Source organism: Amblyomma americanum, chromosome 7 (genome assembly GCF_052857255.1).
Source record: "Amblyomma americanum isolate KBUSLIRL-KWMA chromosome 7, ASM5285725v1, whole genome shotgun sequence".
Classification (NCBI taxonomy): Eukaryota; Metazoa; Arthropoda; class Arachnida; order Ixodida; family Ixodidae; genus Amblyomma; species Amblyomma americanum.
In genome coordinates this window covers 83,968,272-84,096,204 of record NC_135503.1, presented here as the reverse complement: position 1 = coordinate 84,096,204, position 127,933 = coordinate 83,968,272, and the positions used below count along the sequence as shown (strand labels likewise).

Genomic DNA, 127,933 nt, shown 5'->3' with positions numbered 1-127,933 from the left:
CCTTAGCCAGTTTTTCCCATGCTTTTTCTTTCTTATGCACGTGCAGCTACTGACAAGTCTTTCCCGCGCGCGCTCTTTTCGCCTTAGTTCGAATCGCGGCAGAAAAATGTCTGAGCAATCATCACAAGAGGACTCCTGCTCCCAGTGGAGACCAGCGCCTCGGTTCACTTTAGAAGAAAAGGAATTGTTATTGGGTTTGGTTAACGCACGTCGGCATATATTAGAGTGCAAAAAAACCGATGTGTCGTCGCTGGCAAAAAAAAAACGCCACTTGGAAGGAAATTGCCGGGCTGTTTAACAGCAATCACGGGGTGACCCGACGTGACCCCAATCAGCTCAAGAAATGCTGGGCCAACCGGAAACAAAAGTCGAAGGAAGAGGACGCGAGGAAAAAGAGAGATCGCCAAAAGACAGGTGAGCGCGGCTTGCAGGCCGTTTACAAATGTTTGTTCCTGCATGCTTTGTATGCCATGGATAAGGGCATGATTATTCTACTTGGGTCTGCGTAAGCAGCGTGTACTGGAATGCATAGTTTTTTATTAACAGCGTGATAACACGTAAATGGGCACGTAATAACGTTTCGGTACAGTGTACTCTGCTCTATTTACAAACGCAGATGAATGCAACCTGAGTAAATCGTGTAAATAATGCCCAAGCAGTATCCTGTACAGCCTCCGTAATTTTTAAAAACTACAGAGAATGTTTGCTACATTCAAGTCAGTACGAAGGCATGCGATTTCTTCTGCATAGAAGACTATGATGAGCGGGCAGTGCAGTGGGACGGAGGGCTCGCGCCAGGCCAGCAGCGAACTGACAACGGACGATTTTGCTCGGAGTTGGTACCATTCGCATACTATCGTGCCGCGAAGCCAAATTGGGTGCACCGTAGATCAGACGGTGTCTACACTGGCGACCATCATGTTCATGAGGAAACTTGCCGCGCTATTGACAGTTGCTTGGTACTATTGAAAATTCGGAAGGCTGTACATACAGCTACCTACCTTTACTCATTCCTGGCACTGCTGGGACGGGTGGCACAAAAACGTAGCGAAAACAACGCACACTTGCATGCATTGGTGTGCCTTTGGTTGCTTTTGTGTGGCACTTCATGAACGAAATATTTTAATGCCGCATTGTCTATAAATTAAGAGTAGCTTCACTGTGTGCGGTGTCTTTTTTCTTTTCAGGAGGAGGGTCAACTCAATGCACTGTGAGCGCTCAAAGTGAGCAAGTCATTGCTGTTGCCAGCCACATAATGACCAAGGTAGGCAACCAGACTGACTATGATGGAGGCATCGACCTGCCACCAGTGGCAAGTTTGCCTGCTATAAGATTATTGCAGCCAATGGTGGATGGAGCCGGCAATGAAGAATTCCATTATGCAGGTAAAGAAAGCACTTTGCATGTGGTAGAAAAACAGCGCTCCTCTCTTTATATTCCTTTGATGACAAAGGCAGCGCGTACTGTCAATTGACGCTGTTTCAATGTTTTTATTGCCTTGAACCTGCTATGAGGACTGTACACTTCATCTACAACAAATTATAAAAATCTCATTTAATACAACACTGTGGAAAGCTGCTCTACATGTGGTTGGCTGAATGTTTGTGCAGATAAAGGCTGCATTGGTTGACAGTGCTAAAGGATGACCTGCTCCAAGCTGCATGTTGTTGGGCAGCACTCTGAAGGCATTTTGTCTTGACGGCGTACATTCATGTGAGTGGTATGCTGTGTTCATGTAGCGGAAGGCGAGGAGTTGGTTAACCGTTGGACACCGAGGGAGCAAGCATTCAGTGCTGCAACCTGAACTGCATTCATTATGACATTCTCTCCTGATGATGTTTTTGAGTCTTGTTTGCCATTCCTGCCTCACTTTAAACGAATGCCAACTTTAATGCAGTTTCATTATGCATGCACTCCTTCACATAAATATTCATATTTCTGTGTACTTGTACATGATGGTGCTCCAGGGATAAGGTAACAACATTCTTGTTGTGAATAATGGTGCAGCTTGTCTATGTGTAATGCTCAAAGCCTTTTCGAATTTGGCTGCTAGTTTCGAGGAAATTGTTAGTTTTGCAATGCAGAGGTTTCACTCGAAGCGCATGTTTTCTGCAGCCCTCAGGCTCAGGCTGCAGTATTTGTCACCTTTCTTGCATGCCTCACCTTGGCATTGGTGTCGCATATATGCGGCGAAGCAAGCAGGCAGGAATTACAAGGAAACCTTTGCAAAAAAAAAATGACAGTGGATTTGCTCAGCTACTCCAGGATATACAAAGTGAAAGCTGTCGGCGTTCATTGGCATTGACAAAGTTCTAGACGCTGATGATTTTGAGGAAAGGAAAGGCGTATAACTGGCTTCCTGGGCCAGAGGACACGCATGAGTACAAACTAGCAAATATACTAGAATTAAAAATAAACCCATTGAAAGATCAAAAAAGCTGCAGGTGCAGAGTTAGAGGATAACCACATGTGTAAAACTCGGGGCCTGCGTGACTATCACTACTGTATCAGCAGAAAAAAATAAAGTGAGGTCATCAGGCATAATTCAGAGTGAAAGGTGAGGAATATGGCAGAACAAAACAGAATGACTAAACTGGGGCCCCCAGAAACAACGGCAGCTATTTGGCGCCGAGAAGGGCAAGTGGCGCCTTATATGAGAACATTATAAAGCTTTCGTTATAATGTCTCTTCAACAATTGACCCAACAGTCTGTGCTATTGAGGCAGACAGCTAATGTGTTGTAAGCTTAGATTTGTCCAACTAATTTTTACCTTTTCTTTATTACAGAAGACGACTGGGAACCTCCGCTCGTGGATGAGCCGCAGTCACCAGCGGCTGCTGTTGGTAAGAGTGGGGCAACTCCAGAAGAATTGAGCAGGAGAGCAATCTCTTTTTTCCTGCTCTGCAACCTGCTGATGCTTCCAGAACAGCTGCAGCAGGCTGCAGTAGTGCTACAGTTGCTTTTGGAGCTGCCGCTGGTCCCACTACTGCTGAAGCAGTGGCCACTGGTGACGCTGGCAGGGCTCCAAGAGGGCGGATGGCATTTTAGAAAGGTCTCTGGCAGATGAGAACGACTATAGAGCGGCCTTACTGCGCGAAGAGCATGGACTGCGTCTGCAGCTGATGCGAGAGGACCACAACATTTTTCTGCAAGAGCGGCAGGAGAAAAAGCTCCTTGATATCCGGAAAAAAAAATTGGAGTTGAAAATCTTAGAAATTGAAAAACAAATCAAACTTGAACAGCTTCGTAGGCTGCGAGAGGCACCAGAATAAACGGTGCCTATGACATAATGAAACTGGAATGCTGTGTGAATGCTTGCACAAATATTATGTGGCAAATCCACATAACTACACTTCATTTGCACATGTACCGTTTTAAGCACATGACTCGGTGGTAACAGACATACAGCCCCGTCACTACCTTGCATGCAAGTCTGACAAGCTATCGCATAGCAGGAGGCAGGTAGGATGGTTGCGTGGTACTTCTGCTGATATGGCTATATGGATCTTTGGATGCAAATAGCAATTTATTCATAGAAATACGCATTGCTGTATGCTACAAATATGGCTGCTCTGGGAAGAAAAAACCTCCCCTGGCATTGCTTGCAAAACCAACCAGTAGGGAAAATTGCAGGCCACATTGTTAAAGTTTCTATGTATAAAAAGTCAACAATATTGGCTCACGCAAGTCAACACCACATAAATGCTCAAAGGCCAACACCGCTCTCTACTCCTTCCATTATCTTTGCTGTCTCATCTAACCTAAACCCTCGCAGCTAGTGCCTCCTACTCAAGAACCGAAACCCTTAAAGAATGCGATTCCTCCTATGCTGTCTACAAGGTGGGCCCATAGCTTGAGTCAATACAATGCCACAGCCTCCCGCTTTGCTGAAGTAATCTATTGCTTCAAAAATATGGCCACCACATTCCTGTGACAAGCCGCACTAGGCATGACAAAAAAAGACTATAAAGAAGCATGCATCAAAAAAACACTTGCTGATGGCACCCACGTTCTGCTATTTCGAACCCAGCCAAACCATGCAACAATTTCAAAACATGCCAGTTCTCGATGAGTGGAATCAGCACAGTTCCAAAAAGGGCGGCTCAAATGCAAAGCCAGATTTAAGCTGTGACAGCCAACCAGTAACTGCATGTACAAATCAAAAGAACCGCTAGTCCAAGTGTTTGCATGTAAAAGATTTCACTACAACAGTTGCGAGCTAGAAGTAGCTACCTAGTCATATCACAACCCATTCATTGAACCCACAAAACAAAAAGTTGCAAACACTGCTGGGGTCATAAATTATCTTTCAGTGGTCCACCATGACTGCGGCAGCAAGGCGTTCCCAAACATCAGTAGTGCCCGCACACAATGATCTCGACTAACTGTTGGTGTTGGCTCATGACGACTCACTTTATGATCTAGGGTTTGTATTCAGCCATGCAAAGCAAGGCACCTAACAAACACCAGGTGCATTTGGCTCGAGGACAATGAATATTGACTGCAACTGCTGGCAGACAGATTGTGTAGCCTTAGCAACAGTTACAGGAGTTCTATGTACGACCATGACCTTTACACCTGGAAATTAAAAATGCTCACAGGTCACACACTGTAGGTTGGTATGTTTCACCATGACACAACAATGCCTGGAATCCTCTCCGCACATATGCTGCAGTGAACTTCGCTTCTTTCTCTGTGCCAGTTACTGCCCGTTATGCAACATTGTTGTAAGAGATTGAGCTGGACGAGGCATGTGGATCATGTCAGGAAGCCCATTTCAGACCTGAAGAATCGACCTTTTGCACCATACTATGACAACAACCAACTCCCACTTTGGACAGAGACGAGAGAGAGCGACAATGCACAACAAACCACTCGAGCATTGTTCCTTGAAAAGAAGGCTCCAGTGTGACAGCTGAAGGTTCGACCGTTTTACACCATCTTTGAAGCAAACCAAATGAAAAGAATACACTCATGTTTTTTTTACCTCAATGCTGCCAAAAAAGTGAGAAATTTAATAACTGATTCATAACACACCTCTGTTGGCATGCCAGAAAACAAAACATCGCAGTGATCTGGAATTTCATCATTGTAGGCAATCGGGAACGTCTCGTTTAGTTGTAAAAGGGATATTTGAAATTAATGATTGTGCAATGGGTTTTCCGGGCAGAAAGTACAAAGCGCAGAACAGCGTTCACAGACAGTCAGCGGTTCCAGCAGCACCAACCCGAAGCACGCGCTCGCCGAGAGCAGTCCCGCTGCCACATGGGCACTTCTTTGTCATTACAATTGTGACATAAAAACAAATTTATACTCAACACATGGCAGACATGCAAGAGCCCAAGCTTGAAGTGCAAGCCGGGTGAAAGTAGAAAAGATGAAGTAGCAGAACTACTTGCTGTGAGGAACCTGAATTCCATGCCGCTACCAAAGCAGCCACACAAATTTTTGCTCTGTGGAAAGGTGCACAATCCCTGCGACTCCTCCACCTGAGGCCTAACTGCTGTACTTTACCAAATCTGGTAATTTTTCACATGCGTGCAAGCAAAGCCGCCAAGGCAGCAGCTCTTAAACAAATGAACTGAGTGCCATTAAGACCCTCAGCAGCAGGGTCAACAAGAGCTTTTCTGGTATTCGCCTCCTGCAAGATTAATACAGCGTTCTTGAAAAACAGCATTTAAAATAGAACACTATAGCAAGAAATGCAGAACCTAGAAGTGGAAGAGTAGCAGTTTGTTAACGCAACAAGTTCGCAACTTAAAAGCTTCCGAAGCTGAGAAAAAATTCTAGTGTAAAGGGGTGTATTCGAAGTGAAGGTCTGCGGTCGTTGATCAGAGAGCGTCATGATGAGCACACTCTCACGAGTCACTCAGGATCCCCAGCTGCACTTCGTCGACCTCTTTGTCCCACCGCTTTAACTGCTGCTAGTCGTTCCCATTGCTCTAACATTTCTTTAGTTCCTGCACAAAAGTTGGGATACGGGTAGCATGAGCAAGTGCGCATTATAAACATGCTTTATTCAAAATGCATGGGACAGTGTTGAGGACTTGCATTTCTTACCTATGTGAAGCTCTTCTGGATGAGTACCCGTCGTGCCTGCATTCCCGACAAGCTGTCGCTGACAGCATCAACAGGTGGCAGGTGCTCTGGCCGCCTCGCTGCTGTCGTGCTGGTGCGAACCGGTGGAGCGTCCTGGATGGGAGCGCTTTCAATAGGAGGCTGCGGCTCTTTCATCAAACATGCAAAGTTCTGCAGGGCTGCACACGCTGTGATGATCACTGCAGCTTGTTTCGGCTTGTGCTGGAGCCCCATATACAGACAAGGGAAGCGGCGCTTCCAGACACCGAATGTCCTTTCGACCACATTCCGTGTCTTTATGTGGGCTTTTTCGTACCTGCACGTATAAAGGAATATTGCGTTGATTTAATGCCACAGCTCGAAAGTGTGGTCAAGCTTTGTCAACTTTGTCATGCACTGTCATTGGAAACATATTAACATTCCTTGCGGTGAATTTGCACAGTGATTGCGTGGTAATATAGCGCCTAGAATGTAGTGCTACTCTTCATGGAGCATGGAGAACGAAGCTACACTCTTCATAGAGTGCAAAGCTACATTATAAAGCAGTACTAAAACAAAATGCGGGGCCTCGATCGCATATTCCGAAGCGACACATTTCGCTATGTGGGACACCGTAGTGAAAGGCTCCGGAAATTTCTACCACCTGGGGTTCTTCAGCGTGCAACGACGTCGCACAGTACACAGGCCTCCAGCATTTCGCCTCCATCGAAATGTGAACGCCGCGGCCGGGATCGAGCCTGCGTCTTTCGGGCAAGTAATCTTGTGACTCTATGTTCGTAGCACCGCGGGGAAATAAATAAAATGACAGCACGTACACGACGCGAAAGAATACGAATGAGCTGAACAGTGGTAACTTTTCAGAGAATTTCAATTTTCATTGCTCACCTGCACATTGATGGAGAAATAGCCTTTGCGGTTTCGGTAGACTTCCGCATCTGCGCCACCCGGGCTGTTGATGCGGACATGCGTGCAATCTATGCAGCCGGTCACACCAGGGAATTCACCGATCTCATAAAAGTCCCGCATCAGCTTTCCAAACTGCGAGACGACTGGAAACTGCACCAGCATTGGGCGCAGGTGCTTGGCAATCAGCAAGGTGACCTTGCCAACTGCGCGGCACACCGTGGGCTGCGAAATCCGCACCAGATCCCCGGTGACGGTTTGGAAGGTACCGGCCCCATAAAACCTCAAAGTCCGGAGTAGCTGCAGCATCGGAGGAACAGGCTGTCCCCTGTTTTCGGGACTTTCACGCAGGGGAAACATGGTGAGCAGCTTCCGCACGGCGTTCTTGGAGAACTGATAGCGGGCGAGGAACTGCTCGTCGTCGTAGAGCTCTGTGGGGTTCCCCCGATCTCGTGACGCTGGCCGTGGAATCTTCGGCAACGAATGGGCCTCAGAAAATACTACGTCCATGGCGTAGCAAGCGAACTCGAACGCAGCTACCCTCCGCGCGACGTCAGATCGGTAGGTGGCCATGTTGGAAAATACAACGAAGTCAGCTTCAAGCAAGCTCCTCAGCCGACTTGAAGTTGGACCGAACTAGGATCGAACCAAGCCGGTTGCAAGTCACACTTCAAGCCGAGTTTGGTTTATGAAACACGATCGAGCTCACTTGAGAGCGATTGAAGTTAAGTTCGAGCCAAGTTACGTTTCTGCATTCGGGGGTAAGAGCGTAAAAATATCAAGAAATTTGTGGTTTGTTAAGCGCTGACTTATATATACAGCAAACGCCTTCTGCGGTGCTTCATAGATGTTCCTTCATGTAGGAGCTCTCAAGGTGTGGGCAAAAGTCATTTAGATGTGTCGCGCCCACTTCTTTCTAGTGAATGGCAAAACCTGCTAGGTTTTCTTTCCACGTCACTCAGAGTAATCCTTAAAGTTTTTTTACCACTGAACGAGATTTCTTTCCCGAAGCCATTTTCAGCAGAGGGAAGTACAAATGTCTAAGCGACCTAGCTGTGCTATTAGAGTTTCTGTTTGCGCATTTTTAATGTGATGTACAATCCAAAATCAACGAAAAGCAACATTTGTTAAAATTCTATGCTCACATGTCCCATTAATCTTAAGCTCCGGTTGGTGGCCTACATTACTGAAAAAACTGTGCTTTTTTGCTAAAATCCTTTGCGCATGAACGAAGCACTGCGCCTTTATTTGCGTAACGAGTACAATGTGTTGACTCCGACCAGCAGTTCCTGTTTCGCAAAGAAAATATTGTCACCGGCGAAAATACAGAGAACAAAGCTGTTCACTCCGGCGAGGTTTGCCAACACCGCCGCGCTCGTTCTGGACAAAGAAGACGTTCGGCCACGCGCTCGGGAGCACAGTTCGACCTCCAGGTGGCGCCGGCAGAAAGTCAGCAGCGTGGCATTCCCCTCCCATCTAAGAGGCATCAACTCGATGCCGCACGCGAGGGGAAGAAAAAAAAATAAGGCGAAAGGTAATGGCGGGGTTGGGTCCGGGGCTAACTGGAATAAAACGGCTTCATTCGCGCCACGTGGACGACCTCGGACGTCGGGTGTCGAGAGGACCGGACATTTCCTTGAGGGAGCACCTCGTAGGTCACCGCGCTGAGGCGGCGTAACACCTGGTACGGACCAAAGTAACGGCGAAGAAGCTTCTCGGAGCGCCCTCGCAAACGGATTGGGCTCCACACCCAGACTTGGTCACCGGGTGTGTAAATCACCTCCCTGCGGCGGAGGTTGTAACGCTCGGCGTCGCGTTGTTGTTGGCACCGGATTCTCTGTCGAGCAACTTGGCGAGCAACTTCGGCGTCACGGACAAATTGGTCGGCATCCACGACAGAAGAGGGAGTAGGATCCGGAAGAAGCATGGCGTCCAGCATGGTCAAGGCTTCGCGACCGTGCACCAAATGGAAAGGAGTGAAGCGCGTCGTTTCGCGAAGCGCAGTGTTGTACGCGAACGTTATGTAAGGAAGTATCCGGTCCCAGTTCGCGTGGTCATCGTCGACATACATAGAAAGCATATCGGCAATTGTCTTGTTAAGCCGCTCAGTCAGTCCGTTGGTTTGCGGATGGTAAGCTGTTGTCTTTCGATGGCTGGTGCCACTGAGTCGAAGTACCTCGTTCGTAAGTGCCGACGTAAACGGGGTTCCCCTGTCAGTTAATACGACCGTTGGAGCTCCGTGACGAAGCACAATGTTATGAATGAAAAAACTTGCGACTTCAGCGGCGGTACCACGGGGAAGAGCCTTGGTCTCACAGTAGCGGCTGAGATAGTCAGTGGCAACAGCAATGTACCGGTTACCCATGGAAGACGCCGGAAACGGACCGAGTAAGTCCATGCCGACCTGTTGAAATGGGAGGCGCGGGGGATCGATAGGCTGCAGGAGCCCGGCTGGTTTAATCGGTGGCGTCTTCCGGCGCTGACATTCTCGGCAGGTTCGGACGCAACGGCGGACAACCGCAGCAAGCTTGGGCCAGTAGTACTTGGTGCGTATGCGCGCCAACGTGCGGGAAAACCCGAGATGGCCCGAAGAAAGGTCGTCGTGGCACGCGCGCAGAACTTCGTCACGAAGCGCAGCTGGCACTGCAAGCAGATAGACAGTGTCCGTTGGGCCGTAGTTCTTTTTGTAGAGTACCCCATCGCGCAAGCAAAACGATGACAGTCCGCGCTTGAAGAGCCGAGGTGGAGATGGGGCGATTCCTTCAAGGTATTCTACGAGGGGCAGCAGGTCAGAATCGGCCCTTTGTTGTTGGGCAAGGGTGGATGGTGAGAGCACCAAGAAAAGCGGAATCGTCGTCGGACTCGTCAGTGGGGCACAGGATTGGGGCGCGGGATAGACAGTCAGCATCGCTGTGTTTCTGGCCAGACTTGTGCACGATGGTGACATCAAATTCTTGTAACCGAAGACTCCATCGAGCAAGCCGCCCCGAGGGATCCTTCAGGTTCGCCAACCAACAGAGTGAATGGTGGTCGCTCACGACCCGAAACGGGCGGCCATACAAGTACGGACGAAATTTCGTAACGGCCCACAGCACAGCTAGACATTCCTTTTCCGTTGTGGAATAATTGACTTCTGAACGGGACAAAGTGCGACTGGCGTAAGCAATCACGCGTTCTAGACCATCCTGCCGCTGAACAAGGACCGCGCCGAGGCCAACGTTACTAGCATCAGTGTGCAGTTCAGTGTCGGCCTCTTCGTCGACGTGGCCAAGCACAGGCGTACACTGCAGACGGGACTTGAGTTCTGTGAAGGCGCTGTCCTGGTCTTGGCCCCAGATGAAGGGTTCAGAATCCTTCGTCAGGCGGGTCAAAGGCTCTGCTAGCCGGGAGAAATTGGGAACAAACCGGCGATAGTACGCGCAGAGGCCCAAGAAACGACGCAGGCTCCGTTTGTCTGTTGGCTTAGGGAAGGCAGCTACGGCGGCCGTCTTTTCGGGATCTGGACTAACACCTCGTGCGCTGACAATGTGACCAAGAAACTTCAGCTCTTGAAATGCAAAATGACATTTCTCTGGCTTGAGAGAGAGACCAGCGGAACGTATGGCCTCGAAAACAGTACGCAAGCGTTTCAGGTGCTCATCAAACGTGTCAGAGAAGATCACGACATCGTCAAGATATACGAGGCATGTCTGCCACTTCAGACCGGACAGCACGGTGTCCATCATTCGTTGGAACGTGGCAGGGGCCGAGCACAAGCCAAAAGGGAGTACCTTAAACTTGTATAAACCGTCAGGCGTAATAAAGGCGGTCTTCTCTCGGTCGCGTTCGTCGACCTCTATTTGCCAATGCCCACTGCGGAGGTCAAGGGATGAAAAGAAGGTGGCATGGCGCAGGCGGTCTAGGGAATCATCAATGCGGGGCAGAGGGTACACATCTTTTTTCGTGACGGTATTCAGGCGCCTGTAATCGACGCAGAACCTGAGGGTGCCATCTTTCTTCGTGACGAGAACAACAGGCGATGCCCAGGGGCTCGTGGAAGGTTGGATGACGTCGGCCTGGAGCATCTGTGTAACTTGGCGGCGGATGGCATCGCGTTCTTTGGAAGACACGCGATAAGGGCGCTGGCAAATTGGTCTTTGGTCGTCAGCAACGACAATTCGATGCTTGGTAAGCGACGTCTGTCGGACCTTGGAAGTTTCCGCAAAACAGTCGCGGAAGGAATAGATTAGGTTTTGCACGCAGTTTTTCTGACTGGCCGAGAGGTGCGGGTTCACGTCAGTCGGAATGGCTGTAGCCGTCGCGTCGGCGAGGTCTGACGTGGTGGATAAAGAGCACTGCCTCGTACACTCTCCAAGCTCGTCAAAATAAGCGACGACTTCTGACTTCGTCAAATGTTGCGGTTCACGAGTAAAGTTCGTGACTAAGATTTCGGTACGACCATTGGCAAGGTCTACTAGGCCTCGGGCGACACAAACTTGCCGAGCGAGTTGCAGGGACATGTTCGCTTCAATATTCTTTGTTGTAGCTTCCGACGTTGTCAGAGCATTCAATGTTTTGCCAATTTTTTTCAAAAATTTTGTCACTTCCAAATTCTCTTCAATTACATGGGATATTTATCAAAAACACTACTTTTAAAGCCAGTCTGAGCGTTAGATAAATTGCATTAACATTGTTTACCGCACAGCAGAACTTACCAACAAGATTAACCAACTGCATTCCCGTAGGGATATATTACAAAACACTATATAGAATGTGAATGTTCAGCCGAAACTTACGATTTAAAGTTTGGACACCATAATATAACTTTTCTTTTCGCAACAAGCGCTCAGTGTCGCTTTGTTGAATAGCATACTGACTTGCACAGTACTTGTCATTCGTCTCAATATACTTCATCTAGTAAAATGTCGACCTACCTTTTTACATCGGCTAGAGAACTAGATTGATGATATATATTTTGCTAACTGCGGTCTGTAAGGCATTAGAAACCAGGTTCTTGACCGAAATTGGTGGCAGAGTGAAATCGCAAAAGGTTTCTTTGACGTATCACGATTACGCTGAACGGTTCAAGCGATGCCATTATCACACTGCTCCAGAACCATATTGCGCTTGTTACAATTAGACATTTGCAGGACAGCCCTGTAACAACTGATTTTGTTAAACATAGCACTCTTTCTCTCATTTTGTCGTTTCTTCATGGCCTAGCCGCGACAACAGTGTTGTGCATTTCACTGCGCATACTTACCTACCAAACATTACTCATCATAAGCCTCAGCATTGATGTGTGAGAACTGATATTCTCATCGTCATGTGCACGGTTGTGGTTTGTTTTGAACTCGCTGTTATGGGCTTGGTAAGGCTTCACATGCACCTACTTCGGGAACAATATTCAACTAAATAATTGCTGGGTATGTGTAAGGACTTGCAACGCTTTAAGTTCACGGTGCTTCAAAAGTAATGGAAGTAAAATTTGGTAATTCAAAAAGCAGACATAAACGTGATGGTGTTTCCATAAAAATACAGAGAAGGACAAGGAATTTGTTTTTAATAACAAGCCATTTTTTTCTGCAACGAGAGTGACATTTCTTGCGGACACGCGGGGCTAGAGAGCTACAGTGCAAAAATATTGGCGCACCTGAAACACCACCCACCGGTGGCGAATGTAACCATTCTTGAAGTAGAACATTATTTGTCAATGAAAAGAATGCGCATTTTTTCCTCTGAATTTCTTTAAAAAGCGCATCGTGCCAGAGTCTACATTTTTTAAAAGGTGGGATTTTTACTTTTTGGGTTACTTTCGGATGACCTTGTATATTTTATTCTTTCACATCCTCGCTCGGGCAGCAATCGTGAAACGAAACCCAGTCACGGAATTCGTTGAAAGCAAATTGGTGCATAGTTTCCCGAAATAGAAATAGACACTACAACTGACAAACTATATACTATACAGCACTTTCTAAGGCCGTACAATGGGTGGGTGCTCGTTTATGTATAATGATGATGATACTCGAATAGATGAGAGGTGGACGAAAGGCTTGTAAGTCCATGCGTCGGTGTATGTGGCCGAGGCACTGTCTTATGCACAAGTTGAAAAGCTGGCTTGTCACTGGTAGCCTAGATGGGGCTGAAACCCATGTCGATCATGCAGTCCCGAGTGCCGGTTGTAGCAGCGGCCTGTATGTAGCAGATTTCTTTGGCTTTACAGTCCTTCACGCACTCATGCGGCTCCACAAGCTTGTGCATGAACCTGCGAAACAGCAAATTATATATAAGATTGATTTCTTTCCCTTGCTGTTTAACAATATATACAAATTCCAGATGTTTTAAGATCTCTCGACCAGATTGTTTCTCCCCGCTTGTTTATCCACTGCAGCGCATGCAGCCTCTGAAAATGAAATGGCATCCACTGGCACCCTCCTAATGGGATGGCAGAGGAAAGAGCACACCATATTTATCTGAATCTCTAACTTATGCAATCTGGCTTCACGAACCCTTCAAGCCACACCATCCCAGAGGTAAGCACCTCAGGACTAGCCCAAACACTGCCATAGCCACTAACACCCCGAAGAAACTCTTAACGCCGTATAAATTGGATAGAAACTTCGAAATATATTAGTAACTCGCTGGCTCGAGCTGCCTGACTTCAAAAATATTACCTTGCAATCGCAGGCGACTCTACTGCGGACGCAAAGTGAGCAAAATGCCGCAAGAATGAGAATTTTCAGCGAGGTAAGGAATTTGTGCGGCACATTGATTTCCTCCCCTCTGGGCGACGGTTAGCTACATAAAGTACTGCTCTCATATGTGCGATGTCAATCATTTCCACACTTATTTCATGTACTACCCAGCAAAAAATAGGAAACACTAGTATTTAGCAAAGATTGAGAAGAATTACCGAAATAAAAAACGACAACGGCTAACGTACAGCTCACGGGAACAAGTAAGCAAGAAGCTATCCCCACAGCGGCGTTCGCGCTCCTTTTTGACTTTGCGAGCGCACTGTTCTTTTAGTGCATGTTTTCAGGAAGCGCTGGTTCTGTCGGCAGTTCGGGAACAGCCAAGGGGAAGCGGGACCGGATTCTACCCGCTTACGCTTGCGATACTTCCATGTTTACCGGGTGTTTCACGTAAGGTGTTCTGCAATTTCTCCCGGCTGCGCTGAATCAATTATACAGCACTCAGATGTGTGGAAGAAATAGTGGTGGGTACATACTGCGTCCGTACTGAACCGACATCTTCACTGTTCTGAATCTTTTTAAAGTAGAGCAATTGCATTCTTCGGCACAGAATTATCAGCGCTGCAGTGAATCAGAATACACCTAAGACGTGCTAACTAGTGAGCTGGTTAACTAATATCGAATAGATACCTTTCTAAATAATATGGTTAGCCTCCTTATTTATCAACATGCGTGTAGCTGCCAGTATGAGTGCTATCCAAATCACCTTTTAGAATTTCGAGAGCGCAATTATCCTGGGCGCTGTGGCCCAACAAATTTTCGCCATTCCACGTGCTTTGCTTTGCCTGCAAGCTTCTCGAAAGCGCATCTATTTTGGCGCCATGCAAACGTAATTTGTTTTGCCCCAGCGCCCAGGATAACTGTTTTTCGAAATTCTCAAAATTGATATGGAAGTTACTCACGGTTGGCTAAAAGCCTTTCGTTAAATAATTGTACTAACAGTAATACTTATAAAGTTAACTAGTCAATATTAGTCTACTAGCCAACTTGGTGGCACGCATTGACTGTATTCTGATTGGCGACACCTCTAACAATGCCATGCCGAAAAAGCGGTCTTCTAACTCAAAAAGCCTGTTTTCAAAAACTGCAGAGCAAATTAGGCAAAACACCCGGTATATACTGTCTGGCGAGGCTGCTGGGCTTCACCCCAAAGCCTAGCGGCTAGGCTTTTCTTCTCACGTAGGCGGGAGTTTGCCACTCCTGTTGACGCTCACAAGCACGTCGAATCATGGCCTGCTGACAGCGGCTGATCTTGTTTGCCGGCGTCTGCCGTGGAGAATGTGATGAAGGACGAGTGAAATCTCCGGCTGTGTCACAAAGAAGAGGCTTGGGACATGCGCTCGCCCCAGTTACGTAATCTTCCTGCAGTACCACCGCCACCACCAACCCCCAGCTATAAAACGGTTCATCACCCACTTAGACCCATGCGATCTCCCTCTCTAGCTGCAGAGGAAACGGCATGACCCCAATAGTGCACCTGTGGCGCAGCAACTCTGTTTTGTCCACGGCCTGTGCTGAATACTTGCGCTGACTGGGCTCTCTATAACAACTTTCCGCTGTAAAAATATAGAAATGGGTTATGAAAGCAGCCTTTTGCAGAAACCTAAGAGTCGCTTAGAGTAAAACTGAACACATACACTGTGTCTCAAATTTTACACTGCGAATGAACGCGCGCCAGTATAGACTCCAAATACTCCTCCAATTCGGATGGCCTAAAATCCTTGACTCAGCGGGAATGGCCTAAGATGTCCGACCTGCGCGAACTCAGTATACAGAGAACACTTTTCTTCGCACATATCTCAGAGATGTAACCTTCAACAGCGCAGCTACGAGAAAATAGCTGGAAGCAGTCTAATGAGCAGAAGCATAACTCCTGACGCTAGCAAATCTGTTACAAAGTTCACGGCATTTAGAATAGTTTAATATATCCTGCATTCCCAACTGACTGACACAAGCATAATACATTTTTCGCGCTTTAAGCAGCAACGGCGCCAATGTTCTAGCATCGCCTTCAAAATTACGTTGCTTACGCGATCGTGGCTAAAAGATGCAGGTAAAAGAACCAACCGGGATAGAAAACACTGAATTTTAATGTCATTTGTCATTTCAGTGCTATATAGCACTGAAAGCCTCACAGCTAAAAAAATGCGTGATTGGTGACATGATTCTGAAAACCCGAAGCGGCGTCGACAGATTGGAAGTGAAAAGAGTACGCTTCGATGTGTCTACATTACATCCGTGGGCAACCTCTACACACATGAGGGGAAACACCTAACCACCAGTTAAGGACCCCACACGATCTCTGGTTGCGTGCTAGCTAGCATCACATAGGGTTCCACAAACACAACCATGAACGAGTGACACAAATCTCATTGCATTAGCATCACAGCCTCTAATGCTATACCATTACAAGCACATAATATAATTAGATGTCCCTGTAAATTTTATTTGTTTCTTACATTGCTGTGCCTACACAAAGTATTCTGTAAACTTGAACTTTACGCTTTTGTAACATATGCAACCAATGTTCTCTTTCTTTGCAAGTAGTCAGCTGATTTTATAGTTTTCACAACCAAGTACATCATGGCTTCGCGGGAACTCGACTAGAAAACAGGTAAAGCTCTATTCCCAATGCGTACCATATTGTGATTTTTGTATTACTGCCTTAAGCCTACAAATCTGTCAGCCCTCAAGGTATAGCAGGCGTCCCTGAATAACGAAACTGCAAAAGCGCCAGCCTTAAGCACATTTATGCTCAGTATTCTTGCATGGAAAAAATTGTCTATGTCCCCGAGTTGGCTGTGGTGTTCATACGGATGAGAAACTTTCTAGTCAACAGCCCTCAGTCATTAAATAAGCACAAGCTTGGAAATAAATGCTAAAACAGTAGACGGAAAGGATGTGACATGATATTATAAAACGCAACGTGTAAAACGTAACGTATAAAAAATGATATTACAAAACGTAACGTTATACACACTGCCGGTAAATAGCGCCCATATTACTTATTGCGGCATGTGAGGCATCATACGAAGGAAACAGGGCGGGCAAAATAAGCAAAAAAGAAACAAAAAACACCATGTAGAAGCTATTAAGCTGCATTTATTAAGAAATTGTCTTTTTATCCCCGTCTTATCACTGTCACATCTTCCCTGTCGAAGGTGCCCATCAGCCATTATCAAAATTCTTCCAAATCAGTAGGTGTGCCTGAGACGCATATTTGCGGCCAACTAAAAAATGGTTACATTACTAGTGATGACGGTGGCATCCTAGTGCTATGAGTCTTCGTTTATAATGAAGTCTTAGTATTAGCTTCGAGTCAAAACTTTCACTTCTCTATTTCTTTGTAGTTATAAACATGCATTTTCGCATTTTCTGTAAAGCACACCTACCATTTGTAACGTTAGACTGTTAGGAGAAATTGATTTTTCCCTGCAAGCGAAGCATGCTAAATCAAAGACTGTTTTTTCTTCAACCTTGTTTCTCCTGATGGCCTAGAGGTGTTTCTTACCTGTGGTATTCCTTAAACAGCGTGTCATTTGTCCGGAACTTTTCAGCCAGGTTGTGCCAGTGCTTTGCCGAGAGAGAGCGCATGTTGTAATGCTCCTTAGCGCTGTACGCGAGGTTCCATATTGGCTTATCTTCTTTGTTCGACTTCTCCAGGTCCATCACGAATGTCTCGTGGTCGAGAATTGTCTGTAAGAATTTCACTACTGAAGTAATCACGGTAACTCAGCAATAAACGTGACTACCTTCCCTGCGTATTACTTTCTGTTCAAGAAAACTCTTCGTTGGGATATTTGGTAAATGATCATTGTAATTTAAGGGCGCCAAACCACACACACACGCGCGCGCGCGCTTCTCGTTTTCTGTCTGGTTCTCTCTCATTCTCTTCTCTTGTGTGTGTGGTTTATGCTCTTTTAAATTACAAGGATTACTTTCTGTTTAGACTGGAACTTTGATAGTTCAAGCTCAGATGAGGTGTAAAGATTTGGGTTCCTAAACGGGGTTCAAAATAAGAACAATTCCAACTAAAGAGATTTCAGTCGGAACAGGGCTGGCTGTGTAATGGGCTGGTTCCATAGCGCGTCGCCGCACACATCCTTGTCACAAGGCAGCCCTTGACCCGCTGACAAGAGATGGTGAAGACAATAGATAACAACAGAGACATTTAGTATAACTGAATGCGCGTCTGCTGCCATGGTCCGCTTCCGTGAAGTGCTACTGCGCATGCTCAGATCTCCTTGAGGGCGCCAGGCGCTGGGCAGCTGTGCGCATGTCTGTCGTGGTAAATGCTGCGGATCACGCCACGCTAAAACTTTATAATGACAGTCATATGGACCCGTCGTGCCCGCTGCCGCATGTTAGCACTGCACGCGAGTAAGTTAAGAAATCGTATGGTGAAGTTACTATTAATGTGATTAACGTGCGGCTGTTCGCCACTGGGCCATAAGTGAGCCGCTCTTGTACCGTGGTTAATTCGCAGACCGAGGACAACAGCGTGGTCTGCTTCATTTAACTTTTAGTTGTGCTGATCCGTTCCAAATGTGGTGCATTTTCTCCTTTTCAACCCTAAGTGAGCTTCACAGGACCGAAGCTTCAGTTTGCTCTAAACCGTAAATTCAAATTAACGTTATTACTCTGCATCTAAAGCCTATTAAGTCACCGAGGAAACGACATTAACAATAATTAGGAGTACAAAGTGCGCGGGCTGAACACATTTAAACTTGAAAATTTTTACGCTCTGTGGACCATATACAGGCAGGAATTATTAACCATAATTATTATCAAAACTCCGCTGCAGAAAGCGCCATGCCTAGGGTATGCTCCCTATCTAAATACATTTTTCCGCAGCTAGTTGGCGGAGGCTGCAAACGGGAACATTCTTTAACCTACATATACTTATCAAGATGAATCCTACACAGTATGGGTGTTACGGAAACACAGGGCAAGCATGAACCGTCAAAAATTTATTTTGATAGGGAGAACAGCCTAGGCATGGCACTTTGTGCAGCGCGATTTCTTAAGAATTATGCTTAATAATTCGTGCCTGTATATGGTCCACAGAGCGTAAAAATTTTCAGTTTAAATGTGTTCAGCCCACGCACTTTTTACCCCTAATTATGGTTAATGTCGTTTCTTCGGTGACTTAATAGACCTTAGATGCAGACGTTCCACGAACACAAAACCCCGAGTGCGGAGCAGTGGGAGAGCCGGCTCACCAGCTGCGAGCTCGCCGCCCAAAGGACAATGGCGCAGCACGCAAGCGAAGTAGCGCGACTCAGTGGAGCCCTGGACTAGGGGCCCAACCCTGCTTTGAAGGTCAAGAGTCTGCAGCGATGCAGACGAAGACCGAACGCTAAACCCTTAATGAACCAAAAAAAGTTTTTTTTCTCTCTCTCTCTCTTCAGTAACACCCATGTGGCTCATTACCCGATTCGCATAAAACGCCATTTTTAATTTGGAGAATGTCTCACGCGTCTGCCACTCCAAAAGAAAATGAATTGCATGGTCGGTGATCCGCTAAGTGGTCCTTTAAAGGTGCACTAAACAGGAATCTGAACTCGTCTTTTTACCGCGAAAACTCTATCTACACGTTCTGGGCATTCTTAGAAACTGGAACTTATTGTCCTGTGCTGCCGATTACCCTAATCAAATCGGATTAACCGTCACGGCGCCCGCGTTTTTTTTTTTTTAACACAACGCGGTAGGCAGGAGGAGTCAACGCTTCAGCCAGTCCCGTGAAGCCAACGCTTCAGCCAGTCCCGTGGCGGCTTGCCGCTCTGCCATCGGCGGAGTGATACGTAAATCAAAGATTCCACGTGTATTTTTATTTCCGCGAGCCCAACTTGCAGCTATATTGTCTGTGACTGAAACTGTTTATTCACAGAAATCTAAAAGCAAAATAAAAGCGAAAGCGAGCCGCTACTGGACTGGCTGAAAGGCACTCCACACGTTGGTTGACTCTGCCTACCAAGCTCGTTCAGTTAAAAAAAAAAGGCGGGAGCCGGGACGCTTATTCCGATTTAATTAGGAGCAGTCGGCCACATAAAATAATAACTCGAAGTTTCTAGAAATGCCCGGAACGTGTAAATGGTGTTCCCGCGGTAAAAGACGCGTTCAGATTCCTCTTTAGTGCACGTTTAAGGCACCTGAATAAATTACTCAAGACGAATGAAAAACATAAATTCACTAATGATAGGAGAGGATGACTACTTGCACTTGTGAGACAGTGCTTCTGAGGCATGAACTCTCCTGAATGATAGCTAATCGTTTCCCGTTTGCATCATGAGCGACTTTCAGCCGATCAGAACTCGTATAGCACAAAGCATGCGAGTTAACCAGTTAATTTTTTTTATATGGGGGGGGGGGTGCGGAGATGTTGCCCTTTGACAAATATAATTACAAAATATACTGCCTTACCCAGGGAGCACCCTTGCGGTGCCGTCCGCCGTCCACCGTGTAGACCCGGTAGGCAGGATTGCTGTCCACGAATGTGGTCACGCTGGGCGCTAGGTAGGCAACGTTGGTTGCGCGCCTTGCGCCTTTCTTGCCCTGGTCGCCATCGTAGGTCAGGTACAACTGGTCCAAATGGGTGTGGCCATAGAACTGCGCGACGATGGTGGACTCGTACCTGGGTGTGAGCCCGGGGCGAAACGGACGAACAATTTTCACGAGAATCGAAAGAAAAAGAACCTGAGGAAATGCGGGTTATTTGCAGAGATCACCCCGGCTGTGTGCAATTTTCGCTGAGTGCAGCACCGGCTTTCTTTTTTTTTTCTTAGTGTGCGCGATTTGCAGCATAATTTGAAGGTATGTATAAGAACCGTTACCACAACGTCCCATAAAATTGCTGAAATGCCAAATTCATAATATTTATAAGTCAAAACCAGTTACGACTTCTGTAGCAGATAACCTAATATACAGAAATATTGAGTCAAATTTCCTTTTTTGGAGATGGATATATTATAAATCCTTCAGATAGATCACTAATTCTGGAACCAAATGAAAATGAGTCAGTTGCGGGTCTTATTGTAGCAGGCGTCGTTTTCGATTCCTGTATTTCAGATGCACACAACGCATGCAATATTCTATTAAAATTGAAAAACGAAAATTCCCCCCCATTAAGTAAACTGAGGATCATGAATTGTATTATTAGCTCCTTAACGAGTCTGGTTTGGTTTCGACGACGGCTTTGAAACCTGTCTTCAATTTTTATCTTGCGAAAGATGCATCCATTTCGTATACGACGCTGTTACACTTCTACCTACGGAGCACGGCGCTTAGGACAGGAGGGTGCACAGTGGATTTGTTGAATTTTGTCGCGGTATAGTAGTGAGGATATTTGCTATGACTTTACGAAAGATGTATGCTTCCATGGCACTAGAGAAGCAGATGGGAATGAGACAAAATTTCACTTGGGTTGCATGCGATGTCTCATAATTCGGAGCTTGTGAGTGACCTGCTCCCCGACGTGGGTACGTTTGACCTGGTGATTGGAGCGGACTGGCTGTGAAAACTTCGTGCTGATATATCCTCTTTCCATTCCCTTCACATTATTCAACCTTCAAACTCCTTTCCTTCACTCTTCTTCTGAAGACTGTCGCTGCCACACGCGGAAAAGGTGGAGCTCGTGGCTGCAGTCAACCAAGAGGGAGAGCTACGGTGAGCTCGGTTCGGGATCTTCGATAAAATCATTTTCTTTCTTATCTGATGTAGTAATTCTTCAGTTATTTAGCATAACTGAACGCCAGCTTTCCTACCTCCTCGCATTTCGTCCACAGCGCCGTGTTTTTACTCCATTCAAAACTGACATCCACAAGTCTTCACAGGGAAGCTACACAAATTACCAAATTATTTATGCTATGCCGACATTCTTGTTTCCAAATAAAAAAAAAGATTTATTTCGTACCTCACATAACATCAATGAAATCAAGATGAACGTTTGCAGAATTCACCGCCTGAGGAGTTCGAGTTCATTTATTGTGAAAAATTGCTTCGAATTAACGCTGGAATTTACATTTTTCGTCCATGTATGTTTTTTGAGATCGTTGATTTGTTATAACTCATTCGTAATAAGCATTTCTGTTCGCACGAGTAGTTTTGTTGAGTACGAGTATCTTTTCAGAACTGCATGCCTCACACTTCCATGCACTTTATAGAGAAGAACTTTTCGTTTCTTTCCTTTTTTGTTTTCCAATCTGGAACATCTGCACATAATGCGCTTCAATGAAGTAGTATCAAATAAATATAGGTCAGGTTTATTTTTTTACAATTCACAATTGAAAAATTACATTCACAGTCAGAAAAATCAGCCGCACTCGTGGCGGACAAAAAGACCTGAATATGTGTCGGTAATCTGTATCTAGAGGTAATATCAGCACAACGCTAGTGGCCTCTGGTGTCAGAACGCTATGTAGACCGTTTAAAAAATTAAGACTTATGAGCGCGTTTTTATTAACGTTGCGTCTCTCTGCCAGAAAGTTAAATACCTCGTGCAGTACTCATCCATGGTGTAACTTCTTATGGTAGAAATAAAGCTATAAACTGCAAGGCTAATGCTTTTTCAGCTATGTTGCACCTAAGGTCTTGATCATTTCTTACAAAATAACCTTATGATATTGGTTGGCGCACGTGATGCACTGAGTGTTAAAAGTTCAAGGTAGACATCCCATTCGATATACTCGTACAAACTCAACATGATAGGCAGTGACAAAACATCCTTACTTGTAGGCGTTTTTGTCCCGAAATGAAGCCTGTGCGGTAAAGTAAACTTTACATGCCTAACGGTGGTGTTCGCAAGTGTCCCTTGGAGCCGCGTAGATAGTGGCGCAAGGAATATTTTTACGGAGATTCAGTTTTCTCTTTATAGCACTGGGGTTAATTGTCTTACAACAATATCTATTGGAGCGCCCTGTTTTGTAACGTAAATTCAACGGCACATTTCTGCCTGCCTCTTTCAGTCCTGGCCAGCTTTTTAGTGATTCTAAGAAGACTTGGTGTGCTACTTTCGGCTGCTGCTTTCCGCAGATAGATTGGTTCTGCTGCGCTTTCTATTTCGGCTGCATGTCTCGGCCGGCAGACTTTAAATAACTTGCAAATATTTGTAAATATTCTTTTCTAACCAGCGAAGTCGCCAGTTTATCTACCAGATACCTTGCCTGCTATTTCAAATGAGGATGTTGCGATTACGTTCATAAAAGCGTCATTCATTGCTCCTGCCGTATGCTTGTTTTCTTGGTCTGAAAACATTTAGTTTTGAAGTAGCGATGAATTCGGGATACGCATACTGAAGGCTACCATGAGGTAGAGCTGAAAGCCGGTTAGGCAGAGGCACTAACCTGTTGACGATCTTTTGAAAGTTGTCCGTCCATACGGGGATGCATTCCACCTTCACGGGGGCCACGTGCCCAATGATATACACCTTCTCGCCAGAGTCCTCGGCGCGCTGAAGCTCCACTGCCAACCACTGCAGCTGGCCGCTAGGGTCGGTTGAATTGTAAAGGAGCCACCTGATGATAAAAAAGAAACAATTTGGGAAGCCTTGGACAGTAGGCAGCGTACTCAAAGCACAACTTGGTAGGATGGACTGCAGAAATCACCGAAAAGAATTCTCAACCGATGGTTTCATTTTTATGCTCTATGCTTTTCATTCTTTTTAAACAAAATTTTCGAACTGCTCCAGGGTATGGCAAATATTATGGGGGTTTCCACTGAGCACAATGTACTAACACTTGTTCTTCGGTACCTAAATGTAGGAGATCGGTCATGCTCTGTACTGGACGTCCTGGTTAGATTAGTTCCACTCGCAACTGCCCAATAGAGGTTTCGGTCCCTGGTTTCATCCCAAGACAAGGATATTTTTTTTTTAACTGCGAAGTTTCGGCGAACTTGTATTCCGCTCTTTTTATCCGTACATCTATGCTTTGGTGGTTGCGAGTAATTACTCCCTTATTTTAGCCACCGCAGTGGTTGAGTGGTTATGGCGCTCGGCTGCTGGCCAGAAAGACACGAGTTCGATTCCGGCCTCAGCGGTCGCATATTGATGGAGGTGAAATGCTAAAGCCAGTGAACTGTGTGATGTCAGTGCACGTTAAAAAATCTCTGGTGGTCTAATTATCTGGAGCCCTGCACTACGGCGCCTGTCATTGCCTAAGTCGCTTTGGGACGTTCAACCCCTATAAACCATAAAACTCGCAAAATTTGCTTGAGCGCAGTCTATTCTCTGTCGTTAAATGTAACTGGAAAACTGGTGTTTAGCTTTCTACCTGACCTCAGCGCAGAAACCCAAACTGTCTGATTATCGTTTGTAAGTTGTGATAACGCTCAGAGGTGTCTGAACGAGTGCGCTGGATTGGTATCTGAATTATACGACTCTACAGAATGGGTACGTAATCAAAAAATGCAAATGCGTTTCGCGGATAGCATTCCTGCAGCCGTTTCTTTCTACACAGTTGTCACTCAAGTCATTTCTAGTTTATTGCTTGCTGAGATAAATTTTTACGTGCACTGCTCTTAGAAACAGGCTGGTGCAATTTGTTTTTATTATTAATCGTACGCCAATTGGCAAGAAAAGGTACATGCTCCAAAGCTAGCATGAAAGCACTGCTTGGCACCGTTGAGAGTACATACCAATGTGATTACAAGCAAGAAAGCCGTAAAGTACCAGGTGGTTAAGTTGGCACTCTACAGCCCTTTACGCAACTATTTATTTTCACGTGCCTGTTTCGGAGCGGTCGCAGACTGCTTTTAATTTAAATTATGGAGTAATTTAGTAATATCCACATGAGCGCTACCGTACGGTTACAGAGAATACATATCCACACAGCAGTTTAAGAAGCTTCGCAGTTTGAAAAAAACTTCATGCTTGTCCGAGGATCCAACACGGGACCACCACCTACCCGGGACAGTAGCTCTATCAGCCAAGCTAACCAGCATAGACACAGATGGCATAGTGAGGCTGAATTGATGCGGGCCACTCGAACATGGTTACTCAATTCTATTCACGGGCCGTTAACGAAAGGTACACAGTTTTCTGAGAAGCTTCGCAATTGGAAAAAAAAAATAATCCTTTCCCGGGAATTGAACTCTAGTACCCTGCTCGGAGGCTTTGCGGTAAAAGCATTGGATTGACCCCGTTCCCGATTCCAGTTTTGGACCAATTTAGCCTCGTCCTGCTATCTGCTAGCCATGCCGGTTAACTTAGTTGGTAGAGCGACAGCCCATAAAGGCGTCGCATGACGAATTTTTCTCCAACTACCAAGCTTTTCAGAAGGCTATGTAGCTTTTCTTAGTAACCATACGCGACGGTAATGTGAATGTCTAACTGAAATCTAGTTCACCTTTAGAGACCCCCTCGACCCTCTGACCCACTTTGAAAACAAGTGTGTGCAAAGCGAACTGCCAGCATTTTCTCAGAGTGTGCTGCACCTAGCAGTGAATGCTTTCTTTCGGATGAATTTTGCATTGTTCAACTGGAAAATAAGCTTGTTTTTTAAAAGCTATACTTTGAACGCAGTAAATAGTATTTCGCGAAACAGTTCGCGGGGTACCAGGTCGTCCGCCATTTTTCAACTGACATGTTTTGCCAGCAGCAGTAACCTCAATTTTCTTTCTGACAATTTCGAGTGCAACGTGCGAGTTGGAAATTTAAATCACTTCCAAACTGTTGTCTGTGTGTGATTTGCTGTTTCCATCAATTATAGCGCGTTCGTACGAAATTTTCCACATCACTGAAAAAAAAAAACACCTAAAGTTTGCGGTGGAAAATTAAGCAGTTTTTTTCCTTAAGGCCTGATTGTACAATTTCAGAGATAAAAATATTTAATTTCGATGAAAAGAGAAAATGGCGCCTGAACGAGGTAATTACTTTAAGCTACTTTTTGGTTTAGGTTGCTGCCGTTATCTGACACTCCAAAACAAAGCTGGCTCAAATTTATGACTTGCCAGGGCTGCGTCCGACGAGAGGCGAAAGTCAACATCACGGTTGGATGCATGTCTAGGAACAGCACGCTTCATTCGCCTGAGAGGCTTTACTGCTAAAGCACTAGAACATTTTATAAAGCACGACTAAAGTTTCATTGCATTAGAAAATGAAGCTTCCGAAGTACTCACCAGTTGTAGATGTAGCACAGGTTCGTGTTCAAGGATATGACACGGAAGCCCTTGGCAACATTGACAGAGTAGAAGGCGCCCCTGCGTGGAAGACCATCAGGAAATGAAAGCGTTGTTCACAAGCTCATTTCGTTTTATCGCAATCACTAAATAAAGCCCAACACCAGCTTTGCTAAGGTCGCCAGTGTATATATTCCCGTAGTCTTAGATGCATTCTGAGCCTATTAACTTTGTGCCGCTTTCAAAATGTCTCAGCGCTCGGAAGTGAGCGAAAATCTTTAGCGAGAAAGTAATTTTATTCCATTTTATCTACTGGCTACATTCCAATAACACATCAAAGTGAAGCGTTGTTATGTATAGTAGTAACTGCCCAAAATAGTATTAGTATTCCCGGAAAAAGTTAAAAAATCACGGAAACGAAATCGTAATAGCCGAGAACAAAAACAGGACAAAGAAAGAGGCGACACACAAACACACATACTTGTACATTTATTAACTGATACAGGCCCCTTATTTACACAGTGATCGCACTTGGCTTCATTTATTCATTTTAGGTGCATTTGATACAAGTACCTAATTTATAGCACTACCTGACGCCATTAGAGAAGAAGGATTTCGTGGAACAAGAGTAAAATAACACAAAATTTGGCACGCAACAAGTAATACTAATTTAAAAAACGCGGTAACCGGCTTGAGCCTTTCCAGATTATTGCCGTGAACACTGGCGAAATTTGGGAGCATTGTGGAAAGCCAAAAATTACCTGTAGTAGAAACATTGGTAGTAGCTTTTCCACCAAGCGACACGCTCATAACGTATGAGCTGCATAGCAGTGACCAATAAGCAGGCAAAATTCATTTTCTAGTGCTACTCATTATGGATTTAAAAACGACATTCGGAAAACAATTTCACGCTTTGATTCCAGCTTAAAGTCGGCGGACAGGTTTTTGCAGTGAAAACATTTAATGCACATGCAAGCAATCGTCGCGGGCGTAATACTAAGTTTGCTACCACTGTCGGATTTCCAACTAGCTTACCGTGCACTTCTGCTGCTAAAGTCGTGTTGCGCAACGTTCGAATTGTTCAGGTAGATTTAACGCCTTCTGATTCCTTGTCTTCACACACACGGTAGCTCAAACTTGGTGATCAGTCTTTGTATAGCATATGGCAATTTACTAGAACGGTTTCTATTGGAAAGAAATGTATTAGTTTCCGGACGTTTATAAGTATTATTTACAGCCTAATAATTGGTAGTATGGGTACTGTTACTCCAAAAGACCTCGTTCAAAACTGGTTGCCCAACTTGTGATTCCTTCAAAGAACACGCTTTCGCAGATTAGACATGGTTTTGACGAGTTTAAACAAATATCAGTACTGATAATATTTAGCCCGAAAGCGCTTCGGGTATTAATGGCGTGGCATATGAAAGGATGTGAGCAGGTGCAGACAACACTTGTCGCGCAGCGATTGAAAATGCGCTGACGCACACGACGTGTGTCACGCTGGTTTTGATGCGGCAGCTCGGCAAGCTAAGAAATCCACGCAGTGTATGATAAAGTGCGGGTGTGGCTGACGCACCAACTTTGGATTCTTCTCTTGTTTTCCCGTGGTTATTACTAGTTAGAAAAATCACCTCGTAGAAAATACTCGAACAGGAAATGTTCTGGGGCAAAACAGCAATGTTTCCGGAAATAAAACGCTCTACAAAACAATGTATGCATGCGCGCTGGGCAGTGTTTGCTTTTGTGTGCTTGAGTTATGCTTGAAGAAAATGTAACCAGGAACGGAAAGCAAAGGAAATCATGCATTCTTACAGCTTTATGCTGTCCTTTGTTGACTCAGGCAGGAAATCCATCCAGTGCTCAGCAAAATTGTCATAGAGCCATTGCGTCGAAAAGTTGGCCTTGTTGTTGACGGGAAAGCTGCGGGAAAGCAATTAGAAACATGCGGTATACGATTAGATTGGTGGCTTTTTAAAGCAATTTTCATTCGCTTAGCGTAGGGAAAAAAATCAGTTCTTTATTCTTTATTGGTGCTCTTATTCTCCAACACCTCATCGTGCCCCTGAAAATACGCTGAATGAAAGGGCGATGCTGTTCTCTGGTAACTTGTCGCGTATACGTTGTGATGGCGGCAAATTTCGATGCCCATACTCTCGCAGTGCATGGAGATCATCATCAGCATCACCACCTCCGCTGCATTCAAAACAGAACAAAGGCCTCTCATTCTATCATCATCATCAGCCTTACTACGCCCACTGCAGAGCAAAGGCCTCTCCCATGTCTCTACTATTAACCCTGTCCTCGGCCAGCGGCGGCCCCCGTATCTCTGAAACTTCTTAATCTTATCCGCCCACGTAACGTTCTGCCGCAACCTGCTCTGCTTGCCTTCTCTTAGAATCCACTCCGTTACCGTTAAGGACCAGCGGTTATCTTCCCTTCGCATCACATGTGCTGCCTATGTCCATTTCTTCCTATTGATTTCAACTAGGATGTTATTAACCCGTTCTGTTCTCTGATCCACTCTGCCCGATTTTGGTCTCTTAGCCTTACACCTGTCATTTTAAGTTCCTTAGCTCGCTGTGTTGCCCTCAGCTCAAGATGAACCCTTTTGTTAGCCTACACGTTTCTGCCTCATAGGTAAGTACAGGTAAGATACAGCTGTTGTATACTTTATTGTATATTAGTGACCTGCCATTCATATGAGATAACCTGCCATATGCCCCCCACCCCATTCTACTTTTTCATTTTATTTTTCTCTCGTGATCCGGGTGACCGATAACTACCTGCCCTAAGTAGACATATTCTTTTTCCACTGCCAGCGCTTAGCTGAAAATTGTAAACTTCCGTTCTCTTGCGTGACTGTTGAACATTATTTTGGTTTTCTACAATTTTTAGACGTACCGTTATGCTTTGCCTGTCTATATTACTGATTGTGCTTTTGCAGTTCACCTCCTGAGTGCCTCAGCAAAAAAATTCCACCAGCGAATCGCAAATTACTTAGGCATTTTCGATTAGCTCTTATCCGCAACTGTTAATAATAATAATAATTGGTTTTTGGGGAAAGGAAATGACGCAGTATCTGTCTCCCCAATCCTGGTCTCGGAACACCTCCTGTAAAGAGGCAGTGAGTAGCATTGGCGAGATCGTGTTTCCCTGCGTGACCCCCTTGCTTATTCGAACTTTATAGCTAACATCATGGAGGACTATTGGAGGTGTCCAGTGGCTATAGACATGTTCCGGTATCTTCAGATAAGACTATTCTGCACCCTGATTCCGCAATGCCTGCATGACTGCTGAGGTTCCACTGAGGCAAATGCCTTTTCCTAATCAATGAAGGCTATATGTAAAGATTGGTTATGTTCTGCGCATTTCTCTATCACTGGATTGATGGTGTGATTATGATTTTTTCTCGAGTATTATCTACGAAAGCCTGCCTGATCATTTCATTGATTGAAGTCCAAATTTGACCTGACTTTTTTTTGCGATTACCTTAGTAAATACCTTCTAGGCAGCGAACAGTGAGCTGAGCGGCCTGTAATTTTTCAAGTGCTTGATATCTCCTTTCTAATGAATTAAGACAATGTTAGTGTTCTACAAAGCTTCTTTTACGCTCGAAGTCATAAAGCATTGCGTATACAGGTAGGATAGTATTTCTAGCAGAAGCTCCTCTCCTTCCTTCAAGAGATGTGCTGCTACCTGATCCTCACCAGCTGCTTTCCCCCTTTGCATTGCTCCTAAGCTTTCTTTGCTTCTGTTTTGTTGACTGAAGGGATGCCCCATTATGCGCTACTGCCTCTCTCATTGGTGTTCTGATTACGTTGCCTACTGTATAGATTTCGGCAGAAATCTTCGAATACTTTAGTAATTTATACATAGTGCTACTGACATTACTTTGCCTTTTACCGCATAACTCTGGTTTTTACTTATGCAGTGTCCTCATAACTGCTTTTAGACTACTTCAGTTCTTTAGAGCTTCCTCTTTTCTCTCCTCATCAAACTTCCGTATGTATATCATATTTTCCTTATTTTTTAAATTTCATAGATCAGCTAGTTCTATTCTGTCTGCAGGGTTAGACGCCATCATAATTTGACGTTTCTTAATCAGATATTTCGCCTCCTGAGATAGCTTGCTGGTATTCTGTCGAATCATCCTACCGCCTACTGAGCACTCCGTAATGATCGCTGTGAGATTATCGTTCATATTTTGAAGATTAAGACAGTCTTCCTCTGTTAGACCCGAATATATGTTCTCTAGCGATATTCTGAATTCCTCTACTTTCCCTCTTACCGCCAACTCGTTAGTTAGTTCCCTCTTCACTAATTTTTTCGATTCTCTCCTCGTATGTAAGCTAATTCGAGAGCTGCAATTCTGTTGTCTCTACAACGCACCTCTCAGAGAATCTGCACATTCTGCATGATACCTATAGGGTCAGCCATCGCATGAAGTCTATTTCAGTTTTAGTCTACCTATTGGGGTTCTTCCCCGTCCACGTGTTCTATAGTTTCGGGAAAGAGGGATTCATTATCCTTAAGTCATTTTCTTCGGTGAACTCTACTGATAACTCCACCCTGCTACTCCTGGAGCCTATGCCGTATTCGCCTACCGCCCTGCCTTCGGCCTGTCTACTTGCCTATTTTCGCATTGAAGTTGCCCATCAAGACGGTTTATTGTGATTTTGCTTTGTTCATTGCCGATTCCAAGTCTTCATAGAATGCATGAGCGATCTGGTCATCATAGCAGGATGTAGGCGCTTAAGCCTGCACCAGCTTCAGCTTGTACGTCTTATTAAGCGTAATTACGATAGCATCCACCCTCTCGTTAATACTATAGAGCTCCTCTGCTCTTCCAGCTATATCACGATAGATGAGAAATCCCCTTCCTAGTTCTAGTCTGTCAATTCACGATAGCACAGCACGTGCCCGCCCTTTAATACTGCATGCGTCTCATCTGTCGTAATAACGTCACTAAGCCCTATGATATCCCACTTAATACCAGCTATAGTTCCTCGAACAGCACTGCTAGACTAACCTGACTGGATAAGGTTCTACCGTGAAGCGTTGCCAGGTTCAGATTCCAATGGCTGCCTGTCCGGAGCCAGAAATTCTTAGCACCCTCCACTGCGTCACAGGTCTGTCTGTCGCCGTGGTCATTTGCTCCGCAGCCGCTGGGGACTGAAGGCCGAGGGTTAATTGGTTTTTTCTTAGAAGGTTGTGGCCAGGTAGTGTACCAGGGTGGCCAATTCCTGTTCTGGTGAGGGAGTGCGCTGTCAATTTTGGTCACCGATATCAGGCCGCACACCAGGCCTGGTTATGGAATTCCAAAGACATGCGGCATTTTTTTTTTGAAGTCGGTGAAGAATTGCGTGTCACCTGGATTCAAAGTCCTGCCCTCTTGCACGCGAGGCGGGTGCTCTACCTCTACGCCATCGCTGCACCCAGTGGTCTCCAATTGAGAATGCCCAGTGCTATGTGGTGTGCCGCTCGTTCTTCTAAAGCTTCCTGATATCATCCAAGTGACTCTCTGCCACTTCTACTACTCTTGTCCTCTCTCTGAAGCCAATTTGTTATCATAAGGAACCGTCTGTTATACGCACTCCGCATAACATGCCCTATAGATAATAATTCTGCCATCCTGACTTCAACTGCGATATCATGAGCTCGTCTTCGTTTCCCGAATTCCTCTGATCTTTTCCTGTATCTTAGCACTGCACCGCTTATTTTCTTGCAATAATGGAGGAGAAAATCACACTTCAATAATGACTTAAATTACTATAGTCTGCTTCTTTGTTAAGGCATTAGATAACTTGGACCACCACCTGGTGCTGGCCTACAGCGATAAAATAAATTACCATTGAATGCCTCCTCTCATGGCGAGAGGTTTCAACAAATGAACGATGGCTTTCACGTCAAAGGCTGGTTTAGACAACGTGAGACACGAAATAAACTGCACTATAATCGATGGCACATCGTTTGCTGTCAAACCGGCTTCTGCGGTGCACTGGCATAAGAGTTGTAGTGAATAAAAGCGACGTATCAGCCATTGTAGGGCGCCTGCGCTGACATTTTTCGGGTCAATTTCAGCGCAGTTACACATCCTAGCGAGAGGAGCAAGCAGTTTTCGGTGCACTCGAAGTGCTTTCCCACGCCACCCGCGCTGACTGGCATGAGCTTTCTCGCTATGCTGAAGCCCCGCGTGCCATGGGTCAGCAATCTCAGATACACCGAGAGAACCTAGGCAATGGATGCCATCAGCCAAACTCTGGTCTCTGATCGCTCAGAATGGGCACTCGCATTTGTGGCGGCCCAAGCGGCTGACGGTAACAGTTTTTAGTCACACAACACAACAATTTCACTGCCTGTGGGGAACGCCAGTTCCCTACATTGAAACGTTTCTAATGGTCCACTTTACATGAAACGGAAAAAGTATCAGAGAAGGAATGCAAATATAAATTATATAGCAGCACTACACAATACAACGTGGTTATTTAGGTATTATAATTTCTAACGAATCATTATAAAAAACTTAGAACGGCAGCAACAATTTGCAGTCTGCACTACTTTAATGGTCATAGGCAAGGAACAGCATCAAGAGCGGTAACGACACTGATAATTTTTTACAGAATCGCAGTAGCCTAGTGATGATGATGATGATAGTATTTTTTGGCGCAAAGGCAGCTGCGGCCAAAGAGCGCCATGGCACAAGTTGTTTTTTCGCATGCGCAAGGTGAGGTCAAAGACCCACTGCCCAAGCATTTCACCCTGAATTAGCCGAGCACCAAGCCAACTGTAACCTAAATCACTGAAAAACGGCGCTCTGTGCATATGGTGCTTAGGCAGGGCAGTGCTGGAAGTAGCGTGCAGTTCTGGGAAAAGAGGGCAAGGAAATAAACTAGCCCAGCTTCCGGGGCGGCAACTTAGTGGTCATGATCGACTCGAGATAACCACGGGAAGATTTCTTGCGCAAAGAATCCATGGCGAAAAGATTCACATGCACGATTCGAAAGGCTATTATGCAACCGGATGAATCAATAACTGAGAACACATTCCTTTCAGAATAATTTCGTTTGGATATCTTCATATAGATATTTGAAATTCACAGCGTGTACCTGTTTATCGGTACGGCTTCGTGGTTTCCTATGGATGGAAGCACGGTGGCATTGGAGAAGTACTTCCTAATGAGTCCTGATGTGACACGAAGGTTTTCCAGGGTGTCCTCTCGTTTTGCTTTCCATGGGTCGTGCGGTGGCAAATCGCCAGTCCACAGCACCACATCGATCTGAATATGTCAAAAAAGGCCCTGTTACATAAATAATTGTGTTACAGCTTCTCTCACTCATCCTTTTGATAAAGTGCTACTATTTGAAAAGGAATATTTCCTTCTTGCAGTTCGCCGTTTTTAGGTCTTGACTTTTTCCACAACATATTGCCCTTGGCGATTTGATAAACCCATTTTCATTGACGAATATCATGTCTAGTTGCTAAGGCTGCAGTTTATTACTATATTGCTTTAATTAGAACTTTCGAAGCTCTACCGGCTGTTTTAGGGAAGCCCGTCACTACTATATAAAAATAGGCGATATTTCAAATTTTCAAATGTGGCTTTGGCAACAAAGTAATACTGCTGTTACCAGCCTTCAGAAAACTTGTGTGTGATGGTAACTAATTTTGGTAAATATGTTTTCCAGAATACATTTAGGTGCGCGGTTACAATAGAAATTTGAAGGTGGTGATTAGGGATAGTTATAACAGTTTTTCAACTTAGATGGCCTGATTGTCCTCGATGCTGTGCCTCAACAAATTCTAGTGGTACTGCGCGCACATCGGAAATCTCCCTGGTGCGGTGCGTGCCGAACGACATCTACAAGTACATGGAACTTCATGATGCACGGGCCACTCAGCAATGCGGATAGGTCATTGGAACAGAATCGCAGGATGAGAGTCGTAGTGATATACGTACCTCGACTGCGGTTAGTTTATGCCGGAGCAAAAATCCTTTGCATTCCCACGCGGTTCTTTCCTTCTACCACAAACTGCTATGTGATATAACTAGGGCTTAACAACACGAAACCGCAGGTTACTATGAGATAAGGCATGGTAGCAGGCTGCCAGAACAAGTCTGACGACTTCGGATAATAGAACGTGAACTGACATTGCGCAGCACAGGGGTGCGTCTTCTATCTAGCTTCCATCAAAACGCAGCCGCCGCGGGCGGCGTTCGAATCGAGACCTTGCGCTGAGCAACTGAACGCTGCCAAAGCCACTTAGCACGTCCGGTGGTTTCCTGTGCACAATGGTTCCACTGATTCTATACCAAGACGTAAGAGTAACTGCCACTGGCCTTGTGGTTTTCCGCAGCGTGCTTGAGAGCGCTTTCTAACGTGCGCAACGGGATGTCGCACTTGCCACGGTGCCCCCACTTCCCCGCTGCATCAGCAGCCTTAGCCGGCCGACCGTTGTTGCCGCGGCAGCAGATTGGGTCCTGGCACGCGCCGTTGCTGCCAGGCACGTACTCCGGGTCGTAGTGGGTGTCAGAGATGTGCAGGACCTTGACCCTCCGCTCGCCATCCTCATCGTCATCATCTTCCTGCGAAAATAGTGTGGGGGTCAAAGTCACAAGACCAAAAATTCGGGGGTCTCTTAAGCACCGGCTTAAGGGTATGACAGCATAGTGTTAACGGATCCCTCTAGTGGCCTCCGGTCCTCTGCGTATGACTTCGGAGACACGGACACTGTCGGTAAGTCCTCTCGTTTACTAAGTCCAAAGAACGGGCCTCGATAGCCTAGAGGTAGCGAGACTGACTCGCAGCTCAAAGGTCTCAGGTCTTCCCTTCATGAGACACTATTTACTTCACAATGTTTTATGCATAATGATGTTATACTCATATTGCAACCCTACAATCGCCAGTTATGTAATGTTTCAAGCGCTTTCCAATTACGCAGCTCCACACGTGAGGGCATGGCCCTTTCTACCAATCGGGATTTCTTCGATACGCCAACTTTGTTGCTGGGGTCTCCGCAGAACGGGACCCCCAACGTCATCGCGCTAGAAAGCCCAAAGCTATCGCCCTAGCTTAGCTGGTCGAGACACCTTGCCGGCAGCGTCCAGGCCCTGAAGGTGACTCTTCCGCAGGACCCTCCGTTGGTTGCACTGCCAGGAAGCTACCAGTAAAAATGCAGCTCCCACCTACCAGCTAGCACTCAACACCCACTAAGTTCCACCCACCAGAAAGCGCAAGTAGAAGCTGAACGAGAAAGTGACAGGAAAATCAAATTGAAAGAAGGCGTGAGAAGGTGATCAGTGCAAAGAAATATGTGCAGCCAGTACTGCTAACGCTGATTTTTCACATGACAACGTACGATCACCAGTGTACTTTTTTTTTGGTTGTATATAAAACGCTCGTATATAAAACGCGCTTGGTGTCTTAAGGAGGTTAGATAAAATTATCTTCCAGGAAGCATGGTTCATTTTAATACAATGAAATTAAAATAGCTTTCTTGGTAGGCACTTAAAAGCAAGTACGGTACTGCATTTTGCTATTTTATTTCTAAGGATTTAATTTCTCTTCCCCAGCTAAGTAACTGGGGGGGCCACTTTGAAGGATAGAGCTCACGCGTGGTGGGTGTGTACTAAAACTGCAGTCTACAGCATGCGTTGCGGCTTCAACTTAGAGGGTAGTCGACAAGGAAAACTCTCAGTATTTATTCACAACCGCAATCGATGCAGAGAGTGCTCCTCCCGCATCTGGTCAGTTGTTGAACTGACCTTCATTGGTAAGCTATTAACTGGCAGGCTTCTCCCCGCTTAAGCTCCTGCGACGCGCATTTGTACTCGACAATTCAGGAGCAAGTCGCTTTCAACGCTATGAAGAAGCGTTGTTATCTGGTGCTTTTTGTCCGCTCGTTGATGTTTTCAAACGGCATTTTCCTTTAATCCCACTGCACTATTTCCGTGGGAAATACTATCAACGAAATCTCCGGTGCCTTTCACTACAACATCCTTCATAGCATAAGTTTCTTTGGGGTGCTTAACGTCTCAAAGCAACTCTTTAACACGGACTATCATCGCTCAGTACGCGGGGCGCTAGAATTTCGCCTCCATCGAAATGCGAGCGCCGCGTCCGCGATAGAACCCGCATCTTTCGATCCGGTCAGCACCCGATCACCTTTTCCAATGAGCTACCGCGGCGGCCTACATAAATACAACATTGTCTCAGTTCTTTTTTTATTTTGAGAGATAGCTGAGACTCAGTCCTTTCGTTTAAACAGCACGCTTACAAGATCACCCTGGCCAACACTCATTACAATGTTTCTGCAGTAACTATGGCACCAGCATGCTTTCTGTTGTAAAAAAGAGGGATACTCAAAAAAGAAGGTGAGGTTTAAAAATGACAATGCTTAGCATTAAAAATAGCAGTCACCTTCAAAATTGGCAGCTTACCCCTTCGTACGGCGCATCCGTGTCGATCGGGGGCTTCACAGTACTGCTGACTTGCACCGTCCAGTTGTGGACGACACTGCTGAGCGGACCGCAGACCGATCCAAGCAGAACACTGCATGTCTCGGCTCTGGGCGCCTTGCGGTTCTTGGCAATGTACACGAATTCGTCCTTGAATGAGAGGAGGCATCCTAATCAAATAATTGCTAAGACGTGCACAGGAGCGGAAGCTGCAGCAAGCCTTGACTGAATTTTCCGTACACTGCAAAGCATGAACGTGTGGCACTGAGCAGCACTACGTCTGCTCGTTTCGTGGATCTTCGTAAGTGACGAGGCGATACTATACCGAGCGCTGGTAAGGGATTCCTGTCCATTGTAACACACTGTAAATTACAAGCATCAAGAGCGTTATTGCTGTGACATATATCTCTTCTGACTAAAGCTATCAGGTGACCGCTTTTTGTTGAATGAGTTCATAAAATGCGAAAATGTCTCAAAAGATCCGTTCCAACAGACAAGTTCACTATCCTCTTGTTACGCATATGCACGCCCTTCAAAAAGCTCAGTAAACTGAAGGAGGACGCGAGACCACCAAATCACGTAACCGTTCATTATTATTTTTGTCCAAGAAAGCTGAACACTATCGAAAGCGCGCTTTCAGTGATCCAGTGTGTCTGTGCTGGTCACTCGCTGTTGTTGGCTGCAGCGTCCTGCACGCAGCGATCCTCTATTGGCTTGAATTCGACCACCTAGGCCGATGTGTGTAACGCATACGATTTACACCACCCATCTTGCGGATGCCTACCCGCAATAACTATGTGAGAAGTGGTGATTATATCCTATTGCTTTGGTAAGTAACTCAACAAGTGGCGCTGGGAGTTTTTTAAACGTGACCTATTGACGACTGAACGTTATTACTCACGGATTTTTTTCCTTCATTAAATCTTTAACTACATGAATACTGTCCGTCACCGGCAGAGGTTTTGCTTTGCCTCTGACGTGTTGTGATGCAGACTCTTATACCAATCTTGGCGATTCTGTGTAAGTACGCCGCTTGCGCAGAACTCTAAGCGTGTGCTCTAAGCCACGTTTAAGAACATGCACTGAGCGAGTCATGGCCCTTAAAAATAATGATTAGCATATCAATAAACCAGGTCATAGGTACGCAAAGGTTACGTGGCAGTTTATAAAAACACAATAAATTTCTTCCATCACCATAATTGCATTACTGGTGGGCTGTATGAAATTACTATGCCAGCAGAAAAAGTAGTAACCTAGCTTTTCATGTGACACCGGCAAAGAAATTGATCCATTTTGTCCCCTCAAAACAAATTCGGTTTGGCCCCTCAGAGGGATGCATGACAAACATGAGTTGCGAGTTCTTTAATGTTTAACTTTTAAGTAGTAAACATGAGTTTCGAGTTCTTTAATGTTTACCTTTTAAGTAGTAAAATTTTTTATAAATTATCGCTCGTTGTCCTCCCTTCAATATTTTAACACGTTATTTAATGGCATGCCCCAGATGGCCGATTGGAACAGGCTCGCTGCGAAGTGGCAGGTCCGTGTTAGGCCACATGTACCCTCTTGCTTTCACATCTTCCTTGAAGTACACAAACTATATAGGTGCAACCAAGGTACGAACGATTGGTTGCACAGTGCGTAGTTTTGTTTACAAGGCCTGCCGTATAATTCGCCCTGAAGAGTTGTATTCTAGTACGTGGTATGCCGTTCGGACACTGTTCTCTAAACTTCAAGCAGAATGCTTTGTTGAGAGTTTTCTTAGGGAATTGACATGAAGAATAACTTATGTTGGCGAAGTAAATATTTAAAGGAGAAGGAAATAAGCAAGCAGAAAACCGAAACTGGAGTTGAACCGCGTTCACGAAGGTGTTTGTTTGCGTGACGCAGCGATAATATCACATAAATTACGCCCGCCACTATCTCGCTTGCGTTGAATTCCACATACGAAAATTCAGTCCATGGCTGCATCTCTGAAATGCTTCAATTCATCGACGACTGATAGTTTGTGCTTTTAATACGTGCAGCTGAGAACATTATCATGATCTTCATTATCATCAGCCTAACTATTACTACTGCGGAATAAAGAATTTTCCCATATCTCTCCAAAAAACCTTTTCGGGATATCTCACCGCAGCACTATTTCCTAATCTCCTCCTTCCACCTTTACTCGCTTTCACACCTTGCTGTTTTACAGTCATCTAAATAACTTCTTGAGTAATCATACTCTGAGGACCACTCCATCCAATCATTTTTCTCAGTAAATATCGATGAACTGGTTCCTTCTGGATATGGGGACTTTTGTCAGGAGTCAAAAGAAGCATCTGATCATCATCAGCAGCACCAGCACCAGTCTGACTACGTCGACTGCAGGACAAAGGCCTGTCTCATTCGTGTCCAGTTAACCCTGCCCTTTCCCAGCTGCTGCCACTTTATCCCCGCATGCCTCTTATCTTGTCCGCCCACCTAACTCTCTGCCGATCCCTGCTTCGCTTGCCTCCACTTGGCATCCAGTAAGCTACCCTTAAGGACCATCGGTAAATCCTGCCTTCGCACTATTAGCGCTGTCCAAGTCCATATCTTCTTGATTTTGACTAGGATGTCTTTAAACCGCGTTTGTTCTCTTACCCACTCTACCACCTGTCTGTTACTTTACGTAACACCTGCCATTTTACTTTCCACAGCTAGCTGAATTGTGTTCAATTTAAGTTTAACCATTTTCGTTAGCCTCTACATTTCATCCCCAAAGGTGAGTACCGGTAGTGTACAGGTTTTATATACTTTTTAATTGAAGGACATTGTTAGCCTTCCATTCAAGATTAGAGATAGCTGCCCCAATGCGCTCAAATGCATTCTTATCGCCTAGTTATTTACCTCCCGTGATCCGGATCTGCGGTAACTACCTGTCCTAAGCAGAGGTATTCCCTGACCGCTTCCATAGCCCAGCTACCAAATGCAAGTTGCTGTTCTCTTGCGAGAATGTGGAACATTACTTTTGTTTTCTGCACAGTAACTATAAGACCACCCTTTCTGCTCTTCCTGTCTATGTCACTGATCACGCCTTGCAATTCATTCTTTAGTGACTTAGCAGGACAATGTCATCAGCGAATGACAGGTTACTAAGGTATTTTTCATTTACTCATTACCGCAACTATCCCCAATCCCATTGCCTCTATTCCCAATGCCTCTTGTAAACAGGCGGTTAATAGCACTAGAGGAGTCGTGTCTTCCTACCTGACATCCTTCTATAATAGAATTTTGTTGCTGACTTTAGGCTGAGCTGTGGTAGCTGGGCAGCGGTTTTAGTTATCTTACAGTATTTTTACACGAGACTTTTCTGCGCCCTGATTTCGCAAAGCCTGCATGAGCTCTAAGGCTTCAGTTCAGTGAAATGGTTAAAAATATTCCTGTGAGCGATTTAGACTCAAATGAAAAGCACAGACCAGAAAGAGGCTCGCCATCTGGCTTCTATTTAAACTGGTGACATCCTTACTGCAAACGACTCGTTGCCATCGCATTGAAATGAATGGCACTGAAGCCCGACATCTGGGATCCGCAACCAAAATTTTGTGCCTACGCTTGCGCTTTACTTGCACTGTGGCCCGGTGATGGCGACACCTGTATTTTTTTGTTGCTCTTCTTTTTCGTATATAATGTCCGTTTTCGGGGAGAAGGGTCTCTAATGATATAGTCAGCCTGCCAAGGGCTAGCTTCGTCACATTCAAATTCTTTTAGGGCCATCAAAGGCTCTACCCTTAACATACCATGTGTTCATTGTGTCCTGCAATTTTGTTCTAGCCATTCCTGTGCAATGCCAAAGCAAGGCAATAAAGAAAAAAAGAAAGGGGTCTCTAATGAGAATATAAAGCTGTATGCATGGCCCCATGCCACATGATACGGGCCGGTGTAGTTTCGGCTACTAGGCTTTGTTCCCGTGCAAAGCCAGCGATGGGGATGGGTTGGCCGGAGCCCATTCTCTGGGGATACAAAGCCCCATGAGAGTGGCAGAGACTCTCAAGCGGCTGTGAGGGCCAGTCGCGCCCATGAGGTTCGATGCCTGAGCGAAGGCAGGCCTTGTTATATTATCAGGCTGGACCTACGCAATCCGGCACGGAAGGCATGTCAGAAAGCAAAAGGCTTTCAAATACATGTATTCAGCCTCTGCACGCGGGGGCGTGCGTGGCAGGCGACCGACGCCAGGTCAGAGGCAAGGTCAGCGCGGGGGTTTACAGCAGCGAGACTTCTCGGAATCGACGTCCTCGGGGAGGCAGCCTCACGGTTGACCGCGGGGCCTTGGAGGTCATTGCGGGACTCCGAGGCAAGGGGTGCGTAGTGCGACCAGTGGAAAAACTGTCGATATTGTGGTGTGCCGGCGGAGTAGGCCCGGTCATCTCACCCTAAGCAATGTTCTTTGTTTGTGGCCCGGCATTGAACACTCCCCTCAGTAGGCGTGGAGCAAGCAAGGGAAGGAAATAAGTGTATGGTTGGTTGGTTGGAAGCATAGGTGGGTCCCGCCGGAGGTGTTAGGTCATGGCGACGAGGGCCGGAGGGTCGACAGGCTGTCGTCCTAAGCCTCTACTGGCTGGACCACACCACACATACTTCCGGAGTCTGAAAAACCGGGGAAGCACTCGACGGCTAATACCTGGCAGGCTAATACCTGGCGTTTGTGGGTGATCGGGCATCCCGTGAGTGGAGCCGCACCATTGGGCAATCTTGATGCTCTCCCTGTTCTGGTCAGACAGGCCAGCAATGGAGTCGAGACGAATGAAGGATCAGCGCCAAAACTCGCTGTCCCCATTTCCTTCCCAATTCCCGTAACCCCATCCCAAGTCCCAATTCCCATACCCGTCATCCAACGCCTTCCGCTAGGTCTGTGGCTTTACTAAAAGGAGTCACTTTAATTTACTGTAACTGCCTTTTCTCCTTCATCTTTTTCTCGCCTCACCCCTTTCCCCCCGTGCACGGTAGCAAACCGGCTATTCGTCTGGTTAACCTCCCTACCTTTCCTCCTCCTCCTCCTCCTCCTGCTGCTCCTCCTCCTCCTCCTCCGCACCAGCTCCAATGCTTCGCTGCCTATCGTAAACTGTTCTTGCCTTCCGAGGGAGTCAGACATTCAAACACTAGGTGAGTTTTCTGCAAATCAGTTTTCAGACCTAACGTTCTAACCAGGTCGTCAGTTATGCTCTCCAATTCGTTCCCATTGAAAAGTGCAGGCTGGTAACGTCATTCATGTAGGAAATAAACTAAACATTTCGACAGATTTGCCTGTCTGGTTGGCATCTCCAACCAAAAAAGTTTAATTTCAAACCGAACGTTTCGAAGCCGGCTCGGCTCCTTCATCAGGTATGACTGGGGCGTAGCTTGCGTCATAAAGTATTCGGGAGGGGGCTTCAAAATAACGAAAGCTTTGATGCGAAAGGCGTGGGGGAGGGGGAGGAATAGGGGCTTAAGGCTGTGAATCACGTTGTGGCACTGTGGGGAGGCCGTCAATGGCGACTTTTTTTCTCTGAGTTTCAGAGTGAAGTCCCTGGGCATACAGTGAGGCAGATTTCCTTTTGTGCGGTTGATGTTGCTCGGGGTAGTTTGGATGTGCCACCGAATAACCCGTAAGGGCCACACTAAAAGCCTGGCGCTATGATCGGTAGGCTCCTCTTGCGTGGGGTGCCCAAAGCGGTGGATCACAGAGGTCATACGAAGAGTGCTCACAGTCTAAGTAACTTTTAAGTTAGATTTTCTCCAAACTGAGAAAGCGAATAGCCAGAACACGAAGTGTATGTTTCTGTTTGAATCATGCGGATGAAAACAATGTCGCAAAGTGCGTAAATACGCCAGGGATGCAAGGCGCTATTTAGAACTGAGGCTACCTTCGTTGAATTTCATTGACGGCACAGTCAGCGACAGAATGTGCCTCGAAAAAGACCTATTAGCCAATACTACAAGTTTACGAAGGATGTACGAATGCAACCAGCATTTATTGAAAACATGGCGAGCAAAAGGGAATCCCGTTTTTTTATTATGTTGGTATTGGAGAGTAGAAAATTAGTTGCGTAATCACCTCAGTTTCATGACAGTTTTATGGCGAATTAAAAACACATATAAATGAAGTTGATGCAATCCGAACGCACGATCTCTGTATGTAACTTGCAATGCTATACAAGATCTACCGAATCTTATCCTTCGCAATGAGCTAGTCACCTCGCCTCCTTCTTTCTAATGCGTCTGTGGTGCGTGCGACCAAACATTCACAGTGTCCACCAGCAGCACACCCGAACTCTACAGCGGACGATGAATGACACGAAGAATATGATGCAGCGTGAATGGCTCCAGCTGCTCCACTAGTCTCATGCTACACGCGTTTTCTCTCAAACTGTCTCCTATAACCAATTTGTCAGCCCAATCAACACTGCTAAAAAGGAGTAACATTTTTCTGTGCCTCCCTTCAAGTCAATTGCTGCTCGTCTCTATCACATACAAGACACATCCCACCCATGACTCACAAACGGGTGTATGACTTCGCAAAATTTAGTTATATCGGGCAATTCCTTCAGCTCGCCTATGCGCATTACCTCTGTATTTATGCGTTGTTGTTAATAAGAAAAAGAGCAATGAAGAAGGAAATGAAAAAATTATTGCATATAGATAACAAAAAAGAAAGAGTGACACAGAAATTCATTTCCCAAGGATTCCTTCTTTGTTTTCTGGTACGATTACAAATGTTTAGGGATGCTTACGTGACGAATATATTAAGAGGGTTATTTGAGATTGGCTGCAAATAGACTTGAGTTGTGCCGGCGCTCGTTCTCTATCAGGGGTGTGGGTGGACATTTGAGTCCCCTATCTGCCATTGTTCTATTTCTGTCAGTCAGTGCCTTGTCAACAGCAACCTGGTTACCGATAATGAAAGCCTGATATGTACGCCTAACTTATATTGCGGGTGTGAATCCGGAGCAGCTGTCAAAATAAGAAGCAGATTTTAAGGACCTCTTTTTTCCCGCTATGTTTACCCGAACTAAAAAGTACTAATACTAGCTAGTAAACAGTGTCTAATCAACCCAAGGTTACGTTTGCTTACACTCAATGTCGTTCCTTTTGTGTTGAGTTGCTTTTAATTTGCATGCGTCTTTGTTTTTTCTGCAATTTATGCTCGACTCTTTCGATGGCCAGAGGACGCTGACAGTGCAAAAATAATGAATGTATGAAAGACGAACAACAATCCAAAACTTGCAACTTCACGCTCCCGTCCATCATGACCACAACGCATCAAGGTACACAGAGCAGACAACCAAAAATAAAGATGACAATGATTGCAGAGTATTTCGTGACCCGGAATAATAATAACTTAGTAATACTTGTTGGGGGGCTAATTGGTGCATGCTTCCAGAAGAGGGTAGAAGCGCCGAAAAAGACAACATATATTTAGCAAGCGAGACGGGACAGGGATAGTTGGTAGTTGCGCCTGTCTCGTCTCGCTTGCTATGTGTTGGCTTTTTCCCTCTTCCGGAATAATAATGCTTCTCCCTCAAAAGACCTACTACTTCATTTTCATTTTTTTCTGGCTATCTTCAGACCAGCAAAAGAAGGCCCTCAAACAGCATCCGCGAAAAGCTATTATCAGCATCTCCAGTACTCTAAGCATTCGATTCTTGTTATGAGGAAAAGTGAAGTCCTCAACATATAAGCACTCTAAGAGGATTCTGGTGTGGTTCTACTTGGTTCAAACTTTCTACGACACAAATTTATACAGAGCCCGTCGTGTGTTTCGTGTTCCTTCTTCTCGTCCTCGTTCCGTTGCCATGTGTCAGTATACATGCTGTTGAGATAATATCAGTATTTCGTGCCTACTGTTGCCACTCAATACAAACACATTTCTAGTAAGAACACACGCTAGTACGAATGCCTTCTTTCCACCTGGTTCACTCAATGTTTACTTTACTCTTCAGGGAAATTTTTCCTTTAGAGCGGGCCGTAGGAAGCTGAACGTTGAAGAAATTATGCTTTTGTTTTTGCACAACGAAGAGGCTAGCAGATTAAAGGGCAAAGATGTGCTTGGAAGAGAATCCTTGAAAGGATTTTGCGCTGAGAGAAACCGCTGTCACTTTTGAAATTTGGATAACATTTTTGGACGTTTTTCCAACAACCCCTATGTCTTTTTACCATTCCGACACTGTACACTACATCATTTCAGTGTCTCTCAAATAACAGCAGCCAATGCACCCGGCAGCCGGTCCGTGAAGCGCGCGCACACACACACCTTGTACATGTCGATGACGTTGTCACAGGCATCCTTGCTGGCCACCTTGAGGAAGGAGCACACACCCTGGACGATCTTCACAAGACCATTGGGCGATCGGCCGGCATCCAGGTAGTCGTAGAGAATGCCTGTCGCAGCAGAGCAGACCGAGCATGCCTTGGGGGAGACCACTCCTGTTGCCGCATTTTCCACGACCTGCGTGACCGTAAGACATGCACATTTCTTTCAATGATACAGCATGCAGAGAAAAACATTTGCCAACTGGCAGTTCGCAAATTGGTAGAGTAATGTATAGGAGAAGGGGCTTCGGAGCCAATTGTGAAGTTTAAGGCTTGGCTTTCGGGTAACAGAGAGGGCGTTCAGAGTATATATGAATATTATTTTGGGCTGTTCACCCTTGTTCAGAGTGAACAAGGCTTCCGTATGGAAGCCGAAACGTCTGTTTTGACAAAAACCTTTGGTCGGCGTCTGCCTTTTTTTCTGTTGAAATGAATTATTTACTACCCGACCAAACGAGATTTCGTCAGACCTTAGATTTCAATGGAAAATAAAGTAGATCTTTAGGAACAAAAGGCCCCAGGGAGGAGTTCTGCACCGTTTGTTACTGTATCGCAAGCATGAATGCATGTATAGAGTAGGTTAAAAGTTTCCAGGCCACATGGCGTGCTTTCGAGCCCTATAGTCGGGCAATTATAGCACCCCCGAAGAGTAAAATTTCTATAGAAAGTAGAAGTATCCTTGTGCCCTTTAAGAACCTTGATAGTTTTATTGCTATCATTAGTGGCAGGATATTATTACTATCATAGCTGGCGGACCCTCTGGTCTGGGAACTTTTGATTAACCCTGGAGTGGGAAGTTTGTATTTGGGAGCTAATATCCGAGAACAAAGGTGTTCTTCAATTATATTACCCAGCAAAGTTGCGTAGGAATATCACTTACAATAAGTTTCAATGCATGCGTGCTCTATACAGTCGAGGAGGACTGTATTAAAATTATTTATTTGATTATAATATTCATAACACTAGTTACCCGCTCACTTTTTGCCCGCGTAATCGTATAGTCTTCTTCAAAAACTGCTTTCTTGTTATCCTATTCGTTTGGTTCTAAAATATACTGTAAAGTGAGGATGTTACCGCTTTTCTGAAATCGGTGGGCGTTTGAAGGTGCACCCTTGACAAAGCAATAGCGCATAATCGGCTGAAATTCGTGAAACCTTCATCGCTTTACTTTTAACACCAAAAAGGAATGTTGAAATTTCTGAAAGAAAAATAACGGCAATGGGCACTCTGCATTATGCTTTGCAATGTTTACGTGCACTGCTGTCAACTGCATTTTGGAATAAAATGTGAGCTTATTTATTTTTGTTAATTAACATGGCAGGTGCATTTCAAAAAGCTGTCCACGACCCAGCTCGAGTCGAAACTCCACAAATCACGTTGTGATTTTTTTAATCTAAAACAAAGATAGCTGTATCCCGGCCGCGGTGATCCAATTTCGATGAAGGCGATTTCTAGAGGCGCGTGTACTGTGCGATGTCAGTGCACGTTAAGGAACCCCAAGTGGTAGAATTTTCCGGAGCCTTACACTACGGCGTCTCTGATAGCCTGAGTCGCTTTGGGACGTTAAGCCCGCATAAAGCAAATAAACTTAGCTGTTTCGTTTTTTTTTGAAAGCTAGAAAAAGCTGAACTGAAACAGCTTGGATACAACCTTTCACACTATGTATAAACAGCTTGAAGGGAAGGTTCAAGAAATATAAATTCTTGACCTCGTGGAAATGCTAGCCTCTTTCGTTCTGTATATCTCCCGAAACTTTCTCTGATCACTCTCCGCCGATCTTAAAAGTCGGTACTTCCCCGCTGCTTCTTTTGTTTTTTCATAGATAAATGCTTTTCGACAATAGCCCCTATCAATTAGGAGTAGGAAGCCAAGCCAGGAGTAAACAGCGAGTAGCATGAGGTAATACGATAAGCGGTCAGCAGCTTCATGTCTGGACGTCATGCAATACAATGATAAGGTTGTCGGGACTAGGTGATAAAAGGAAGCCCACGTTGGGGACCAACATCGTGCCACGTGGTTTGAACAATGGGCGAAGACGGAAGAGTGATTCCCCTGGGCTGTAGGCGACTTCGCCAGTGGGTATCGAAGCACAAAAGATCGTCCGACATGATGCCATAGGTCACGCCATGGTTGATGATAGGGACAGACATCAAAAGAACAAGACTCAGGACCTAACTTGCCCCAGCATGTGGCGAACTGATTCCCACGCAACGCAACATTTAATTGCAAAATGTAAGCGTGTTTTAATAAAAGACACCTGCTGTAGTCGTATACGATGCACTAGGGATGTCGCGCTGAATAAAAGTAGAAGTGTTCTGGCTGTTTTGTTTGCTTTCTAGTTACACAGTTCATTTTGAAACAAGCTCAGATACGTTGAGCTAACAAAAACTATCAGGTCCAAGTTTCTTTTTTACACAAACGACACCAGTTTTCATTGTAATAAAAGAATTTGTCAGCGCGCAACTACTTGCACATTGCACTTTCTTTGTAAGCTACTTGATAGTTCGTGTCAACCAATTATGGTGAATTGGTATTCGGACGTATAGCCCAAAATCGCCGTATCGAATTCCAGGCGCGGCGGGTGCATTTAAAATAATGCCATATGCAAAAAAGTTCATGTAGCGTGCGCTGTCAACACACGTTAAGGAACCAAAACTGGTCGAAACTATCGCGGAGCGCCGCACTACTGAAGTCACGCACCGCGTACATTACATTTTCAGGCCACAGAAATAACACGAAAACAAAGAGCGTGTGCTTATTTGCTTTGACAACTTGGCTGAAAGGGGTCTGTAGGCTACACGTTATCTCTATTTGCACGACATGAGTGGCCGTATTGCTCCTAACGAAACAAAAGTTCCTTGTCGCGACACTTGGTACTTCCGTACTGTTCGGTGAACGAATAGTGTGGTAATCATACCGGCATCCATTTTGCTGTTTGTTTTTCAACTTATTTTTCAGCCTAACATGCCAAAATTCATCCTAGTTGAAAAAAAATCTTCTATTTGTGTTTCTGTTTACTTGTATTCCTGTAAGTAGAATCCACAGATGTACACCGCAGTAATAGGCCAAATAATGTGGTTCGCTAAAACGAGTTGCAAATGCAGAGCTAAGTTAAATAGTCGATTACAGCTTCAAGAAATAGGGAAGAGGGGCACCTCTCTGTGTCTCCCTCCGGCCGTCTACGTTATTTTGCTCTGTAATCGGCCCTTAAATATTCACTAACTAGCCCCCAACAGCAAGCTTCAAAGCAGGAAAGATACTTTGGAAATACGTCGATTAACTTTTTATTCGTAATTTCTTGGCAGTGAAATGGTACCCGCCATTCGCGCCGGTGAATCAAGTTCATAACCACCAAGGAAATCAGGTTTAACATTGGTTCGTGGCTTGCTCATGTCCCAATTGCGACATTGGTTTTAGCCCACGTATATTAACAAAAGCGCTACTCAAACTTGAACAGCTTATATGTCACTTCTTTGAACGAAGGAACAGCTTAGGGAATATAGTTCGTTGTTACCTTGAGTTTTGCGTATTTTCGACTTTAGGCACACAAACTGCGTCTCAGAGTACAGCGTCGCTTAACACTGGTAATAGGTGACTAGGATTGTAGCCTACATTCGCTAAAGAATATACATTGTTATTATTCTTACATAGACACTAAAGTGTGCCAAACTTGAACGAAACTAGGTTTTCAGGCTTACTTTGCACCAGAACTTCATGAGGGCTATTAATTTGCAGTGTGCCCACAGTTCTCAGATATTTATGAGACTACACAGCACCACAGGTGTATTCCTCATACAACTTAATTCTTTTTTTGTGGTTCGGAAGCGAGATTTCTCCAGCCTCTGCGGCAAACGCAAATATTAGTTAGTAGCATATATTGCATCAGGTGATGACCCACCGATCCAGATAACAGCACAACATAAGAACATAGAAAGCACGCACCCATCGGCGTCAAACAGAATTTGTAGAAGCAGTGAACTACAGCGCCGCACTGATAAATGTGCTACATGTATTACAATATGCAAAGCTTTCCTATAAAAAGTGAAAGTCAATTGCTATATTAAAGTTAAGGGCTGGTTTTATTATCCGATATTATAGCTGATTTTGATTTTTTTTTTCTTTCTGCGCTGTTAGCCCTGTATGATTTCTTCTATGCTGGGAGAAATTACATTCAGTATCCAAAGGCTGCTGCTGTTTATAGAATTTTTTGTTGGTATAAATAAAAGATGTGTTCGACAAAATCCCTAACATGTTTCTAATTTAGGAAGTTCACTTTTCCGAACGAATAAAAAAAACAAGCTTTAGCAATCTGAATGTGCAAAAAGATGTATACGGAACTCACAAAAGAGTCTCCAGTTGGCAGGGTACAGAAACCAGTCTGATCGTTTTGACAACTTAACTACATTGAGATACGAAGGCTTACCGGTTGCTGATGTAGTAGTGATGTGCCCTTTGCCGCATCTTATCCCGTGCTTGGTTTTTCAAGTGTGTCGCATTATGCACAGTATTGAATTGTGAATGTTTTCCTCGTGTTTTGTACATATTACATGTACATGGAACAGTGCTCATATAAAAAAAATCTATGTTTAAAACAGAAAGGAGCGATAGCGTAGAGCTCTGGTGCCGTGGCCAGCGAAGCTACGTGTTCGTTCCGCCCTGGGTTCGAAACCCAGGTACGACTTGGACGCGGCATATTTACTTTAATTCTGCAGGCATAGGTGGCTCCAAAAGAACATATAAGAGTATTATTTTTTTAGATTGGAAGCCTTAGCTACCGCACTAAAATAGAGCGATTTTTAGAGTGACATCTAAGGGGAGCATTGGAAGTGCAAAACAATCAGCCCACGTGCACGGGATGCGGGGACACACGCGGAGGAGCACTGTCTTCCAACATGATAGGAATACTGCGATAAGAGAGGGTACTTCTGTAACTGCGCTGATGTAGAAGCTGACAGGCACAGTTACAAGCCCGATAAGGACACCCTATTTGTATAACGTGAGTTGAGTGCGGCGCAAACTGGTAATAAGAGCCACTTGTTAGCAGTATTGCATCGCGGTGAGTCCGCGAGTTTTTGATGGCTCGACAATATCGCGGTCGCAGAGCCGTCATTTTAATTCTTAGCACTTAAGCGCCCGTTATTTCTCTTAAGCACGAGTCGCAGGTTTCAGACTAGTAAGGTAAGGTGTGAAAGAAGGCTCCCTTCGAGGGCTAAAATTTTCGCTAGTGGGTACGAGATTTAAGTATTCACGCAAGAATGCACCTCCGAGATGCTGTAGAGTGAAAGTTGTCCGTGACTACGAAAGAACTCTGTCGGCTGCCATTGCTTAAAAAAAACCTCTTTCAGTGCGTAGTAACCACCCCCCCCCCCCCCCCTCAAACAAAAAGTCATGAACAGCTTGTCTTTTGAAGCCTGTATTTTACAATGGTGAACAAATCATCGTATAATGTTCTCTTAGCCATCTTTCTGAACGTGGTTCACTTCAAAGTAGCAGCTGTCCAACGACAGTTCGTGAGAGCGCCGTAGAGGTTGTTATATAGAAACAAATGTATTGCCCGGAGAAAACCTCTGACGTCCATTCAGGAAACGGCTTAGTGATGAACGCATTCACAAAAGTGAACAACGCACGAGCGATGGAAGCAAGCATGAATCCTCACGGACTCCGCGTGTGTGCAGCTTAACTTCTAACTTCACCTCCATCCTCCTGCTCGAACGGTAATGCTGCAGAAAATAGTTGCAAGTTGGTTAACTAAAATGCAGCGCGAGACATTCAGCGAACTGCTTAAATATCGACCCGCGCTGCACAAGAAGCGAGTCGTGGCTGATCGCCAAGTGTTTGTTTAATGCGCTAGAAAATCTAATACCACAACCCGTAACGGCGACTCGGCTGCTTTAGCGTTAGGCGGTCGTGGTAAAGTTCTCGGTTGTCCTGCTGTGATAACAGTCACATTTAGATCGTGGCGAACCGCAAAATGTTTCTGGGGTAGAGGTATCGGAGCATGTCAAAACAACCTAGGCAGTCGAAGTGATCCGGGAAATTCTCGCTACCTCATGCATTACAACCTGATATGAAACTTCAGGACAGGAAATGCTGTTAACAATAAACCGGTTGCGACCAATTATTTCTAACAAATGGGACAACTAATATCTAGTACAAACAAGCCATCCAGGGAACGTTTCCTTGCTTCGCTAGCCAATAAAGCTGTTTTAGTGGGCCATTCCGATTCAGTTCCAGAATTTCGATTGTCGAACCGCGGCAATGCACACTTCTACGAATCCCTACACCGAGATCTGTGCAGCCTAAAGAGCATCTCGCGTTTCAGTTCTGTTTTGGCGTTTTTGACAAAGTGGCGGATTTGTCACCCATCGCGGATTCGGAGCCGCTCTGAGGACCGCCAACTACGATTCGCCGTATTCTATTATACTGCTCTTCACCCTCCATAGACGCCTCCTGATGCAGAAGCGTTTGCCGACACGGAACCATGGGGAAGAGGAACAGAACGCTCCTTAATCCAAAGTATACGAAGTGCAGAGTGATTCCAAGAAGCGCTTCAAGACAGTCCGTGAAGTGTTCCTCATTGAAGATGACAATGCAAACCAAAAGAAAAGCAGTTATATCATCTAAGAAGTCTGTTGCACTTTATACAAACTCTACTAAGAAAAAAATACATTTTTCAAAATTTGGAAATCACTTTTGCTTCATTCGTAAGAAACTAAAACCACAATGCCCCAGGAAAGTCCTAGAACCCAGTGCACCTGATCGTATGCAGGTGTCAGTGTAGTAGTCGAAATTTACTACTCTCTTGCCTTTATTTATAGGCACTCAGTACGACGTTGAGGGATATATTCCTTGTGGATTATTCCTATGTTCCTTTGTCGTATATGGAAATGGAACATTAAACTTGAACGAATAAACGAATTATTCTACAAAAGCATTGTGATCCTTTTGACATTTTTTTTTTTTGCCCACAGCGATGGCTCGGTGGTTATGGCGATGGGCTGCTTACCGGGAAAACGCGGTTTCGATCCCGGCCGCGGTGGTCGAATTTCGATGGAGGCGAAATTGTAGAGGCCCGTGTATTGTGCGATAGCAGTGCACGTTAAAGAATCCCAGGTGGTCGAAATTTCCGGAGCCCTTCACTGAGGCGTCCCTCATAGCCTGAGTCGCTTCGGGACGTTAAACCCCAATAAACTAATAAACCAAACCTTTTGACATTTTTATTTGTGCGTTAAAGAAATTCTCTGCCATTAAAATTTCTTACGACGTTATACATTGCTAAATTTTATTCAGCGGTAAAAAGAGCGCTGACAGTTGCACAGTAACATAGATTCTTCTTTCCTCAATTTCTACAAACGAATACTTCATGCCCACTGTTGCAAACAAGTACCTTTTTTGAGAAAGAACTTGGTTAAATATCTATGTTGGTATACACAACCTGAGCCTACACTAGACACATGTTAACGTTTGTGATTTGATAAGTTTTGCAAACACATTATGTAAAGTTAAATTTCGTGCAATGGCAAATGCGCCTCAGCTGTTTAAAGAGCTGCACGAGGTCGTGTATTCCATTCCTGAATCCTCTAAGGGCGCCCTTAGTGGATGAGTACTCTGTAAATGAAACTACTTAGACATGCATTTAAAATACAGTCCTTCTTGCCAGCTCGTAATTATAGCCGGTTCTTTTTCCTTTATAAAAATTTATAATCACTTTTTTTCCCACCCAGCAACATTACATCATGCACTGATATCAGGCTGAATATTGACCTTCCGTCGTCCACAATGACGACGTTTTCTTTTCCTTTGACCGTGAGACAATCACGAACTAAAGTAACTAAAGCTCCAAACCTCTAAAGGTGGGCAGGCGAAATAAAAATTAGGCGATACTTAAGCTTCACCTTAAGGATATGACGCGAAAGCGTTCGCGGTTATTGTCTGCTTCCCTATTTATTACCTCTTTCTGATAAAGTATACTCATTAGCATACATTAATAGGCATACTAGACCACGTGATACACCACAAGACACACAAAGTCTCCCTTTATCCAAGTCGTATGAATGTGCTTCAATGGCTGAGGGGTAGCGTGTCCGGCTCGCGACAAAAGGATTATAGGTTCGGTGCCCAACTCATTGCATCAATCACCTTTCCATCGTAATTAATTCTATTACATTGCTACATGCCATACTGGCATTCCAGTCATTTTGCGACTTCATATACAATTTAACTCATGTTTTAGTCAGTTTCAGTCCACAGCTCAGGGAGTTACGTTATGACCTCCTCGGCTAAACAGGATGTTCTCGACGTCCCTCCGGCGCCACCGGATTCTCCGCTGGACGGGAGCCTTATGCTGCCACGTAAAAGTTAAATAACGACCATGTAAGCCGAGTGGCGTCTTCTGGATATTTTTCATACCCAGATATTCTGGACTAGAGCATCTTTCAGCGAGAAAGAATTTACGAGTGCAATTGTTACATATATTGTAATATTCTACTATAACAACCAATTAATCCTCACATCTGCAATCCGTAGGCTTGTATGTTTTTGCTATTAACGTTTTTGCTATCCTGAAAAGCTTTCCCCATTACCTTCCTATGGTAGCCTAAACTGCGCTATGCGAGCAATGGAAAATTTAAAAGATTTCGTTACGCATTGGACGAATAGATCATTACCTTCAATATTTCCATAACAGTTCCTTACAATATAGCAATATCCAAAATTCATGTCGAAGAATGCTGGATCACTTGCCAATATCCTTGGCGCAAGAAGTTTGTTGAGGCCACGTCCGGAGCCGCAACACAGTATAAATCTATCAAAGCTGAGTCAGCGACTGCTTACCACGCGCAGATCTCGTAAGTTTCCAAACTTAAAGAGGAGATCGAATATGTTGATGTCCTTCTTGGCCGGCGCCGCAACGGCAGAGGGGATCAGAATGACGGAGGCGCAGAGAAGCACCAGTGTTGCACTGATCGCTGCACCTGCTCTCCGGAGTGCACGCATCGCTCGAGGATCCTGCGAGGGGCGCAAAATAGAGGAACAGTGCTCTGAAATTTGTAGCGAGCGAAAGTGGGACATTCTCATCGAAGTATAAAAAAAGATTGGCCATAAGAGACACTTCGCTCCTGAGGAGCAAGCGTAGTGACTGAAAGCACATTCAACATGGCTAAAAATAAATTATTTTCTCAAATCTGTGGAGGGGCCTAGGTACACTCTGACTTGCATAAAACATCCGCTACAATGCTATTGAAGTGAGAGGAACTCGAACCTTTAGTATCGGACAATACAATAGGGGATTAAAGGTAGACTGTTTTCCCAGAGTCTTCTTATCGTATTTTTTGACAGTCGCGTGAGCTAGGCTCTGGAATTATTTTATCGGCTTTGCATGGGAATACAATACTCAAAGCAAGCGAAAACTAGCAATGTTAGGAAGCCTACATTGGAGGTGAAAAAGCATTAGAAGGAGTGCTTAACTATACTTTGTTTCCACACATATCTTGCCTAAAGAAAAACGCGTATACGACCAATGTGAGTAGTGAACTTTTTGCCCTCTATCACACTTGACTCACATCTAAGGTTTCAAACAAAGAACCTTCAAACGTGCAAGAAAAAACAGTAAGGTATAGATAATCGCCTACTGGTTGCATCATTGGTTATGTTTGAAACAGGATTTTCTCGCCTGGCGCGTTCAACCTTTCGTTGCGTAATTTCAGCTTAAAAACTTCAAAAATTGCTTCAAGTTTCATGATCATGCACTTTAAGCTAAAAAAACCAGTACTCTGCACTGGCATGTCATGTTTACGCCAATTTCCTGCTTACTTCTCGATGCTGGTGTCCGGAGACAATCGCTGGCAAGTGTATCCTCTTGTGCTGGTGTGTTTCTCCCATTTCTCACTGAAACCTCCCCGCCAGAGACAGTGCTCTGCAGAAAAGCGTACTTTCCTATCTGAGACGCGTCTTGGAAGGCTAAAAAAAATAGTGCTTCCACGCAATCATTTAAGTCCCATTTTTTCAATGCCACCATCATCTCTTCGTTGATACTCTATTTCAGACATAACGATGATTAAAACTTCGCTAATTATGGCGTACGAATTATTTCAGTTTTTAGACCGAGCAATACTGCTGACAAGGCTACAGATCTCCCAACAGCGCAAGTTGGTTTCCCTCGCCTAGGGTACCCGGTCTTTCTTAAAATCTTGGTTAATTTTAGACAAGACACTGGCATACTTTCGCTAAAAGTTCATGTTCCTTGTTCAAATATTATTCCGTTTTTTGATTCCTGTTGCACTGTACTGAATTTTTCTTTGAAAAGTACATGTGTTGCTTTCATTTTCTAAACAGCTGTGCTGAACTGCAGAGAGGCAAAGGCCTAGGCGTTACGGGCGCTAAACCATGCAACTGGATTAGTTTCTAACCTATCTCCAAAGACCTTTGTTCTATTGTTGATAAAAGACCAGCTTATGACTTCAAGAGGGAATATATATGACAAGGATGTAAAAGAAAACTAGCGTACGTTGAGTGTGTCCATTGCTTTTCCACTGTATTTCCTGCGTGCTAGAGAAAAGTGAATTTCGATTGTTACCATTCTCCTCTGCCCCAGCAACATGCCTTGTATGTATTCTAAAAAATTATTATAATAATAAAGAAAATCACCGGCTTCATATTAATTTCGCTGGTTATTTTTTTCCATGACGCAGGCCACGGGCAATACCTGGCCGATATGGATGCCCTTTTTAACAATTGACAGTCTCTCATCGCATTGCAAAACAGTATAAACTGAGACTGTTCCACGTTGCTCCTATTCTTTTTTAAGCTTATGACTGTCATTTTGCCGTTGAGGTCATCAGTCAAATGCCAGAATCTCTCGTAAAAGGCACCCAGCATGAAAGTATTACCAGCTTCTTGGATGTTACCGAGACATTCTGCATTTATTCGGATATCAAGCTCTCCGCTATCCAACTGTATGAATAACTCTTAAAAAAAATGAAATTCAACCTACCAGTTGTCATCTTGTCTGACACACAGTTTGTACGAGGAAGAGGAAGACTGGTACAAGGCGACAGTAGTAGGCGATAAAAGGTGTTATCTTTCACTACGTGCAGGAGAGGGTGTGCGGTTTGGCGGACTGCGCCTTATAAAAGGAAAACGGCCAGGCCCTCCAACATTCAGGTGCGTCGCCTGTTGTCATCTCATTCAGGAGGTTCGCGTAATACTCGGCATTCACTCTGTCTTTTTCTGGGGAAATCGACCATCACAATCCTGTCTGAGCTCTAGTAGGCAGAGGCCATGAGCATTTTCGGATATGTGTACTGTCAAATTTGTTCTAGAATTGGAGCTCTGGAGTTTTACCACAGGCTGTTTCAGCTTCTGTTTCTAGTCTCAGTCTGAGCAGTGCCCCTCTGTTTATTTCAGGCGACTAACTACGTCAAATGAGCCTCCTGATTTATGTGGAGACGTTTCAAGCGAGCAGCAGCAATTATCATGTTATTTGTTCTTTTCACATGGGCGATCTTCTAGCATCCATGTTGCAAAAACTTTGTTCATGTGCTACATAGACTGGATAATTGCATACAGATGTTCGTATAACAGTCACACTTGTTTTGCTATCCATCGCCAAGACAATAGAATTTTCGGCATGATGAAGTCGTGGGGATAGATGACAGGGTCATCTGTCGGTGCCCTTTTGAAATAACACAAGCAGTGTGGGTATTTTATGGACGGTCGTTCTTCTCCCTGGCGCTAACCTATTCACTCCTACGTCATGTGTAGCAATATTGCAGTGTTTCTTTCTGGACCATACTTAACGCGTGCGAATAGACGTCATGTGTCAGTGTGCGGTTTGCCGGGCGGCCATCGTTGCCAGCGCGTTCCATTTTGACAAACGTTTGCTGCTGCCCACAGAATGATAGAAAATACAAATGTCGGACGAAATTCAGTGAAAAGAAGTACCGTTGCAGGACCATGGATCTTTTCTAATAAGGAACAACACTCCTCAAAGAACTGGTCTGTATGCAAGTACTACCGTATTCGAGCGCAGGTTTTCCTATTTCGGTGATAGTTCGGCAGACTAAAAAGACAGTGCTTTATTTCACAACGCCATGGGATCAACTAGTGTTCCGGAAATGCATGACCTGAATAATAAAGAGCGGTTTCGAGCTCGCTAGTGCTCTGAGGCGCCCAAATACCTCTTCAGGGCTGTTTCATTCTGCTCTGAGTAATACCAAGCTGCATAATCTTCAGGAATTTCATACACAAGCATTTCGTTGGAACTACATAGCTTACTCTTATTTCACAAAGAAATTAGCACTTTTTTACAACAAAGGTAAATATATATCCCTACAATATATGGAGCACATATAAACAAAACAACATATAAAGCAAATGATTCTTGAAGCAAGGCAGGCTGAGGAAGGTAGGAATGGAGTAGTGCAATAAAGAGAATTCGACAGAGGCACCTAAGACAGCTTAAGTGAGGGAATTCGACGCATTAATATCCCGGGATGCACTGAGTAAGTGTAATTTTTTACATTCATTAAAATCAATTTTAATACTAACGCATCCCATAACTTTGAGTATTTCTGTACACTAAGCTACCCAAAACCTCTATTGAGCAGTAAAAGTAAAAGAGCTGAAAATATCAGAGAACACCTGGCATCAACGTTTCCCAAAGATTCACGATCGCCTCTAGAAACCTTGTTAAAGAAGCTTACCTGTAGGACTTATTTGCAGATGTATGAAGCTTTTGCGTCTCCCGCAGTTAAGTAGGCAGGGATGACCAATAATTCTCGTGCTGGGCGCTTCGCGTCACCCAGTGATCCTCCACCTGCTGAGCAACGCGCCCACGCACCCACCTTCCTCGTTTTGTCCTGGGCCTCTGATCTGCCGTCAGTGACGGAATGCTCAGGAGACACGCTTCTAACTTATCTCGATCTTATCTGCGCAGAAATTGAATTGTTCGTTGCCTCGCGGTGGGCGTGAACTGGTCAGATTAGTGCGGACGATCTGAACGGTGCGTTCAGCGATCTTTCGAGCACCTTAGGCCAGTACGATATCATTGAGGAACAAACCTGTATTTAATGCAAGCACAGAAAGCGTGCAGCGCTATGCACGAAGTTTAACACATAGACAAGTCTATCAGTACGTACAGAGCAGCCGAAGTAAATAAAAATAGAAACAACTCGTTTTGAAACAAGATATTGCCAGCGGTGCTCAGGCGTCTGGTACTGTTCCAGAGATAGCACTCGTGCATTTGAATAGCGTGATTTCTTACACCTATTATTATCGGTTTATTACAGCTGTTCTCTCGCATTGGTCGAGTCCACACTAGCTGCTACTACTCATTAACTGCTTCAATGTTTTAGTTGCTCTTTCTGTGTACACAGCATGTAATGGAAGGCAAATCGGATTAAGCAGAATCTAGGTTCCTTTTTAATAACCGACCATACCAAGTATTGAACATAGCTCATAAATACTTATTGGAGACAAGAAACTCAGAAGAAATCATGCACTCCTTTCAGCTTCTGCACGCTGACCATTTTATAAAGGACATCGAATAAAATTTTTGTTCCCAAACTTTGAGTGGATTTAATAAAAGGTGTCAACCAACAAAACATTAAATGCGGCCATTGCCGTTCTTTACTCTGCTTCGAGATCATGCCTTGAGGGAGCGAAAAACGTGCCGCTTAATTGTGCTCTAAGAATATTTACTAATTTGTGCAGCCTCTACATTCGAAAACAAAGCTCAAGCACTTATTCTCCCAGATGTCTCACTCCGTGGTGACTGCTGTCCTCACTCCTAGTATTCAATTATTCCAAATGCGTTTCTGGTGATGTACGCCAGATTACATCTACATTTTAGAATTAGCGGTAATATACTGCTCAGCCCAAACGGTCGTTATTATTGAGTGTGCGTTTTGACTACCCCCTCATGCTGCTGCCTCATCAGTGGTTGTTCATCCTTGGTGTGAAACGTTTCTTTGAAGCCGTAGCATACACTAGGCATTTCTTATCACTGTTCATATCCTGAATACTTTCCTTTTAAACCAGTCAGGCACCCCGTTCACAAAGCAGCTAGGGCGTACTGTGGGAAAGCTGTCAGCTAAGGCAGCAGCAGGTAGTTAGTAGATGCACAAAGTTACAGTCGTTGTGCACCGAAGGGGCAAAAGTTATTTCTTCAGAAGACGTCCTGCGGATGACGTTATCTTCTATAATAATAGCCCGTGCTTTACTATGAAGTCAGTGGTAGAGAGCTGATAACGTTAACTTATAGGCATAGTTCTCTATTCGAGTATCTTTGAGCAAAAAGGTGGAGAACTAGGCTGCCTTGATTGAATTATCTGGAGAAGTGAGCGTCGCCGTTGGCCGCGTAGAACGTTAGTAACCGAAAGCTCTTGGTTACCCCTTGTCTGCATTAAGAATGCTGTTTTGGCCTAAGTTTTACCGGGCTTATAAGGACAACGTAGTCTGCAGAGGTCGCTTTATTGAAGAATCTATCAACGGCGATCATTCAATAAGGACTTCCTGCGCCATGTCCACTCACCTGCGTCTTAAAGAGGATGGAAAATCATTTAGCCGCGATGAAATGTACCGATGGTGAGAGAATGGGATAGCATTACTTTTTTATTCGCGAATATATTTCAACTCTGATTCTATTCCAATTTTGAGTCGATTGTCTTTCACTCGCAAATCTATTCGAATTCTGCTTCTATTCCATTTTGAACCTAGCAACTAAGCAGGATGTTTTATTGATAGACTGTGGCGACTGCTCATACCACTATTGATAGATTATTGAGAGATCGTCTTCGCCACGCTGCCTGCTTTGCACGTAAGCCTGCTCTTGTCGAAAAAATTTGCTCAGGCATTTCCATTTTTGTTGAGCCATTTTTCTTCTGGCGTCAACCTCCTCTCGTCTTCCGGTGGAGATTGAGAGAGGGGATAGCGCTGCAGTTGGTAAGCGGCAGTTGAAGAGAGGAAAATCCCTTTAAACACCCGCATGCAACGGTTGGCCTTCACTTAGGCGCCGACGTCTGACAGTTTCCGCCTTCATGGCCACGCAAATGCCATCAAACTATCATGTGCCATCTCTGGTGCCGTTATGTGGGCGCTTTCATTGCAAGTTCGATGCAGGGCGAAGTCTTCGAGTTCCTTTCATTTTTCGCTTGCCCCTAGCTGTAAACACGGCACACTACCTAGGTGGAAAGGTACATACGGCACCATCGCCAACGCGGCTTGACCTAACCGAAAATTTATACATTTTCCCGCTTACCAAAGAAAACCATATTATGCCTATTACAATACTACGCAGTCACTGACTGCCAGAATGAGCTCCCGCTGAATGTGGATCATGGGGTCCTTCGGGTGGGCGCTACGAAAATTTCAGCGTTATCCTGCGTACGATCGACACAGTTATCTGCCTCAGCCGACTCCATAGATAAAAACCTAAATGGTTGCATATCCGGGGTCAACTCGTGCGTCGGCATTAATTGACTGTCGGTCTCATATGTGTGAGTGCGTGCGTGTCTGTGTTTGTGCGTGTGCGTGCGTGCGTGCGAATGTGTGCGTGTGCACGCAGCGGGCGGGCGCGCGTGCATGTGTCTCCTGTTTTGAAGGAGAGGCTAGACACAGTAAAACTGCAATTCTTTCTATTTAGCTCCGATTGGTCCACAAGAGGCAGCTTTCTTAAAGCATATTACGCTCATGAAGTCTTCGGCCCGGTTCAGTACACACAAAGCCATGGCAGAGCTATTTGCGCGCAAATTTCAAATTTGCTCAACGTCGCGGTCAGTTGTTCCTGGCTTTACCTCCCAGTTATCAATTAAGTGCCTTACCCGCGATTCGGGATTTTCACAGGAACTGCGGCCGCATTACGCGTTTAAAGTTGACGTCAATTTCACGTCACGTTTGCGGCGTAAGTGAGCGCGTTATGATTTCTGTATTTCTCAATTTCGCCATTCACGACTGGCAGTCGAAGAGCGCATGGCTCCATTCACAAAGACTGGCGCTCGACGATACGCTGTTCTCTTTGCAGAGTCCGCATTGCATATCGGCAACAATCGGATAGGTTCGGATAGCGGGTACTATGAGAGGAGCCGAGATTAGGAAGACGTTGCCTGCAGGCTTATCAATGTTAGGACAAATGTGTTTGCTCAAGCAGTGCAGCAATATCAGATGCGATTCACTCGATAAAGCGTTCGCCAGAAAAAAATCGTTAGGAATTAAGCGTGCCAATCACGGTGGCATTTCTCTGCGTTGATATGCTACTCAAAACGAAGGTAAATGCAAAAGTGAATGTAAAACCAATGAAAGTTTACATACTTTCGTATCGAGTGCTTGATTAGGCATTTATAATGCAACCAGAGTTTTCTACTTGAACCCGGGCACAGATGTGATGAGAGTAAATGCACAGGAAACTTCACTTTATACGCCAGACTCGATCACATCAAACCATATCGCAAGTTTTCGAGGGCACCCACTTCTTGGACAAGGAGGTCGGAGTTCCCAATACTCCCCAAACTGGCCTTACAGAGTAATCAATTAAGAATATGACTGTTCTTAGAGTTATTCACACCTTCGCTCATACCGCCACTCACTTCTCACACCAACACGTACATCCCGCTGTCTATTGAATGGCGCAAGTTTACAGCGCTTGCATAGGTCGACTGCCCGTTGTGTATGTCTTTCTTACTTGCCCCAATTCAGTGAAGGAATTTGTTTCTAGATTCATTCCCTATATAATGTTATCCTCCCATGTTAAAATAAAAATTACTACGTTACTTTCAACGTTTTCTTCATATTCCGTGCATTTGAAAAATTGGTTTAGAGATCTCATCTCCTGATTACTGGTTTGTAATTTTTTTAAACATGCTTTCCTCATCCGTGTTTAAGATTGGTCACTTGCTCTTTTTCATATGTCATGGCGAAAGCCTCCCGTTTGTAAAGCCTGCCAAGGGCCTTTTATCTTCTGTTAATGATGACCACATCAATTGAGCACGCTCTCCCAAGCAGCACAAGTGATTGGCCCAACATTGGAACTGTATTGGCAAAGCTGGCCTTACAAAGGACCAGGATGGGACAATCCTCTTGCAATATTGGACCGATGACCTGTGCTGCTTGTGCTGTTTTCTTCAAACTCCTACAAAGACACCGACACCTATGCAGGGTATTTCTTTCTTGCGTAAATCTGCAGCTGCAGAGCACACGGATGCACCTCTGATGTGACGACAAATATACATGTTATACGCGTCGTATAGGAATTGTAGCGCCGTTGGTGGCCGGCTTGCTGGGTACACACGAAAGTGGTGCAGACCAAACGGCCGCTCGTCATACATTTCTACGCCCTTGTGTCGCCGTACGTTTTTTTTTTAACCCTAAATATTGCGTATCCATCGCATGTAAAGCATGATAAAAGCTTTAAGGCGTCTTGAATGCGTTTCCCACCAGTTGGATCTTTAAAAACTTAATAAGTGCAGCAGAGCGCTGCATTTTACTTCTTTTTAGCCCGGCTAGCATCGCAGTCAAGAGAAGAGAAGTTAATCGCATGAGGCTGTACTCTGTATTTCTTTTTTTGATGTTTTTATTTTCGTTACCAGAAAGTGTATGAAGTAATTTTGGTCTCTTTGTAAACCGCCACATGTTCGCTGTCACTCGAGTGCAGGTCCGTAACGAAAAGACATGAATACGTCGCACTGTAGTCAAGGCTTCTCTTGAAAATGCGTAGAAAGCTGCATATTTTTTGGGGCACTATTCAGTCAAGTAATCATGCGTCTCGAATGAGAACTAACGGTGGGCATGAGACGTAGAGGGTACGGTTGTCACCGAATTGGACAGTGGTCAACAAACTGTGACTCATTCAGCTTCAATGTTGAGATTGAATGGATCGCAATTTCGGGAAAGGAATCTGTAAGAAATCCTTCTCCGGCACTGTTATCAAAGGAACTTGCGTATTTCTGTGATATCTCTTTCCAGTTTGTCTTGTTTTCTGCTGATGGCCAGACTGTGATTCTTTGACATAAAAACCACCTTTCGTTTCAGCAATATAAATCATGGTTGGAAGTTGCCCGCCGCGGCCGCCCAGTGGTAAGGACTCTCCGCTACTGAGCAAGAGTTTCCTGGTTCGAACCCAGCTGCTACGGCCGCGTTTCAACGGAGGAGAAACGCAAAGGCACCAGTGTGCTGTGCGATGTCAGTACACGTTAAAGATCCCCAGGTGGTCGATATTATTCCGGTGCTGTCCATTAAAGCACCTATTTTTACTTTTCTTCCCTAATTCCCGCCTTTATTCATTCCCTTACGGCGCGATAAAGGCGTCTAACGAGATGTCACACGGATACTGCGCCATTTCCTTGCCCAAAAACCAATTTCAAGCTATTTGCATGTCTCCTACATGTCTATCTCATTCGTGCAACATATTTCTTCATGGTTGTAACTATCCGCCCATGCACTTGCACTTTCTAAAATTGCCGAACGCCAAGCTCTAGCATTAGCGAATTTCATTTCGGCATGAAAATACTGGCTACATAAAGTGTCACGTGCACCGGTGCACTTTTCCGCATGCGGAAGCTGCTTATTTAAGAAGGATTTAAAGCAGAACAAGGCGTTGCAAAGGAAGACAGACCTAATTCGCTTGCTGACGCGTATTGTTACGTGGCGGCCAGCTCGATAATGCGAGGCGATCAACGAAGGACAACAGATGGTTTAATGGCATCTAGCCTGTCAGGAGTGCTTCGTCTCGCGCCACTGCCAGCTTCGTCTTCTTCGTCAGACTACCCGGCGCCAACGAGCGATCGTCCCGATCGGTGACAGAAGCGCGAAATAGTGATGGGCTTGAAAGGATGGTTGGGCAGTAAGAATAAAGTGGTGTGGTGCTGGCCGCCATGATGAAGAAGGTGGCGGAATAATTCCTGGTCCTCCAAGCCTACGGGCCGCAGGTCCCCATGAGCCGAAGGCAGAGGCCCCAGGACGCGCCGAGCGGCATGGGCAGGGGAACGGTGTCTTCCGATGTAGGAGGCGTCTCGGGTCGGTGGGTTCGGTAGGTCGGGCTCTTGCGTCGAGATCAGTTTGTCGTGTCGAGTGGTGGGGGTGAGGGACGGGGCAATGGTAAACAACGGCGAAGTTGGTTCGTGTCTGAAAGGCTGGGGCACGGTCAGGCGACGCAGCCCAAGAACCGACAGCTGAGGACCACGGCTGACTCAGGACGGCGAGGCTGCGGGACCAGGATGGCGACGCTGACCCAGCAGCTCGCATCAAATGTTACGCGGCGGCCAGCTGAAGAATACGATGCGATGAACGACGAAGAAGAGATGACTTAATGGGCGCCAGGTTCGGCTTTTTAGTCAGAATTTTTTAATGTGTGATCGCTGTGCTATTATTGACTTCCGATCGCGCCGCAACATTATGTACCTATTAAAGGCGCTTGGAATGAAAAAGCGTGGTCAAGAGCTTAAAACAAAAAAAAATACGTAACTGGAGATTTGGCTCCTGCAGTCAGTGGAAAGTCTAAAACACGAACACATTGTACTCGCAGTACACTTCATAAGTGCGTGCGTGTGTGTGTGCGTGTGTGCGTGTGTCTGCCTGCCTGTCCGTCCGTCTGTCTGTCTGTCTGTCTGTCTGTCTGTCTGTCTGTCTGTCTGTCTGTCTGTCTGTCTGTCTGTCTGTCTGTCTGTGTGTCCGTCTGCCCGTCCTTCCGTCCGTCCGTCCGTCCGTCTGTCTGTCTGTCTGTCTGTCTGTCTGTCTGTCTGTCTGTCTGTCTGTCTGTCTGTCTGTCTGTCTGTCTGTCTGTCTGTCTTTATGTCTGTCTGTCTGTCTGTCTGTCTGTCCGCCCGTCCATCCGTCCGCCCGTCCGTCTGTCTGTCCGCCCGTCCATCCGTCCGTCCGACTGTCAGCCTGTCTGTATGTCTGTCTGTATGTCTGTCTGTCTATCTGTGTCTGTCTGTCCGTCTGTCTGTCCGTCTGTCTGTCCGTCTGTCTGTCTGTCTGTCCGTCCGTCCGTCCGTCCGTCCGTCTGTCAGCCTGTCCGTCCGTCCGTCCGTCCGTCCGTCCGTCCGTCTGTCTGTCTGTCTGTCTGTCTGTCTGTCTGTCTGTCTGTCTGTCTGTCTGTCTGTCTGTCTGTCTGTCTGTCTGTCTGTCTGTCTGTCTGTCTGTCTGTCTGTCTGTCTGTCTGTCTGTCTGTCTGTCTGTCTGTCTGTCTGTCTGTCTGTCTGTCTGTCTGTCTGTCTGTCTGTCTGTCTGTCTGTCTGTCTGTCTGTCTGTCTGTCTGTCTGTCTGTCTGTCTGTCTGTCTGTCTGTCTGTCTGTCTGTCTGTCTGTCTGTCTGTCTGTCTGTCTGTCTGTCTGTCTGTCTGTCTGTCTGTCTGTCTGTCTGTCTGTCTGTCTGTCTGTCTGTCTGTCTGTCTGTCTGTCTGTCTGTCTGTCTGTCTGTCTGTCTGTCTGTCTGTCTGTCTGGATATTGAAGGGGGAGGCTAGACACAGTAAAACTGCAACACTTTCTATTTAGCTGCGATCGGTCCACAAGAGTCAGCGTTCTTCAAGCATATTACGCTAAAGAAAACTTCGGCCCGGTTCAGTACAAGAAATGTCATGCAAGACTTATTAGTGCACAAATATCAAATTTGCTCTACGTCGCGGTCAGTTGTTCCTGCCTTTACAGCGCAGTAATCAATAAAGTGCCTTACCCGCGAATCGGGCTTTTCACAGGAACTGGGGCCGCATTACGCCTTTAAAGTTGACGTCAATTTCACGTCACGTTTGTGGCGTAAGTGAGCGCGTTATGATCTCTGTATTTCTCAATTTCGCCATTCACGACTGGCAGTTGAAGAGCGCTTGGCTCCCTTAACAAAGAGTGGCGCTCGACGAATCGCTGTTCTCTTTGCAGAGTCCGCATTGCATATCGGCAACAATCCGATAAATACCGATAGCGGGTACTATGAGAGGAGCCGAGATTAGGAAGACTTTGGGTGCAGTCGTATCAATGTTGGCACAACTGTGTTTGCTTTAACTAGTGGAGCAATATCAGATGCGATGCACCCGATAAAGCGCTAGCCGGAAAAAATTCCTTAGGTATTAAGCGTGCCAATCACGATGGCATTTCCCTGCTTTGATATCGTACCCAAAACCAGAGTAAATGCAAAAGTGAAAGTAAAACCAATGCACTTTTACATAGCTTCTTATCGAGTGCTTGTTTGGGTAGTTAAATATGCTGTCAGAATTTTTTTCTTGAATCCGAGCAGAGATGTGATGAGAGAATAAATGCACCGGAGACTTCTCTTTATACGCCAGACTCGATAACATCAAACCGAGTCACGCGTTTTCGAGAGAGCCCACTTCTTACTTGCAGGACGGAGTTCCCGATACTCCCAACACTACCCTTACACAGTAATAAAGTAAGATTATGACTGTTATTCAAGTTATTCACATTTTCGCCAATTTAACCAATCACTTCTCACACCTACACGCACATCCCGCCCGCCGTCTTTTGAATGCCACGAGTTTACAGCGCTTGCATAGGTTGACTACTTCTGTTGTAAGTCATTCTTACTGGCCGCAATTCAGCGACGGAAGATGTTTGCAGATTTACTGGCTATACGGCGCTATCCTGCCATGTTAAAATAACAATTACTACGTTAATTTGAACGTTTTCTTCATATTCCGTGCATTTGAATAATTCATAATAAACTGCACACCTCCAACCAAAAATGTTAACTTTAACCCAACGTTTCGAAGCCGACTCGGCTCCTTCATCAGGGGTGACTGAGAGCAGTAGCTAGCGTCTTTTAAGTATAGAGGGGAGGGAGGTGAAAGAACGACAGCTGTGTCTAAAATGGCGCGGGGGAGGGGGAGGGGAGGTGGGAGGGGGAGTGGGGTTTAAGCTGTTAGTCACGCTGGCGCACTGCAGGGAGGTGCTGAATGGCGACATTTTTTCCTTGCGTTCAAGAGCGAAGTCCCTGGGCATATACTGGGGCAGGTTTCCTTTTGTGCGGTTGATATTGTTCGGGGTGGTATGGATATACCAGGATTCCAGAAGGAGCCTCTTGTGATAATTTGTTTCGGTTCCGAGGATGCGGGTTTCTTCAAAGTTGATTCTACGGTCGGTGTCCTCGGTATGTTCGGCTACTGGATTGCGCCCTCTAGCGAATTTGCGGACGTCGTTTTTTTGTTGCCGAATTCTTTCTTTGAAATTTTTGGTTTCGCCGACGTAGCTTGCGTCGCAGTCGGTGCATTGAATTTGGTAGACAATGCCTTGGGCTCTTTCTCTCGGCGGCCGGTCTTTGGGAGCAGGTAGGCAAAGCGCAACAGTGTTTGTGGGCTTGTGCGCTACCTGGAGACCAGATTTTTTCAGGATTCTGGAGATAGTTTCGCTGACACCTCCACCCGAATCCTGAAAAAAATCGGGTCTCCAGGTTGCGCACATGCCTACAAACACTGTTGCGCTTTGCCTACCTGCTCCCAAAGACCGGCCGCCGAGAGAAAGAGCCCAAAGCATTGTCTACCAAATTCAATGCACCGACTGCGACGCAAGCTACGTCGGCGAAACCAAAAATTTCAAAGAAAGAATTCGGCAACTTAAGAACGACGTCCGCAAATTCGCAATAGAGCTGAATCCAGTAGCCGAACATTCCGAGGACTGCGACCATAGAATTAACTTTGAAGATACCCGCATCCTCGGAACCGAAACAAATTACCACAAGAGGCTCCTTCTGGAATCCTGGCATATCCAAACCACCCCGAAAAATATCAGCAGCACAAAAGGAAACCTGACCCCAGTATATGCCCAGGGGCTTTGCTCTTCAACTCAACGAAAAGTCGCCATTCGCAACCTCCCTGCAGTGCGCTAGCGTAACAGCCTAAAACCCCTCCCCCTCCCCCGCGCCTTTCGCGACACAGCTGTCGTTCTTTTCACCCCCCCTCCCCTCCATACTTAAAAGACGCTAGCTACTGCCCTCAGTCACCCCTGATGAAGGAGCCGAGTAGGCTTCCAAACGTTTTGTTAATCTTAACATTTTTGGTTGGAGATGTGCAGTTTATTATGTCTTCAAACCCAACCAGACAGGCAAATCTGTCAATATGTTTAGTTTTCAATTAGAATACTTATTTATAGTTCTCATCTCCTGATTACTGGTTTGTAATTTTTTAAACAAGCTCTCCTCCTCCGTGTTTTCAGATTGGTCACATGCTCTTTTTCATATGTCATGGCGACAGCCTCCCTTTTCTAAACCCTACCAAGGGCCCTATTATCGTCAGTAAATGATGACCACGTCAATTGAGCACGCTCTTTTTTGTTCAAAACCCTACAAAGACACCGACACCTATGCAAGGTACTTATTTCTTGCGTAAATCTACAGCTGCAGAGCACACGAATGCACCTCTGATGTGACGACAAATATACATGTTATACGCGTCGTATAGGAATTGTAACACCGTTGGTGGCGGGCTTGCAGGGTACACACGAAAGTGGCGCAGACCAAACGTCCGCTCGTCATACATTTCTACGCCCTTGTGTCGTCGTGCGTTTTTTTTTTTTTAACCCTAAATATTGCGTATCCATCGCATGTAAAGCATGATAAAAGCTTTAAGGCGTCTTGAATGCGTTTCGCACCAGTTGGATGTTTAAAAACTTAATAAGTGCAGCAGAGCGCTGCATTTTACTTCTTTTTAGCCCGGCTAGCATCGCAGTCAAGAGAAGAGAAGTTAATCGCATGAGGCTGTACTCTGTATTTCTTTTTATTTTGATGTTTTTATTTTCGTTACCAGAAAGTGTATGAAGCAATTTTGGTCTCTCTGTAAACCGCCACATGTTCGCTGTCACTCGAGTGCAGGTCCGTAACGAAAAGACATGAATACGACCTACTGTAGTCAACGCTTCTCTTGAGAACGCGTAGAAGGCTGCATATTTTTTGGGGCACTATTCGATCAAGTAATCATGCGTCTCGAATGCGAACTAACGATGGGCATGAGAAGTGGAGGGTACGGTTCTCACCGAATTGGACAGTGGTCAACAAACTGCGATTCATTCAGCTTCAATGTTGAGATTGAATGGATCGCAATTTCTGGAATAGAATGTGTAAGAAATCCTTCTCCGGCACTGTTATGAAAGGGACTTGCGTATTTCTGTGATATCTCTTACTAGTTTGTCTTGTTCTCCGCTGACAGCCAGACTGTGATTCTTTGACATAAAAACCACCTTTCGTTTCGGAAATATAAATCATGGTTAGAAGTTGCCCGCCGCGGCCGCCCAGTGGTAAGGACCCTCCGCTACTGAGCAAGAGTTTCCTTGTTCGAACCGGCCTGTGGCGGCCGCGTTTCAACGGAGGCGAAACGCAAAGGCGCCCGTGTGCTGTGCGATGTCAGTGCACGTTAAAGATCCCCAGGTGGTCGATATTATTCCGGAGGTGTCCACTACAGCACCTATTTTTACTTTTCTTTCCTAATTCCCGCCTGTATCCATTCCTTTACGGCGCGATAAAGGCGTCTAACGAGATATCACACAGATACTGCGCCATTTCCTTGCCCAAAAACCAATTTAAGGCTATTTTCGTGTCTCCTACATGTCTATCTCATTCGTGCAACATATTTCTTCATGTTTGTAACTGTCTGCCCATGCACTTGCACTTTCTCAAATTACCGAAAGCCAAGCTCTAGCATTATCAAATTTCATTTCGGCATGAAAATACTGGCTACATAAAGTGCACCGGCGCATTTTTCCGCACGCTGAAGCTGCTTATACAAGAAGGATTTAAAGTAGAACTAGGCGTTGCAAAGGAGGACAGACCTAATTCGCTTGCTGACGCGTATTGTTTCGTGGCAGCCAGCTCGATAATGCGAGGCGATCAACGAAGGACAAGAGATGGTTTAATGGCCTCTAGCCTATCAGAAGCGCTCCGTCTCTTCTTCTTCTTCTCCGCTCCGTCTCGTGACACTGCCAGCTTCGTCTTCTTCGTCAGACTACCCGAGGCCAACGAGCGATAGTCCCGATCGGTGACAGAGAAGCGCGAAATAGTGATGGGCTTGAGAGGATGGTTGGGCAGTAAGAATAAAGTGGTGTGGTGCTGACCGCCATGATGAAGAAGGTGGCGGAATAATTCCTGGTCCTCCAAGCCTACGGGCCGCAGGTCCCCATGAGCCGAAGGCAGAGGCCCCAGGACGCGCCGAGCGGCATGGGCAGAGGAACGGTGTCTTCCGATGTAGGAGGCGTCTCGGGTCGGTGGGTTCGGTAGGCCGGGCTCTTGCGTCGAGATCAGTTTGTCGTGTCGAGTGGTGGGGGCGAGGGACGGGGCAATGGTAAACAACGGCGAAGTTGGTTCGTGTCTGAAAGGCTGGGGCACGGTCAGGCGACGCAGCCCAAGAACCGACAGCTGAGGACCACGGCTGACTCAGGACGGCGAGGCTGCGGGACCAGGATGGCGACGCTGACCCAGCAGCTCGCATCAAATGTTACGCGGTGGCCAGCTGAAGAATACGATGCGATGAACGATGAACAAGAGATGACTTAATGGGCGCTGGAATAGCGCAAGCGCTCCGTCCTGTGCCACTGCCAGCTTCGGCTTTTTAGTCACAAATTTCTAAGGTTTCATCGCTGTGCTATTATTGACTTCCGATCGCGCCGCGACATTATGTACCTATTAAAGGCGCTTGGAATGAAAAAGCGTGGTCAAGAGCTTAAAACAAAAAAAAATACGTAACTGCAGATTTGGCTCCTGCAGTCAGTGGAAAGACTAAAACACGAACACATTGTACTCGCAGTACACCTCATAAGTGCGTGCTTGTGTGTGTGCGTGTGTGCGTGTGTCTGCCTGTCTGTCTGTCTGTCTGTCTGTCTGTCTGTCTGTCTGTCTGTCTGTCTGTCTGTCTGTCTGTCTGTCTGTCTGTCTGTCTGTCTGTCTGTCTGTCTGTCTGTCTGTCTGTCTGTTTGTCAGTATGTCTGTGTGTCTTTCTGTCTGTCTGTCCGTCTGTATATCTGTCTGTCTGTCCCTGTCTGTCTGTCTGTCCGTCCGTCCGTCCGTCCGTCCGTCCGTCCGTCCGTCTGTCTGTCTGTCTGTCTGTCTGTCTGTCTGTCTGTCTGTCTGTCTGTCTGTCTGTCTGTCTGTCTGTCTGTCTGTGTGTCCGTCCGTCCGTCCGTCCGTGCGTCCGTCTGTCTGTCTGTCTGTCCGCCCGTCCATCCGTCCGTCCGTCTGTCTGTCTGTCTGTCTGTCTGTCCGTCCGTCCGTCCGTCCGTCTGTCTGTCTGTATGTCTGTCTGTCTGTCTGTCCGCCCGTCCATCCGTCCGTCCGTCCGTCCGTCCGTCTGTCTGTCTGTCTGTCTGTCTGTCTGTCTGTCTGTCTGTCTGTCTGTCTGTCTGTCTGTCTGTCTGTCTGTCTGTCTGTCTGGATATTGAAGGGGGAGGCTACACACAGTAAAACTGCAGCTATTTCTATTTAGCTGCGATCGGTCCACAAGAGTCAGCGTTCTTCAAGCATATTACGCTCAAGAAGACTTCGTCCCGGTTCAGTACAAGAAATGACATGGCAGACTTATTAGTACACAAATATCAAATCTGCTCTATGTCGCGGTCAGTTCTTCCAGGCTTTACCGCGCAGTAATCAATAAAGTGCCTTACCCGCGATTCGGGCTTTTCATAAGAACTGCGGCCGCATTACGCGTTTAAAGTTGACGTCAATTTCACGTCACGTTTGTGGCGTAAGTGAGCGCGTTATGATCTTTGTATTTCTCAATTCCGCCATTCACGACTGGCAGTTGAAGAGTTGCTTGGCTCCCTTAACAAAGAGTGGCGCTGGACGAAACGCTGTTCTCTTTGCAGAGTCCGCATTGCATATCGGCAACAATCGGATAGGTACCGATAGCGGGTACTATGAGAGGAGCCGAGATTGGGAAGACGTTAGGTTCAGTCGTATCAATGTTGGCACAACTGTGTTTGCTTTAAGCAATGGAGCAATAGCAGATGCGATGCACCCGATAAAGCGCTAGCCGGAAAAAATTCCTAAGGCGCCCGTGTGCTGTGCGATGTCAGTGCACGTTAAAGATCCCCAGGTGGTCGAAATTATTCCGGAGCCCTCCCCTACGGCACCTATTCTTCCTTTCTTCTTTCACTCCCTCTATATCCCTTCCCTTACGGCGCATTTCAGGTGCCCAAAGATATATGAGACAGATACTGCGCCATTTCCTTTCCCCAAATAAAACAATTATTATTATTATTAGGTATTAAGCGTGCCAATCACGATGGCATTTCCCTGCTTTGATAACCTACCCAAAACTGTAGTAAATGCAAAAGTGAAAGTAAAACCAACGCACTTTGACATAGCTTCTTATCGAGTGCTTGTTTCGGTAGTTAAAAATGCTGTCAGGTTCTTTTTCTGGAATCCGGGCAGAGATGTGATGAGAGAATAAATGCACCGGAGACTTCTCTTTATACGCCACCCTCGATAACATCAAACCGAGTCACGAGTTTTCGAGAGCGCCCACTTCTTTCTGGCAGGTCGGAGTTCCCGATACTCCCAACACTACCCTTGCACAGTAATAAAGTAAGAATATAACTTTTCTTCAAGTTATTCACATTTTCGCCAATTTAACCAATCACTTCTCACATCTACACGCACATCCCGCCCGCCGTCTATTGAATGCCACGAGTTTACAGCGCTTGCATATGTTGCCTACTTCTGTTGTAAGTCATTCTTACTGGCCGCAATTCAGCGACGGAACGGGATTGCAGATTCATTGGCTTTACAGCGCTATCCTGCCATGTTAAAATAACAATTATTATGTTAATTTGAACGTTTTATTTCTGTGATTTCTGTATTTCTGTATTTCAGTGATATCTCTTACTAGTTTGTCTTGTTCTCTGCTGATGGCCAGACTGTGATTCTTTGACATAAAAACCACCTTTCGTTCCGGCAATATAAATCATGGTTAGAAGTTGCCCGCTGCGGCCGCCCAGTGGTAAGGAACCTCCGCTACTGAGCAATAGTTTCCTGGTTCGAACCCGGCTGCGGCGGCTGCGTTTCAACTGAGGCGAAACGCAAAGGCGCCCGTGTCCTCTGCGATGCCAGTGCACGTTAAAGATCCCCAGGTGGTCGAAATGTTTCCGGAAACGTCCACTACAGCACCTATTTTTACTCTTATTCCCTCATTCCCGCCTGTATCCATTCCTTTACGGCGCGGTAAACGCGTCCAACGAGATGTGAAGACAAATACTGCGCCATTTCCTTGCCCCAACAACCAATTTAACGCTCTTTGCGTTAACGCTCTATGCGTGTCTCCTATCTGTCTATCTCATTCGTGCTACATATTTCTTCATGGTTGTAACTGTCTGTCCAAGCGCTTGCGCTTTCTCATATTACCCAAAGCCAAGCTCTAGCATCATCGCATTTCAATTCGGCATGAAAATACCGGCTACAATTAAGTGTCATGTGCACCGGTGCATTTTTCTGCATGCTGAAGCTGCTTATACCAGACGGATTTAAACCAGAACTATGCGTTTCAAAGGAAGACAAACCTAGTTCGCCTGCTGAAGCGTATTGTTACATGGCAGCTAGCCCAAGAATGCGAGGCGATAGACGAAGGACAAGAGATGGTTTAATGTCCCCTAGCCTAGCGCGAGCTCTCCTTCCCGCGTCACTGCCAGCTTCTTTTTCGTCAGACTAGCCGGGGCCAATGAGCGATTGTCCCGATCGGTGGGAGAGACGCCCGAAATGGTGGTGGGCTTGAGAAGATGGTGGGACAGTAAGAATAAAGTGGTGTGGTGTTGGCCGCCACGATGAAGGAGATGGCCGAATAATTCCTGGTACTCGAAGCCTATGGGCCGCAGGTCTCCAGGAGGCGAAGGCAGAGGCTCCAGGACGCGCCGCGCGGCATGGGCAGGGGAACGGTGTCTTCATATGTAAGCGGCGTCTCGTGTCGGTAGGTTCGGTAGGTCGGGTTCTTGCGTCGTTATCAGTTTGTCGTGTCGAGTGGTGGGGGCGAAGGATGAAGCAATGGGAAACAACGGCGCATATGTAACGCATATATTAATTGTGCTCTGCCGGACGCCTCCAAAGCCACGGTAGTGCCCCCTTTATGTCAAGGGACACGATTTGCTAATGTTTCCGTAGGAGGAAATCGCATCCCTTCATATAAATTGGGCACTACCGTGGCGTTGGAGGCGTCCGGCAGAACACAATATATGCGTCATAACGCTCCTCTGAGGCGATGATCAAGAGCAGTTTTGAGGTGTACTGCGAGTGCAATGTGATCGTGTTTTACACTTTCCACTGACTCCAGGAGTCCAATTAGGAGTTATATAGATTTTTTTAAATATTTTCTAATGTTACCACAGGAGAGAACTCATCGCGTTGGCTCAGTGGTTAGAGCGCTCGGCTACTGATCCGGAGTTCCGGGGTTCGAACCCGACCGCGGCGGCTGTGTTTTTATGGAGGCAAAGCGCCAAGGCGCCCGTGTGCTGTGTGATGTCAGCGCCCGTTAAAGATCCCCAGGTGGTCTAAACTATTCCGGAGCCGTCTACTACGGCACCTCTTTCTTCCTTTCTTCATTCACTCCCTCCTTTATCCCTTCCCTTACGGCGTAGTTCAGGTGTCCAACGATATATGAGACAGATACTGCTCCTTTTCCTTTCCCCAAAAACCAATTATTAATTATTATTATACAGCAGGAGAGAGAGTGGGCGGGAAGCAGCAACAAATTTTAATAACAACCGCCAGCGCAGGTCATGCTCGCCGCTACTCACGAAAAAGAAGCGACAGCGGCAACCGCACTCTCAAGCGTGTGCCATATTGGAGAAGAATCAAAAACGCTTTTCTCGCTCACTGGCAGCTTGGTGGATTGCTCAACTATGGGTTCAGGGCGGACAAATAAAGGCCGAGTTTGGGCGAGTTGGTTTACCATGCTGAACGTAAAAGCGCAAAAAACAAGGACGAGAATAAAACACACAACACGAGCGCTCCGGACGGACAAAGCAAAAGTGTGGCCGCTTGCGGGGCGAGTCGGCGCGCGTGCTCAATGGAACGTTAGAGATCGGCTTCGAGAGAGTCGTGGCAGTGGGTGGCTGAGTGGCGGGACGTTCTTTGAAGCTCAGCGTTCCTCAAGGCCTGCTAGCCTGCACCGGCCGGGCATTGAGGTCCGGGGTCTGGCTGCCCGCACGCACCACGCGACCCTGTCCGCTCACTCCAGCCTCCCGGCAGCTAGGCGCCCTACCGACACACTCCTGCCTACTGGTACCGACCTCCGGGTATCCAGGACAGCACCGCGAACCGGTTGCCTGCTGATACTTCCTCAGTGGCCGAGCTGTACCTGCGCCGCCGTGGTCTTCGGCGTCAACAATGACTGTCACACGGGAACCCATAGCAGGACGCTCGTGTTCATTTTGTTGAAGTCCTCTAGGTCGTAGGTGCCCCGTACTGTATGTGTGCGCGCTAGTGCGCAAGCGGGCGAGGTATGCCTTCGTCGTCGTCGCTAAAGAAAACATTGTTGTGGTGCTCCATGCGGCCTGTTTTATTGCACAGGGCTCCTCAACGGACCTGAGTCCATTAGTTACATTACATTATGGCGAACCTTCCAGGTTCCGCCAGCGAGAGGGCCGATTAACAGACACGTATTCACGCAGAGTGCTAAGCTTCAGCGACTATGAACATCGAGCGTCTAGCCAAGTTGGGCCCGCAACTTGGTTTCTCATGTGCTGAGTTCAGGGACTGGATGCACAATGAACGCGCAGCGCAGAAGGAAGAACGGGCTACGGAAAGAGAGGAAACTCGGGCAGCCCTTGTGAGAGAGAGATTCTGGAAATGAAACTCAGACTCCAAGAAGGAGCGAGGAGCAACCAGAGCGATCATGTGGAAACCCTTCCAGATTCGAACCATGGCTTTTCTATCAAGCCGCAAAAACTGTTACCGCTGTTCGATGAATGGCGCGATGATCTGCATACATACTTGCAGCTTTTGAGCGTGTGGCAACGGGACAGGACTGGCATCAAGACAAATAGGCTATGGCCGTAAGCACGTGCCTCACAGGCGAGGCCATTACTGTAATCGGCCGAATGACCGCCGCAGATTCATTAGATTATAAAAAAGTAAAGAAGGTGCTCCTGCAGCGATCGATATTTACTGCTCAAGGTTACAGAGACAAATTTCGAAGGACTCCAGCTGAGGATGGCGAGACATGGATACGGTTAGCAGCCAGGCTTTCTGGTTATTTCGACCATTGGTTTGAAATGGCGAATATTGACAAGACATTTGCAGGCCTGCGCGACCATATTATCGCTGAGCAGCTCCTTCGATGCTGCCATCCTAAGCTCGTTGTCTTCTTGAAGGAGCGGGAGTGCAAGACACTCGATGGGCTGGCCGACACAGCTGATCGCTTCCTGGAAGGGTGGAAGTTTTCTAACTTCGGAAAAGTTTCTGATGCAGCGTAAAAACCCAGTAAGATATCTGTTGACCCGCCGAATAAGTCACAGTTAAAATGAATGTTGTGAAATCGTCCGGGGCATCGGCCTTCTGATTGCCGCAGCTCCACTAATGAGGCCCCAGGCTGCAATTCTTGCGGCAAGATTGGACACAGGGCAGATAATTGCAGAAGTCGGCACCCGCAGTAAGAGCAGAGTGCCGCCTCCTATGTTACTCGTGCTTTATCACCCGCCAGCACTAAACCACGCTCTAATACAATAAACCAGCGCTAAGTCACTAAAAAAACTAAACCAGCAAGGAGAACAAAAGTTCCTCGGAGGATCTGTGAGCGCGGTGCGCCCACAGTGGTGCGTCGGACCGCGGAGCGCTGCGCGTGCAGCCCAGCGTTGCGCGTGGGCGCGTGCGAAGGGTGTGTGCGAGGATACGGCGACAAAGAGCGTGGCGAGCGCGAGGAGCGGAGAGCTGGCGTCAAAAACCCGAGGGGTTAAGGAAGACAGCGCGGAGGAGTTCGTGTCATTCAAGCGTGGAGGTGGCAGCCGTCGGACGTTGGGTCTGGGCTGTCGTGGACCTCCCTTGGATCACCGACGCAAGCCTCCTGAATTCTTTGCAAGTGTGGAGATGGCAGCCGATGGACTGAGGGTCCGTGTTGCAGAAAGCCACTCTTGGATAGCCTGCTTTAAGCCTCTGGCGTTTCGTGACGCCGTCAACGGGACCTGGCTACGTTTTCCTTGCTGCTGCAAAGTTCTTCGGGCTGTTGACGAGAGACCAGCGGCGTCTCCCTGTGTTCCTCTCCTCTCCTACCACCACCTAGCTCCCTTACGCCGCTTTCTTCTTGCATCGCGAACGACGCTTCACTCTACAACCACCCGCGTTAGCTCTGTCTTCAAGGCAACCCTGCTTCACATGGGACGATCCACATCTGGTGAACTCATCCTATATTCTGTAGTGTTGTACGCATGTTGTGTGTGTGTGTGTTTTTTCTTGTTTTCGTTTCCGTTTCTTATTGGCCCTTTTCCTTTAAAATATAAATGCGGCTTCGTTTTGTTTTCTTTGACCTTTTTGTTCTCTTGTGCTCTTGTTCGAATCTGCACGCGATAGCGTTCCCCTTCGGATAGTGGGGGACGCGCTTTCAATTCGCGACAAAATCACGACCAAAGCATGGGGAACGCGTTTCAGCCTACAACTGGAGGGATGCCAGTTGCGGAAAGAATAGCGACGGGAAAACTCGGTCGTGTTCTTCGACACACGAGCAGTAATGCTGTCGTTATCCGCAGGAGTTTGGTTCTGAAAAATGCTTCACAGGACGCACAGAGACACTATATCTCCTTGATAATACCGTCACCTAAGTAGCCGAGGCAAAAGTGCAAGTGCGCTACGCCTTACTTCTCAGGCGAGGTGACAGCATTTTGTATGAAACGCCCCTTGAACGACGTCGTCCTCGGGAACAACCCAGAAGTCAGGGAACCACATGAGCCGAACCCAGACTGGATGAACGCACGTGTTAGAGAGAATGATATGGTACCGGTTCCCCAGAAACACCTCCCGCATGCAAAATCAGAGCGTGTGGTTACTGCCGCTGCCAAGACACAAGAGGACAGGTTAACCCCGTTGCATGTGCCACTAATGCATTGCTGTGACATCACAAAATACCCCTTAGCTAAAGAGCAACGGAAGGATGCAACACTCAAACGGCTTTTCCCTAAGATCAATCAGGAGTTTATGTCCGGTGAGGGTCATAAATGCTTCTTCCGCGAAGAAGGGAATACTCTCTACCGGCATTGCAGCATGCCGACTGGCAGAAAATTTAATCTGGTTGTTGCATTCGTACTGTTCAGACCGCATTTTCTACACATGGCCCATGAAAGCATCATGAACGGGCACCAAGGAATACGACGCACGACCAGTCGTGTGCTAGAGGACTTTTATTGGCCTGACCTACACGGAGATGTCACCCCATTGGTTAAGTCCTGTGATAAATGCCAAAGAACAACACCAAAAGACAAGGTTAGCATTGTACCGCTTGGCAACATGTCACTGGTCACTACTATTTTCGAACGGGTTGCTGTCGACGTCATGGAGCCTTTCTCACCCAAGGCCGATAAAAGCAACCGATACGTGCTCACGCTGATGGACATTGCGACACGTTATCCTGACGCAGTCGCGCTTCCTGCCATTGACGCTGTGCACGTTGCGGAAGCGCTAGTCGAAGTGTTTACCCGCATCGGTATCCCAAAGGAAATTGTGACTGACCAGGGGGCTACATTTACCTCCGACCTCATGAATGAAGTCAGCCATCTCGTCTACTTCAAGCTCCTCAAGACGTCACCTCGCCACGCAATGGCAAATGACCTGGCGGAGAAATTTAATTGAACCCGTAAGAAAAATTTTAAGAGAGTGTGCTAAGAAAAGCCTCGGTTTTTGGACAGGTATTCGGCCCCATGAGTCTTCTCTTACCATGAAGTTTCACAGGCAAGTTTTGGGTTTTCGGCGCGCCAATTGATCTATGGACGTCATGCACTGGGGCCGCTGACAGTATTCAAGGAGGTCTGGACAAATTAGAGCATCGATGGAGAAACACGCTCAACGTATACACCTATCTCATCGACCTCAGAAACCGTCTCAAAGACACGTGCAAACTTGCTGACGAGGAAATAGAGAATCCATCTCAGAAACAAAAAACTTACTATGACCGCAGGAGCCGCCCCAGAAGGTTAATTCAGGGCGACAAAGATCTGATTTTGCTGCCCACAGGTTCCAACAAGCTGCTCTTGCGGTGGAAAGGTCCATACCTTGTCCTTGAACGCAAAAACGACGTGGATTACCTTGTGGAGCTAGGGCACATGAGGAAAGTTTTTAACATCAATACGCTTAAGAAATACGACGAACGCAAGCCTGTGGTGACAAAGCAAGTATCAGCCGCAGCCGAGACCGACAAACTCCCTTTGGGCCTTAATACACTCAACGGGCAGTGCCCGGTAGAATTGCCTGCTGCGAGTCTGCGTCAAACAGTGCTCTGAGGACATCATGTTGGCGTCAAGTCTGTCATAGGCACAAATTGCAGAAATACGGGGCTTGTTCTATGAAGTCGAGGCGTTTATTTGTGCAAGATTAGAGTTACATCATCGACTACAAGAATGAGCCGATAACGTGGGTGCTGATTATCGTAGCCGCGTTTCGCTGACCCACATTATCTTGACATATGGGAGGTTTTTTGACTGAAGAGTTTGTCTGTCATGCTAATCAAATAACAGTAACGGTTCCTTTGTCTTTGATATTTGTGTGTACGTATGAACGCGTGTCTGCGAACACTAACTGTGAACTCTTCCTCTCGTGGGACTCTCCAGTTCTATCCCCCCAGTGGTTCCAGAACAGTTGCAAACGAGTCTTGAAACGGGGGGAGATTGTGACTATGTGGATTGTTCCACTATGGGTTCCGGGCGGAAACAGAAAAAGTGTGGCAGCGTGCGGTGCGAGCTAGTGCGCGTGCACGACCAAACGTTGGAGCTCGGCATCGAGACAGTCGTGGCAGTGGGTGGCTGAGTGGCGAGACGTTATCTGGAGCTCGGCGTTCCTCAAGGCCAGCTAGCCTGCACCGGCCGGCCATCGGGGTCCGGTGTCTGGCTGCCCGCACAGTACCACGCTAACCTGCCCGCTCACTCCAGCCTCCCGGTAGCCAGGTGCCGTACCGACACACTCCTGCCTGCTGGTACCTGCCTCCGGGTATCTAGGACATCACCGCGAACCTGTTGCCTGCTGATACTTCCCCGGTGACCGAGCTGTACCCACGCCGCCGTGGTCTTCGGCGTCAACAATGACTGTCACACCGGAACCCATAGCAAGACGCTGGTGTTCATCTTGTTGAAATCATCTAGGTCGTAAGTGCCCCGTACTGTATGTGTGCGTGTTACTGCGCAAGCGGGCGTGGTATGCCTTCGTCCTCGTCGCTCAAGAAAACAGTGTCGTGATCCTGGATGCGGCTTGTTTTATTGTCGAGGGCTCCTGAGTGGACCTGTGCCCAATAATTACATAAAAATTACATTATTAACATCAAAAAGTAAAGATCCACCAGCGAGAGGGTTGAATAATAGACAAAACTCTGAAGTAATTAAAGGGCTCAGGTCCGTTTAGGACCCCTGGGCAATAAGACAGACCGCATCCAGCGTCACGACACTGTTTTCTGCAGCGACGAGAACGAAGGCATACCTCGCCCGCTTGCACAATAACAGGCAAACGTACAGTACGCGGCACTACGACCTAAGGGACTTTGACAAGATGAAAACCAGCGCCCTACTATGACTTCCGGTGCGACAGTCTTTGTCGGCGCCGAAGCACACGGCGGCGGCGGTACAGCCCGGTCACCGGGGAAGCATCAGCAGGCAACCGGTTCGCGGTGATGTCCTGGATACCCAGACGCCGATACGAGCAGGCGAGTGCTCGTCAGTAGGCCGCCTGGCTACCGGGAGGCTGGAGTCTGCGGGCATGGTAGCGTGTTGTTGTGCAGGCAGCGAGACCCCGGACCCCGATGCCCGGCCGGTGCAGGCTAGCTGGCCTTGAGGAACGCCGAGCTCCTAAGAACTTCCCGCCACTCAGTCATCTCCTACCACGACTGTTTCAAAGCCGATCTCCAACGTTCGATCTTGCACGCGCACCGGCTCGCCCAGCACGCGGCCACACTTTTTCTTTGTTTTCCTGGAACCCATAGAGGCACAATTCACATCACTACAATGACATAGGAAAGATTGACCGTAGGAAACAAAAGCAGGGCAGTAAAGTACTGAAATCTGTCCAACAATAGCATCCAACACTAATACTTCACAAATAGAGCAAGATTGTGGTAAATAAAAGTTTATTTCACATTCGCGTCATACTTCAGCAGTAGCTTTCTTGCCGATTTCTAGCTCTTATTGTGTGTGAAATCCAAATATATTTTCTGGTGAGCCAAGGAGAAAGAGTTTAGAAGGGTGGCTGCACTGCACCGAAACAATATCCAACTAGCCCAAGTTTCTGCCTTACTAAACACCCACCTTTATGATCACCTGGGGCACATAACGATATTCTTTAGAATTCTTATTCGGCCATAACCTCGACCAGGTCATCGCAACTCGTCACTGAACGCGTTAGAGTTCGCTGGCGGCATCCTGCGCTGCCCTGGAGTAGCATGCCGAGGCGACAACCAGGCAGACCTCTCCTGTTTCTTTAAAGTTCTTCTCCTCCTCCTCCTCCTTCGCCACGGTGAGCATATACCTGGTGAATGTCCCTAATTAGGTGGTGTTGCAAAAGCAAGCCCGCCAGAAGCTTCGATCACGTTGGACGCTATTTTGAGACCGTTGTGTGGGATGTTAACCGAGGTGCTAATGCAGACGACGATGGACGTGATTCTAGAGGAATTTGGACAGTGTTGTCGTGGAAATCTGGAGGTTAAGAGAGCGCAATCTGGTCATCACTGCCGCTTCAATGGGAATATAGCAAATGCTCTGGGGGCTTAGATAATAACGTCTGTTACATGGGGTTATACGTCCCAGCGCTGCGCACGGACAAAAAGAGACGCCGTCGTGTATCGGGGCTCCATAATTTCCCGCACTTAGGTTCATTTAACCTGTACAGGCATAGCGCCGCACACGGTAATATTTCGCGCCTCGCCTCCATCGACATGCGGCCACCGCAACCGGGATAACATGCCGCATTCCATGAATTCAACAGTTGAACGACGCAATGTCATAAGGCAACGTTAATCACCTGATAAACGAGATAGCATGAAGCCCAAGCTTGAAAGTGCTGGGACATCATTTCTCGCAAATGAACTTGAAACGTCACGGACCAATCAGACCGTCACACAGCGACGCTGCACTTTAGCACAATACCCTTAGCAGCTATACTTGTATGGATGACTGTATTCATAAAGATCTGCGCCGCCGTCGTGGTTACCCTTTTTGTAACACACAATTGAAGACTGATGCATGATGAATTGATGGCAAGCGTAGGAGGGGCGTCGGAGAGTACGGCAGGCGGATGAGACTAGGAATATTGCGGGGATATTTGCCACAGGTGGCAGAGGACGGTGTTAGTTGAAGTAGTATGGGAGAGACCGTTACCCCGCAGTGGACGTAGTTAGATTGATGATGTTGATGGCGTTGAATACAACTCTGTTGCAATCACAGTCAGTCCGTTCTTAACGTCGGTCTTGGTCATAATTGGTCTATGAGCATGGAGTTGCGTCTCCGCACAGAGTGTAGTTGTCCTTTGGGTTGACGTCTGTTCACCTTACACATTAAGACACTTCTCATGTGGTCTACGTTAGCGTAAGATTCGAAGCAAAAATGGAAGCGGAAGGTAGGAACCTTTAGCCTACACTGCTTCGCTCCGGGTCTTACCAAAAGCTTGGCGGGTTTCTACATCTCTGAGTACATTCTAGAACAACAAAACCGGAATTATTATTTTTCCTTAATTCTCAGCCATTCATAATGACGAAGCAGCTGAATACATTAACTGAGTTATGCCGAAAAGAATCACAAGAAGAGAAAATACGGTGCAAGTGTATGCGCTTTGGTGAATAGTAATGCATATTTACTCCTTCATCATAAGCAAATTCCACTTCAGAATATTCCCCTAAACACGCGACCAAGTTGCAAAGAAATATGATATTGTCCAAGCTAAGCACTCCATTTCATCAACTGAGTGGCTTTGTTACTTGTAGGCCAGTGCAGTGGTTTCCTTGAATATTCATTACGTTAAACATATGTTGTAACCGGGTGGATAATGCATTTCCAGGGTGATAAAATGACTTGTTTGATTCGTCAACTTCCATTTTCATTTATACAATTCGGCAGCGTTGATCACTTATAGAATCAGCCGCTGCAGTGGCTCAGTGGTTATTGCGCTTGGCTACTGACCCGAAAGACGCGAGTTTGATACCGGCCGCGGTGGTCGAACTTCGATAGAGGCGAAATTCTAGAGGCCCGTGTATTGTGCCATGTCAGTGCACGTTAAAGAACCCCAGGTTGTCGAAATTCACTACGGCGTCCCTCATTGCATAAGTCGCTTTGGGACGTTTAACTCCCCTAAACCAGCTTATAGATTAAGGCAACCCCGTATTTTAATCAACCAAAGAACCAGGCAGGCTGTCGTAAAGGGTACTCTACAATAGCCCAAATTCACACTTTCACTCAACTAATAGAGAAATCCGCAAAATATCTCAGCCCCGTATATAATCTTGATAGATTACGCCAGAACGTTCGGCTTAGACGAAGCCTCACCAGTGATGCAGGCATTGCAGAACCAGAGTAGAGAAGGACTATATATAAGAATACATGAATATATCTATAACGGATGCACAGCCCCAACTGAGTTGGAAGTGCAGCACAGCCCTGAATTGTGCGTTTCATTTATGCTGCGAATCTTGTCTGCATTATGAATAATAACCAACTAGCCAAATCCACCGTGATACTTCAAGGGTATTACGCAGGAAGACACAACCTCTCCAGTGCTATTCCCCACTTGTTTAGAGAATTTATACCGAATTAGATTGGGAATAGTTGCAGATAAGACTGGATGGCGAATTCTTTAGTAATGTGCGTTTAGCTGATGCGGCTGCCTTTCTAGGTAACTCTGGGGACGAAGTGTAAAAATGTATGGGTAAGATTTCAAGTTGTTGGCACAGGTGTTGACCCTAAGGCAGGTTCATGAAGACTAATACTGTAGCAACAACCAATCAAGTGCTAATTGAGCCATCCGCTAAAGAAATTTGCTTTCATGCCGCCAGATAAGCACTAAATGAATGTCCGAATAACCTCAGACTGGGGGACGCCGATAAATGAATGTAGCTAGGCTGCATCCTATAGCACGCCTTCTTAGCCAGAAACATATGCATCCGCTTCGCCTTGATAAATCCTAATGTGGGAACAGGGGGCGGAAAGGAAAAATATGTTCTTGGCCCTTGGTTTTGTAACTATGACAAGGTTGAAAAAACTTTCTCCTGTAGTAGAGAAGGCATTTTCCTGGGTGATATTTAATCTGATCACCAACTGTCGACAAATCTCCAGAGTATGTAACCCCCAAAAAATACACTCAATTGGTTTTCATAGACCAATAAAAGTATTCAGGCGGTGCGAACGACTACTGAAGAGCTTGTTGCTTTGCGTCGCCTGTTCATTTCACGTAACATAACGCCGGTCCTCCTCATAAGCAAAGCTCACACTCGATTTTGAGCGAAATTGATGCGTTTTCTTATTGTATTCTGGGAAACTAAGTCATACATTTTATTTAAGGTACGTGGCATGCAATTTTGTTCATCACAGTGTCATGAATCCTGCTTACTGATCTAGGTTGTCGGTTTGTGTTTTTAGTAGGCAGAAAGATATGGTATATTATTTATACACTTCTACATACCAGCATCGTTTGAAGGCACTACAGAAGAGGGGTGCGGGAGGGTACGTGAATATTGCTACTGGCTAATACGAAGCAAACAATATAACTGAAAAGAAAGAATGATTCGCAACGTTAGAAAACACAAAGGATCACAACAGCGCATATTGTTACGTATGCCATTGCAGAGTTCGGAAGCTTTTTTTCAGATTGGACTCGAATGCCTATATAGAGACATTCATTTCTAAGCGTTGTTTGGGAGTAGAAAGATGGCGTGATGAAATGTGCTAGTTTTGATTTTCAGTTTTTTGATTTTCCACTCACGTTGAAGCCTGCTCCGCTGCAATCGCGGGGGAACAAAAACTGTCTTTTTTAAATTTCACAAAATATATCTGAACAAAAGTGTTTAAGAAGTGAACTTATAGGTGTAATCCCGCATTCCAAAATACGTTTTTCTGCTACTGATGGTTAGCGATATGAAGCGGTCAGGGCCGAGCAGCAGCAAAAAACTAGCGGAAAAATTGGCTGACGATTACACTTTTCCGTAACGAGAGTTTTGAGCGCATCTGCTGCGGTATTGCAACCATCGGCGACGTCAGATGGAGTACGCAGTGAAAAATTGAGGCTGACATGGGTTTAGGCTTTGGCAGCGCGCACAGCGATCCGTCGCTGCTGAGATTGCTCTGTGCATCTCCTGGGGCGAATCTTGACTTTAAGCATCTGCGACTAACAATTCAGCTTTATCCACGTGGAAACGACGTAAGCAATGATACGAGCTCAGGCTGAAATCATTCGTGTGGAATGAAATGAAATTCGCGGCCTGGAATTCAGCAAGTTCTGTAGCGCAACTCACTGCCTTATTCGGAGTCTACTCTCTTCTCTTCGAGATTCCGTGAAGTTCGAGGGATTGATAAACAGTTCCGCGGGTAGCTCCTCACGTGCACACCCTATTACAGCTAATTTGTTCTTACGCTGTACCATTTCAGATAAAACGTCACACATGAATGTTTCAGTAGAAACGACCGCAAACAGTAGAAGGATGATTCCGCACACGGTAAATAAAACAACACAGCGAAATTCCGATAACGGCCGGTGCAGATGCCCTTCAATATGATAATTTCGAAAAGGAATTAATTCACAGAGTCTGCGAGGAAGAGGGGAGAGACGATCGCCTCACGCCGAAAACGGCTACACGTTAATCAATCCGTGGACACGTGAGTGCGATCAGTATATCACTCTCAGAAAAAGCAAGCACGATTTTTCCGGAAGCGGGCAGCGGTGGCGCAGAGAGATGGAGTAGAGGTGGCATCTAGCCATAAGCTGCGTTTTCCTCTCCCTGACTTCTCGAGAGGGCGCGAACCATCTCGAACCGTAGTACCAAGGGCAGCTTCCCCAAGGTAGCAGGGAGAGGAAGACCAGGACCGGGAGCTGAGACGCGCTGGCGAGATTTTGAGTCATCGAGCGTGCTACAAAACAATTTTATTGTTTGTTTTTTCTTTTTGCCGTGGGTCGCAGTCGCATGATCTCCCTTCACGCTAGCACTTTTCTCCTCGTGCTCTTTTCGCTTCGCCGTCTTTCGTCCTCCGCTGTGCTCTGCGATCGCTCTCTTCCATCCTGCGGTGCACTTGCTCACTCGGTTACGCCGAGGCCGAGGGACGCTACTCAAGAGCTTCGCTTTAAATACCACCGCCCAAAAGCTTCCGCTAAACGGGGAATGAAAATAATGTTTGTTGTTTGGTTTGTTTGGTGTCATTTGTACAGGGGATAACAATTAGTCCTTGAAATCTGCAATGGACAGCATCAATCAAGCGGCCGTTAGAGTTTGCCCAAGCGTTGTCTACCGGGACCAACCATCGTCGTTACTTCCAGAAGCACGAAAAATTCCTTTGAGTGCGAAGCTCCCTCTCCCGAGTATCCATGAGATCCTCGCAATGTAGGCTATTTTGCAGTGACGTCTCTTGCAGTTTTGTAACAACAGCGGTTGCGACTATTATGAACTCGCGCGTGCAAAGATGCTTGTCACGCATGCAGCCTCCGGATTGCGCCACTATAGTGGAAGGGCACCAGTTCTTAGGAACAACGGAGCAGTGGGAGGCAGCGAGGTCTAGCGAGAACCTGGAAACGCAGCGAAAGCTGACGGACCTGACCAGGATCGCCGCATCAGTCGTAACGGCCCTGGACTGCATATGGGCTCCAGACACTCGGGAAGAAAATTTCTGGCCGAAATAAAAAATTTTGTTTGCTCTTTCTCTCTGCCTAATAGAAAAGCAGTGGGAGGCTGAGTTGCCGAGCTCTAGCCTGGATGACCAGCATGGTCTGGACGACCGAACTAGGAATATGTCTCGGGTTCTAGGCTTCCTGGAATAAGGAGCCTGCCAAGTCAGTGTGAAGACTTCTCGCGTTCTCTAAATATGAGTTTGTTTTACTCTCCTCTCCCTATCTTCTTCTGGGAAAAACAACGAGCGCAACCATTCTGCCGGCGGGACGGAGCTTGTCCTTCCCTCCAGCTTCTCGTTTCTCGTCTGGACAAAATATATATCTATGCACAAAGGATAGGTGCAACTAACGATAACGCGGAAAGCGGTGAACGAGGCTCTAAAAGTGGGCATTGGAAAAGGTTTCAGCCAATTTCGAACGCAATTGTAATAACATATTATCTCCGAGTATGTTCGGGTAGTGCCGACTACAGACGTTTCACGGATAGCGGCAGGGAGAGTGCTGCCACATTATTCAGAGATTAAAGTATTACTGTGGAGAAATAATATAATTTCTATTCCTGCGATTTCCCAAACGATATACTTTTAGCGTTCCCCTACATTGCAGCGGGTGAAAACACGTTTGTACGTAACACCCCTCGCCAGCAAGTTGTCAGACCTTCACCTAACGTCGCACTCACAAGTGCTACAATGACCTTGTCAGAAGTTGGTCGCCTATACGTAAGCAGCTAGTAATAGACAATCCACGCGCTTGCGGATTTGCATGGTGATCCCTGAATTATTATCCAAGTGGATGAAAAAGCTTCGATGTATTGCTGGAGTGCGGCATGAAATTCATCGTTGAAGATTGCTTAACCCAATTTCCGGGTCTTATCGTCATCAAACTAATGTATGTATTGTCTACAGTACTTTTCAGCGTTGAACAGCTGCAAAATGTGGCACCTATTTGGACAGCGGCAAAATGCTCCATGAAGACTGAATTTTAATAACATCTTGTTGCGAAAATACTTTTCAAGCTAAGAACACACTGCTATGTTCAAGTACAGTGCCATCGGAGCGTTCACAGAAGTGAGTTGTTTGTGGAATGGCAGATATCTGCTGCTGCCCAAGCGTTGATGTCGCAGCGCACTTAAGCAGGTTTGGTGCTGGTTCGGGTGAGAGACTGCGCTCGATTCAGGTTTCTGGTGCCCTGCTAGCGCTGGCTCAGGCGACAGCCTATGCGCGCCGGTTGCCAGGAGGTGGCTCTTGGCCACAGGTACGACCTTGGATGAGAAGGTGATGTAAGTTTAGATGACTTCGTCCTCGTATGTGGATTCAAGGCTCTCGCGGTAGCTTCGGCATGCTGCTGGAAAGTCTGTAATGGCATATGTGGTGTTAGTCGGGGGCGGGGGGCGGGGGGGGGGGGGGGGCGAAAGGGGGCTGGAGACAGTGGCTACCACTATGTCTGCTTTCTGCGCATCCGAGGTGGTCATACACCCATACCGGTACAACCAAGTATCACGGGCAACCATACACTGCTTGAAATTATCCAATTTGCACGCCATTGTTAGCCCCAGCAAGAAGCTGTAAAGGTCCGCTAGAGGCCGGGCCTGCGAAAATGATGCATTGTCCAACAAGGAGAAGAAAAAAATACGCGCTCACTAATTAGGGGCCACAGAAAGAGCAAATGATGGCGTGGAAGGAGTTCTTTTGTGGAAATGTAGATTTAACCTGGTGCGTTGAATCACTAACACACACTTCTGTGCAAAAGAAGGGCCTGGGGTGAAAAGGCGGGTGGAGTAATATAATGTTAATTTAGAAGAAACTGATGTAAAAACAATTTTTGGTCACTGATTAAGGGTACACACGCTTTCAGTAGTAGTAAAATAATTTTAAACCTTAAGGAACCGCAACCGCTGTGCACGGCACTGCTGCGAAGGATAGGAGTCAGGTACAACTATTTTCATCGCCAATCGCACCCATTATTACCTTTCATCCACGTGAGGCATAGGAGGCATTTAGCTCACGTTGCTGAAGGCTCATCATACTACACGATGATTTGACAAGCAATACACACTTTTAAAACATGCGAAGCTTGCAATGCTCTACATGACTAACACGGCAAAGACAGCATCGTCTTTGGCATCGGTAGGTCCATGCCACAGCGCTCAAGTATCGTCTCGAAAAACCAATCGGTTTCATACTGGCCAAACCAGTTTTAGGCAAAATTTTTTATTGCTCTTCCTTTAAACCCGTAGCGTCTTTCATACATGTGGCTTTAGCGTTTTTACTCTGGCCTTTCTAAGCTGTTGGGTGCGCTTTTGGACATTTATGTCGTTTTTCATTCTATGCGAGTTGACGACTGATGTATAAAGTCAATGCCGAGATTTCAACTGCTCGCAAAAGTTTTCTTGGGTCTTCGGAGGAAAGCAAGTTAAGGTTGCGAGATAAATCATTTACCCGCTAATTGCGCGATCACATATTTGAGACCTTGGCATGAGAAGGCAGCCTTTATGGCAATATCTAACGCAATATATATATACACAATATATATATATATATATATATATATATATATATATATATATATATATATATATATATATATATATATATATATATATATATATATATATATATTTCAAGTTTTAGATGTCTGTCGTGAAAATTCCTACCAACTTATCTTCTGCGCAGAGAGTTTTCTAATACTGACACCTCTTAAGCTGCAGGCTTCGAAGTCCGGAGATTCACCTGCACAAATAAGTTCAACGTTGTGGGACTCGAAACTTGACAGAACAATGAAAATGCGATTTGATTACGTGAGAAAAGGTTTGGCAGATATAATATAGTTAGATCAAAGACGAGTTGGTTAGCGTGCTCCTCTGCTTCTGGTGTTCACTCAGCAAATTTTCTCCCTTTGTTTTCGCGATTTTCAGAGCTCTCAAAAGTTTATATATCAGGGGAGGTGCACTGTCGTGTATGTGGAAGTTTCCAGATATATAAGCTTGAATGAATAAGTAAAAGTAGGTGTGGGAAGAGTAGAAGAATATAAAAGATGTTTTGTAACGGTAGAGAGATTAATCAGAGTGCCTAAAGAAATTAAACCGGAATATAATTGGTTATCCGAAGATGAGCAGGCACTTTCCGACCCGCATATCATTTATGGGTATTGTGCATCCAAATAGCGTTTTCCAAGGTATTGTCAAAACGCAGGAGCTTTAGGTTTAGACATGGTAACCTCCTTCTGTTGGTCCAATAAGAGCCGTTCCGTATCCCGGCACCATCCCGGATAACTTCTAGTATTCCGGAAAATTTCCTAACCTCATCGGCCGGCCTGACTGCCACCCCGGCTGCGCTTTCAATCTCTTTGAATACACTGCCTTACCCTGAGGTATTATCAGCTGTGTCCACTCGAATTGCATGCGCCACCCATTTCTCCTTCTCTTGTTCAACTTTGAAATCAACCAATCCTGTTTGCTGACTGACCTACTCTGCTGTCTTCTTGTCTTTTAAATGGGCACATATAATTTTCCGTTCGATACTACGCAGCTCCAGCCTAAGCTCTAGTTCAACTCTTCAGACTCCACATTTCCTGCATATAGGTGAGTACTCGCGATATACATCTTGTATATATTCTCCTCTTGGAAGATACAGGCAAGCACCTTTTCATGTTCTGAGAGTACCTCCCAATGTGCTGCACCTCATTATTACGAGGGGAGTGCTGATCAAATTTAGCTTCCCTCTGATCCAAGCGTGTAAAATAACATGAGGTAAGTATTTCCTACCGATTGAGAGCCGCTCTGTGATCAATTTTCTGGCCGCGCAAAGACGTTCTGCAAAGAATATTTTTAATATTATTACAGCAATTGCAGCGGATAGCATCACTTCGTATCTCACAGTGAGACGTTGGGTTGCCAAGACCCAACCTGGTCAGTTAAGCACCGAAGTTTAAAAGCGTCTTGAGAGGCCCATAGATGCGACCGTGTTGGGACATGTGGACACGGTTCACGAAAACGTGTGGGAAGGCAAAATAACATCAGCTAACTGTATAGCATACTGTAGTCATTTTATGACAGGGCATGATGTTCCAAGCATTGCTAAGGTTTCAGCGAAACGTGGTTTCCAAATTCCTGGATGCTGACCTGAAGCATAAAATTGTGATGACCTATCAGGCCACTTTCCGTCATTTTTATAGGCGTGAATAAAATTTGCTGCGCAGACGTCATAAATAAAATGAAGCTAGGTTCTGTTTATTTGATCCCGAGGCGAAGGAGCAGTGAAGCAGTGGAGGAACTCGGTTTCAGCCCGACCAAAGAAATTACAAACACGAAGACCCCGCGCTAATCAATCGCTTAAGTGTTTCGGAACAGGACTGTAGTTGTCACAATCACACCAGGCTATTATGCTTACCTGTCCTACAAAGCCAGGCCGGAACTAGTCAGAAACCACGGGGGGAAGCTATCAAAGGAGTGCTATTTTTGTCACGGCATTGAGCCAGAACAAAAAGACTAGCCTCTATAACTGCTCAGAATGACTCAATGTAAAATTTCATACAGATCAACATCCAGCTCACTAATCCGATTTAGCTACCAAGAACTATCATGTGCTCAGTGATTTCAAGAAGCACGTGAAGGGAACATGTTTTGTGCCCTTAAGGATGTGACAACTGCTCCAAAGCGGTTGTCTGATGCAAAGCCATACTCTTTTCTTTAAGTGCATAGACAAGTTGCAGGGCAGATGTGAAAATTTAAGTTCGAGGAGAATGAATTCAATAATTAATAAATTGCATTCTTGCACAGTCAGCTGTTTGTATGAAAGCTTAATACTTATGAGCATCGCTTTCTGTACGCCTAGTACTTCGCTCGCGTTGGCCGCATCTGCGGCTACTACTTCTCCGAAGTTGATGAATCTCAGTACAAATTCAAATGCTAAGCTGTCTATCGTGAACTTCAGTTCCGTTGTTCATTATTGCTTTGGTTTTCATCATAATCTTTAGACCCAACATCCGTCCTGCTTTGTTTCTCTGGACCCTTATATAATCATGCTGTGCAATTCGCATCTGAATGGCTTAGCAAAGCAATTTCATGAGAAAATGTAGATTACTTAAGCACGTTCAATTAACTTTTAGCCCCAGCACTTTCTAGCACAATTCTCTGAACACTTCCTGCTAACAAGAAGCCTGTAGTGTACAGATCGTTTTTTCTGCCTAGCACTCTAACTGGAAATTTACCACTTGCTCCGCGGAGGACTATGGTCTCTGTGCAGCTGATATGGTATTTTCTATTCCATTTACATAGGCTACTAGGCTTTCAAGTAGGGACCAAGGCATCACCTTTGTCTTGAGAATAACCCCAGAGATTTCCCTTTTCCGGGCTACGAAATACCAGTCATAGTTGTGTGCAATTTAAACATTCCTCCACATGAGCCAATCCTCTCGATTACTTACGTGAATCTTATTGCCACCTATGGCCATTTTTCAACAGTGGCTGATACTGACTGTATACTTGGAATTCATAGCCGGTGTGCGCGTCTTGTGTTTCGTACTATATCCTGCATTTTAGGGCTAAGCTATGGAGTCCGAAAAACCAGGAAAGTCCTTTCAAATTGTTTATCTCTGCAAAGGTAACACGAGCGTCTTCAACTCCATAGAGGCGGAGGATTTGAAAGTTTTCGCAAAAAAATACTGTTTTTGTACGCAAGCCCTGGCAGATCGTACGAGCGCAACCTGCTGCTTTTTTTCCCGTGTTTCAGGCTCAATATCTAAATTTTTTTTTATGTTTTAAGGAGCGCTGCTGTAAGAAATGAGCATTCTGATACCGCCTAGGAGAGCGTTTAGGAGGCTACAACTTCGCCCATATAAGCAGTTTGATTTACGCTGCCTCTGCACCTTACCCGGGCCAGTGCCGTCGCTGCTACGTTACAGCGACGAGGGAATTATACCCGGCCCCTGCGGCCGAGTTTCTATAGAGTAAAAGTGCAGAACCTTAGCCCGCGTGCTGTGTGATGTCAGCGCATGCTCAAGATGCCCACATGGTCCAAAACTATATCCAAACCTCCAATACAACGTCCTTCATAATCAATGTGCTTCTTCTAGACGTTAAATCCGATCATTTAAAATTACCAGTTTTATATTTTTACAGTATTTATTAAATTAATATCCCTGCAGCGCGCAAAGGCAGTATGCAGGGCTGAAGGGCACAAGCGTATCAGGCACTAATAACGCTAGAAAGAAGAACGGAAAATAAAACAACGCAGAAAATAAGAGAACAGCGCGACGCAAAGCATGGGCTAGAAAGGCACGAAATTGATCTAAAGCTCGTATTCAAGCATCTTAGCGGTTTATCTGCTCCAGCCAAAATGGCGAACATCGAAAGGAAGAAATTTAATTACATTTTATGACACATTTAAACTCACTGATTTTGCACTGATGGGCAAATCTTCTGGATACAAAAAGAGGCATGTAATTATTCTGCTCTTTGTAAGTGTTGACCTTCAGAAAATATATGGGATTCAACACTTCTGATCTGAAGTCCTTACCACGCTAAATTAAGATATCCCAACCAAAGCTGCCGTGAGAGTTGTGACATTTCCTGAAAAGTTGAAATCCTTGAACAGAAAGCTTCGGTGGTTGTTTTGGACGCGTATTAGCATATGTGATAAATTCGTAAATGGAGGACCCCTACTACGAAGGCCTAATACACAGCACGCCAGGCGGGTAAAATACTTCATCTCTTTTACCGCGATAGCGTTAAGGGTACCATTAAGCAGAGCAAGCAGTGTAGTTGATGTTGGTAGGTGGAGAAAATCGAGATTGGTCGAATGGTTAACGACGTCGCAACCACCTCACCTTGAGCGGGCAATTCGAACGCCCCACAACAATCACGCAGTAAAATAATGATTACATCTCTGCGCAATTCCTCATTCGTATACAGAGTTCTGACGTCATTCCACCATCCTTACGCAGTGCCTATGAAGAAAGAAAAGCGATTGTTCTAAACAAAAAAAAATAACGAACGGTCGATTGTGGACTCGAACCGCGTATTCTGTGGTGAGTCGGGTGCACCAGCCCATGTCCACGGAGAAAGTTTTGTTTCAACTAAGAGTTTCTCCAATGAAACAATTTTCTGTGTGCATAGCCATTTACAATGCCTTCAGCAAGCGGCAATTAAGGCATTCCTGAATAGCAGTTCCAGGAAAACAATTGCTAGAGGAGAAGCAAGGCTAAGCATGCCGCGTACTTCCAAGAGGGAATGGAACTGTGATTCGAAGTCAGTCTGGTCAGACAAGTCTTAGCAATGGAGAATCATTTGTATTAAACGCTACAACAGATTTAACATGCCGACCCATAATATGGTCTTCGCTTAAATTGCGCAGCCATATAATAGAGAAGACATGAAGGAAGGTTCGTTGGACTGGGTAAAAAGTGCCCTCGTTTGTTGTGGTAAATAAAAAATAAAACAAACTGGAAACAAAAAGCGAAGAGAACATGAACTAAAATAAAGAACAGTGTCTGTGTCTGCGAAGTGGTGCGTAACGAGGAGCGCACTCTGATGAAGGCACCATTAACGCTATCACGTCCGACCCTTAACGTTGAGCTTAAGTATCTCCAGAAATTTACCCCGGATCTTGCTTTGCCGATATTGTGCTTAAAAAAAACAAGTAATCTTGAAGCTTTTGGCGTTGAACACTCAACGTATATTGTCGACATACTGTTCGAGTAAAAGTCAGAGCAAACGTTTTTATATCGACACCTCGTCATTCAAACTTTGCGCACCTTGCAGTGTCATTTTCAGTTCCCTGCCCGAACCCAGCTGTACTACTGCCTCCTGTAATAATTTCTCATGCGTACTGGCGGCAACGCGGTCAGGCGTTTAGGTGATAATGAGCGAGTACGTGTGGTCCAATGCGTGTTCTGAATGATTGAAAAAGGCGTTCAAAGCTCTGGTCGCGGTTCTTGATGATGCTTGTAGTGTGTGCTTTACTTTCCTTGTACATTTTTTTATTGACTGCTTGTGTTTTGATTCCAGTCATTTCTTTTCAGATTTGCTGCGTTCTTCTTTTCATTATTTAATTCGTTCCGGCTTATATGTGTCATCGGCCGCCGCGGTGTTTCAGTGATTATGGTGCTCGGCTGCTTACCAGTAAGAAGCGGGTTCGATCTCGGCCATGGCGTTTACATTTCTATGGAGACAAAATGCTAGAGGCCTGTGTACTGTGCGATGTGAGTGCACGATAAAGAATCCCAGGTGGTCGAAATTTCCGGAGCCCTTCACTGCGGCGTCTCTCATAGCCTGAGTTGCTTTGGGACGCTAAACCCTAAAAACCAAACCCTCCACTACGGCGCCCCTCGTAGTCTGAGTCACTTTGGGACGTTCAACCCCATTTACCTATTTACATGTATCGTCGCTAATAATTCATTATCGCGAGGTGCTAAAGTTATCCTGTCTAGCACAGGCGCACGTGATGATTTATACATCATTAAGAAAGAGCTAAGAACCTAACCACGTCCAGTTCCTTAATGGCTTTAGCGGTAGCTTTTAATATTGCACTCTAAAACACTCCTGTGTGAGTTTCATTCTTCCTATGTTACTTTCTATATCCTTGTTTTATTTTTACGCTATTTTCAGGCGCTCTATATGTTGACACTAGCATTTTTATTTTATTTTTTTCTTCGTTTTATCGTTTTCACCTCTTCGTTTCTATCAAGCTGTGGTTATCGTGGAATTAATTATAATTCGTAATCGACAGCCTTTTGGCGCCATTTGTGGCCGCCGTTGCCACCCTGTTTGCGTACATACTTGCTTAACATACCTTAACGGCTTTCAAGTCCTCTCAGATTGTATATCCTGTTTCGAGCCAAAACAGCTGCCCCTAACGAGCCGGCACAATACATATTAGCATAAACGAGACTTTACAGAATGCTGCAAATTGAACATCCTGAGAAAAACATAGTTTTTTTTTAAAAGGAGCAGCTTCAGGTCTGTTAGTCTTCTGACTGCCAGCCTGCACTACGAGATCGTTCAGTGCTGGGTGCTTCTGTGGAATATACTCTTGAACAATATGGGCAGGTTCCGCAGTTCGAGATGCAAAGCTGCAAAGATAATGATCGCACGATGGTAATTATCGTGAATGCTTTAAGTATGCGTGCTTCAGTTATCAGCGTTAAATCATTAGATGAATTTCCACAGACCGTACGTGGAAAAATGTCGACGATAGGCTTCCTTGAATCTGTTCACAATAACACAATGAAAGGAAGATAAGCTCTTGGCCAAGGCCTCATCGCCCAAAACAGACACGTCAGCTGGTTTCAGTGAAAGCGCAGTTTCATACATAAAACAGAGGCTATCAGCCGAAAAGCGGTCGACATCGCAATGCGGATAGCGCTTCTGAAAACAGGCAAAGAAGCCTAGCACCAAATGTTCGGCATAACACTGAAAATGTGCCAAAAAGCGAGCAAGGATTCAGCCACCAGCGCGGTGCAAAAGGGGTTCTTCTCAGTCAAGCGACACGGAGCAATGAATCGGGATGGTAACTTAGTGCTGGCATCAGAATTTTTGTTCCTAGTGCCCTGTGCGGACGTCAGGGGGCGCAAAGGTACTAGTTCTCATCGGAGCAAAAAGTAAAAATTATAAACAAGCTGAGGTCAGCGCTTCTTGAAAGAGAGGACCGTAAAGAAATTATGCCTTCCTGTCCGAGCTTAAAACAGGTAAAAAAATTCACGGCAGAACAAATGCGTGTCTGGTATTTCCTAAATCGTGGCTAATGCAATGCTAGTGCTACCATTCATGAGGAATATATGTTCCTCGGGAGTACCGAGCGGCTTTTGAAATTTAACCGCATTTAAGAAATTTACAACGCCAACCTTTTTGCGCAAAAAAAAATTCCGCTGAAATGTAATTCACGTTGCAATAAAGTATGAAAATTAAACCACTCCAGCCACATCCAATTGTGATCGGCATCGCAAAAATGGCGGCTTGGTGCATCTTGCGCGTGTATCCATGTATACGGGGGGGTTCAGGCTGTTTCAAGTGGAAGTTGTTTCCACTTTTTGCCTGAACCAACCCTCATCATTTTGTGATGAAAATAAATAGATTGATTGATTGATTGATTGATTGATTGATTGATTGATTGATTGATTGATTGATTGATTGATTGATTGATTGATTGATTGATTGATATTACTGATATTGGCCACCGCAATCTTGGATAGCGAGAGGCTTTGCAAGCATATGTGTTCCGAGAGCAAGGCGCCGATTTGGACTTAGCCTACATGTAATGTTCAGGTGCGAAAACGCGCCGATTTCAGTAGGGGACCCGTTTAAAAAAAAAAAAAAGTCGAACTTCTGTGCTGTGGCTTTCTGAGCACACACTCTCGCGGCGAGCGTGGAACCGCCACCGACGCTCCCGTCCAGATGCGCAATCTTCTTGGCTCTCTGTAAACTTCATCCGGAGCTCAGGATATTGGCGCGCTGCCAAGGTCTGCACTGCGGACGCCGAGGAGGGCGCGAAGTAACGAGCTGAAAAAAAGGTATCGCTTTAAAATAAGGTGATATTGTGTATGAATAAAAGGAGGCAATAGGACGGCCTCACGAGCTTATTTCGTTATCGAAGCATGAACATCCGGTGTGCGTTACAGTCGAAGTGATTGCATTTGTTTAGTCTGGTCTTAGAAAACAGGTGCACTTTACCAGTGGGGCTACATTAGAATCGAGTAAATGCGGTAGCAAGTGGTACAGACATGTACAGCCTTGATCATAAGCTTTCACTCCACATGAGTTCCTCTCCAGCCATGTTAGCAGGCGCTTATGGAGCCCTTCCTCCTGTGTTTTTAACATCTTGGACCTAATGATGCCGCAGGTGTTTTACTGTACGGCTCAAAGGCAAATCATTCAGCTCAGCGACTATAGATCGAAGCAGCATATCAGTGAATAAGGTGCTTGTTTGAAATAGATATAGCAACGATTACCAACAATTCACACTAGCAGCACATTAGAGAACATATCAATCAAACGCGTGGTCCTTCAAGGGGGACAGAAATAGCGATAAGAAAGGTACTTAAACAGGAGCGCGACATTAGTTAACGCAGGCTTAGTAGTTCTTAAACATGCGCCACTGTCGTGCAGTCGCTGCAGAGACAGACGACTAACCTTACACGTATGCTTTGAAAATATGTGTTTAGGAAGCTTTTAGCATGAAGGAATATAGTGTCCGTGCTCTACCTGTCCTTTTCTGGTCGGCTTTTAGAATAAGAGGGCGTCATTTCCTTTTTTTTTCGTATTTCGCCATAAGCTTCTATATATAACATAAAAATGGTCGCGGGTGCCGCCTTTGATAGCAAGCGGCACTGCTTCGTACTCCATAATGCAGCGCGTACGAGACAAGGCAATAATAAAAAACAGACCAGACTTGCCATGACTGGCAAATTGAAATTTTATTCATAGAACTAAGCCGGGAGAGTTGTAGACAGTATTAAAAAACCCAAACACAAAACAGCATCACAAGTAGAAGTAGACCCAGTTTGATCAAATGACACGAGTGCCGCACAAGCTCCTTTCAAACCTCACGAAAAACCATTTTATGCATGTTCGTAAATAAGTCCATCGCAATTCACACAAAAGGCACAAAACAAATTTGACTCATAACGACATGTCGGATACAAAGTTGACTTCGCTGTCAGCTGAGGCGACAGATGGATAGTAGTAGATTACTTTTTTGTTGTAAAAAATTCTTCAACTAACTCTTGAATTTACTGTTGCCTGCCTCGATATAATTATTTTATCTAAGAAGACGAAAATACAGAACACGAGAATTGACTTTTACGCACTCATCGTTTAGTCGAACGTAAAACACCCTGCCCTCTGCCATGTGTAAACCTGCCCTCAGTATACCTGCAACCATGTGTCAGAGATCACCATAGATACCGGAAATACCAGAGTGTAGCAGATTAATGAGCAACACATTTGTTCAGTCAAAGTATTTATACTGATTTTTTTTAAATCAGCTGTGAATGCGTGTTACATTTTCTCTTAATTTTGACTTTCTTGTTGCATTGTATACATGCATTATATTTTAACTCCGCCTAGAACATAATGGCCCTTTCGGTTCACTTTCAAATGCATGCGCCTGGAACGTGCTGCGCAAAGCCAGTGCGAAGGCTTGCACTGCGCTCCTGCGTGCATCCGAGTTCGCCGCGATTACAGTGGCGGGAAAAACTCTTAGCGGGGGCCCGGTGCATTTGCCCACTTCAGTCAGTCTCGTCTAAGGCAAAGCTACTCGCAAAACGGTGATGAAGTTCTCTGCGTTGCATTGAGGGTATACCTTAAATTTCAAACAAAGGGTAATGCATATTACATAGGGTTTAATGTTGCGAAGCTCCACATAGGCTATGTCCAATGAAAGCTGCTGGAGCAGGCGGCTCCTTATTTCGGCCGCCAGGTGCTCTTTAATGCACACTGACATCACATAGCACACGGATGTTTTTGCATTTCTTCGTGATGTAAACGCAACCAACGGGACCAGGACTCGGATCAATGACCTCACGAGGTCAGAAGCCTAATATTGCAACGAATAGAAGAAGAGATGAATGAAGACTCTTGGAGGTGCGCATGCTCTGGGATTCGGTGCTCTGTGCCTGGTGCTCTGTGCGGGCCGCCTTGTGCTCTTGACCTGTGTGCTGTGCCCGGGCGTTCTCGCGTCGTTCCCGCCTGGACCACGTAACATCTTTATAGCCAGTAAACTAAGTCAAATATAAAAAGCAAGCACCAAGATAACAAGGTGCTTGAAGGAAGGTACACGGGAAACACTTCTTGCCACTGTGCTGTGCTGTGCGCGTGTGTTTTTGCTGCTCCATCATGAACTAACCACGCGCACAACCTGTACACATTTCTTTTTGTGAAAATAGTTTGTGTATATTACCTCTCCCCCTATCCTCTCTTCCTGTCCCCTCACCTCTTTCATTTCATTTCTCCATTCTGCCTGCTATTCTTTACTTCCGCTGCCCCAGCTCAGGTGCTTCAGTACCGGTAGCAGATGCCGGGGCTAGCAAAAATCTTTTCCTTCCTTTTTTTACTATTTCATAAAACGGCTACTATAACTACTACTAATCTGTATTCGTCAAAAGGAGTCATGCAAGCAGGTATGTGGCTCTTGATGACTCTTAAAAGAGGACGTGATTATCCCATCACCGAACAGCGCTATCGACTGTTGGCGTCGAAGGCCACCTCGAACCTCACACAGATATAAATGAGAAAATAATGCCCAGGCGTCTGACCTTTTGTACAATAGGTGTTGCACCGGGCCGTTAGATATTTTATTTTTCTGAGCTCATCGGCATCGACGCGCGCGTGACGAATTGTATTGATCAAAGGTTCTGTGACACGGGAACGAGGAATTCTGCACCCTGTCAGCGCACAGCAAAGCGATCCCAATAAATATTTTTATCTGTCCGGTGCGTGCCCAGCAGGAACTGGGCCTGTCCGTACACCTGAGCATGCATGATCACGCTCGCGTTTTGTTCCCACTGCAAATGGAAGATAGAACATCTGAAGTTCAAGTACCAGTCCTGGCGCTTTATTTACCCATCCTACGTGGTTCGCCGTTTTTCAGCTAGGGATAGGAGCACGGGCAGTCACGTCAGTTTCGATTAAGTCATGTTTGATGATTTTTAACTACTCAACTGATCAGTTGCTTACCATACAAGGCCATAAAATATCCAGAGTGGCATAATACAAATATCTGATGTATTAGTAAACGAAGGACAGATATACATGAAAAAAACACAGAGTCTGTTTCTGTTTGGGCCAAAGGGTGAGAGATGCCGCGATAACGAAACATAAGGCATTAGGGGGTACGAGAAGCATGAAGTAGTGAGAGATTTTTGTAAAGGAATAACAGTGCCAGGGCTTACTTTCGAGAATGCGGTTTCATGCCTAAGTGCAGAAGTTCCATCAAGACTAGAAATAAATCAGAGCGCTGTTGGAAGATCAGCACTAGGTACCCACGGTAAAACCACTGACCAGGCAATGTAAGAAAATTTGGTCTAAGCATCTCTTCAAGCACGGGAAGCTCATAAATATTATACAGAAAACGCTTGAGGAAATTCGACGAAAACGGGTGGCCAGTTAAGATGTTTATTTCCTTGTACAGAAAGGGCGTTGACTCACAGTGGCGGGAAAGGAATAGAAAACTAATCAGAAAGTAGGCAGTACAGAAGGACGGATAAATGAAGAGCTCTAGGCGACAGGTAAAAAACGCCGAAGGTAAAAACTAAATTAATTCGACGGAAAAGGAGCAGATTGTAGAACTATAACGATTGATGTAAAACAGCGCGAACTACGACGGACAAGAAGAAAAGGAAATGGGACGAGCGCTGACTCTTATCTAAGTTTATAGTAGCAATACCTGGCCCTTAAACGGAAAAAAAACATAACATGTTACACTAAAAGCTATAATAAAGGGCAGAGATGCACGCCACGCTCAAAGACCACCAAGAAAAGCTACATTTTTTTTTCGACGAGACTGACAGCTTGCTGATGCAATTTGTTCTTCGCTATATGGAAGGCCTGCACAAATTCCGGCGTGGTATGACCATGGTGTCTGTAAGGTACCTTTGTGCGATACCAGGTAGCTACGCATTTTTCTTCTTCTTTTTCATTACCTCAGAATTTTTACAGTTCGTTACCTCTAATGCAAGGTCCATGTTATTCTCTAGATTGTTTTTGTGTTCATGCAGACGATTTTTTAGGCAACGTCTCGTCTGCCTGATGTATTGGGCTACTCAGGAGAAATCAGCTTCACAACCCATGAGCGACAAACGACGACCTTGTCTCTATGCGCGGTGCCATACCCTTTTCTTTTTACCGATGATTTCCTTTTCCTGTGGATTGGTGGACATAAGTGTATTAGTTTAATGGGAGCTGATATAGGTACACTAACTTTACACTTGCAGTTAGATCAACAAAAGCGCTCTTCAATTCCTACTCTGGTCACTCAAAAATTGCAGAAAATGGCGTTGTCAGTTCCTGCCTTCGACTTCTTTGACGAAATCCTGCCGCCGCGGTATCGGCGGCAGTTTCGAATCGCAACTGTCCAGGATCGACTTGCCGGATACCGAATTCATATTGCAACATAGGCGTGCTCTTCTTTGCAGAGTGGGTAAAATAGCAGGACACTCAGCAAACTCAAGATAAGCGACCGGAAGAAAAAATAAGAGTTGCGGTTCTTCCATAGTAAGATGGCGTCACCCATTGGCTAAAAAACAGCAAATAGATTTAAAGTAAGTTTAACTGCATCAGATCCCATTAAACTAAAACAGCTATGTGCAACAATTCAAACGAAGAGGGAATCATCGGTAAAAAAAAAATAAGAGGGCACACTTTGTTGACCTAAAGTGCGGTGAAGCGAAAGCCTTTAGCGCGGTGTTGCCGCTTGTGTCACTGATGTGTGGTTAAGATGTTAATTAAGTACACAATTGTTTGTGAATCTTTCATGCTGGAAACACTGGAGACCGTTTGGGAGGCATTGGTCTATTTTGACGCCTTCCTGCAAGCACTCTCTAGCGTCCTAGACAACGATATATGCGTTGGCAGGAAGTAGCGTAGTCGTTAGCACGCTCGTCTGCGGAGCGAAAGGGTGATGATTCGAATCCCATCGAGCACAAATTTTTTTTTGGTATCGAGTTGTAGAGGGTAACGGCGACCGCAGACCTGGATTATGAGCCATTAAAGGCTTTCGCCTTAAAAGAAAATGCTGTGGCACCGCGCATAGACACGTTCGTCACTTCTCGCACAAGGGTTGCCTACGTGATTCTTCGCTCCTGCATTACGTCTGCAGGAACACAAAAACAATATGTGGGGAATAGCAAGGACCTTTCATATCTGCACCGCTGCGGTGACTGTGTGGTTGAACATCCACCTCGCACGCGGGTGGTGCGGGGTTCGATCCCCAGTGCCGCGGGGTACCCACCGATGATATGATGGGTACAAGCTTCCCCTGTTCTGGTGCTCGGTTTGAACAGGGTGAGATGCTTGGAAATTGGTTTTTGACCTCACTCACCTTGAGCAAACGAAAATACCTTCTGCCATGACGCTGTCTGGCCGCAGATGCCCTTGCGCCATAAAAATTCACTATCATCATCGTCACTTTTCATATCTGATAACTCATTGTAAAAATTGGGAAGTAATGAAAAAGAAGAATAAAACTGCACAGCAATCTGCACGGCTCTGCTCTGCTGGGAACGATCGGCTAAGTTTCGGGTGGCTGATTGTGGCATTTTCTCTCTGCGTCTTTGCGCGGTAAGGCAGTAAGCCCGGACTATGTCCACCCAGTCTCCCGGCCAGGGGAGTTCCCTCTGGTCGGCTTCTCTGTCAACTGATCTCCTACCGTTGGAAGCTTTTTTGCGCAGTGGTGTCGGCAGTATCCCTGTCGCGCTGGTGCCTAAGGATGGTGGTGCTATCAGGATGAACAACCCTGGTGCTGTTCGGGCTGCTCTCCAGTCGACGACTTCTCATTATGAATCAATCTCAGAGGTTCGCCAGTTTGGACGCGGTGGGATTCTGTTCAGATCGCCAGACCTCGCCTGTGTAAGAGATTTACTAAAATCTTCATCCTTTGCCTCCCTTCGGGTAAGTTCTTTCATCCCTTCTCATCTGGCGTGCACGAAAGGTATTGTACGAGGTGTAGACTCTTCCCTGTCTCCGGCAGACTCTTGAGCTTCTGTCGGCTGCAGGTGTTGCTGTTATGCACCGCTGTAGCCGGGATGTAAACAACATGCGGATGCCCACTGAATCAGTGATTGCTACCTTTGCCGGCACTTCCTGCCCCTCTGAAATCAAAGCATGGCCTCTAATTTTTCGGGTAGACCCATTATCATCTCGGCCTCTGCAGCGTAACAACTGCTGGCGTTATGGACATAGCGCTGGCGGTTGCAAATCCAACTTGAGGTGTTGCAACTGTGGGGATGGTCATGCAACAAGCACCTGCACTGAGAAGAATGAGAAGTGTTGCCTTTGCGGTGGTGCGCACTCTGCAAACTACTCAAATTGTCCCTCTCGAGCTCAGGAAATTCAAATTCTGGAAATAATTGACAAGAAACGCTGTTCGCGCCGTGACGCTATTTCAGAAGTCAAAGAACGTGCCCGCGGTTATGCCGGTTTGACCGCTCGGCAAGGTGTCATGCTAGACTCAACGCTGTCCCAGGCAATTGCGGCTGCTGTGGAGGCTTCGATGTCTAAAATGGTAGAAAAGATTGTCGCAAGTGTGTCGGAGTGCTTTACAAGTGTTCTAGCGACTCAGATTACACATGCCGTGCAGGCTAGTTTGGCACCTCTTTCGACAATTCCCTCTCCTCTTATCCGGTCCCAAATTCCAGTAGCATCACAACCCCAAGAACAAACTTCTGTCACTTCCGCTGTACCTACCTCGGGTACTTCTAGGGATGTTGATATAATGTATGATTCCGAGATGGTGGAGCCTGATGCGCGGCTTCTTAAGCGCAGTGGGTCCCCCATGTCTCATTCGTTGTCTTCTCAGGGCACCCAGCCCAAATCAAAAAAGAAGCAGCTTGGCACTAAACCCAAGGATACCATTTTGGAGCAGGCAGTTGCTGCTGCTAGACTTTCGCAACCATAGCGTCGTTGCGAGTTCTGCAGTGTAACTGTCGCTCTATTCTTTCCGCTTCCACAGATTTACACTGCCTTTCTACTCAGCTTAATCCGGATGTCATAATTCTGCAAGAAACGTGGCTTTCAACCGACAAACATTTTCATATCAAAAATTATCGGTCATTTCGCCTAGACCGCCAGTCAAGAGGCGGGGGTTTACTAACTTTAGTCTCTTCAAAATTTTGCCACAGGGCTGTGGTATCTTTTCAACAAATGTCTCCTGACTGTGAGATTTTGGCAATAGACTTTGTACTTCCTGGGTGCTCTCCATTTTCAATAGCAAATTGTTATTTCCCCAATGGAGTCCAGGATGTTGGACCTCTGGATTTTTTACTCGTAAACTGTAAAAACCCAGTTCTCGTGGGTGGGGACTTCAATTCTCACCACGTGTCTTGGGGTTTTAGGACTAATTCATGCGGCAAGCGCCTTTGGGACTGGGTTTCTGATCACAACCTGATGTGCTTAAATTCAGGATCGGCCACTTATCTTCGCTCACACACTCAATCTGTTTTAGATCTCACGTTAATTAGTCCTGGAATTGGCGTAACGAATTGGTCGACAGTTGATAGCGGCACTTCAAGTGATCATATACCTATTCATTTTGATATCATATGTCGTGTTACTCCGGCGTCATCTCAGTTGCGGTCACATGTAAATTATGACAGATTTCAGACGGCGTTGCGCTCTGCCCTTGCTCCAGTGTCTAACATCGCCGAGGTCCACCAGTCAGCAAGCATATGTCTGGCTATTGAGGAAAGCCGTAAAAAGTCGGAGTTCCTGGTGAGGCCAATAAAAGGGAATTCTTCTAACTGGTGGAATGCGGACTGTACAAGAGATTACAGGCGGAGGAAGGCAGCATGGAAAAAGCTTCTTCATAACCAATGTCCGAATAACTGGAGTGATTATAAATTTATTGCAGCCACCTTTAAACGCACAGTTTCTCGCGCAAAGGAAAAATATGACTCAGAACACTTAGATTATCTTTCAAAGGCGGGCAACCGACGTGCACTATTCGGTTTTCTACGGTCTAGGAAACAGCTCATGTCCTCTCATAATTTTCAGTCATTAGTTATGTCACCTGTAGAAGCTATCCAGGCGGTTGAATTAATAGCCACAGGCCTGCAAAAGCGGTTCTCGTCTTTACTACCTATGCGACCATTGTTGTTTGCACCAGTCGTACCAAATGATAATGCCTCACAAGTAAATCTATCAGAGCTTTCACAAGTTGTCCAGAGATTGCCAGCTGCTGCTCCTGGCCCTGATGGTGTTACCACAAAGATACTCAAGATTCTATTTGAAGAGTCTCCCAACTCCTTATTGCACCTAATAAACTACTCTCTCAAACACGCTTGGATACCTTCTGAGTGGAAGCTGTCCAAGGTGATTCCTTTACATAAAAATCAGGGTGGAGGCTATGAATTGGATAATATTAGGCCAATTTTTTTAACATCAAACGTGGTAAAGTTGATAGAAAGGTTGTTACTAATTCGGGTGTCAGCCATTGTGGACCGCAAAAGTATACTCAGCCCGTGCCAACTCGGTTTCCGGCCACGGTGTTCGATATGGAATGTACATGCTGATCTTGAGAGCAGAATTCTCCTTGCTCGTCGTCAACGCCTGGTCGCGGCTTTGGTTACGTTAGATGTCGCCAAAGCTTACGACAGTGTAGAACACTCCATCCTGATACATAGGCTACAGTCTCTTCAATTTCCAGATTATATAGTAGCATGGATATCTGCATTTCTTCATAACAGGGAATTCTTTTGCGTCCATAATGGTGTTCATTCACAGAGGTATAGACAAACGCGAGGTGTACCACAAGGAGCTCTTCTTTCTCCTGTGCTCTTTAATATTCTGTTAAGCTCAATTCCTCTCCACCGCCATGTACGCATTGACGTCTATGCGGACGACATTGCGTTTTTTGCTGCTGCGCCGGATATACATTCTCTGTATGGTCTGTTGCAGTCATATTTGAATACACTTGAGCACTGGTTGAGCTCATTACACCTGAAGTTAAATGTTGGCAAGTGCGCTACTCTTGATTTCCCTCTATTCACTCCTGTAGTGGTCTCTCTTACTTGCCAGTTAAAAATAATACCGCAGGTTCAATCCCTAAAATACCTAGGGGTCATTTATGACAACAAACTCACTTGGCTACCTCACATTGACCATGTCGCGGCGAAAGGGGCTCGTGTCGTGGGCATGTTACGGAGATTATGTCATCACCGGTACGGCATGCGCAGAGATGCGCTATTAATGATCTACATAATGTATGTCAGGCCAATTTTAAAATTTGGATCAGTGTTGTTTTCAGGCTCGGCTACATATAAACTTCGCCCTCTCGTCCTTTTAGAGAGGGAAGCACTTCGCATGTGCCTCGGCCTTCCAAAATTTGTGGCTATCAATGTGCTGTACCTTGAAGCCCGCATTCCGTCTCTCTTATCACGACTTCAATTTTTAACTGTGCAAACTTACCTCAGGATCTATGAATCCCATTTCCACCGTTCCCAAAGCATTTTCTGTTCTCAGCCGACCTCCTTTTTTGGTGTCCCCTGGTCTCGTTTCAATTCCCCTCAGGTAGTGTTTGTGCAAAGATTACTTCAGCCTTTAGATGTAAACATTTATGATATCCTTCCTGCGCTTCGGAATGGGCCCACTATACACATTTTTTTCGACGACATATTCCCAAAAAATGCAAAACTTTTGCCACCGAGTATTCTAAATGGCCTTCTAGAAGTTCATCTGAGGACCCTACCAACCAATATAGCAATAGCCACTGATGCATCGCAATGCAATGAAAAAGCAGGTGTGGGAATATTTTGCTCCCATTTAGACTGGTCCTTTTCTCTGCGCCTTCCAGATTTCACCCCTATTTTTCAAGCAGAGTTTCTAGCAGTTGTACTTGCTCTACGCAAGCTAGACCCCTCTATTACAGCAGTTGCAGTAATTACTGCACAGGTTGACGGTCCCATTTTATCAACTTTCTTATCCCTACTTCCTCCGCATTTGAGCCTTGTTCATTTAGTATGGGTTCCCGGCCACAGCATTGTGACAGTAAATGAGATTGCTGATAATCTCGCAAAGGCTTCCCTCAGCGGCCCCGTGTTGCCAATCATCCCGGCTACAGCCTACATTACAGCATCTAGATTTCGGCGACGTGCGTTTTTAAGCACGCAAGACACATCACTTTTAACATCGGTGGATTATGAGCACCTTAAATATTATTGGAACAGGAAAATTTGTTGCTCTCGGCAGCTTGAAGTATCACTGACGAGGCTAAGCTGCCGCATCCCCCCTCTAAATTTCTATTTACACAAGTCGGGTATGGCGCTCTCTCCCCTTTGTGCATTTTGCCGTGAGCCAGAATCTATTGAACATTTTTGGCTGTATTCTCGCCGATTCAACTCACTGAGAAAAAGGTTGCTGGAGGAGCCCTTGCAGCATCTTGGCCTTAGTTTGAGCAGCCCGCTCTTTCTATCATTTGGCGCCACCACATTTGGGTTCAGCCACAGATCTGTTTGCATCGCTGTTCAAAATTTCCTGATAGAATCTCACCGACTGCCTTGCTAAGTGTTTCAACCTTTTCTTTTCTATCAATTATTACATTTTGACTAAATCATTATTATTTAATCACTCTCTTTATTATTATTCTTAAAATTTTAAAATCAAAACACTCATCCCTTTTCTGTTCATGACGAAAGATTCACCGGTGTTGTGCTCCCACGTGATTTTCCTTTTTGCTTACTGCGTTCAGGTGAATAGCCACCCGATTCTTGGCCGATCCCCCAGTGTGGGTATGTGCCATCTTTTGATAGGCTAACAACAACAACAACAATCTGGCAGCGCACAAAGTGCTTTACACACACCGTGATCAAACCACGCAGGAATTGAGGGAAGCCTTCCACATCGGGAAGGAACAGAATTGCGTCAGCACACCGTCAGTTAGTCTCAGAGCTTTTTTGTTGGTCTTTGACAGTCGTGGGCATCTCTGTATGCTGTTTTGCCGCTTTTACTGTAAAATTTGATGTAATTTATGCATTTTCTTCTAAGCACCAGGTGTTGCTATTAAAAATTTAGTTGAGAATGAGGGCTTGTCTCGTGTCCTTCTTGTTCTTGTCCGTCGTAGTTCCCGCTGTTTTACAAGGATGCATCTGTACCAACTCACCGAACTGAACGGCCTGCTTAAATATATCAATATTGGTAAAGGCGAATCAGGACGGAGTCGTTCTATGTTAACTCAAGGGGAAGTGTCCTTGTCTTTAAGGTTAGATCTGGGTAATGCGCGCAACTACAAAAAGAAATTTACCCAAGAAGTCACACAGGCAGCGTGTGGTATATATGTGGAAACAATTTAACATGTAATGCTGTAATGTGGTGGTATTCTTCCGGATATCGATAAAGGCCCATTCACTCTCCCAGAGGTCCTGTAGTTTGGAGATAACCACAGTGTTGTAAATTTATCAGCAGGGGAAGTTAGCAAAAGCGATTGGAAGATTTCTGGCTCAAAAATAGAGAGGTGACATAAAGTTAGACGTGGAGTGTTAGAAATGTTTTAAAGAAATTGGCCAATTTATTGACTGGTTTATTACACCGTTAGAGTAATAAAGAGAAAAGGCCAAGCATGGTGGCAACTGCCACCACTCCGTTTTAAAGCAGACGCTCCTATCTTCCATCCATACATCCACGTTGTGAAAATTCAGAATAGACAATGCTGACCTCGAAGCGACAATTGGCACGAACAGATGTTAAACGCAATTTACATTGGATTCAGCATGTCACACTGTTCGTGAGCTCTAGATATTGAGACGTTATTCGTAGTGAAGAAGTGAAAACGTACAGGCATACCTAAATACAAGGTGTCTGTTATGTACGCGCAGTGTCAGGTGCACGGCCTAACTTTCAGCACGCCTGCCACAGCGCATGCGCTGTTATTGCCTTTACCGTTATTTCAGCTGCATGCGCGTTACCGCTATTAACGCTGAATAAAAAATTGTGATCAGAGGCGTACGAAAGCAGGAACTCCTGCCAATCAGGCACCATTTAAACATGTGAGCATCTAGGAAAATTCAACGTCTAATTTATTGGTTTCAGCAGAGTCCATTGTCTACTTGTGGGGCGTGAAATCAATACACAAACAACGATCACATTCATGTTTATCAGAAAGACTGGGCTTGGGACTGGCGTGACAGACTTATTGTGCTCGTGGCTTTTCGGTCACTCCATAAGGAAATATTTTGATATGTGGCGGCTCTTGAAGCCATTCAGGGAGGCTTTTCAACCCCTCCTGCCAGTATCAGATTACGCCAGATTCATTGATAAATTCCGGACAAAGCCTGTCATGTCAGGTTCTCTAGTTGCTGAAGTATCTTTTTATCACTATAGCACCGTATTTTAGGACACTGACGTAGGCGTTCTACGATGCTGAGACCATCTCGTTCTGGCCAGCAACACGCGAGCTCTCGTGTTTGATAAGGCCACAATTTACACGCCTGCAAATCGACTCAATGATCTTTACGTTGACCTTACAACGCAATATTGATAAGAGGGAAAGAACACAGTTTATTGAAGCACAATACCTGGGCTCTTAGTTATTTGCGAGCACAAGTCACGGTGGCCATCAGGCCAGCCAGCAGTGCGAATGTTAGTCTGGCATTCCGAGAATGATGAGACGGAAAGGAAAGAAACGTTAGAGGTAAGGGCTACTGGGGGAGGGAAATAGGAAGTGTTTGAAGTTAGAATGGATTGAGGCACAGTAAGCTGAAGAGGAAATGTAAAATGAGGCAGAATTCAGCTCGTGTCACAGCTCCGTCATACACTGCTATCTGGGGTTCTCTGTAGCTGATGTTGGCCTTCTTTTATTGCATTAGCAGAAATTCTTGCCGAAGTGTGAATCATCGTCTTGGATATATTCCCACTTTGTTTCCATTTAAGTAGACGCCATATAATCCAAATCTTCCTGTCGCAGTTTCCTGTCACACGGCGATTACTATAGCCACCTGTCTAATACAAAAGAAATGGCCAGAAAAGAACTATCCGTGAAGGACGTCCAAGACGTGGGCCACCCTGTCCCCTTTGCAAGGAATTTAAAACGACGTATTTGGCTAACTAGAGTCCCACATTTAGTTACTGGCGATTCTACACGACGTTTAAACAGTCCTACTTAGTACGCATCGTGTTGAAGTTAACGTCTCGTATGGGGCGAAAAAAAAATACCAAACGCGTTTTCTTTATATAAAAATGGCCACCATGCTTCTATACATTAGTTCCACTATAATTCTGGGCCCTATATTTATTACAAATAAGTGTTGCATGTTTAAAAATAGCTATTATGAATAGGTCCATTTACAAAAAAATTAATTTGGTGAAAAAATTGGTAAATATTCAAAAAACTCATTATTTAGGAATACTTCGCCATGACCACCTCTATATATAACTGGTGTTTGCGACTGAAAATGATGACGCTTAACATTAATAAATGCAAAGTAATCCGCTTTTCGCTTTGTAGCAAGTTTTGTACTATTTCCTACATTTATAGCTCTCTGGTGAAACCATACTTTTATTAAATATACCGGTGCTCTTCTAAAGCCTAACTTAACTTGGAATGCACACGTAATGCATATCACTGCGGTGACTATGCGGATATTAAAATATCTGAAACGTAACTTGAGCACGGCACCACATCTATCCAGTTTCTGCAGAACTCACGTGTCGGTTCAAAATTAGAACGCGCTACCTTACTCTTCAATTCACACACCTGGTTCAGTGCAAAATTCTGCATCAGGTGTTATCGTTCGTTAATTAACTGTTTTCACAACATTACTCTAATGAAAAAGTATATTCCTTGGCACCCCTTTCTCGGCACACAGAATAGTATCGCTCATATGTGTTTTTCTTTTTTTCAGTTTGCAACATGAATTGCATTGTTAAATATGCATGGACAATAACACCGGCATTTTTTTACACCGCATAGACCGGTAAATCGAGGACTGTTTTCAAATATAGCAATCTAGGTCCTACCTCAATTACTTCACTCCAAAGTCATCGTCAGAGTGGAGCAATATACCGCCCCATATAGTGCCCGTCATTGACTTCAATAAATTTAAGAAGTTATAATTATGATGGTGCTTGTCATAGGTTTGATTTCGTTAAGGTATATTTGAAAGTGATAACAAGAAGATATATTTTGGTCGAAAAATGCTATTTCTTATGTTCTTAATGTGCTTCCCATTTCGAGTTATTGATCAATTAGCTCTCGCCTTACAATAAGCTTGCCGTCCCGGTTAGCTTAGTTGGTAGAGCGACTGCTCCAGTGAAGCGGTGTCCCGGGCTCTAACGCCGGACCAGAACGAATTGTTCTTTAACTGCGAAGATTCTGAGAAAGGTGTGTAGCTTTCCTTTGTAGCCGTATGACTGCATTCGGGTGGATGCCAGTGAGTAATTACTCCCTTATTTCAGTGTTCCATGTATTCAATTCTCGCTCAAGTGTGTTCAAAATTATTGTTTACAGTGAGCGACTCTGCATTGCACAAAAATCTAGTACGCCTTATGTCATTTGCACTGAGCTGCGGAAAATTGACTGTGGTAAAATGAATTATTGATTTCGTTTTATTGGTTTTGTACATGCATATTTTCAAGTTTCCCCCCGCTCTTAAATGCGGATATCTTGCACGGCAAGCAGGCACGTTCGAGCTTTTCATGGCCAATGTTTTGTGTGATGACCCCTGACTCTTCGTTGGAAACAGAAAATTGGTTTCCGCTTTTCACGGAAATCTCACCATAGATGAGCTAGAATTCTCTTCCTTCTGCTCTCACTTGAATTACTGTACATTGATATGGGCAATCACAACGGGCGCAAACCTGCACACATTGTAAGTACTGGAAAAAAGTGTACTTAGAATGATGTATCGTTTACTGTACAGATCAGCAACCAAATATTTTTTTTAGAACTTTCGCGATTGTAAACGTTTCGAAGCTATGGAGCACAGGTTAAGTAAATGCTACAGAATTTAACATAATGCGCATTCAAACGCAGTTTAAAACATTGTCTGGCTGCAGCGATTCGAGACAACCTACCCAGCATTTCACGTCACAAGCCCCGCTGGCCATTACCCTTGGCACGGAGAAATTAAGACTACCAAATGAGTAACTGTGGACTCTATTTAGTTTTAAACAGGTTTATTTCTTTCAAACCTGCTCTTAGCGGTTCAACTTTGCAATTCAAAACATGATTAATAAATGTCTTATTCGAATGCAGCCACTCAGGTTCATGAGCGGCACCAACACCCGTTTTAATGTGAAGCTCCGTACTTGTACAGTTGTTTGCGGCATTTCCATTTATTTTTATTTTTCACTACATGTGTGTAACCCGTCTATAGAGTGAGCAAATTTGTTTCGCGCTCATCCTGTTGGCTCAAAGGTGCTGAGAACAGTTGAGCGTCCTTGCTTTTTTCTCGACACCTCAGTCAATTCTATACACGATGAAAGGATTGAAGGTTAATAATAATATTATTAATAATTAAGGCACGTTTGGAATTCTTAATTTAAAACAAAATAAGTGGCTTCCAAAGTAGTGCGCAAAACATTACGTTATGTTGTATAGCGCAGCTCTACCAGGCATGGTAAAGCGAGGAGGTGCGCCTAGGTGCCGAATATTTTCAGTAAACTTCCGGAGGAGCTTCTCTCATCAGACTTTAAACATCAAGTGGAAAAGTTGCCATAGCCAATCCTAAAATGTATTTTTGCTTCTTTTCTTCTCTGTGTTAGTTTATCCTTGTGCCTCTGTGTTAGGCACAATATTCTGTCCGTGGAAGTATAATTTTTTTAAGGACAGAAATTATTGAGCGGCCATTTTGTATGAATATTGATTATCTAATGCCATTTTTTGTGTGTTTTGAGTCTTTCATAATTTTGCGCTGATGATGTCTGTACAGTGAATGACTCTCTTCTTCTCCAGAATTCCTGTTTTTGGTTTGTGCATTTTTTCCTCGTTTCTTGTGGCCAAATTAATGTGTAACAAGGTTTGTCTATTTGTGTTTTTTAAAAGGCAGCTTTAAATGGTTGTTTCTCTGCTGATTTTCTCTGTGTCTATGTCTGCAGATCCCATCACAACAAATAACGGAACACAAGAACAAAAAGGAGGAAAGGAAGGAGCTCTGAACTCTTCCTCATTGTTCTTGTGTTTTGTTCTGACCTGAGCTGCCGGTTGCAAGCATGAAAACAAACCAACCTGTCCAACAGCAAGTGTTGATCTCTGCGTCTTTTGCACCTTTTTCACAGGCCTTGTCCCTCAAGCCGTATTTGGCTTTGACAGGCATGTAACTAAGAATCTAAAATAAAAACTGCCAATGAAATTAATAATATTATCATTATAACTGACAAGAAGAGATTAAAAAGAGCAAAAACTATCAAGAACAGTCTCAATAACAGCTCAGAGACTGCTCTTGCGGAAAACAGTGGTTCAGAGTTAGCACTCTTGGATGAGCTAAGGGAAACAAAAAAACAACTCTGCAACCTATACCTATTCTGCCTAAAAAGGATAACCCTCACAAACTGCTGCAGGTAGATAGAGTTCACGACTGCATCGAAATCGGTTCGACAACTCAGACGGTCGGCCTCGCTTTTATCTAAGAAGTTCGATTCTGTTTTGAAACAGAAGCAAGCTATTTCAGAACTCCGAGTGTCTAAAACAGCGATCCTGGAAGCTCTGAGAACAACTGTGTTCACTCAGACAACAGTAATACAATAACTGGAGGAGAACCAAAATGAAGCTGAGCAGTATAGCAGACAAACCATCTTGAGATTCATGGTTTCCCACTGGATAGCAACGAAAACTTAACACAAATGCTCAAGCAACAGGCATCAAAGCTGGATTTGGCTGGGTTTGCTTGCGACAACATTGCGGCTGGACACCCCTTCAAAGCCAAAATCGGTGGTATTCCTCGAGCCCTGGTGCGCTTTACCTCAGTAATTTAAAAGAAAAATAGCTTGAAGCGCCTGAAAAGTTGAAGAATCTATGTGAAGGTTAATCGTATCCATTAATCTATTTAAATGATAACCTGACCAAAGCTAACCACTACCTCTTATAGGAAGCGAGGATGAAAGCAAAGAAGCAGTGTTATCAGCTTTTTTCGGTGGAAGAAAGGAAATTCAAATGACTTCAAATGAGTAGACAAGCAGACCTAGAACCAAATGTATAACCAACATGCCTTTTTATATCTGTGAACTACCGAATTTTAACTCGTTTGAAAAAAGAGTCTGGATGCAACTGAGATCAAAGTTGCTGTGTTGCGAGTGTTAACATTTCACGCCTCTTCAACTATGGGGAAGAATTTAAGTTTTTTATCTAAGCCTGCTGCGGGCTTTGCTTCCGTCATAGTAGTAACTGAAATCAATGTTTGCCAGGCTTGCCAGGGCTTTTGCTGCCATTTTGTTACACATAGTGGGCGCAGTGGCGGAGGTATTTCTCTCTTTATAAACGACAACAGTGAAGTTCCTTCTGCAGATGCGGCCCCTCTGCATGCTGAAACCCTGATGGTCAAAGTTTGTAAGTGGTCATTTTATGTGCATTTGTTGCCACATTTCCATCCTCTTGCAGCATTTCACGCTTTTTCTTGTAGAGCTTGAACAAACTTTGGGGCGTTGGAGCTCAGTGAACCAATTCAGTTTGATTGGGGACCTTAATATAAATGTTTTATGCGCTAAAAAAGTGTCTGTGACATTTATCTATGTTGCCCCTTATGGTCTGTAATCTGCAATCCGATCTCTTACTGCAGTGCAATTAGATAATAATAGACTCGTGTAGTCCTACTTAGATAACATAGCGTTCAGAGCACCCTACTTACCACTGTTTCGTAGCATGCTCTCTCGTTTTACCAAGCACGCGTAGAACTCCATCCGTCGGAATGTCTTCTATGCTGTGGAAATGCTTTGTCTCCGTAGTTAATCAATCCAAGCTCGATAAGCTTATCCTTTCGCTAGATTGGACATCCTTAACCAATTAGTACTATTCGAGTAAAGTATACGAAAGGTTTTGTACGCAACTGAAACTGCTTTAAGTGCTTTGCACTAGAAGCTCTCCAAAAGCCCGAAAAACCAAGCACTATGACTAGAATACAAGTCGGAAAGAAATGCGGTTTTCTCACTCGTGCGTGGCGCTAAACGCCGTTACTTTTTTTCATAAATTCCAGCAATCTTAAAACACTGTGAGCAAAACATGGTCTCTGTAAATATTCACATAGTGGTGAGTTCCAGTAAACATACCGTTTTTAATTCAGCCAGCAGTCGCAGATGCATTAAACAGGCACTTTTAAGCGCATCCTCAAGTGCCATTTCTTCAAACAAAAATACTCGGTCCTTACTGCAATTCATATATGCGTCAGCTTTCAAGGCAAAAGCCTTTGTAGGCTCATCACTCGCCAGCTGGGATGTTCGTAGAAAAGTGTCACACTACAGCTGCCAATGAAACTGATGACGTCATCCAGATAAGGCACCAAAGCAACTACAACAGTAGTTGCGCGCAGTCAGGGTCAATCGGGATAAGTCGGCTGGCATCGCAGAGAAAATAAAGCCGTGTGACAAATGAGCGTGTGACGTCACTGAGTGCTGCCACCATCGTTCGAGAGGAGCGCTCCGCAGGCAATCTTGCCAGACGCCTCCTGTACGCCGATCTGGAGGGATGCCACCTAAACGCTCATTGTGGTCTTCAATCAACATACTCACCATACATCAGCGACACAAGTAGCAGCACTGCGCTATAGGCTTTCGCCTCACCACAATTTAGGTCCACAAAGTGCCCCCCTGAATTTCGTAGCGATAGCTACATTACGCTAGCATTTAGAGCCTTCAGTCTGGCACCCCTTAAGCTGCGTGGCCGCCCCTAAACTCCGTGGCGGCGCCGTGGCTGGTCACGTGGTTGGTCAGGTGGAAGCGAAGCAGCTGCCGGCGGCGTGGCAGCGAAACCAAGTGGGAGGGGAGAGTTGAGAGGGGGAGAGAGTGAATCCACGTCCAAATACGAAGATGAAGAACGAACGCCCAGCGAAACGGAGCGGCAAAAGAGTGACTCTGCAATTCGACTGAGCGAGTTCCACTCGTCCAGGTGTAGCTAACGCGTCACTCCAGAATTATCCAGAGCTAAACCACAGTTATTTTTTATTCCTAGAATTTTGATGTGTAAACTGGAAGAAATGATTTTCAGCTTCTGTCGAAACAAGCCCACTGGATATGATGGAATATCCTTGCACACTCTGCGAAGGAATTTTAATGCTCTGTCAGATAACCTTTGCATACTGAATGGTTTTTTGGAGGGTGACGAAATTCCTGAACGCCTAAAAACTGCTGTCATTTTACAACGACTATAGGCCATTTTCTTGCCTGTAATTGCTCAGGTCATATAAAAATTTCATTCCCAAACTGTCATCTTTTATGAACAAATTTTCGATCCTGACAGATCACCTGTTTGGCTTTGTTTTATGACGTGGCACTGTTCCTCATCTTGCGGAATTTTCGGAAGAACTGTTCTCAGTATTCGAAAAAAATCGAAGCAACTGTGCTCTCTTCTCTTAGCTGTAGCAAGAGTATTTGACACACTCAATCATGAGGTCTTCTTAAGCGAGTTGTATTTTCTGGTTCTCCCGGGGCCTTTTAACTACATTCCCGAAAACTGCTTGAGAAATCGTTTAAGCAGTCGCTACTCATAATAAGGGTGCTTTCAGTTATAAGCTGCCGCTGAATGCTGCTGAATGTTGTTTAATATCTTTGTCAATGATTTCCCAGTGGCAATTTCTAAATGTTTGGTGTTCCAGTATGCTGATGAAACCGAGTTACTGACAAACCATCTTGCTTTTAAAACGACCGCTAACATATTCCAAAATGACGCATGAAATACAATGCATCGGTTCTCTGGCAATGAAATTGTGATCAGTGCCCAAGAAACACAATTCTTATATTCCCGCTATGCATTCAAGACTACGCTAATTAACATGCCTCTAAGCTTAGACAAGTTGGACCACCTTTCTTGTAAACGCCTATTGCATACATGAATTCTGTAAATATCTTGAGCATCTTTTGATAGTAGCTTGTCCTGCAACACCCTTTGTCAAATGTTAGTTGAAAACTGCGATCTTTGGCATGGTTTACGTTCAGCACCCAATGTCTTCTGCCCCTGCCTGTAAAAAAGTCATTGCACATGCCCAGGCTTAGAGTGTGTTGAGATATGGCGTTAATGTTTTTTGTTTCTGTTCCGAACAATGGAGATTACTGGTTGATAGTAGTATGAAAATATTCTTTAAAATGTTGCCCACACATTCCCAATTTCACCAGCTACAAATATTTTCTGAGAACTAGGTCTCCCGAGCTGTCAAACCTCACTCTTCGAAACCGTTGGAGTTAAAAAAATTTGGAACTCCACTTTTAACCGCGAAAATACCGCCACATGGGAACCTGGGAAAACACCATGGGCATGTTGCGGCCCGCTCAGCTACAAGGAATGTGCCGCCAGACGCTGCGGAATAACATAAAGCCTGTCTCTGACCATAAACCGAGTCTGTTTACTTATCGCGAACTAAAAGAGAAGGCCGATTTAAATTTATAATTATCGTCAAAATTTTTTTCGTCCAGACTGTACTTTTTTTCCTATAAACACTTCTGCGACGGATTGTTGAGTCTGAGAAGGATAATCTTTTCTTTTTTCGGGACCCTTTGTACTTTTGGCTAACTTGTGGCAAGACCGAATCCGCATAGCAAGGTTCTTTCAACATGTTCGTCAAGAATGAAAGGCTACTACGCAGCACTTTAGATTCACTTTTGTTTAACGCAGACCGCAGGCAGGAAACAGCGGTACTACTCATTATCTATTTGAAAAACGCGCTTGCCTGTGACCGAGCACGGCTTTGTTGATTTATTATAATGTCAGCAGTTTAATATCTCTTTCTATGTAGCACCACCTTTTCTCTGCTTTCACCCGCGATTGTTATTTTACGATACGTACTCCTGTTGTATGGAAACGTGTTCGTGTATTTAAATAAACAAAAATATTTGAACGCCAGCGCTTCTATTGTTCTAACTTCCAAGCCTTTGTTCTCGTGTGTGTTGCTCTTCCTCAAGAAAATGTGCGAATTCGCATCAATTCGCTGAGCATTCAGCTTATGTGGGCGTGGATAAAAGTTCATTGGTGATCATCAGGAGGAACTGATGCTGAAGATATTTCGTGCGAAATTTTGTAGAACAGCGCTTAGTCGTGTATGTGCCAGCGAAACGAAATTTAACGCACGCTTCAAGTGGCTACGGCTGTTTTATGCCCGTGACGGTTTTCTTAGAGTTCAGGGCGAGAGCAAACACCAAATGCTTGGCCGATGCACACTGCCGTTGGTAAAACATCGCGTACTGCTCCTGGAGCTCCTGGCCCCTATTATATGAGGCGCGACTGTCATGAATGTCACGACGCTCCGCCGCTCCACTCTTTATGACAGCCATTGGGGCGTTGCCAGCCGATATAAGAATACGCTCGCGCGTTCTCTTTCCAGTCAAAAGCAATTCTTCCGGCCGTGAAGTCAGATGGCATGTTGCTATGTGCAACAGCGCCGCCTATAGCGCCCGGTCGGAGTGCCTTTACACGTGAAACTCTCCATTTTTCTGTGCCCTTTCGTGAGCTGAGTGGACTCAGCGATTGCGATTTCGTGTGGTCTCTTGTGCTCGCTGCCTACAACACGTGGGAACGACCATGAGCAGGTGAGGAGCCTTGTCACATGTGTCCGCCAGAAAGATGTGGCTGGTGTGTGGTCGCAGTTCCGACAAACTCATAATCAGGAATTGCATTCGCTGGAAAGGGGGGCAGAAACGTGGAGGCTAACGAAAAAGTTCAGCTTAAGTTGAGCACAACGCAGCGTGCTGTGAAGAGAAAAATGATAGGTGCATCGTTAAGAGACCGGAAGCGGGCAGAGTGGGTGCGGGAACAAACGCGGCTTAATCACATCCTACTCGAAATGGGCTTGGGCAGGGCATGTAATGCCAAGGCAAGGTAACCGCTCGTTCTTGAGGGCAACGTAGTAGATTTCTAGAGAAGGCAAGCGTAGCAGGGGGCTGCAAAAAGTTAGGTGGGCGGATAAAATTAGGAAGCTTGCAGGAAAAGGGTGGGCGCAGCTGGCAAATGATAGGGTTAATTGGAGAGACATGTGAGAGGCTTTTGCCCTCCAGTAGGTGCAATCAGATACATGATGATAATGATAATGCATCCTCAAAGTTTTTCGGGTTGTGTACTTTGTTAATATTCACAGACTGGGGAGAAAAATGCATAGCCATTTGGAATAGACCAACGCGTAGGTCAGTGCGCAGCATATCTGAGCGGCTATGAACCAATTGATAGGCTAAAGAGGAGGGAAAAATGTTTGTATTAGTGTCATTCTAGCGAACTGACTGACATTCCGAATATGGCCGTTGAACATTGTTGTTGGAAATTAACTCTCTTGAACGTAGTCTTGGTGATAAGTCTTAAGGGCAAAGGATTTTCGCTTCAGCCGCATAACGGTGCCACTACGGCGCTATTAAAGTATGAATGACCTTGAAATGCTAGCAGAAGGTTCGTTGTTGCGTTAGAGAAGCTTCCTGCTTGACTTTTTTTTTTTAATGATACGCTACACGGAGCATTCTAGGAACATTCATTTCGCTGCAGCCGAGCGCTGTGGCCTTAAGACTTTTGACCAAGACTACATCAGTACGCATCTTATTTGGTAAAATATATGGTGCGCCTCTTGAAATCAAGTTTGGTCTCGGTCCCGGGGTATCTTTGTTACAGATTATCTACCCTTTCCGACAAATTAATCCTCGCAATAAGGCTCGGGCATAACTTCAAACATGGTTTGATCGCCTATGTTGAGCCCGCACCCAAGCAATCATAATATGTGCCGCGGCATAATTTCTAGCTCCTGTCGGTTACTCACGCGAGCGCTCGAAATTGGCACAAGCCTTGCAAAAACGAAAAATGCTGCCTTAGAGGCATTAAAGCATAAATTTATTGCGGCTCGAACTGCATGCAAAGGTGTCCAAGCGGACCTTCAGTGCCCACGCCTTTGCCATTGGTGATCGCAGTGTTGTGTGGATGGTGCACTTGATGTATGTATGATGATGATGATGTATGTATGATGATGATGTATGTATGATGATGTATGTATTTATAGTTGCTCTGACGGATCAGCGATAAGTTCCGCCGTCAACAACCTTAAATCCACCTCGTGCGGTAGAAACCCATTTTGTGGCCCTTTTTCTCAAGGTGGGGTCAAAGACCCATTTCCCAAGCATTTCACCCTAAATAAGCCGAGCACCAGACCAGGGGAAAGCTTGTACCCATTGTATCACCGGTGGGTACCCGGCGGTACTGGGGATCGAACCCCGCACCTCCCGCATGGATGGATGGATGGATGGATGGATGGATGGATGGATGGATGGATGGATGGATGGATGGATGGATGGATGGATGGATGGATGGATGGATGGATGGATGGATGGATGGATGGATGGATGGATGGATGGATGGATGGATGGATGGATGGATGGATGGATGGATGGATGGATGGATGGATGGATGGATGGATGGATGGATGGATGGATGGATGGATGGATGGATGGATGGATGGATGGATGGATGGATGGATGGATGGATGGATGGATAGATGGATGGATGGATGGATGGATGGATGGATGGATGGATGGATGGATGGATGGATGGATGGATGGATGGATGGATGGATGGATGGATGGATGGATGGATGGATGGATGGATAAGGCTGAAGCCTTTAAATCGGGTGGTGGCTCAAGCCACCTAGGCATGACTTATGAAATGTTACTATTCTCTTGGTTTTAGTCACCAGTCGGATAACCTTCGCTTGATTACTTCTACCCGCTTAAAATCTACTTTCCCTTCGCCGTCCCTAAACACCAATGCCCTGGATAAATCAACGCCACTGCTTTCCGCTGTAGGGTGACGCCCTAGTTGTGAACTCGCGCTAGTTGTGAGCGCCCCCACATGTTTAAAAGCACTAGCAGCGCGTATATCACGCACGACGCTACTCGCAGCCTAATAAGGCAATAATTACTCATCGCCATCCACCCAAGTGCAGTCATACGGCTACAAAGGAAAGCTATACAGCTTTCTCAGAAACTTCGCAGTTAAAGAAAAATTCGTTCTGGTCCAGGGTTCCAACCCGGGACCACCGCTAAACCGGAGGAGTCGCTCTACATACTGAGCTAACCGGGACGGCAAGCATATGGTAGGGCGAGACCGAATTGATAAAGAACTCGAAGTGGGAGCAGTGTTGGTCAAGTGTTTAGGGGAATCCCCCAAGGTGGATTAGATATGTAACAAGGGAGCAACTGCAATTACTCATTGGCAGCGTACGCTAGGCTGTGTTTTCGTTACTAAGCGACGCGCGGTCTATGTTCCCGCTAATCAATGTCATTACTTAACTTGTTAGCATAGGAGTGAACTGCGCAACGAACGGGACAGAAAATAATCATTCCCACACGATTATGCAATGCGGTGTGTCGAATGTGCGTTAGCAGGTTTGCTTTTGAATGTCCCTTTTGCGTTATCTATTAGCAATGTTCGCAAATAGACGCGGATGAAATTAAGCGGGCGAAAGTTGATGAAGGCGACCGCATTTTAATCTAAACCGCGTGATGCTGGCAATGTAACTCGCGCCATGAAAGGCGGCATGTAATAACAATGATTCTGGATGAAGAAAATATGCAGCCAAGAAACAGTAGCGTAAAATAGCGGAAATGAAGATCGCTTGTTTGGGGGGCCGCCAGTTCAAATCCCCAGTGGGGCTCTAAGTATGGTAACTTTTTTTTTTCTGCTCCCTCCCTTCGTTTTCACCTGTTAGGCCTTTTCCGAGGCCTCGGTTTCAGACAAGGGGCGGTCGCCGGCGTTTGCCAAGTGATACTTGGGCTACTAACGCAATCAAACAGAGAATTTGCTCTAAACTTACGCTTACATGTGGGCAGAAACTAGCTGAAACAAAGCGTATTACACATAGAAATGCTTTCGACGCACAAGCACAAGCACTAAGCAACACATTGTTCTTCTGATTGTTTTTTTTTTTTTGCCAAACTTTTCCAGAGTGTAAAGATATGTGGCAGACCGAGGACATAATTTTCCTGAAGGTTTATCCTGTGATGCTGAGATTGTGGATGCTAAATGTAACAAGCATGCGGCTTTTGGCGAATGAAGAATAAATAGCTTTTTGATTACGCCGAAATGTATCCTACAATTAAAGGGCTCAAAGCAACCAGTTGTTTAAACTAGGTTCTTCCTAGAGTTCTAGCTTTTTTTCTCACAGTAACGCAATATGCTTCGTAAGAACGAACTCATATTGTCTCTTGAGGCTTGTCTTGCCCGTTACGCCCTTTAATGAAGTGCAAAAATACAAGGAACGAGAGAAAGAGGGCCGGAAATAAAAGAAAGTAACACTTCATTATGATAATTGTATGTCGAGTGGCTGCTTTGGTGCGCGTCCGATGATCACATTACCGTAATTACTGGACCAATCACGCCTGGGATTAAGCACCTATTGTATAACAACCGTGCGTTTTGTTTTGAGATAACTTGTTTCTTGATGCCCCCTTTTGCCAACGAAGAAAGGCAACAAATGCTGCCTTTCTTTGCCTTATGAAGACCGTCTTACACTCTTACTCTGTATTCCATATAAACTGCATACAATACCGAAGCTCAAGTTAGTGGATAATTGTATGCGCCGAAATGATCAAGACAGCGAAGAGAACTCAGGAGAACCTCTTGTTTCAGTACGCTAAACTCGAAACTCAAGAATTTTTATTTAGAAAAATTATAAGGCGCAGTTCTCTAGACGAGTTTTTTTTTATGTAAAGGGTGATTAGAGAATACACAACCAAATAAATCCACAGAATCGTTTCAGAACCTGTGTATGGCATAATGCAGCAGCTTCCTTAGCTAGGATTGATTTTCTGCGCTTGAAGAAATCTACAGCGCAGATTTTAGCCGCAGTTTCCTAAGGGAAACGGCATGGCAGAGGTTTTGTCTACTGACCTTTCTTTGACAGCTTATCTCCTTTGTTTCCCAATTCTAATTAGTCACATTTACCTCTATCCTAAATTATTCCTAAAATAGCTCATAAAGAATTTTTTCCATGACATACCAAAACAGCCACTTCGCTCTAATTCTCGCCATATCTCACATATATCAGTTACTCACGTAATCAAATATTCCTTACCTTGCCCACTTGAGTGGTTAAATCTGCTATTATCGTATTATATGTGCCTTTAGTGATGGTTTAATTCAGGCTCAAATCACTGAGGTGTGACAACAGATATATTCCGGTGTACTAGATGTGTTGATAGGTCAGCGTTGTGCTTTTATGGTTTTTATATTTTATATACCTGTAAGCCAGTCTTATCTTCGCACTTATTCTGCATTATCCTGTAAATAATTGATTGGCGCGCATCATAATGCGAACCAACCAGAAGACACAACAACTTGACGACGACGCCGCAGCTCGAACCTATGACCCCACCGACCCTAGAAGCCGCCAACATATTCGAACACAGCCCCTGCCTATGCTGTTCAGTGTGTTCATGGGCCTCGGCCGTCGGCTCAAGGTGACCTAGCACGGCCCGGAAGCTTCCTGGACCAACGCTCATCTGATCATGAACTGCTCATCTGTTTCATCGTAACGACAAACCCTACTTCCTCTTCTCTTCTTTGTTCATCCGTCCTGTCAGGCCCATAGTCGCGTCCTGCGTTTCATCGTCACGGCCGTTCTTCTAGTTCGCGCAATCGGGACGATCGTTCGGCAGCCCCGGGTAGTGTCACGGACTAGAGGACGACAAAGTGGGCAGTGGCGCGGCACGTAATGCTCGCGCTAGACCCACCGCCATTAAATCAATCCGGCACCATCTCTCATGTAGTCCTGTCTTCACCGGCTTGTCGTCACGTAACATTACTGCTTAGTATTTATCTCTTTATCATTACCGCCGTCATCAACCTAACGACGCCGACTGCAGGACAGACACATATTTCATATCCCTCCAATTCTCTTAGTCCAGGATTAGCTGCGGACACCTTACCCACCGCAGACTTTCTAATGTATTCATTGCATAGCTATCGCCAGTTGCATGCAATCAATTTCAACTTAAGACTGTGTTTTGTAACTGTGCTAGTGAGATCATCAGTTAGCTGGGGGACCATTAGCCTCCTGATTCTCCAATTTAAATCGCCTAGTTTTTCATCGCAACTAGAAACGACGAGTGTTCCGTCTGAAAAGTTATCGACTTTAAAAAGCATCTGTATTCGCAAGTAAGCCGTTTAAAAGGCCTACACCACAATGTGTCCCAGCAGTACATCGCACCTCTCCCCGTTCAGGCATTTTTCCTGTCAATGTATTGCAGTTAAATCAAAACAATATCGCTCACCGAAATGGCGAGTGGAGCAGGAAAAAATGCGCTCTTTAATAACTTGAAATGCATTTCAAATTCAAAAATGTGTCCGTTAGAGTTTAGACATTTCCCAGCGCTGTAGTAATGAGGCTGTAATGAAGTTTGTTGTTGGGCTAGTTGATAAATATATTTAAAAGATGAGAAAAAACGCATGGACGGCAGTACAAATAAAAAACACACATGCGCTGACCGGCAACTTATCGCTTCATTCAGAGCGCTTTGAAATATACAGGAGGACGGACAGCGCAAAAAATAAGTGAATGACACCAATACGTATTCCAGATGTTCGCAAATTGTCGCACATTCTCAAGAATATTGGCGCCACGGCAAGAGCACGTTGGCTGATCTACGCGCCAAAAAAAAACTTGGACATCTATGCAGGAAAGTCAGCGCCCGCGAGCAAGCCAGGACAATGTGCAGTATGCGCAAAGCCGATGAAACGTGCTATGAAAGACATTACTGCCGTGTGGACGTCGCTACGTAGGTTAGATCGTCCACTTTTGTAACGAACGGCTGACTGATTATGCTCGCTCCTCAAGAGGAACGACCGGAAGCAAACTCATGACTCATTGTTCCAAACGTAAATTATATTAGTCATCCCTGAGCAAGACAGAGACGATACGAAAGTGGAGAGTTGTGCACACGCGAGATAGGTTTTAAGTGTTCTGAGCGCCGCCAGAAAGAAACGCTTGCGTTAGCACTTTATCGATAACCTAAAACAAAAAGATATCTGGTGCCTTAAAGATTGGGAGTGTTTTTTCTTTGTATTGTCTGCTTTGTGTTCTTTGACCCGTCACTCGTTGTCAGATATGTTATCCATCTAAACCGTGATGAATTTGTAAACTGTATTTGTGTTTTTCATGTATCGTTCGCGCCCTCTTTTCTTCTATAAAGTCCAAAGCGTTGCGAGTAAAGCGATTAGTTTATATTCAGCGCCTGTTCGAGTTCGTTCCCTCCTTTCCATGCTTCCGTGCGCTGTTTTCCACCTTTCAAAAGCAGCGTACTATTCTTCATGTCAGCGCAGTGGCGACACTGTGATGGACGCGGTAGCCCACTAGCTTATAACGCGTATTTAAATTTGAGTTTGGATTAAGTGCTTTTGTTTCACTTTATTTCTCAGTAATGTTAAATCCTGCTGGCGTTACATCGTTAACATTAAACGCATATGTGGCATGCCCCGAACTTCTCTCGGAAAGAAGATACTAGAAGTTCTTCTTAGCTAACATTACTGTTTGCTGACTCGATGATTGCTCATTATCCAAAATTATCCGTTTATCCATACAAACATGATTCATTTACTCATGATCGAGAAGCATTGACCTAAAACCGTCAGTTATTCCACGCAAAAAAAAAGATAAATAATAAAATACGTTTTCTTACTTTTTATGAATTAGAGCTGGTTCTTCAGCTGCGCATTGGCGCACATTGCGGTTAACTGAAGCCTTGCGTTTTTCTCACATCCTGTTGCGACAGCCCTACCTCCCAAACTGAAGTAAACGTTCATTTATTTATAGCCCGTCATGATTATACTAGGCGCTATGCTGGTAATATATTTGTTTTGCGGAGCTATATGCAAGTCACCAATTCCTCACTCTGCATCGGCACCAACGGCGAAGTATTAGACTGAACTAAAACTTATTTTAATTCGACTGCAAATAGACCTGAAGTTTTCTTTTTCGCGATTAAGATCCATTGCTAGCGCGATAGTTACTGACGTATGAACAATTCAATCCTAAGAATGAATGCAACTGACTTGACAGTATTGTGGAGAGACGTACTGTTAGCGGCGACGTTCGACGAAAACTACCGGCGAACTGACCGGCAAATACTGGTCTGCCACACTAGACCGAAGACGACTCCAGAATTACTGACAACCGAATATTGTTCTAGTGTGATAGGCTTTTCAGGCCAGCGCCGCCAACAAAACATGTCGGCAGATGGCACTCCGACCTCTTCTGGGATGACCTGCGGTTGGTCTGAACCCCCTTCCCCCCCCTCCACACAACACACGAGCTAGTATCTACCTTATTTCTGTAGGAAACGAGCACAACGAGCAACTGCATTCAATACGACCATAATTCAGCAATCACCGAAGCAAATACTAGCTAAGTTGATAAGTATGCCGGCCCCCTTCTTGAAAAATAGGTCTAGCCAACTTTCAGGGTTCGTGTGTGCACTGTCGGTGACAGTGAAGAGTGAATTGCGGGTTTTAGCGAGTGAAAATAATAATCGATTGTAGTTTAGAAAACCTGACACGAAATCTACAGTTGTTTACATCCCATGACGTACCATCTGTCCAAAAGTGACCAGGCAGAATGGTTTGAATCTCACACGTATAGTGAAGCCCTTACGGCTTCAGTAAAGATTAAAAGCTCTGAAGATGAGGACAAGCGTTCGTTGCAGAAATTTACTGCTTGGGAGATGCCATAATCCCTCCACTATAATACTGGAAAGTAAGCCTTGCTACATGGTTTCTTTTGGCGCAGACAGTAGGTTCTACTATGAGCTAGAAGCGCTGACGTTAGGTGGTGTGAGCCGGTCTGCCGAACAACGGTGCAGGCGTCCGGCGCCAGTCGTCGGCGTCTCTTGTGGACCAAAAATTAGGTCATTTTGAGCATTCACACGATCGCCGAACATAATACATCATAAAGCTATTTGAAATCAAGCATTGCCCAATTCGTTCATTGTAATGTAGTTGTGATATATTAAGAACATCGGCCAACTGCCTGCTAACTGCTTGCTGCACTTTCGGCTACGCGCCACCAGCACAGTCGTCCGCAACATTGGCAGCGGCGTAGTTTGACAAAGACGAATACATCGCACAAACTTCGTTGGAAGATGGTCCGCAGGCTCAGATCTGGCAAAGCGAGGAGCTTGGTTTCAAAACCCAGTGCCGTACCTTCTTTTTTTGGCTTTTTTCCTCATATCGCAGTGCCAGCCAAATTAGCCAGGATTTTTAAATGCACTGGTGCCGCATGTGTACGAATATAGATTGCGCCGCACTCTGTGCCCACCTTCTATTTACTAGTCCCGGACCTTTCGTTGATGGGCCGTGTCTTCCACTTTGACAGGCAACATCTTCAAGGTCACGTCACGTAATTGTGAGATACTGCTAGCGGATTTATTTTTGGAAGACGGGCTCCGTCGCTGTCTCACCGCCGTCGACTGCTGTTGGCTGTGCAACGCAAGCGATCGGTCACCGCTACACAGGAGTGAAGATAGCTGTTTTACAGCGATGTCACGCGTACTTTTACGTCCTGACGTCCAAGTACTTGGGATGTTTTAGACT

The 127,933-nt window shown here is 45.4% G+C and overlaps 1 protein-coding gene across 1 annotated transcript; it reads right to left on the bottom strand.

The window, feature by feature from the left end:
• Positions 1 to 12,507: 12,507 nt before the first annotated feature.
• LOC144099370 (sphingomyelin phosphodiesterase-like) lies at positions 12,508 to 57,437 on the bottom strand. Its single transcript, XM_077632604.1, has 12 exons — positions 57,298 to 57,437; positions 53,429 to 53,602; positions 44,538 to 44,732; positions 36,269 to 36,436; positions 34,169 to 34,414; positions 32,937 to 33,106; positions 27,643 to 27,750; positions 25,831 to 25,911; positions 23,058 to 23,228; positions 20,140 to 20,350; positions 17,228 to 17,412; positions 12,508 to 13,226 (listed from the first exon to the last, which is right to left on the bottom strand). The coding sequence occupies exons 2-12, from the start codon at positions 53,588 to 53,590 to the stop codon at positions 13,094 to 13,096; spliced, it is 1,830 nt and encodes a 609-aa protein (XP_077488730.1). The 5' UTR covers positions 53,591 to 53,602; positions 57,298 to 57,437; the 3' UTR covers positions 12,508 to 13,093.
• Between the last annotated feature and the right edge of the window lie 70,496 nt (positions 57,438 to 127,933).

Coding starts and splice junctions, on each gene's coding strand:
- LOC144099370 (XM_077632604.1), bottom strand. CDS start 53,590: ATGCGTGCACTCCGGAGAGCAGGTGCAGCGATCAGTGCAACACTGGTG. Junction 44,733..53,428: donor ACTTACGAGATCTGCGCGTG/GTAAGCAGTCGC, acceptor ACGGTCACGCAG/GTCGTGGAAAATGCGGCAAC. Junction 25,912..27,642: donor ACAAAGGACAGCATAAAGCT/GTAAGAATGCAT, acceptor TCTTCCACGCAG/GGGCGCCTTCTACTCTGTCA.